Source organism: Salvia miltiorrhiza, chromosome 1 (genome assembly GCF_028751815.1).
Source record: "Salvia miltiorrhiza cultivar Shanhuang (shh) chromosome 1, IMPLAD_Smil_shh, whole genome shotgun sequence".
NCBI lineage: Eukaryota > Viridiplantae > Streptophyta > Magnoliopsida > Lamiales > Lamiaceae > Salvia > Salvia miltiorrhiza.
Window position 1 is genome coordinate 50,024,531 of NC_080387.1, and position 144,179 is coordinate 50,168,709.

Below are 144,179 nucleotides of genomic sequence, written 5' to 3' on the forward strand. Positions count from 1 at the left end.
GAATCTCAAAAGGAGGAGTACAACAAAAAATACCACACTGTATTTTGTATATGCCTACGCAGAGGCTATCTCTCAACTCACTTTTATCACTCGTGTATAACTTCCACACTGAAGTTTTCTCTCACAAGAATTTTCTCTCTCTATTTCTCTCTCTATCTTTCTTAGCTGAAAGCTTTGTTTGATAGTTGTATTTGGTGTATTGTGATGCTGCTGCGAGGAAGGATTTTATAGGGGATGAGAGGTGGTAGGTGGCAGATGGTGGTAGGTGGCAAAATGGTGGAGGTGGTTGGTGAAGAAGGTTGGTGGCAGCCTACTTCCATTTTTTTACTAACAATCTCCCACTTGAAGACTGATTTCAATCTGTCTTCACACCTCGATCAACGCAACAGCTTTTCTGTCTTTGTCATTCTAGCAAACCAATTGAAGCTGAGCACAACTTCAATTTATCAATGGTTACTGCCTTTGTAAGCATGTCGGCTGGATTTTGAGCTCCTTGGATCTTTTCAAGAATTAACACCTCATCCTCCAACAGAGATCTGATGAAATGATAACGAAGTCCAATATGCTTTGTTCTAGAATGAAATGCTGAATTCTTTGCCAGATGTATCGCACTCTGACTATCGCTGTGCAAGACATTCTTCGTCTGATCAAAACCCAATTCTGCCAACAACCCTTGTAACCAGATCATTTCTTTGCTAGCCTCGGTGATTGCTACGTACTCTGCTTCTGTAGTGGATAAAGCAACAATCTTTTGTATCTGCGAGATCCAACTAACAGCAGTCGTGCCAACAGTAAAGACATAACCGGTAGTGCTTCTCCTGCGATCTACCTCACCGAAAAAATCTGCATCTACAAAACCTTGTAGTGCTACATCACCTCGTCGAAAGCATAAGCATCTATCAGTAGATCCACGTAGATATCTCAATATCCACTTTACTGCTTCCCAATGCTGCTTTCCTGGATTTGCCATAAATCTGCTCACAACTCCCACTGCATGAGCGATATCTGGTCTAGTACAGACCATGGCATACATCAGACTTCCAATGGCTGAGGCGTAAGGAATTTTAGCCATGAAGTCTCTTTCCTCCTTAGTCTTTGGAGAGTGCTCTTTGGATAGGCGGAAATGGTTAGCTAATGCTGAGCTAACCGGCTTAGCACTGCTCATGTTGAATCTTTGCAAGATTCGATTGACGTAGTTGGCCTGAGACAACTGCAAAACACCTTTTTGCTTGTCTCTGTAAATTCTCATCCCAAGAATTTGCTTTGCTTCTCCTAAGTCCTTCATCTCGAACTCCGCTGAAAGCTGTCTTTTCAACTTCTTGATTTCGTTCAAGTCTGAGCCGGCTACTAACATGTCATCAACATAAAGTAGCAAGATGATATAGCTGGACTCGAACCTCTTGAAGTAACAACAATGGTCAGCATTGCACTTCATGTACCCATTTTTCTGCATGAATCCATCAAACTTCTTGTACCATTGCTTCGGAGCTTGCTTCAAGCCATACAGGCTCTTTTTCAACTTGCACACCAGCTTCTCCTTTCCTTTGACAGAGAATCCATCTGGTTGTTGCATGTATATTTCCTCCTCTAAGTCACCATTGAGGAAAGCAGTTTTCACATCTAACTGCTCTAGATGCAAGTCCTCCGTTGCAACAATACTCAGGACCGATCGGATTGTTGTCAACTTTACAACCGGAGCAAAGATATCTGTGTAGTCAATTCCTTCTTCCTGTTGGAAACCTTTGACTACCAATCTTGCCTTATATCGCTTTGAACCATCATGCTCTTCTTTGATTCTGTACACCCATTTGTTGTGTAGAGCTTTCTTTCCTTTGGGCAACTCAACTAGTTCCCACGTCATATTAGAGATAAGAGATTTTATCTCTTCTTTCATTGCAAGCTCCCACTTGACAGAATCTCCGACTTGACATGCTTCTTCATAGAATTCAGGTTCACCAGCATCGGTCAGTAACATTTGATTCATGTACTTCCTGTTTGGAACATGAGGTCGAGATGACCTCCTGGGTATAGGAGTTGGAGCTGGAACTGGAGACTGTGGTGGATCAGCCTCAGAGTTGGGCTCCTCCGTCTGCAAACCTTCATCTGTTTGCTTTGATGTACTGCACTCTGCAGTATCATCTGGATCAACGTATGTTGGATCGTCACTTGTTGTGTCGGTGGACTGCACTGCATTCCTGTCCTTGTACATCACATTTTCATTGAATATGACATTCCTGCTTCGAATGACCTTCCTGTTTTTGTCATCCCAAAAACGGTACCCGAACTCATCTCCACCATATCCAATGAAAGTACATTTTAGTGATTTGGAGTCGAGCTTACTCCTGGCATTATCACTAATGTGTACATACGCGACACAACCAAATACTTTCAAGTGAGAAAGTTTAATTTCTTTGCCGCTCCAAACTTCCTCAGGTATTCTGTACTCCAATGGTACAGATGGCCCATGGTTAACGAGATATGCCGCTGTGTTGACAGCTTCTGCCCAAAATTGTGTTGGCAGTCCTGCATGTATCCTCATGCTCCTAGCTCTTTCTGTCAACGTCCGGTTCATGCGTTCTGCAACTCCATTTTGTTGTGGTGTCCCTGGCAACGTCCTTTCTAACTTGATGCCATCCTGGTAACAAAATTTCTTGAACGCCATATCTTCGTATTCTCCACCATTATCGGATCTCAACTTCTTTATCCGTAAGCCAGTTTCATTTTCCACCATGGCCTTCCACTTCTTGAACGCCTCGAACACCTCTGACTTGTGTCTCAAGAAGTAAACCCACACCTTTCTTGAGTGGTCATCGATGAAAGTCACAAAGTAAGACTTTCCGCCATTTGATGAAACTGCTGCTGGGCCCCAAACATCTGTGTGGACTAACTCAAGCTTTACTTGCTTCGGAGTTCTACCACTGGTATTGAAACTCACCCTCTTCTGCTTCCCGTAGATACAACTTTCGCAAAAGTCTATATCAACAGACTGAAGCTCTAGTAGTTTCCCTTTCGAATGCATATACTTGAGCCCTTTCTGGCTCATGTGCCCAAGTCTTTGGTGCCACAGATTTGCATTCTTCTTGCTATCAGCAACTGCAATTGTCACACACGCATTCATCGTTGTGTATAGGCTTCCAGTATCCTTGCCACGTGCAAGAATCATTGCGCCCTTAGTGATTTTCCAATAATCACCAGAGAAGTGTGTATCACATCCTTCTCTTGACAATTGCTTGACGGAGATCAAGTTCTTCCTCAACTCTGGAATGTGTCTCACGTCCTTCAATTTCCATACAGATCCATTGAGTTTGATCTGTACTTCTCCTATGCCCACCACGCTGCATGGATGATCATCTCCAAGATATACTTCTCCGAAATTTCCCGACATGTAATTTATGAAGGAATTTCGATTCGAGGTGGCATGGAAAGATGCTCCAGAGTCTATGACCCAATACTCGGCCCTTTTCTCCATGGAACATATCAAGGCATCGCCTTCTTCTTCAGCCACAACATTGGCTTCGGTCTTTGTCTCGTTTCCCTTTGAAGGTACTTTACACTGCGTTCTGTAGTGTCCGACCTGACCACAGTTCCAACATTCAACAGACTTTGATTTGTTGGAATTCTTGTGGATCCTGGAGCTCTGCCTGCCATTCCTTGACTTGCTCCGTCCACGCCCTTGACTTCTGTTTGAGTTTCTGCCTCTGCTTTCTGCATTTAAAGCGGCACCTGAAGTGGAGACTACATCTGACTGCCTCCGGATCTCCTCGGTTAAGATCATGCTCACGACATCATCGAACTTCATTTTGGACTTACCGGCAGAGCTACTAATGGCCGTGACTGTGCCATTCCAGCTCTCAGGTAACTGCCCAAGAATTAACAAAGCCCGGACCTCATCATCAAATTCGATGTCCACCGTGGTAAGTTGGTCCGTCACTTCGTTGAACTCGTTCAAATGTTCTCCAAATCTTCCGCTCTCCGTCATTTTCATATTGAACAATTTCTTGATCAAATGAACTTTATTTGCTGCAGACGGCTGCTCGTACATGCTGGATAAAGCTTTCATGAGAGACGCTGTTGTCTTCTCATGCTTTATGTTGAAGGCGACTGACTTTGATAAGGTCAGTCTGATTGCGCCGAGTGCTTTTCGATCAAGCACCTCCCACTCGTCGTCCTTCATATCCACTGGCTTTTCCTTCAAGGGCTTATACAGGTCCTTCTGGTACAAGTAATCCTCCATTTGCATTTTCCAAAATCCAAAATTCACACCATTGAATTTCTCCATTTTGGAAATTTTATCGTCTGTCGACATTGCTCCCACTCGATCAAAAAACACGATAATTTTCTCAAAAAATTCGTTTCTGATGTGGCGGTTCAGTTTACACTGCAACCACAGAGCATACTAAGAATTTTAAAAGAATAATTACCGTTGCGCACGAAACACTGTTCGCAAAATTCACTATTCACGAATTCACTATTCACGTGAATAGTACCAGCGCAAGAAAAAAAAATTCGCCACCAACGTGGCTCTGATACCAGTTGTTAGGAAATTAGACGCAACTAATTCCGCCCGGGATCAAGTGTGACTCAATATTGTGGATATCGACCGATATGAAACGAGAAGAAAAAATGACACCGATATTTTTAACGTGGTTCGGCCAAACTGCCTACGTCCACGGACCCACACCAATATATTAGAGAATCTCAAAAGGAGGAGTACAACAAAAAATACCACACTGTATTTTGTATATGCCTACGCAGAAGCTATCTCTCAACTCACTTTTATCACTCGTGTATAACTTCCACACTGAAGTTTTCTCTCACAAGAATTTTCTCTCTCTATTTCTCTCTCTATCTTTCTTAGCTGAAAGCTTTGTTTGATAGTTGTATTTGGTGTATTGTGATGCTGCTGCGAGGAAGGATTTTATAGGGGATGAGAGGTGGTAGGTGGCAGATGGTGGTAGGTGGCAAAATGGTGGAGGTGGTTGGTGAAGAAGGTTGGTGGCAGCCTACTTCCATTTTTTTACTAACATATACAACACACGGATTTGATTAAGAAGATGAGGGGGGTTTTCTCTTAAATTGAGGCTATACAATACACACGGATTTGAATAAAACAGTAAATTTATAATTATTTTTTATTATTATTTAATATGAGAGGCTATGTGGAGTAAAATAGGGGCTATGAATAGAATTACCCACAAAATAAGCATGCCAGTAATTTATTTTATAGTTTGGCCCAAAACAAACTTTACTTTTTCTTTCAAATTCTTTTGTTAAATAAATTCGAAATCGCATTTTCTAACTACGAACTTGCTTAAGTCTAGTAATATAAAAATTAAGCATGACCAAACGAGTTTCCCCTTGCAACAAATTTATTTTTTGTGCAATTTAAAACAAGTAAAAAGTTGGGCATTACATAAGTTTACTATTCGTAGGAAATCTAAAATGGTAAGAGACTCAACCACTTTAATTTTAAATTTGCTGTTGATTGATTCATTTAGTCTACAGTCCACTGTTTTCGATTTTGGAGTTGATCGATTGATTCATCTATATATATATATTATATAAAGAAGCAGTTTAACGGCGTTAAATTTTTAACAGATCTTACTAATTATTTAACGGAAGTTTACACTCACATTTAACGCCATATTTTAACTTACATGTAATTAACTAAATCCCACTAGCCCACAACATTAACCCACTATCAGTCTATCACCCGTAAACATTTATAGTTTGTATAAAAAAGTTGCACCAACTATTTATTATATGAACACTCAATTCATAAGCAGTTTATTATTATTATTATTATTATTATTATTATTATTATTATTATTATTATTATTATTATTATTATTATTATTATTATTTGCGCCATTTTTTACAGTTTCTTTTAAATGATCATAATAAATAATTATGTGATCATCAGTTATTTTAAAAAGTAATGACCCTTTTTTTTGCTTTATAAATAGCATAAGACAAGCATGCATTCGTGGTAAGTAAGGTTATTGTTGAAATGTCAAATGAAGTTTCATCTATTTTTCTTTTTAAGTTTCGATTTATACTATTTCTTTCATATTATTGTTTCTCACTCAATTATTGTAATATGCATGTCTATAATTTCTTCTATTCAGTTTTAATTCTTATTGCTTTCAATCAGATTTGGACTTGATTTGTTTAGTGATAATTAAAAAAAATGATTTTTTTTTTCTAGAAATCAATTCCGATATGATGCAATAATTTTACCAATCCAAAAATCCAAGAACTTTCGAAGAAGATAGTTAAATCTCCAAAGGTAACCTTTAATCGTCTTTTATAAATACAAATCCTTTTGACATTATTTCCTTATCAATTATACTCATCTCCTTAACAATCAATTTATGTCTATATATTTCTTTGATGAGAAGAAGAAGAAGAAGTGATGCTTAAGAAGAAGCGGAGAGGCAGAAGCAATGTCGGTAAATAATAAGTTCACCTGATTTCCTCATCCTAAGATTCATCAAACGCATTCTCCGTCAGAAATCATGGTTGATCTTCCAATCAAACCATATGAAATTTATCAACAATCATCCTTGGTTCGTCACGTACCGTCAAGAATGAAGCATTCGTACGTTGATAGAAAATCGAATAAATCAATGGTCGTTTCCGATGAGAATTGCGCAGGTTTTGTAACCCTAGAAATTGATATGTGAACCATATAAATTATTAAATTATTGAAGTGGATGTATTTTGGTGCTTGAAAAGACATAAAAATGAGCCACATGTCATGTGTGTATCTTTCATGCACGCGAAATCGTGGGTTTGTATTGGACTTATTTTTGTTAATTTTGATGGTGCATGGTTAGGTTTGGGTTCCACCAAAAGTTTCGATCAATTTCATTAGTTGAATTTTTTGCCTCAGTATCTCGATCAGTGGATTTAATCTGATCGAGATATTTAGATACGATATATTTTTATCATATTTATTTATTTAACATATAATTTATATTATATATGTGTGTGTATTGAATCATAATGCTTATATTTATTTATTTAAAAAATTTGTCGTTTAATTTCGATATCCTTCGTGCATTGCACGATTGGGCGTATACTAGTTATGCTGAATACTGTAGTCTAATCTCTGAAATTCTTTAACATACACAATAGTTCGGTAAAAATATCGTAGTCTACAGACTATGAGTTTTTTCAATAACCGTAATGATAGGGGTGTAGAGAATCTCTCACAAGTAACAATGGTTTAGTTATAAGCCATAAGTAAAGCCTGAATAGAGGAAATGGATTATTTATATATCAAAAGAAGCATTTAATTTGAGCGATAAATTAGGCTGACGATCGAGAACACATATGATTACATGATCAAATTTAAAAACTGTATCACCCAAAGTAAACACTCCCTAAATCAGTCAAGCAGGCGCATGCAAAGGTCGCTTAACAATGGGAATCAAACACAAAGGCTGTTTCCTATTAACAGTGGCACCAAAGGCCTCTGTCATATCCAATTCTTTTCCTTTGATCCCATTTGGCATTTTCCAATCGAAATGATAGAGAAGCATAGCAAGCGGAAGCTCAACGTTGGCCAGCCCGAACTGCATGCCAGGACAGATTCTCCTTCCCGCGCCGAAGGGTATGTATTCTAAATTGCTCCCTTGGAAATCATAGGAGCTCTCCTCGAATCTCTCCGGTATAAACTTGTCTGCATCTTTCCAATACTTGGGGTCTCTTCCCAGAGCAGACCCGAGCACGATAACTCTGCTTCCTGCTGGGATTTCGTATCCATTGATTTCACATCTTTGGGAACTCATTCTAGGCAGTAAAAGCGGCAACGCCGGGTGCAATCTCAGAGTCTCTTTCATGATTAATTTGAGGTATTTTAGGTCATTGAACTTGTCTTCGTCTACGTATCCCTTGTCGTCGAAAACCTTTCTTACTTCTTCTTGAGCCTTGTTGAGTTTGCTAGGGTTTCTTATCAGCTCTGACATTGCCCATTCTATGGTTGTGGCTGACGTGTCAGTTCCACCAAAGAACATATCCTGAAATGGAAAGGGTGCGGTATTATTTTGGTGTAGTATTTCTATAAATGTCACGTAAAATAAAAATTAATTACTAGCTAACATTAACTGAGACTGATGCCTTATAGCACAACGATTGGATCTGTTGGTAAGAAAGAAAATCACATACCAACACAACTGCTTTGATGTTGTCAGTAGTTAGACCCCCATCTTCTTCAAACTTGAGGAGAACATCTATAAAATCTTCAAACTTTGGATCATCGTCGTTGGCTGCTGCTCTGTGCTGCTCGATGATGCCATGGAGCAACTTGTCTAATTTGCGATGCAAGCGTCGGACCTTGAATTCGGCTCCGGTGATCAACGACAGTAATCTGATGGAAGGATAGAAATCGGCCAACATTAATCCTGTCGCTAACTTTAAGGATTCAATGATTAGTGAAACCACCATCTCACGCTCTTCGGTTTTAGCGTTGAGCGCCGCTCTCGTAATAACATCGTACGACGACAAGTAAAGCTTATGTGACAGGTTGGCCGGCGATTCGTGGCGTGAAGCTATCCATTGGCACAAATTCATGCTCTCCTCCTCCCTTATGCGGCGGAAGGACTGCACGCGGCGCGCGCTCAGGAGCTCCAGCGTGCAGATCTTCCGCAGCTGGCGCCAGTAGTCGCCGTAGGGGGAGAAGCCGATGTTGGAGGAACTGTAGGCTATCGTCTCCGTCGCCAGCCACGTGGGCCGGTTGGCGAAGTTGATGTCCTGAGTTTTCAGCACTAGGTTTGCGAGGTCGACGGAGGACACGATGAGGAAGTGGAGTTCGCCTAGCTGCATATGCATCAACGGCCCGTATTTGGCGGCGAGATCTCTAAATATGTGGTGGGGTGCGGTGGCGCGTAGCATCAGATGCAGATTTCCGATGAGAGGGAGTGTTTTGGGACCTGGGATGTGTGAGTAATTGTTTGCGGATAATGAAATTCGTCGCGATTTGAGAAACAAGAAGAGAAAGAGTAGAAACGAAAGAAGGGCTATGAGTGTTGATGGGATGCTAAACTCCATGGTTTAATGTATGATTTCTCTTGTATTGGAGTATCTATATATTGAGATATTCTTAGTGAGTTAATGGGATAAATAATGTGATAAATTGGATATGAATAGTGATGAATAAAAAATAAATAAAAAACCACCCTTTATGAGATTCAAACAAAGGACCACATGAATTCATTCAATAAAATGGTGTGAATTGTTCCTAGTAAAAATATTTTAAAATTAGTTTTTATTTTAACCTAATACTACCAACTTTAAATAATAAAAAATAATTATATATCCTAATCAGACAGAATTAATAAACTCTAGGCAATACTTAAAAAAATTAAATTATTGCATAAAAAATTTTAATTGAAGAAAAAAAAGATGAAAGATAATTAAACCTATAAAGTACGGTTGAGAATTTTTGTTTTTATTTGGACCTTTGATGGTGCCGGATTCAACTTCTAAATTGGACATAGACAAAAGAAAAATTCGTATCAACGATCTCGAGATTATTATTAATTAAGTGATGATAGAGCTATAATACCTTATTTTGGAGGATTAGTTTGATAGATAAAAATAGAGGCTAATTCTTTATTTATTTTGATGGATTGAAACTTTGAGATATCCCAAAGATATTGATTATTCTTATCATTTAAGCTAGTTTTGCCTTGATTCTTATCCCATTGAATGGGGGAGATTAGAATAATTTTACATTTGAGGATACAAATACTCAATCATACATCTTATCAATTATACAAAATAAACTGCCGTTAACAATTTCAAGTTATTTTATGAAATAAACGAAATTTGCGTCACTTTTCGGAATCAGTCATAGAATGATGCGCTTTACGTGGATATTATAATAATTATGACAAACATCACTACAAAAAAATATGTTCAAGTTGTCTATAATGTCTTTATATTTAAAAGTAAGAGTTAAAATATAGCTATTTTATCTCCTCCGATGACATATCCTCCATCTCTTTATCCCTTTCTCCCACATCTAAAATATAGAAATGAGGAAATATAATGGAACATTTAGAACTAAAATTAAAAATAGAATTATTTATAAATCAACTTAATGAATAAAACACGCAACTACAAATAAAAACCTTTCTTATTAATTAATAACTAAAAACTAATCTGCATCATTGATCTTTGTATGATCTACAAATAAGACTATTGCAAATTTAAAATAATTCATTTTGAGAATGTGAGAAATAAAAGGGTGGGAAATAAAATATACAAGCAATATCTTCAGGGGCGGTTTACTTACCTTAAATAAAAATAATACTACAAGTTAATCTTCTAAACATTTAATGAACTGAATAATTTTGAGCTAGTATTTTTTGTATAATCCTTCAAATTCTAAGTTTTTGTTTGAAAAAAAAACAATTAATATATAATTGCTGCTGATTTTGTGTGATTGGAAACATTAATATATAATACACAAAAAATAACCTTACTAAGGGTAAAATAGGCAATTTGTGACCAATGCTTTTTTTCCATTAGTATAGATAAACGAAATATGCCTCACTTTTCGGAATCAGTCATTGAACGATGCCTTTCAATGTGGATAACATAATAGTTATGACAAAAATTAATGTATAATAAATTATATATGTTCAAGCGTTTCAAAAAATAAAAAAATGTTCAATTAAGTTGCCTATGATGTCTTTAGATTTAAAATTTATTGTAGTTGACTTATACTTGATAACTCATTTCGCTAACAAACGTTGTTGAGCTTCAACACAAGACTGGGCAACAGCTGCTCTATCAAATGTTTGAACCAGACCATGGGCCCAACACATAGTATCTCAGCCCACTTCCATTTTCAAAACCCAACAATTAGAGAATCACAAAATAAACATGCCTATAATTTACTTCATAATTTGGCACAAAACATGAAAGCAAAATTTACTTTTTCTTTCAAATCTTAAGGCTCTAATTCATTGTTTTAACAACAGGCGCAATTACGAACTCTCTCAAATCTAACAATATAAAAATTAAGCATGACCAATATATATTAGATTCCCCTCGCAACAATTTTTTTTCTTTGAAAAGATGATCAATAATAGTTCCTTATTCCTCCCCTGTGATGACGTCTAACCAATTGAGCTACGCTTTTATACAATTTAAAACTAAGTAAAAAGTTGGACATTACATAAGGTTATGATTTGTAGGAAATTTAAAATAGTACGACCCAACCACTTCAATTTTAAATTTGGAATATCGATTATTCCCTTTGTCCCATTATTAATTAGTTGTCGAGTTTCCATTGTACACTATCTCGCCACTGTGTACCATCTCATTATAAGTGATCTATTTTGTAATGAAAAAATTAATCCTTTAAAAGATGTAGACTCTACTACTTTTAACCAATTTGTATTTATATTTTCATTTATTTTATTGTTCAAAATTAAATAGTGAGCAATTAATAATGGGATGGAAGGAGTACAACTTTTTTATGAAGCAATTTTAATCTAGAGTCATGATATAATATGTATGCAATATTTTCCCTTAAATGTTTTCGATTTTGGAGTTTATTGATTCATTTTGCTGTTCTTTCTTTTGTTTATTAATTTCCTGCATATATGTGATTAATATATATGGTAAACTGTGTGGTTGAAAGTAGTGCAATTAAATTTAATAATGCCGGAAAAAAGCATCTTCAATCTTGATTCGCGTGACATATATTTTGAACAGCTAACAGAGATTCAACGCTATTCTTAATGTTATATCTATCTAATATAATTACTTACACAATCAATGCAAAAGAAAGGCAGATGGCATCTATACATATATAAAAGCTGGTCCATCTAGCAAAAAAAATTCCCGCTCTTTTACTCAATCTATTTTTGGAAAGTTGATTTATATTTAGAAAGTTCACTAATTCATAGGATGATATATATAAGTTGCGGGGCCCACTTGCTACAATCTATACAGTGCTCTTTTATATCATGCAATTTATAGTTTTGTGAAAAATATCCTTTATTTTTGTAAATTTATATTTTTTTAGATAAATTTATATAAATATCCAATATTTAAAATTTAAAGTCACCAATATTTTTCAGTGTGAATTTATATAAATTTTGAAATATATATATATATATATTTCATATTAATTCTTACTGATTTATACGCTAAACAAAGGGATTGGTATGCATGATCAATGGAATTTTTTGTATGAACTTCACAGCTAAACAGACGATGAAGAAGCCTTATTTCAAGGTATACATGGCGTCAAATTTGTGGGAGAGAGAGAGATAGAGAGGGTGATAGAGTGAAATGTGTAATTTGACAACATTTCTTATATATCTCCAAAAATGCAGCAAATTTTTATTATATCAAACCAAAATCAACTCCATTGTCAAAGCATCTCATTTAATATAATATATTAATATTAAATATATAAGTTTCATATATATCTCCCATGAAATGTGCATCCCCATGCAGAGACGGATCTACGTTCCCCGGCACGGGGGCACGTGCCCCCACAATATTTTTAGTTAAATTTAATATTATATATATATATATATATATATATAATTGATTAAAATATATAACAAAGAAGTAAAGTTTTAAATCTTCAATCTCCAATAAATATATACTTAGTTTCAAAGGGTATTTTCTGCAATGAATTTCATAAAGAATCGTCTACGCAGTCAGATAAGAGATAAATGGATAATTGATAGTGTGATTATATATATTGAGAAAAAAAAATTGATTGTTGATCATGAAAATATTTAAGGCAATGAAACTCGTATTTTTAATTTTAATAGACTTTAATTATTATGTAGTATAATTTTTTTAACGTATTTTATATTTATAGCATGCTTATATTTTGTGCCCCCATAATAAAAAAAAAATTCAGGATCCGTCCCTGTCCCCATGGCCTATATAAACTAACTTTTCGTGTTAAAATTTTACTTACACTCCCTTCTCATTTTGATATTCATCATTTCTCTAATCACAAGCATGTCGACCATGTGGTCTTTAGTAAAAAACTTGTAACCAAATAATGTCAGATCTACAATTAAAATGAGACTTGTGCGTGCATACAACCGCTCATCTCAAAGCACCAACAATGTTATCAGCTATGAGTGTATTTTTCATGATCGTGGGGTAAAAATTCTCTATTTACTAAACTTTTACGTATTTAAGCATTTTTGCAACATTATTATGTTTTTCTAATTTATTTGTTTTTTTAATATAGGGTGACCGCATCCATGCTACACTTGATCGCACGTTGATCCCCAAGTTCAAACATATCTTGAAAGAAGACAGTGTTTATGCCATAAAATTTTTTTTGGTGATGCATGATTCTAACAAAAAGTATAGAACAACGACAAATGTCTATTATATTAAATTTATTAATAGTAGTCATATAGTTGAAATTTATGAAGAAGGTTTTCCACGCCAACTATTTAACTTTAAAAGTTTTGAAGAAGTGGCCTCCATTGCAATGACAATATGTTATTTGGTAATGTGCTTATTTCATTATTTCCTTATACATGCATATTCAATTGATAATCTCAAAATTCATATTTTTATAAACTCAACATTTTGATATATCTACATTATTGGTATGCATTTATATATGTAGATGTAATTGGTGTGGTTTATCACAAAGTAGTCAAAACTGTACTTTGCAATGATGGAAGACAAGTTGAAGGGGTCTGAAATCTTGATATGTAATGAAGACAAAGTAGAATGTTCGTCTACTACAAATGTTGTATATAAGGAAATTTTCCAATAATAATAAGATGAGAAGTTTCCAATTGTCTTTTCATGTATTATTATTTTTACATTGATTTTTATGTAATTAAAAATGATAGTATTAAATATATTTTAGTAGTAATATAATTGGTATAACAATTGTATAATAAAATATTTTTAAAACTCATTTATTTTAGAGATTATACAAAAATGTCTTCGAGAATGTTACAATAAAACTTTAACAACATATGTAATCCCGTGCATCGCACGGGTAAAACACTAGTTTTATTAGAAAATCTAACCCAGCGGGAAGGGAAGATGCTTTGCTGAGTATAGACAAAAATTAACTAGCGTTGATGGTCGCAATCATTAACTTATTATAATCATGGGATAATTAGAAGGTTAATGTAGACTTTATTAGTTCAAAATTTATTATAATTCATAATTAGAGTCATTAATCCATATATAATAAGAATAGTTAAGCTTGTCTGTATTCTTTCCTCGATCCTAAGTGAAGAGAGAATGCATATTCGTAATCTCAGAAAGTCTCTCACATACGTATAGACTGCGAGTCTTTTCAATTCCGCAGTGATAGCGTTGTAGAGAAAGATCAAACTTATAGTAATAAACTTTTTTTTTTTAACATAGAAATAGCGATATATAGATAGAAGAAAAAGAAAGTCAATAATCAACCAAATATAAATAGAGGAAATGGAGCATTTACGTATCAAAAGGAGGTGGTCATGGGTACAACTAGGTGTGCCATACAATGAAGTTGACCTACCTTCAGATCCAGGGGCGAATCCAGAATTTGAGATTAGGGGGGGCTGAATTTTTTGATCAACGACGTTTGACGACATTTGCACGGGAATTCGGGGGTGGGAGCCCCCGAAGCAAATTTTTTTGAACATTTCGTACACTTCATTTTCATGCATATTTTTAACAATCACTTAATATAGTATATAATTGTTTGCAATTTAATTAATTCAATATCAAGTAGATTGAAAGCATACAAAAACATACTTTTATGCATTCTTTAAAAAAATTATATTTCATTTTCTAAACAAATAAACTAACTTTCATTGTTAATAATTAGTAATTTTACTTTTAACTTTAGAATAGACTCAAATTCAACATTAAAGATTAAATAAGAAAAAAAATAGGATAAAAATAACATAAATGTAACAAATCAATGTACAATGTCAAATAATTAATATGGATAGTTGAATATACTATAAATAATGTATTATATTTTTTCTTCTATTTCTTATTTATATACACATATACATATATATAAATATATAAAATATATATATATATATATACATCTATATTTAATTATTAAAAAAAACCCTCAAAAATTGGGAGGGGGCTTCAGCCCCCCGTAGCCCCCCCGAATCCGCCCGTGTTCAGATCCTGATCCGCATCCTGATCCAAACTCGCTTCTTGACCCAAATTATGTAAATGACACTATTCGGTTATTTAAATGACACTATTTGTAATTGACATTATTCTATTATACAAATGACACTATAACTTTGTAAATGACACTGTGTATAATTGACATTATTCAGAAATATAAATTACACTTCCTGTAATTGACACTATAAGATTGTAAATGACACTATAATATCTTAAATGACATTATAACATTTTAAAATGTTACAGTATCATTTATATAACCGAATAGTGTCAATTATAGGCGGTGTCATTTGTATAACCGAATCGTGTCATTTACACGATTTGAGTCAGGATACGAATTCGGATCAGAATGTGAGTTACGGTCTGAATGCGGGTCAATCTGGTTGTACGATACGGCCCGGTTGTATCCAAGTTTTTGTGTATCAAAAAGAGGCATTTATTTTCAGCGCTAAATTAGATTACATTATATATATATGATTACATTATCACCTAAAGCGAACACTCCCTAAACCAGTCAATTAAGGAGCCGCAGGCAAAGGTCGCTTAACAATGGGAATCAAACACAAAGGGTGTTTCCTATTAACAGTGGCGCCAAAGGCCTCCGTCATATCCAATTCTTCACCTTTCATCCCATTTGGCATTTTCCAATCGAAATGATAGAGAAGCATAGCAAGCGGAAACTCCACGTTGGCCAGCCCGAACAGCATGCCGGGACAGATTCTTCTTCCCGCCCCAAAGGGTATGTATTCCATATTGCTCCCTTGGAAATCATGGGAGCTTTCCTCGAATCTTTCCGGTGTAAACCTGTCTGCATCGTTCCAATACTTGGGGTCTCTTCCTAGTGCCCATCCATGCACGATCACTCTGCTTCCTGCTGGGATTTCGTATCCATTGATTTCACATCTCTGGGAACTCATTCTCGGGATTAAAAGCGGCAATGCTGGGTGCAATCTCAGTGTCTCTTTGATGATTAATTTCAGGTATTTCAGCTCATCAAACTTGTCTTCATCTACGTATCCCTTGTCGTCGAAAACCTTTCTTACTTCTTCTTGAGCCTTGTTGAGTTTGCTAGGGTTTCTTATCATCTCGGACATTGCCCATTCTATGGTTGTGGCTGACGTGTCAGTTCCTCCAACGAACATATCCTGAAATGGAATAATATCTATGTGTATGTCATATCATAAAATTTACTAGTTTCTTAAAAGTCACTAGAGTATGTAATAATGACTCATACTTCCATATTTAATTACAAAAAACTCTTTCTAGAGTATTAGATGATATAATAACAACTATCACTACAAAAAAAGTAATACTATCTATTAGTGACACGAGACTTGGTAACTAGTATTCGTGTCATAAATATTAGTGGCGTTTGAAAGTGTTACTATTAGTGATTGTCTACATCATCAAATGTCACTAATTTTTATGACACACATAATAGCTACAAAGTCTCATGTCACTAATGAATCTTTTTTTATAGTGTATGACCATCAAAAAGTTTTGGACACACAAATTAAGAACAAGATGTAAATTGATTAAAAATGATAGGACCTACACTTTTTAAGGGTTAAATTTTTTTCGTTTAAGAAAACATGCCGGTTATAGTAGGATAGAGGGAGTAGAAACTTAATAAATTACAAAATAAATTCATTTTTAATTGTAGATATTGATTAGAACTATTATATACTCCCTTCGTCTACCAATCAATTACTCATTTGCCTCTAAAATTTTGTCCACCAATTAACTACCTACTCTGCTTTTTGAACATATATACTCTCCCTTACTTTTTAAATTACTACACTTTACCAATTGGACCCACCACACTGTACCATTACTTGTCTACTTAATCCAATTTTGATGTTAATTAAATGGAGTAGGATATTTTAAATTTCCAGTTTATTTATTTTCTGAAAATTTTATTTCCAATTTATTTATTTTCGAATTTTCAGTTTATTTATTTTTAAAAAAATTACTCCATTTTCTAGTTTTCAGTTTATTTATTTATGTATTTCCAGTTTATTTATTTTTCAATTTTCAGTTTATTTATTTTCTGAAAATTTTAATTCCAGTTTATTTATTCATTTATTTATTTCCAGTTTATTTATTTTCTGAATTTCAGTTTATTTCTTTTCGAATTTTCAGTTTATTTATTTATTTCCAGTTTTCAGTTTATTTATTTATTTATTTTCTGAAAATTTTAATTCCAGTTTATTTATTCATTTATTTATTTTTAGTTTATTTATTTTCCAGCTTATTTATTTTCTGAATTTTCAGTTTATTTATTTTCAAATTTTCAGTTTATTTATTTATTTCCAGTTTATTTATTTTTCATTTTTCAGTTTATTAATTTATTTATCTTCTGAAAATTTTAATTCCAGTTTATTTATTCATTTATTTATTTTCAGTTTATTTATTTTTTTATTTATTTTCGAATTTTAAGTTTATTTGTTTTTTTTATTTCCAGTTTATTTATTTTCTGAATTTTCAGTTTATTTATTTATTTCCAGTTTATTTATTTTCTGAATTTTAAGTTTATTTATTTATTTTCGAACTTTAAGTTTATTTATTTTCTAAAAAAATAATTTTCCAGATTTTAATTAATTAGTTAATTAATTTATTTTCGAATTTTCAGTTTATTTATTTATTTAATTCCAGTTTATTTATTTTCTAAAATAATAATTTTCCAGATTTTAATTAATTTATTTATTTTCGAATTTTCAGTTAAATTATTTATGTCCAGTTTATTTATTTTTCAGTTTTCAGTTTATTTATTTATTTATTTTCTGAAAATTTTAATTCTAGTTTATTTATTCATTTATTTGTTTCTAGTTTATTTATTTTCCTGTTTATTTATTTTCTGAATTTTCAGTTTATTTTTTTATTTTCGAATTTTCATTTTATTTATTTATTTAATTCCATTTGATTTATTTTCTGAATTTTCAGTTTATTTATTTATTTTTGAACTTTACGTTTATTTATTTTCTAAAAAAAATAATTTTTCAGATTTTAATTAATTAATTTATTTATTTTCGAATTTTCAGTTTATTTATTTATTTATTTCCAGTTTATTTATTTTCTGAATTTTCAGTTTATTTATTTTCCAGTTTTCAGTTTATTTAATTAAAGAGTAAAAAAGAAAGAAAGAAATACTAGCTTATAAAAAAAAGAACACTTTAATAAGTCAATGCATTAAAATAATGTCAAATAGCTAATGAAAGATTAGTAAGTAAAAGTAATCAAAATATATTAACACTACCCTTTTAGTCTTTTACACATCACCTTTTTCAACTTTCTTAATTTCCGTGCCGACCATCAAATAGGTAGTTGATTGGTTGTAGTAGCCCGCTCTTTTATTTATAATTAAAACTAGTAAATGCAATTATTATATATAAATCCAGTTTATGGTCCTGATATTTTTTTTTAGAGACGGAGATATTATTTTAGCTTTATATTTTTTTTACGTATGAGAAAAACGCGACGAGGATTATTGAGCCATTCAATAATTATTATTTCCAAGTTATAACTGACTTAACAAAGTCATGTTATTTATTAATCGAGAAACAGAAGCAGTTATATTTTACTAGTACTATTAGAAGTCGAGGAATTATTCCGACTGCAACGCAGATTAAATCTACGGATTTAATTTAAGTTATATTACAGTTTATCAAGTTAGCAGGTAAGGAAAAAGATATCAAGCAGATACAGAAATACGATGATTTAAAATCGAAGCCAGTATTTATTTACAGTTCACAGATTACAGTCTAGTTCCCAGCTTGGGGAAAATCGTCTAATATATTACAAAGGATTGGACTCTACGTGGCTCACTTAATGCCTTCACTCAAGTGTAGGCACATTAGTCAATAAGAGATAAAATTCAAAAGTAGAGAATGGAGAGGAAAGAGCCGACCACCAACTCCATTCCACCACCATTTGCTTCCCCACCACTACACCTACTCTTCCACTTCACTACCAACTATCCCCATTATGTAATCACCACCAACTCCACTCAATTGGCACCAACGTTCCACCACGACCACGAAAGAGAGAGTTTTAAAAAAAAACAAAATGTTGCAAAGCAAGATAAAAGAAAAGGAAAAGTGTGCACTACAATCCTTTGCCCACCACCTTTTGCTTTCCTCCACTACATTCTCCCCACCATCTTCGATTCTTGAAGGCTACTAGCCAACACTTCTTCAAGCAAACAATTCAGCAGCAACCTTCCTCCATTCACCTCCATTCATTCCTTCTCTCATACACTAAGCACCAGAAAGGGAGATGAAGAGAAGTTAATTCCTGCTGCCAAGTATCGAGAGGTAAGTCTTGGCCTAAGTTTTCTTCATTCCATACTTGGTTCTTTCTGCATTTGTTGAGGAAACAATAATTGCAATTTCAGTTCCTTCCCCATTGAATTCATTATCAACAACAGCAGCTACCAACACAAAATACTCAAGGTAATTTGATATCCCAAATATTCAATTCAGTTTGCATCCATATCTAGCATATCACAGTTCATCTACATCAAATAGCCTAGATATTTCGTACAATAGAAAGTATAAACTTCACAAACAGGCTGCACTCTAGAACAACAAACTATGAGAGTTTTTCCCAGACCATTACCAACTGAACATGAACCGAGATAATTGAGTAAGAAAAAGACTTAGCTTTGAGAGAAAGGGCTGACAGCCCGACGGGGACGACGACGATGGTCGGGACAGGGCTGAACTCACACGGCCTCATCAAGACCCAAGAACAGCGGTTGCGGAGTTACCAAACTGGAATAGAACGAAGCCAATCGGCACTGAACCCCGATCAGCAGCTGCTCGGCGGCGGCGATTCTTACTTTTCTGGAACGGCGACCAGCCGTCAGTTTTCGACGGAGACGCGGAACAGCGGCGGCCTGGAAATCGAAAGATAGGGCTCGATCTGGGTCCTGCGGTCGGATTTGAGATGAAGGTCGGAGTTTGAAACCTCAGGGGAGGAGAAAGAGAGGAGGCCGACGGGCTCCAGGCCGGAGCAACGCCGCTCCCAGACGGCGACCGATCGCCCAATTTCGAAAGGGTAGCAGCAGCAGCAGCGCTGATTCCTTGAGAATCAGGGCTCGATGTTAGGGGAGGAAAGAGGACGGCGCCGGGGCTGAGGCGCGTCGACAGATGACGCCGGCTGAAGTCGCGGCGGCGGACGCCTCGTGTGAAGGCGAGTCGAGAGTGAGAGGGAGAAGAGGCGTGCGGCTGGTTTGAGAGAGAAGGTGAGTGTCGGCTGGTTTGAGAGTTGAGAGAGAGATAACCGAGCGAGGGGGAGGAGAAGTAAAGGTTTGGGCCTTTTGTTAAGTTGGGCTATGTCTTGGGCTTCAACTTTAATTCGAATTGGGCCTCTATTTCTTTATTTTGGGCCGAGTCTTGGGCCGATTTTTAATAAGTGATGGGCCGATTTTTAAATGGTTTTGGGCTTCCATATAATAATTTCGAACTGGGTCGAATTATTTAAGAAAAAGTTTGGGCTTCACTTATAAATTCGAAATGGGCCAGTCTTTAATTTAATTGGTCCTTCTCATTATTTTTATTGGGCTTGAATTAATTTAAGGAGTTGGGCTGATGCATATATTTATGATGGGTTATTATTCTAATCCCATTTATATTTTATTGGGCCAGTTTAATTCATCACTTGGGCCGAGTTTTATTTAATTTTAAGCTCAGAATAATTCATTCTATTCTTGGGCTAATTTTAAATTATGGACTGAAATTTTATTTAGTTGGGCCTTACATGATTTATTTATTTGAGCCCAACAGACCTTATTTTAATATCGGCCTTATTATTTTATTTCTTTGGGCCGAGGCTTATTTAATTGCAGCTGGGCCTTGCGTACTTATTTAACTTAGCCCAGCTATTCATTATTTATTCATTGGGCCAAGATTTATTTAATTACTTAAGCCAATGAATTATTTCGATTGGGCTTTCGTACTATTTATTCAGGCCCACTTCTACTTAATTAATTATCAGGCTGCCTTGTTGAGCCTCTTAATTATTGAGCTTATATTATTGTTTCCTTAAGGCCAAATTATTATTTTGAGCTGCCATTATTTATTTGAGTTAAGCTACTCGTTTTATTTAATTAATTGGCTACTCTCTTTTGAGCCTATTAATTATTTGAGATTATATTAGTAATTATGTTCTATCGAAAAGCCCGATAGTTTCTACAAGGTCACACCTCGTTTAAAGCCGAGTTAGTCATTTTTCAATCAAGTACAAATGCGAGATTTATTTTACAATTAGAATATTCCGATGGGAAAGGAAGAATCACAGCTTTATTCGACCGCGTTAGATGAGAATTAGTTAAATCTATTAACGAGGATTAATAGTAGAATTCCCGATTATCGCTCAGAGTATTAGTTCATGCATACCAGATTCATGCATAGTTAAATTACGCTTTCTCATTAATTAAGAATTTTCCTCGAGGCAATGTCTTATTTTATATTCTCGTGATTAAGGTCAAGCACAAGAGTAAGAACTACACAAGGAGTTAGAGTACCTTAGCAAAACTTTGCTATCAGGTGGGCAATTTCTTACGCGTAAATAAAATGCTATGCAAATGTTATGCTTTAAAATGCAAATTGGATATTCAAGTATGGTATGCTTTATTACGCTTAAATGAGTTAAGCTTTATTATGCTGCACGTTAAATGATTTACGCTATGCTGTTTATACTATTTACGCCCTATGTAATTTACGCTTGATTACACTTATTTACGCTTGAATGCTTTACGCTGATAAGTTTATGCTTATGTTTGATGCTTGCGTCTGTTGGGGGAGGCCTCCCTCAACAGTACGATGCCGTGTCCGTTGAGGAGGGCATTCCTCACGGCGCGATGCCCGTGTCCGCTGAGAGAGGCCTCTCTCGCGGCGCGATGCCAGTATGCCAGTATGCCAGTGTTACAGCGTCTATTGGGGAAGGCCTCCCTCAATAGTACGATGCCGTGACCGCTGAGGGAGGCCCCCTCTCACGGTGCGATGCCCGTGTTCGTTGGGGAAGGCCTTCTCCACGACACGATGCGTGTTGATGATTGTTAATGATGAAGAATGCGCTCATGCTGTTTATGAATATGGAAATGTTTAATGAGCAAAGGATTTGAAAGAAACTTATGCCTCTTATGCGAAGTTGTGTTTTGTTGTTGATATTATGTTATATGCTTGGCACTGCCCATTGAGTACTCTTGTACTCAGCCCTTCGATGTTTATGTTTGTGCAGGTTGAGCTGTGATGGGCGATGAAGTGTTGTTGCTGAGTAGAGTTTTTGTCGAACTTAAAGTAGGCTCAGAAAGGATACATGTCTTCATACATGTATCTCAGTTATGCATTCCGCTGTAAACACTGATTATTTCAGTTACGCCTTCCGTTGCAAACTCTGATAATATTTTAGCCAAGCCCCTAACGATGCCTTTTTCCTTTTTAAGGAATATAACGCGTATACAAGTTCTTTGAGTACCATTTTTATGCGAACTATGCCTTTTCCTTTTTAAGGAATATTTCACGCGTATTCAAGCTCTTTGAGTATTCTTTTATGCACCCCTTTCTAAACCCGCTTCTTAATTTCCCTTCCCCAGTCATGGTTTTCCCGGATTAATTATCCTTAATTAAGGCCGGTCGTGACATTGGTGGACGGAGGGAGTATATATATATATAAGAAACTAATAAATTTATAAATTTATTATAGTTTCTTATATTTCTAATTATCATAATATTCCTAGTTTTTTTTTTTTTTTTTTTTTTGAAAAGTCAAAAAGAGTAGTCCTAGTTTTCTTATCAATTCCATAATTGAAAAGTGACTCCATTAAGATATAGTATATATAAATGAGTTAGTTACTTTTTCAGTTAAGTATGTAAACTAGTTAGCTTAAAATCTGAAAAACAGTTATATATGCTAATTGCGTAAATTATAAGTTAATTATAGTTTATAACGGTTCTGGTCTAAGAAAAGCACATACCACTAGGAGTGCTTTGATGTTGTCGGTAGTTAGACTCCCATCTCGTTCGAATTTGAGGAGAACATCTACAAAATCTTCAAATTTATCATCATCATGGATGTGGGTGTTGGTGTTGGTGCTTGCGTTTGCTACTCTGTGTTGAGCAATGATGGCATCAAGCAGCTTGTCTATTTTGCGACGCATCCGTCGGATTTTGAAGTGGGCTCCTGTGATGAACGGTAATAATTTGATGGAAGGATAGAGATCGGCCAACATGAATCCCGACCCTAACTTGAGAGATTCCATGAACACCGCAACCACCATCTCGCGCTCTTCAGTTTTGGCCTTCACCGCCGCCCTAGTCACAACATCGTACGACGACAGGTATAGCTTATCCGACAGATTGGCCGGCGATTCTTGGCGAGAGGCGATCCATTGGCACAGGTTGATGCTCTCCTCCTCTCTTATGTGGCGGAAGGATTGCACGCGTCGGGCGCTCAAGAGCTCCTGCGTGCAGATCTTCCGCAGTTGGCGCCAGTGGTGGCCGTAGGGAGAGAAGACGATGTCGATGAGATTATACATGAGCGACTCCGGCACCAGCCCCGTGGGCCTGTTGGCGAACTTGACATCGTGAGTTTTCGTCACTTGGTTCGCGATATCGACCGACGAGACAATGATGAAGTCAAGTTCGCCCAGCTGTAGATGCATCAGGGGCCCGTATTTGGCGGCGAGATCTCTGAACATGTGGTGGGGCGCGGTGGCGCGTAGCATCATATGCAGGTGGCCGATGAGAGGGAGTGCTTTGGGACCTGGGATGTGTGAGTAGACACACAAACTGGTTACGGATTTTGAGATTAGTCGCAATTTGAGAAACATCAAGAGGAAGAGGACAGAGGAAAGTAGAGCTATGAATGTTGGAGTGTTCAACTCCATGATTTGATGTATGATTTCTGATGCTGTGGTATGTGTTGTTCATCTATATATTAACATATTTTACGGACCAATTAACTTGTATCTGTCACGAAATTTATATAGCAAATTGGGTTTGATATATAATCTTTAATTAGTAAAAGTATGTTCTACCAGAATATGTAGAATTTTTTCGCAATATTGATCCACCAGAAAATGAAGGCATTCTGTCTGTTACCCTTATATAAATTGATAAAAGAAAAGTTAATTAAAATAAAATGATCGTAGTTTCCATAAAAAAAATATAGAAGGATTAGAAGGATTAAATTAATTAATTAGTCCCTTTACAATTGTCGTTCTTGAATTGGAAGCACTCGTGAAAAGATTCTCATGTCTCAAGTTTAATTAATTTTGGTTGGTTGTTGATCATATAATTATAAAATTAAATCATATGGTTGACTCGAACATGAGATATATGGTATCATCCGTTAATTACTCTACAATTAAATCAATGGTCGCACACTTCTTCACTCACTTCTAAATAAGCATATGATCATATGGTATGCATGTTTAATTAATTTTAAGCATGCTGCTTGTCACTTCTTCACTCACTTCTAAATAAGTTTGAAGTTTTAGTTATAAAAAATTAATCTGATTTTAAGTCTCTTTTTATCCCTTTCTTTAGATGGACTACATTTTGAGGCATCCAAAAAAAAAAGTTACTAATTTCATGGGATATATATTGCTACTAAAGTATTTGATTTACATAATTAGGCTCATGATTGATAAAATAATTTATCTTAATTAAGTATTTGATTTACATGATTAGACATCTAATCAACTAATTGAATGATTATTAATCATCCGGCCCCATTGTTGGGTGGATTATTTAATCACCCCTCCAATCATATCCATTTTATCTATCTCATCCACCAAACCAAACACCCCCTTAATGTCCTTTCATTATTTTCTATTAATCTTTTGTAGAAGGTAACATCACCATCGAATTAAATAAAAGAAAAAAGAAATTTTCAAATGGTGGGATTTTCTTGCAAAAATAATTTTTGTCCAAAACAAAAATTCTTTTTAAATCAGGGCATGTTTCTTATCCAACGTCAATCAAACTAATAAGCAGTTCTGGAAAAGGGTATCTTTATATTTTAGCAAAATCTTGTAAAGGATCTTTATTTTGCCGAATCCCACAACTTTTCTCAGTGGAGATAACCATGCATCAGTGATCACCATGAATAGAAAATTGGGCATCTTGATATTTCAAATTAGTAAGTCGACACTTCGATAAAATTAACATTATAATTATATTATTATAATCATATCAAACATTTGTAAAAGTACAGACAAATAAGCCCAGACCAAGCATTAATTATTTTTCTTTTATAATTCTAATAAAATTGTCAAATAAGTATTTGTACGAATTACAGTGCAGAAGTCCCCATCACCAAAACAAATACTCTATCACTCTTATCCACCATTTCTTGACCCGTTTCATAATGATACGAGTTTTAAAAAAATTGTAGAATATATTATATATGAATGGAATTAGGGTCTCACTTTATTTTGAGTAAAAAATTTATTAAAAATAAAATGGGTCGGTCAAGAATTGGTGGACAAACTAAAATGGTAAAATGGATCAAGAATTGGTGAACGCGGAGGGAGAGTACTAGGAAATTGACGAGCTCGAATTTGATTTTAGAAAAAATACAACCCCAATTTTAATTTATTTTTTTGCATCCGCGCCTACTTACAGACGTTTACAGAAGAAGAATAGACATTTTCATGCAATTCAACTACAAATTGTAGTTGAGCTACAAGTTATGCAATTCAAGTAAAAATAGTAGCAATATTTTATCAACACCTCTCTCTCTCTCACACAATATTGACGCATTAATCATTTTATAACATTAAATTATCACATGTCCCCCAAATAACTTTCTAGTAGGAAACGATATAAATTTTAAAGAAAAGTTGTTAATTATATAAATAATAATAAAAATATTATAATTAATATTGAGAATGGTGAGAATATGTAATTAATATTGAGAATAGTGAAAGGTCTTTTTTTAGAGTCAAGAATAATGAAAGATTGAAAAGTAAAAATAAATAAAGAAATATATTAGGGGAACCTATCATATATAATATAAATCAAAGTCCGATTTGTTCATATTCCCTTTAACTTCAAATAATTAATAAAAAGAACAAATTAGACTTTGATTTTTATGTTATTTATAAAATTAATGATCCTAATAACGATTTATGAAGTATTAGAATAAAAATAAATGTCTAAAACAAAAAAGATAATGCTAACGATGGCTAAACGTGAGTGGTGCTCACATAAGGTATGTAGCATAACATTCCTCTATATATATATATATATATATATATATATATATATATATATAAAGTAATTTGTAGGACGAAAGGAATATATAATTTTTTTTTTCTAAATTTCAATTATCATTTGCAGGCACGTATATTTTATTGAGTTAATATATAAAACTATCCACTTTCATATTGTAAAGATAAAAATTGTCCACTAAGATAAAAATAATAAAAACTATCCACTTTTTGATTGAAAAGACAGAAATACCCCCCTTTAAAAATATGTACTCTCTCTTTTTCTCTCATTCTCTTCTCTCTCTTCTCCCTCACAGTCAACTCCCTTCCCCATTCTCTCTCTCTCTCTCTCTCTCTCTCCCTCCCTCCCTCCCTTCGAGCTCGGATCGCCGGCGATCTCGTCCCTGCGCCGCCGCTGTAACCAAACAAACTCACGCCAGAGACGATGGATCCGACGGCGGTGGTGAAAGTGTGCGTGCCGTGGCCGTCGTCGTCGCGCGGCGATCTCGATTCCTTGGATTCATCAATCGGTGTGTTAGAGCACCGAATCCATTGATTCCGACTTCGAGCTCCAATATTTGAAGTGGCGTTGCCGTCGATCGCCGGAGATCTGGAGATCTGGAGTGCTTGAAATGGCGGCGGCGGCTCCTGCGTCCTCATCGCCTTCTCCTACGGCCTTTTTCTCGCCGCCAGCTCTTCCTTCGTCGATTACCTCTCCTTCACCGTCCGTCTCCGCGCCTCCGACAGCCGGTGGCGGCGGGTCGGCGATGCTGGAGATTGAGATGGTTTTGGTGGGGAAGTCTGCGACGTGGAGGATGAGGGGGTCGAGAAACATGGCGCGCAACATCCCCGCTGTGCAAACACGGCGCCGCTGCTCTCTGCCTCTACTCAATCTGCGCCGCCGGACGCGGCATCTCCGATTCTCCTCCGATGCTGAGTTCTGCAGCCCCGATGAATTAGATGATGCTTGAATATGTGTACTATGTTGTAGATCTATAATCTCTTTCCTTATCTCGCTCTCTCTCTCTTTCCTTGTAAAAGCATATCTGAAATTTTGTTTGTGAATATTGTAAATCTTCTTGAACTTTTGTTTGTGAATTTTGTTGGCTGTTTGTAGAAGATTTGGTGTGAGGAGGGAGATTAGTCAAATTAATATTCTTGGTTTGATGCCTGGAGATTTTGTTGGTTTGATGTTTTTGATTAGTATGCAAAAGCCTACAGCTTAATTGATTTATTAATGTTTCACTTAATCAAGAATTCATTTGTGGTAGATTTTATGTTAGTAGGTTTAATTTTCTAAATTTCACAGCTAGATTTATGAATTCACAACTTTATGTTTTTAAATTCAGAATTAGATCTATGAATTCACAACCAGCTCGATGAATTCATAACTTAATGTTCTTAAATTCACAACCAGCTCGATAAATTCACAACTTAATATTGTTGAATTCACAATCAAATCTATGAATTCACAACTAAAACTCGAATTCACAACCAAAATAAATTCTAGTTGTGAATTAAATTCAGGTTGTGAATTCGACTGATTGTGAATTCACAACCAACATAAATCTAGTTGTGAATTAAATTTTGGTTGTGAATTCGTTTGGTTGTGAATTCACAACCAAAAAATTCTGGTTGTGAATTAAATTTTGGTTGTAAATTCGACTGGTTGTGAATTAAATTTTGGCTGTGAATTCAACTAGTTGTGAATAGGGCTGTAAACAAACAGAGCTATTCGCGAGCTATTCGGAGCTCGGCTCGAAAAAAGCTCGTTCGAAGCTTGGTTCGATAATAAACGAGCCGAGCTCGAGCCTAAAATCGAGCTCGATAATTTTATCGAGCCGAGCCCGAGCTTTGTAGTGCTCAGCTCGTTAGGCTCGCGAACATGTTCGGATTCGTTGATAATCGAACATGTTCGCGAGCCCACAATCGAGCTGTGTTCGCGAGCCTACAATCGAGCCCATAATCGAGCCCACAATCGAGCTTATACTTCAAGAAAGACAAATAAAAATTTTTGTATGAGACAAGGTTCGAACCCTTGACTTCAAGGCATAATAGCACTAAATAAACTTCCATTGCCATTGAACTACATATAGCAATTGTTGTAAACTTTAAACTTAATAAATTCTTATATATTACAAAAAAAATGAATTTATGTATATTACGTAAGAAATAAATTAATATATATATATATATACATATATTAATATACTCAATGTCTATGTCTATATTTATAATATGTAGCTAGCATTTTGTCACAGCCCGCCCTAACTAGGGATAGTTAGGCCGAGTGATCCACGACTAGGGATGGGGTTAAAGAAGAAGGGGAAGAAAAGGGGCGTCATTTATAGCCGTAAAACTTACTCATCTTAATAAAACTCGTCATTTTTATTCATTAATACTCAATTGAAAACAGTCTATGAAAGACTGCATAAAAGTTAATTAATATCATTAATCAAGTTATACATCGTATGAAACCATTCTCTTAAGACTCAAAGTATGACATAACATACTATAACATCAACAACATCTTGCAGCGGAAAGTAGCTAGACATATGTATGAAGACATATTCTAGACAGGTTAACTATTTATTAACAACCCTGGAGACTCCGCTCATTGCAGCACCATCATCACATCAGCTCAACCTGCACATTTAGAAAACATATGCAGGGCTGAGTACAAAAGCACTCAGTGGGCACGTATGCCTAGGTATAAAAATACATGCTTCAAAACTATAAATTGTCATGCCATCATAATCAGTACAGCAAGGGAGTTTTTCGCTAAAAAGGCCCAAGCTTACTAAGTTCATTTGTGATTCTTAAAGTTCGTCTGATCAGACTAAGTTCTTGTCACGACCGGCCTTAATTAAGGATAATTAATCCGGGAAAACCATGACCGGGGAAGGGAAATTAAGAAGCGGGTTTAGAAAGGGGTGCATAAAAGAATACTCAAAGAGCTTGAATACGCGTGAAATATTCCTTAAAAAGGAAAAAGGCATAGTTCGCATAAAAAGGGTACTCAAAGAACTTGTATACGCGTTATATTCCTTAAAAAGGAAAAAGGCATCGTTAGGGGCTTGGCTAAAACATTATCAGAGTTTGCAACGGAAGGTGTAACTGAAATAATCAGTGTTTACAGCGGAATGCATAACTGAGATACATGTATGAAGACATGTATCCTTTCTGAGCCTACTTTAAGTTCGACAAAAACTCTACTCAGCAACAACACTTCATCGTCCATCACAGCTCAACCTGCACAAACATAAACATCGAAAGGCTAAGTACAAGAGTACTTAGTGGGCAGTTGCCAAGCATATAACATAACATCATTAACAATTTCACAACATCGCATAAGAGGCATAAGTTTCTTTCAAATCCTTTGCTCATTAAACATTTCCAAATTCATAAATAGCATGAGCGCATTCTTCATCATCAATAATCATAAACACGCATCGTGTCGTGGAGAAGGCCTTCCCCAACGAACACGGGCATCGCGCCGTGAAGGGGGCCTCCCTCAGCGGTCACGGCATCGTACTATTGAGGGAGGCCTCCCCCAATAGACGCTGTAACACTGGCATACTGGCATCGCGCCGCGAGAGAGGCCTCTCTCAGCGGACACGGGCATCGCGCCGTGAGGAAGGCCCTCCTCAGCGGACACGGCATCGTACTGTTGAGGGAGGCCTCCCCCAACAGACGCAAGCATCAAACATAAGCATAAACTTATCAGCGTAAAGCATTCAAGCGTAAATAAGCGTAATCATTTAATGTGCATCATAATAAAGCTTAACTCATTTAAGCGTAATAAAGCATACCATACTTGAAGATCCAATTTGCATTTTAAAGCATAACACTTGCATAGCATTTTATTTACGCGTAAGAAATTGCCCACCTGATAGCAAAGTTTTGCTAAGGTATTGTGACTCCTTGAATAGTTTTTACTCTCGCGCTTGACCTTAATCACAAGAATATAAAATAAGACATTGCCTCGAGGAAAATTCTTAATTAATGAGAAAGCGTAATTAACTATGCATGAATCTTGTATGCATGAACTAATCTTCTGAGCGATAATCGGGAATTCTACTATTAATCCTCGTTAATAGATTTAGCTAATTCTCGTCTAGCACGGTCGAATAAAACTGTGATTCTTCTTTCCTCATCGGAATATTCTAGTCGTGAAATAAACCTCGCATTTGTAATTGATTGAAAAAGGACTAACTCGGCTTTAAACGAGGTGTGACCTTGTAAAAATTATCGGGCTTTTCGATAGAAACATCATTACTAGTGTAACCTCAAATAATTAATAGGCTCAAAAGAGAGTAGCCAATTAATTAAATAAACCAGTGGCTTTAATGAAATAAACCATGATAGCTTGCTTTAAAATCTGAAGTCCAAAACAATAATTAATAAACTGGGCGGCTCATTTACTGAATACGAATCGGCTCACCCACTGATAAATAATTGGGCTCCATCAAAATTTGATACTGCTAGGCTTAGCCAAAGGAGTAACTTCAGCTCAAGCTTTAAAAGAATTAAAGCCCAACTTAAAAAGTCTTCGACCCAAAATAATTAAAATAGGGGTCCAAATAATAATTAATGTGGATTGAAAAGAATTAATCTTAGCCCAAAAAGGCAATTTAATCGGCCAAAATGATGAATTAAATTGGCCCAACGAAATATAAATGGGACTAGAATAATAGCCCATCATAAAATATGCATCAGCCCAACTCCTTAATTAAATCGAGCCCAATAGGATTAATAAGAAGGGCCATTTAAATAAAAGACTGGCCCAGTTCGAATTTAAATGAAAGCCCAATCTTTTATTAAAAATCGGCCCAAGACTCGGCCCAACATAAAGAAATAACACGGCCCAGATGATTTAATTCGGCCCAGTTCGAAATTATTATATGGAAGCCCAAAACCATTAAAACAATTCTCAGCCCAAAATTTTAAAAAGGAATAAGCCCAAATTCTTTAAACAATTAGAGCCCATCAGCAAAATAAAGAATAAGGCCCAAGCTTAAAAGAATTCGGCCCAAAAGAAAAGAATTGCAGCCCAAACTCTCTCTCTTTAGACTCTCGGTCCTTCTCTCTCTCCCATCTCTCCTTTACCTCAATCACAGCCGACACTCCCCTCTCTCAAACCAGCCGCACGCCTCTTCTCCCTCTCACTCTCGACTCGCCTTCACACGAGGCGTCCGCCGCCGAGACTCCAGCCGTCATCTGCTTCGGTTGGCTTCGACCGGCGACGTCATCTCTCTTCCTCAATCTGCACGCAGAGTTCAAAATCAAGCCCTAACTTCTCCTGGTAAATCGCAGCTGCCGCACCTCCGTATGGAATCCGGCGAGCGGTCGGCGCCGGTCGTGGCCGTCTCTCTCTCCCCTTCTGAAATCCGACGGCTGCTGTCTTCTGGAGCCATCGCCGACTAGAGTTGCTGCTGCTCGGGCTCGGTACCGGTCGAACAGAGCGGTTGCGTCTCGTTCGTGGCTGCGTCGGCTGTTCTTCTCAACCCAATGAAGGGGCAGCAGAAGCCCTAATTTCCTCTCCGATTTTGAACCGCCTCTCCCTCTCTCCCCGCTCAGCGCCGCGGCGTTTTGTAAATCCGGCGATAGCAGCCCCAGCCACCACCGCTCCTTCCGTCGTTGGGCCCTAGTTCTCAGAAAAAGGGAAAAACGCAACTGTCGAGCGACCGCTGCTGCTGCGCACGAGTCTCAGCTCGTCGCCGGGCAGCTGCTGTTCGGGGCTCTGATGAGGTTGGACGAGTTCGCCCTGTCCCGACCGTCGTCGTCGTCCCCGTCCCCGTCGGGCAGTCAGCCCTTCTACAGCTAAGTTCAATACTTAAGTCTATGTGGAGTCTTGGTTTTTGCTACTGATTTATGAGAGTTTTCTCATTGCCTTTATCTTAAGTGAAGAAAATATATACTGATTTCTGTATTATGCAAGAGATAAAACTAAGTTCGTGGTTTACTAATGTATCAAGAATTTTCCTTGCTTGCCTCGTGTGATAAGAAAATATAGCATAAACTGATTTCGATTGCTAAGTCCCTGTGTGCATATATATACACACCTGTATACTATGTATTTCCTTTTTAAACATATGCTTGATGATATGATGTATGAACTGGAGCTGAGCTAAGTATATACCTGCTATGCTTGGTGTTGGTGGCTGTTTGTTGCTATTGAATTTAATGAGGAGATAGCTGAAATTTTCAGATGCTTATTGACATATGCAGAGGAATCAAGAATGGACTGGTGGAAAAACTTAAACCAAACCTTACCTGTTCGAAGTTTGGCAGCAGTAATTGAATTCTCCTCCCTTTGGTGGTTGAAGGAACTAGTAGTCTTAAAGAATTGAAGATGGTGGGGAGCAAAGAGTGGTGGGAAGTTTGGTGGAGTGGATGGTGCTGTCGTAGGGTGGCTTAAAAAAAAACTCTCTAGGTGGTAAAATTGCTGTAAAGCTATTCTGCACACACCTAGTACACGTTTGGTTTGCCTTCTTGATGAAGTAGGTATGAAATAGGGATGTAGGGAATAATAAGTTGTAAAGTTGTGATGTAATTATTATAAAATCCTCATTCTGTATTTGTAATACTAATTTCGGGTTCCCATATAACGAAGCTTCGTTATAACTCTCTACGAATTACATATTATATAACTTGTTTTATAAGTCGAAAATTAATCACGACTTCAAGTAAATAATAGAAATAATATTTCTATTGCACTTAATAAATAACATGACTTTGCTAAGTCAGTTATAATCTGAAATAATAATTATTGATTGCTCAATAATCCTCATCGCGTTTTTCTCATACGTTATAAAAGTATAAGGCTAAAATAATAACTTCGTTTCTGATAAAAAAAAATCAGGACCATAAACTGGATTCATATATATAACTGGCAGCTGGGTTTCATTTACTGAAAGATGCGATATTAACTATCGCGATACCATATTAAATAAAAATAAAAATGCGGGTCATTACATACTACCCCTCTTAACAAAAATTTCGTCCCGAAATTTGCATATCTCTGCTAAAATAGTTCTGGGTATTTTTCCTTCATCTTGTCTTCAAATTTCCACGTAGCTTCTCTTATTTGCGGTGTCTCCATAAGATTTTCACTGATGTGATTTAGGCTGATTTCGCAAGTGTCCACGTATTGCTGGCAAGAGGGTGCGGGTGTTCCCAATTGCTGAACCTCGTTGTCTGTTGGGGCATTGCGTGGAGTAGTGACCTTTTTGGCCACAATTGTAACAATCTTTAGTTCCAGCCCGACAGATACCCCTATGCATCTTACCGCAATTTGGGCAAGGTGAAATTCCTTTCTGACTTTGGCTACCCCTAGTTGACTCGAGGTTAGTCTGTGCCTCGTGCCTTGGTTGAATAAACTGTTCGGCCCGTTCCTTTTCTTGCCACACTTTCTTACTAGTCTGATTGATATTGTCTTCATTGTTGTCCCACTTGCGCTTCCCTTTGAGAGTATGTGAGGCTACTGGTGGATCATTTGGCATTGAGATCAACAATGGGGCTGACTTGTCCGACGGCATTGCAGCTTCAACGTCAAGTGCCCTGTTCAGAGACTCCGTGTATGAGAGTTCTCTGTGGCTTGCTAGAGCCATTCTAATTTCGTGTCGCAGACCAGCACAAAATTTCTCTGCCATCTTCTCATCTGTGTCCACTTGTTGTGGAGCAAACCTAGACAGGTTGCAGAATTCCTTGTCGTATTCAACCACAGATTTCTTTCCTTGCTTTAACTCGTAGAACTCAGCTTCTTTCTTCTTCCTATAGCTTTTCGGAATATATTTATCATATAATCATGTCTTAAAATCTTCCCAAGTATAACTTGCCCATTGTTCAGGTGTCAGAATTTTTCGACGTGCTTCCCACCAGAAGTCAGCTGATCCTGTTAGCTGGAATGAGACGCAAGATAGGCGCTCCTCATCAGTACAACGTAGAAAGTTGAAAATGCGTTCCATTGCACGCACCCAAATCTCAGCTTCAGCCGGTTCACTCGTTCCGTCAAACGTATGTGGGTTCTGCCTTAAAAAGAGTTCTTCGACTCTCCTAGTTGGGGGCGGAGGGGATGGGTTATGTCCTCGAGTATCTTGTGGTTCTTCGGGTACAGCGTTACAATTTCTGCGATTGTTATTGTTTCTCGCAGGGCGTCCTCTCTTAGGCGGCATTCTGATAGCAAAGTTTGTGCCAATTAGTACACTCTAGCATAATCTAATACAAGCCTCAAAAGAATTCTTGTACAGGTTAACTTATTCTAACTTGTAAACAAGTCATAACTCCAATGACAACATTGATGTAGTAAGCTTTAAGGGTCCTTAGCATCTCAAATCTATGAGTCATAACAATCCTTAAGCATATAATATCTCATCATCTAAATTGGATACTTAGGCATAAGTCATGGAGATTTATAGCGGCTATAAAATCATGAGCTTAAGAATTATTCTATACGTATCACTTATCTTGCTGCCTTTACTATAGCCATCAAAAGATACAATCTAATTTCTTCTATGTTTGCTTCTATGTTCTGTCGTAGTGGTGATCTCATATCTTAATAGCTCTATGTTCATATGGATTCATTCCATAGGCATACTTAATCGTGCTTGCGTAAATCATTTCATTCAGTAACAACATAACATAGCTATTAACAGTTACACACTTTGTCACTTTTTGTAAACATTATCTCAAAACTTGAAAGAGCTTACCATTCTGCTTCGTTGAGTGTGATGCGATGAAGTGCTGAGCTTTGTCGATTGAATTCTAGACACTTTAGTGATCCATTCTAAGTTTGGCTTAAATAACTCTTTGGCTCAGAGCAAACGAACTGCTCTGATACCACTCTGTCACGACCGGCCTTAATTAAGGATAATTAATCCGGGAAAACCATGACCGGGGAAGGGAAATTAAGAAGCGGGTTTAGAAAGGGGTGCATAAAAGAATACTCAAAGAGCTTGAATACGCGTGAAATATTCCTTAAAAAGGAAAAAGGCATAGTTCGCATAAAAAGGGTACTCAAAGAACTTGTATACGCGTTATATTCCTTAAAAAGGAAAAAGGCATCGTTAGGGGCTTGGCTAAAACATTATCAGAGTTTGCAACGGAAGGTGTAACTGAAATAATCAGTGTTTACAGCGGAATGCATAACTGAGATACATGTATGAAGACATGTATCCTTTCTGAGCCTACTTTAAGTTCGACAAAAACTCTACTCAGCAACAACACTTCATCGTCCATCACAGCTCAACCTGCACAAACATAAACATCGAAAGGCTAAGTACAAGAGTACTTAGTGGGCAGTTGCCAAGCATATAACATAACATCATTAACAATTTCACAACATCGCATAAGAGGCATAAGTTTCTTTCAAATCCTTTGCTCATTAAACATTTCCAAATTCATAAATAGCATGAGCGCATTCTTCATCATCAATAATCATAAACACGCATCGTGTCGTGGAGAAGGCCTTCCCCAACGAACACGGGCATCGCGCCGTGAAGGGGGCCTCCCTCAGCGGTCACGGCATCGTACTATTGAGGGAGGCCTCCCCCAATAGACGCTGTAACACTGGCATACTGGCATCGCGCCGCGAGAGAGGCCTCTCTCAGCGGACACGGGCATCGCGCCGTGAGGAAGGCCCTCCTCAGCGGACACGGCATCGTACTGTTGAGGGAGGCCTCCCCCAACAGACGCAAGCATCAAACATAAGCATAAACTTATCAGCGTAAAGCATTCAAGCGTAAATAAGCGTAATCATTTAATGTGCATCATAATAAAGCTTAACTCATTTAAGCGTAATAAAGCATACCATACTTGAAGATCCAATTTGCATTTTAAAGCATAACACTTGCATAGCATTTTATTTACGCGTAAGAAATTGCCCACCTGATAGCAAAGTTTTGCTAAGGTATTGTGACTCCTTGAATAGTTTTTACTCTCGCGCTTGACCTTAATCACAAGAATATAAAATAAGACATTGCCTCGAGGAAAATTCTTAATTAATGAGAAAGCGTAATTAACTATGCATGAATCTTGTATGCATGAACTAATCTTCTGAGCGATAATCGGGAATTCTACTATTAATCCTCGTTAATAGATTTAGCTAATTCTCGTCTAGCACGGTCGAATAAAACTGTGATTCTTCTTTCCTCATCGGAATATTCTAGTCGTGAAATAAACCTCGCATTTGTAATTGATTGAAAAAGGACTAACTCGGCTTTAAACGAGGTGTGACCTTGTAAAAATTATCGGGCTTTTCGATAGAAACATCATTACTAGTGTAACCTCAAATAATTAATAGGCTCAAAAGAGAGTAGCCAATTAATTAAATAAACCAGTGGCTTTAATGAAATAAACCATGATAGCTTGCTTTAAAATCTGAAGTCCAAAACAATAATTAATAAACTGGGCGGCTCATTTACTGAATACGAATCGGCTCACCCACTGATAAATAATTGGGCTCCATCAAAATTTGATACTGCTAGGCTTAGCCAAAGGAGTAACTTCAGCTCAAGCTTTAAAAGAATTAAAGCCCAACTTAAAAAGTCTTCGACCCAAAATAATTAAAATAGGGGTCCAAATAATAATTAATGTGGATTGAAAAGAATTAATCTTAGCCCAAAAAGGCAATTTAATCGGCCAAAATGATGAATTAAATTGGCCCAACGAAATATAAATGGGACTAGAATAATAGCCCATCATAAAATATGCATCAGCCCAACTCCTTAATTAAATCGAGCCCAATAGGATTAATAAGAAGGGCCATTTAAATAAAAGACTGGCCCAGTTCGAATTTAAATGAAAGCCCAATCTTTTATTAAAAATCGGCCCAAGACTCGGCCCAACATAAAGAAATAACACGGCCCAGATGATTTAATTCGGCCCAGTTCGAAATTATTATATGGAAGCCCAAAACCATTAAAACAATTCTCAGCCCAAAATTTTAAAAAGGAATAAGCCCAAATTCTTTAAACAATTAGAGCCCATCAGCAAAATAAAGAATAAGGCCCAAGCTTAAAAGAATTCGGCCCAAAAGAAAAGAATTGCAGCCCAAACTCTCTCTCTTTAGACTCTCGGTCCTTCTCTCTCTCCCATCTCTCCTTTACCTCAATCACAGCCGACACTCCCCTCTCTCAAACCAGCCGCACGCCTCTTCTCCCTCTCACTCTCGACTCGCCTTCACACGAGGCGTCCGCCGCCGAGACTCCAGCCGTCATCTGCTTCGGTTGGCTTCGACCGGCGACGTCATCTCTCTTCCTCAATCTGCACGCAGAGTTCAAAATCAAGCCCTAACTTCTCCTGGTAAATCGCAGCTGCCGCACCTCCGTATGGAATCCGGCGAGCGGTCGGCGCCGGTCGTGGCCGTCTCTCTCTCCCCTTCTGAAATCCGACGGCTGCTGTCTTCTGGAGCCATCGCCGACTAGAGTTGCTGCTGCTCGGGCTCGGTACCGGTCGAACAGAGCGGTTGCGTCTCGTTCGTGGCTGCGTCGGCTGTTCTTCTCAACCCAATGAAGGGGCAGCAGAAGCCCTAATTTCCTCTCCGATTTTGAACCGCCTCTCCCTCTCTCCCCGCTCAGCGCCGCGGCGTTTTGTAAATCCGGCGATAGCAGCCCCAGCCACCACCGCTCCTTCCGTCGTTGGGCCCTAGTTCTCAGAAAAAGGGAAAAACGCAACTGTCGAGCGACCGCTGCTGCTGCGCACGAGTCTCAGCTCGTCGCCGGGCAGCTGCTGTTCGGGGCTCTGATGAGGTTGGACGAGTTCGCCCTGTCCCGACCGTCGTCGTCGTCCCCGTCCCCGTCGGGCAGTCAGCCCTTCTACAGCTAAGTTCAATACTTAAGTCTATGTGGAGTCTTGGTTTTTGCTACTGATTTATGAGAGTTTTCTCATTGCCTTTATCTTAAGTGAAGAAAATATATACTGATTTCTGTATTATGCAAGAGATAAAACTAAGTTCGTGGTTTACTAATGTATCAAGAATTTTCCTTGCTTGCCTCGTGTGATAAGAAAATATAGCATAAACTGATTTCGATTGCTAAGTCCCTGTGTGCATATATATACACACCTGTATACTATGTATTTCCTTTTTAAACATATGCTTGATGATATGATGTATGAACTGGAGCTGAGCTAAGTATATACCTGCTATGCTTGGTGTTGGTGGCTGTTTGTTGCTATTGAATTTAATGAGGAGATAGCTGAAATTTTCAGATGCTTATTGACATATGCAGAGGAATCAAGAATGGACTGGTGGAAAAACTTAAACCAAACCTTACCTGTTCGAAGTTTGGCAGCAGTAATTGAATTCTCCTCCCTTTGGTGGTTGAAGGAACTAGTAGTCTTAAAGAATTGAAGATGGTGGGGAGCAAAGAGTGGTGGGAAGTTTGGTGGAGTGGATGGTGCTGTCGTAGGGTGGCTTAAAAAAAAACTCTCTAGGTGGTAAAATTGCTGTAAAGCTATTCTGCACACACCTAGTACACGTTTGGTTTGCCTTCTTGATGAAGTAGGTATGAAATAGGGATGTAGGGAATAATAAGTTGTAAAGTTGTGATGTAATTATTATAAAATCCTCATTCTGTATTTGTAATACTAATTTCGGGTTCCCATATAACGAAGCTTCGTTATAACTCTCTACGAATTACATATTATATAACTTGTTTTATAAGTCGAAAATTAATCACGACTTCAAGTAAATAATAGAAATAATATTTCTATTGCACTTAATAAATAACATGACTTTGCTAAGTCAGTTATAATCTGAAATAATAATTATTGATTGCTCAATAATCCTCATCGCGTTTTTCTCATACGTTATAAAAGTATAAGGCTAAAATAATAACTTCGTTTCTGATAAAAAAAAATCAGGACCATAAACTGGATTCATATATATAACTGGCAGCTGGGTTTCATTTACTGAAAGATGCGATATTAACTATCGCGATACCATATTAAATAAAAATAAAAATGCGGGTCATTACAGTTCTTTTGTAATCTATCATATCTGAAACTGTGTGCCGGAGAGGTGGCCACCTCTCACGGTCACTTGACCGGCCAACCCGCTAGATGACTCACGGTCACTGGTGTACACTAGTCCTGGCAGGATAGCTATCAACTGCTCAGGACCCGAATTCGATTGCATCATTGGCAAAGCCAAAGCAGATAGATATCATACTAAAATTTAAACATTTTATGGCAAGACAATACTTGAAATAACTTTAACTCAAAGATTTTGTCATGAAATAACTTGCTCAAAGGTAGCATTAAACTCGTTTGATAGATATATAAAACTGAAATTAACAGTTAAATCATCTCATGCATTCATTCGTATAAGAGGCCTACGACACGCAGGGGATCTCTATATACGTATAGTAAAAGTAATGCCCACCTCGTTGTGTCTCTGTATCAATGAGTAACGTCACTCTCTCCCTCAAGTCGTTACTTCCCAAAAGGACCTTCATCGTTATGAAGAATTGGTGAGAAGTTATAAAAGAAACCTCGATTAATAATCTAATCTCTTTTATGAAACATTAGTATCTCTAATGTTCATCTCTCTTGATTGTTAATCAATATAACAATTATTATCTCTCGTCATTACTCATTAATTATAACATCCTTATGTTATAATTAGCAGCGCTTCAATTAAAAGAAATATTTAACACATCGAAATGTCCACTTTCTTAGCAGATCTATTCGCTCTCATCTCGTCTAATTAACCGATTAGAAGGTTAAACTTTCCATTAGGCATGTATTTGAGTCACGGGTCAACAAGAATTGACTATGCTCAAATTCTAATTTCACTAAAAATTTCGGCATGACCTATTCATATATAATGTCAGCCACGAGATTTCAACGCGTGAATCTCACTACGTGAACTCGTCTCTCGACTCAAAACTTAACATCTTGACATCTTTTCAACGCAAACCAAACAATTCAAAATCATCAAAACTCTTTATCAGTAAACTATCATTTATACTCGACACCAATTGTTCGAGTGTCAGATACCAACATTTATGTGCGTTAATCATAACTCTCACAACTCACACCATTTAGTCATATCGTATCATCCATCAAAACAAATATAATCAAGTTGTTTTCTAGAAAGTTTTGTTGTTTTTGTGTCATCTTTAAAAATTCATAACAACCAACTCAATCATCATAAACTCTCATACCAATTGATCTCAAAAACTTCATGAAGTGTAGTTCACTCTAAAAATGGTAGTTAACCAAAAAGGTTAAAGGTTTTTGGAGATATTGCTCTTTTAGTGCAGGCTGTCAAAGATTGACAGTTTCTGCTAAATTTTGTTTAGGCCATTAGAAACCAAGGCAAACCTTAATAAAATTCCATCAAATTTAATCATCCAAAACTAAAGGTATCCTTGAAGATTTGGTTAAAATTTCACAAGAGAAAACGTTCATATGATCTGCCAAATAAACAATGAAACTCATACACTTTTACTGTTGGACAAATATGACAGCAGAACAGGGCATTTTTGAAATAATAAACTGCTCTGTTTCAGAGGTCATAAAAATCGAAATCTTATGTTTTTAGAAAAGTATTGAAGTCTAGTTTCGTTTAAAAAAAACGGTGATGCAAAATCCTTCATGGATTAATAGATATAAACGTTTTTGTGAAGTCTACCAATAGTTGACAGATTCTGTCAAGGATTTTTCAAAATATCTTTAAAATAGCAAACATCATCCAAAAGACATGAAATTTTGCAGCAACGAAATACACATATCATAGATAAACATACTAAAATTTCAGAGCCATCAAGCAATGAAAACTCATCGAAACATAAGCTTGAAACTGCTGTAAAATTTTGACAGAATTCCAGTTTTAATTTCGTTCAACAATTATCATCCATAAATTGTAAATCAATTAGCATGCTCATGTGACATCGTAGAACACATATACGCAATAATATTCATTATGCAACGTCTCAAACTTCACGAATTTAAATAATCATACTCTAAAAATTTATACAATTTTCGTGCTTGGAAAAATACGAATTTAATATATATCGATTCTAGCATACCCCTAAGCACAAATATCAAGTCAAAACGATCAAACAAAAATCGAAAGACAAGCTAATATGTGAAAAACGGGGCTGCCCTCATGGGTTTCATAGCTACGGTTCGTTCTGTTCTTACTCCCTTCATTAAACATACTCAACATCTACCCAAGAACAACATACTAAAATTTCACGACGATCCGACGTCGTTCCAAAATAAAGTCGAGAATCGACATTTTTCGACGTCGACGAAAATCGAAAAGAAAACCATCAAAACGTAGGTAGAGATCTTACCTACTTAGATACGTGATCGAAAAGATGATCGGCGCTCGTCTCGGTGCTCAAATCGGAGGTCAAAAGCTCCAACTCCTCAACAATGGTGTTATGCGTGAGTTTAGTGTGTGTTTTAGGTGTTGTGTGTGTGAGTTAAAAGTGTTTGGCTGAAACAAACGTGTAATATGTGTGAGTGAGTGAGTTTGGGCGGTTGGGGGGTGGTTAGGGGTAGGGTAGGTTAGATATTTAGGATATTAACCCGTTAGTCGTTAAATATCTCGTTTCGTCTCGTCTCGTTTTAACGACTAACTACCCATACTCTTCGTTACTCGCCCTCTCAACTCCTACTCACTTTTATTACACTCGTAATTCTATATAAATATAGAAAATACAAGCTCGTTCTCGAAATTCTGATAAACGAGATTTACACGTTTATCGAGAAATCCCGATTTACTATTCACTCATCGTCCAAAAATAAAAACTTTCATTATTGGACTCGTATCGAAAAACTAAGAATATTTCTCGACGGTAAGATTTTGAAAGTCGACAAAAAGACGAAATAGCCGTACTTTACTATTCATCGTCAAAAAGTCAAAAATTTCAAAAACGTCTTAACGGACTCAGATTTCACTTCCGAGTTCACCGTTCTCATTCAAATAATTATCTAGAATTATTCAAATACTCAAACTCAAATACGGATATAAAATCCCACATCATCCTCACATCATCGAAAGAACATCTCAACATCTTAAAAAAAATAACAAGAAAACTTCATATAACTCCTCATCTATTTACAAAGTAAATCAAACAAGGGATCTAAACCCTAATTACTCAAACTCAAGCAATTAAACACGTTATCAAAAGCCCGGGTATTACACATTTGCAACCATGCTCCGTGACAATGCATTGAAACATCTTCACTACTACAAATTCGCTCATAGATAATGGATAAAATCCGTTATCTATGTGTGAAAACTGCCATAATATATAATAGTGTAATGTATGTGGAGTTCATACATAACGGATATTTAAGCGTTATCTATTCTATTATACATAACGGTTTTTCATAAATATATAACGCTCAAAATCCATTATCTAAATAATTATACATAACGGTTCCAATCCGTCAAGAAAGTTAAACTTCACCGTTATGTATACACATATACATAACGATTGTTTATATATAAATAACGTTTTATATCCGTTATCTATAGTATTATACATAACGGTTTTAACCGTTATCTTTGTCATAATACATAACAGTTCTTTACCGTTATGTATGCCAACTATAGCTTTTAGCATATTTTTAATACTTTTTCTCAATTTTTCTGTTATTTATCTAAAAAATGAATAAATAAACTTAAAACAACAAAATGATAAAACCATCAATAACATATATTATATATATCACAAAACATTCATACATAATGTTTTGAGCCCAACTAAAAAAAAAAAAAAAAAAAAACTAGGGCTTCCGTTGCCTTCTAAAACCAGCACCTCTCTATAAGCTCTATAATCTTGTATCTTGTCCTTCAACTATATAAATGTTAATCTGCTCGCGACGGCAGAGTGAAGAGTACCTCCTGAAGCTGAGTCCGGTTGGGGTTGAGAAATATACAACTACACAGAAATAAACAAAAAATTGAGAGATGATAAAATTAAGCAATTCTTGCAACTGTTATAAAAACACATTTCTAAAAAACTTACATCTCCATAGAAAAAAGATGAATTCATTATCCAACTACTGTTAAAAAAGTTAGATGTTAAAATTATCCAACTACTGTATAAAGTTAGTCCAAACATAAATATACCAGAAGCTTATCAACTTTTACCGTGATAATGGGAAGTAAAGGACCAAAAATCTCCTCATTCAAGATCAGAGAATCTAGTGGGGCATCCAGTATAACAGTGGGAGTGATCTTGCTGTAAGATGGACAAGGAAAAGAATTTCATGAATACATCATCAACCAACACCATATCATTGCTGAAGAAGAAAGGGCAGAACCAAGTTTTGGAACTCACAGATTGGCTTTATCCCGTTGACCACCAATAACTATTTTACTGGAAACCTTCTCTTCATCCAAAAGCTTTGTTAGACGTTCAAAATGTCGGGAATTTATAATTTTTGACAAGTCCTTTGAATTCACAGGATCCTTTCCATAGAATTTTTCTAGTTCAGATGAAAGAGCATCAACCTGAGAAATCATATCAGAATTTGATCAAAGAGAGAACGTATACCCCTATTTGCATGTACAATATAGTTCAGTTGGTATTGCTTACAAATTTTGATGCATAGTCCTTTGTAGTTATTATATAATCAGGTGAAACACAGGTTTGTCCACTGTTGCATCCCCACTTGCCTGAGATTATTCTTCTTGCCGCAACCTTAAGAACAAACAGAACAAGCACATCATCTGTTGGTGTTTGATTCAGAAAAATTCAGATTTGGTCGAGTTTCAGTAACTGAGGCCTGACGGACTTACTGTTAAGTTGATGTTTGAATCAACGATTACTGGACATTTCCCACCAAGCTCCAAAATCACAGGTGTAAGATGCTTAGCAGCAGCAGCTAATATAACACGTCCAACCTTGCTATTCCCTGTAGAAAGTTTGTTTGATTAGGTTTAGGACCAATATTTATAATCATGTCAAATACAGAATTCTTTTAGCTCAAGTTTAATCACCTGCAAAGTGTCAGCCAGCTTGTTTAGATCAAGTTCACCATCCTTTGCATGCTTTATCAAAGCGATAAATTTCTTAGTCAATAGACCTGAGAAGCACTGCGCATACCAATCATCAGAGTCTTACCTGCTCAACAATGTCCTTCAAGGAGATGTCAGAACTCCCAATTCACTGGTAGCTGGTAAGCATGCATTTAGTACAGGTTGAAAGACTATATACTGATAAACTAATTCTTGGTTCAACACATATTCACAAGTATATTGCCATTAAATGTAACAGTTCATCAGATATTAAAACAGAAAAATAAAACTAATTACAAGTTAAAATTTTATATGATAATGGAAAAATAAGTTGAGTGAATAAACTAACAATTTTCGCTCATGCAATAAGAATACTGAAGCTGATCATGCTTCCTATTTAACCAATCTGTTAGGAAATGAGAAAGGTGATGCAATTAAGCTGCTCACAAGCTATGAAAAAATGCGTAGTTTAGAGATATTCAAGCAAACATAAAACTAAATAAACTTACAGTTGAACTAGCAGCTGAAAATGCAGCAATGCCTTTGTAAAGAAAATTAGCTAAAGATCTTGCCATCCTCCCAAAACTGCAAATCAAAGCAATTATAGAAAGATTATTCCAAATTCCAGCAGTCTATATGCATTCCAATAAACAAGAACCTCATCCTGCCTTGTTTCCACGGCATCCCACTCTACATTCCTTATACCAGCAAAACCCTCATCCTGCCTCTTCAGCATATGCTGAAGAGCATGGCCAAATTCATGGAATACAGTCTCAACCTACAAGCACCATGAGAATCAATCAAATAAAGAGTAGCTAAAACAAAAATAGCTCCAGGAATTCAATCAAGAATTCAGAACCCCCCTGCGAATTCAATACCTACAGTGCAAGAAACAATTGAATTAAGTCGGACTACAAGAATCAATCAACTGCAACACCCCGTTCTCCGGAGAAAAGAACTAGAACTTACTAAGTATGCATAAACTACAAAATTGCTCGAAAATTTCAAAATTGGAACCCAGAGTAGAGAAGTGCAGAGTTCAGGACTTACTGGAGTTGGAGAGTGGAGATAGATAAGGAGAGAATTGTGCAGAGTTCAGGAACCCAATTTGTGCATATTATCTGAGAGAGAGAGGGCCTCCGCCTTCAAAATTCGAGTATTTCAGTGCGAGGGAGGCGACTACCGATGGAGGCGGTGGCGGTGGCGACAAATGACCTAGGTTTCTAGATTTGGGGAAAAAAGAGAGGAGCGCGAGATAGGTCGTGAAGGGAAAGTTGGATTTCCTGAGAGGCTTCGATGATAGGCCACCTGCGACAACCTAGGGTTTAGGATTTGGGGTGCTGAAGACCGAGAAGGACGATGGGAGAGAGAGAGAGAGAGAGAGAGAGAGAGAGAGAGGCGCGACATTGACTGCTATAATCATCGGCCGAGGCCAAGGACAAAGCACCGCCTCGCCTCCATCGGTAAGAACAGGGGATGACGATTGCCTCGCCAATTTCAGAGGCGGCGGCAGCCAGCCTCGCCGGAGCTAATCGTGGCGGAGATCCTTGAGGTGACAACATTTTGGAAGAAGATCTAGGGCACGAACTGAGGAATTGAGGGATGAGAAGGAGAGAGGTGAAAATCTGTTGAGATATGAGGAGAAATAGAGGCACGGCTTCGCTGGATCCAGGCACCGCGGCCGACGACGCCGGAGAAGAGAAGGAGGGCGGGGTGGGTGGAGGTTTTGATGGGAGGCAGAGAACGAGAGAGGGAGAGTTGGAGAGAGATCATTAGGAACTTAGGGTTTTGAATGTTGTAGTGAAATTAAAATCTAATACATAACATAAATTAATAACGGTAATATTTACTGTTATTAAAATGTGCTCATACATAACACAAACCATAACGATAATAAATACGCGTTATTAAAAATGAACATACACAACACTCATAGATAACGGTAGACTAAAAAGCGTTATAAATAAGCATAGGTAACAGTTTTCTCATAACGGATTTTTGAAATATCCGTTATCTATGTAAAAAGGCGCACATACATAACGGATATTTTAAATATCCGTTATCTATGAGGCGTTATGTATGTGCATTTTTGGTGTAGTGCTTTAATTAAATATAACTTTCATAATTAGTCAAATTTCACAATTTTATAAAAAGAAAAACATAATTTACTAATAAACCTTCAATTTTATTATAGTCACACAATTGATTTCAAATATATTATAGATGTATGTGTCATGTGTGTATAAGGATAAATGTTATGCCGTATACTTTGAATGAGCACCGCTTACATTTAGTCGATATTATAATTATTCTTTTTATTTTATACATATATTTTTTAATTCTAATACATCAAAAATCATTATTGAAATTACTAATTTATCAAATTGCAAAAATAAAAAATCAATTTGTTCATTTTTACCTTAACTCCAAATAAACGAATTAAAAGAACAATCGAGCTTTGTTACTTTGTTCATTGTTATATCGTTTAATAATATAATATCATACATTGATATTATATAATATAATATATATACTATATAATCAAATCATGCACTATAATTTATGTGTTGTAGTCCATATCTATATATATCATGCATGTTATATATGTTGTATACTTTGAATGAGCGTCACTTATATTTAGTCGATATTATCATTATTCTTTCTTATTTAATACATATTTTTAAATTTTTAATACATAAAAAATTATTATTGAAATCACTAATTTATCAAATTGAAGAAATCAAAACTCAATTTGTTCATTTTTATTTTAACTTGAAATAAATGAATAAAATGAACAATCGAGCATTGTTACTTTGTTCATTTTTATATCATTTAATAATTTCATGCATTGACATTATACAATACAATATATATACTATATTATCAAATCATCTACTATAATTTATGTGTTATAGTCTATATCTATATCTATATATATCATACATGTTATGTTGTATACTTTGAATGAGCGTCGCTTAGTCGATATTATCATTATTCTTTTTTATTTTATACATATTTTTTAAATTCTAATACATCAAAAATTATCAACATAGTGCCAAATGCACTGCTAAACAAATTCACAGCACGAAAGGCCAACAAAATATCAGCATCACAATGTCTATGGCTCATAAGGAAGCGGTGAGCTCTGTCACTAATTTTAAGTATGACCACTCAAAGATCAGAGAGGTACTTTCACACATGATTATTGTGCATGAGCTCCCATTTCGATTTCCTGAATATGAGTTATTTAATTTGTTGATGAAGAGCGCCACTCCCCTATATAATAAGATTAGTCGTGCAACAGTAATGAAGGATTGTTGGGCCTCTTATGAGTTGGAGAAGAAGAGATTGATGAACGAATTGAAAGGTGTTAGTAGAGTAAGTGTGACTACAGACCTTTGGACATCAGATCAAAATATTTCATATATGGTTGTCACGGGTCACTATGTGGATTCAAATTGGAATTTACAAAAGCGCACTTTGAACTTTTGTGATATTCCACCACCACATACGGGAGTCGTGATTAGTGATGTGCTGCAAAGATGCTTTCGAGAGTGGGGTATTGAGGAAAAAGTTTGGACAATCACTGTGGATAATGCTTCCAACAATGATGTAGCTGTTCGGATATTGAAAGAAAATCTCTTGTTCAGACACACTTTACCTCTTGGTGGTCAAATATTTCACGTGAGATGTTGTGCGCACATTCTTAATCTTTTGGTCAAAGATGGATTATCTTCTATTCAGGATGTGATCTCCAAAGTGCGTGAAAGTGTGAAGTATGTGGCAGCATCAGAGGCACGTGTGATCATGTTCGGTGAAATTGCAAAGCAGTTGGAATTATCTTCGAAGAAGCTTGTCTTGGATTGTGTAACAAGATGGAATGCAACATATTTTATGTTGTCATGTGCTTTGGAGTTCAAAGCCGTTTTTCCAAGATATCAACAAAGGGATCCTTCATATACTACATTGCCGAGTGATGAGGAATGGGAGAAAGTGCGCATTGTTTGTTCTTTCCTTGAAGATTTTCATGAGATCACTGAACTCATCTCAGGTATTAATATATTTACTTTGCACTCATAATATATTGTGTAATTACTAATGTCAATTATATCATCACATTTAATGCAGGTTCTGAGTACCCGACAGCCAATCTTTTCTTGGTCAAACTTGTTCACATAAAGTCACTATTGACTTATGAGAGTTTAGATAAAGATTCAAGTACCACAGCTACATTTATGGAAAAAATGCTTGAAAAGATGAAGTTGAAGTTTGATAAGTATTGGGGATCTTGTAATTTATTGATTTCTATAGCGGCTGTTTTAGATCCTAGAAACAAAATGAAGTATATTGAGTGGTGTGCTGACAATTGCTATTCTAGCGTGGAAGGGATTGAACTTAAAGTAACAGTTTTTGAGACATTGCGAAACTTGTATGCTGAATATGTAGAGGCTTATAGAGTTAGTACTAGTACTACTAATATTGTGAGAAATGCTAGTGATGCTCAAACAGGAAGTTCTAGCAATGTTAGTGGTGTTAGTAGTGTGAAATCTAGTACAAGTAGAAGCCAAAGCAAATATGAAAGCTTTAGGAAAACTGTTACTAGTGTTGATCAAATGAAGTCGGACTTTGATTTGTACTTTGAGGAGGCAGTTGAAGAATGGAATGAGCCGACTCAGTTTGATGCAATTGGATGGTGGAAGATGCATAGGATGAAGTATAAGATCCTATCAAAGATGGCTTGTGATGTGCTATCAATTCCCATAACCACAGTAGCTTCAGAGTCTGCCTTTAGTGTTGGTGGTAGAGTTATTGATCCACATCGTGCCTCTTTAGGAGTGGATACTGTGCAAATGCTACTTTGTGCCGAAGATTGGCTACGAGCTCGCTACGAGATCAAGGGAAAAGCCAAGGTAAGTATCAGTTTTAATCTTTATGTCTTTACTATATATACGTCTAATATTTAAATTTATGTGTTTATATTTTTATAGGACAAAGAGAATACCAAAGAGATCACTTTCACTTAAGCATGTCATCAATAGAATGGGTAAATTATTGTTTTTATTTATATTAGTCTTATTATTTATATTTGTATTATTCTTAATTGTGTGATTTTGATTTTGTTGCTGCAGTAGTGACGCTTTGCTAGATTGGAGAGAATCTACAAAATCAATGCTTCTCTTATATAGTAGTTTTTGGTGTGTATGTTTGGACTTTTTAATGTTCTTCTAGTTACACAAGACATTTTAATTGTTTGGATTGTTGTTTAAATTATGTTATTTTGGCATGCATGTACATTTGTTAGAATGATTTTTATTCGTATTGATGCTTGTTTTGGACGATTGATTAGAATATATAGAAAATAATTTTTCTTTGAGGTCGAGCTCGAGCTCGAGCTCGAGCTCGAGCAACAGGTTGATTAAAAGTACATGATTTCGAGCTTGACACGAGCTCGAACTCGAATATTCGAGCCGAGCACATTTCAAGCCTACACGAACCTTTAAACGAACATAAAACGAGCCGAGCTCGAGCATAAGCTCGAGTTCGACATTAACGAATAAAACACGAGCCGAACTCGAATCGAGCTCGAGCTTGATATTTTGATGTCGAGCCGAACTCGATCATGAACATAAAAGCTCGAATCGAGCTCGAGCCGAGCTCGAACACCCGAATATTTAAATGAGCCGAGATCGAGCAGCCTAGTATTCGGCTCGGCTCGGCTCGTTTACAGCCCTAGTTGTGAATTCACAAACAAAAAATCCTGGTTGTGAATTCGACTGGTTGTGAATTCACAATTCACAACCAATGTGAATTCACAACCAAAAAAATTTTGGTTGTGAATTCACACAAGTTGTGAATGCGGGATTTTTTAAAGGGGTGATGTAAAGTGGACATTTTTTTTAATTTTTAATGAGAAAGGGTATTTTGATAACAGTGGCCATTTTTTAATATTTTTATCTTAGTGGACAATTTTTAATTTTACAATATGAAAGTGGTCATTTTAAAAATCCACTCTATTTTATATATTTAAAACAACTCGAAAATCAACAAAAGTGTCGCAAGAGGAATGAAAACTAAAATCAAGAGTGGCTTCCCACGCGTATGGTAATGTTGTATTTAGGGCTGGTAAACCTGTTCCGGTTATCCGGTTAAAACCGTAACCGAACCGAAAAAACCGATTATCGGTTAACCGATAACCGGTTTTTACCGGTTCGGTTCGGTTTTCGGTTATTATGTTTCCATTTTACCGGTTAATCGGTTAAACCGATTAACCGGTTTAGTCATATAATTAAATAATTTAGATTTTATAATTTAAATAGAATAGCTGAATAGGGCTTAATTCCATTCCCCCAAGAACGAAATATAGCAGCAGCTTCTGTTCTGGCTGTGCGACCCGCCGCTGCGACTCTGAAATTGAAGGCCGCCTCTTCCCACTGAACCACGTCGCCGGTACCCCTCGCCATCGGGCCACGTCGCCGACGTCTTCCCAGTTTTTTCCGCACCTGAGCACCATCTGCTAGAGCTGTACCTCTTTCCTAAATCGGACCACGTCGCCTGCTCTTTCTCCGGCGACTGCACCTCCTCCCACCTCTTCGCCTGAGCGCCGGCACCTCTTCTCTTCCCACCGGACCACGTCTGCTCCTTCTCCGGATCCTTGGGTGGCAGCACCTCTTCAACACTAATTTTGATAATTATTAGAACTTAGGGATTTGGGATTTGTGAAATTGGGTGGCGGCTGATTTTGCTTTTTGTATAGATACAGCCAACAAATAGCTTGCAGGATTAAGGTGGGTGTTTGTGTGTTATTATCATCCATATGTTTGTGATTATCTTCCTTGTTCTTTCACGATTGTGGGGTGTAGTTTTATCAGATAGCTTGTAGGATTTGGAGTTGGCCGGTTAATCGGTTAACCAATTAACCGAAACCGGACCGGTTATTCGGTTAACCGGTCTGAAAATCGGTTCGGTTTTGCGGTTATCATTTTGGCTTTTAATCGGTTCCGGTTAACCGGTAAACCGGTTCGGTTATAACCGAACCGGACCGATTACCAGCCCTAGTTGTATTATTATTTTTTTTGTTGAAACATGGTAATGTTGTATTATCGATAAATACAAATTAATTATTTTATACTATAAACACACACACGCCTACTTTACAAAATCAACCAGCTCCGGTGTTTGAATTAATTTAGCTAACTAGTATAAAATAAATCTAAATTTCATGAAAAAATTAGAGGCACACTTCAATGCATCAACTTTGATTGTTAAAAATTAACAAAATTGTATAATTAATTTAAATACACCGTATATTTGAAAATACAGAAATTTTTGCTAAAACATTATTGCGAAGGCAATTTTGGTTCAGTTTTGTGCTTTTAATGTAAAGTAATTGCATTCCTTGAACCCATACCAAATTTTGAACATATACTTTTATACATAGTCAGATGATGATTATTATGAATCGAATTATGTAGTAAAGCAAATCTAGAAATTTGTAGGCCCGCCATAGATATACAAGTCGGTATACACTCAACAATCCAAAAATCATCAACAATCCAAAAATCATAGTAATGCCGAAAATACAAAATGTCTAAAATCATATACTGTTTTATTAGTAACACAGACTCTAGTAGAGTTAGAGGGTTTTTTAGGACAGTAATTTAGGTTGATTTGGAAATTAGGACAATAACTTTCGGACTTATAAAAATAGGACACTAATTAATAAGTGTTGCACTCACGGGACATTTCTGAGCCAATTATCCAATTTTCGGACTTTTCCGCATGGACCAAACACACGACAACCCGCACGGAGGGGTTGATTATGTGGTAAGCACGTCATTTTTATGGCCCAAGATAAGATGTCATGTGCTTGGTCCATGCGGGAAAGTCCAAAAATTCGATAATTGGCCGATAAATGTCCTGTTCGTGCAACACTTATTAATTAGTGTCCTATTTTTACAAGTCAGAAAGTTATTGTCCTAATTTCCAAATCAGCCTAAGCTAGTGTCCTAAAAAATACCCCGACTCCAGACACATAGGCACACAGTGTAGATAGATCCGAATCGCCCTCCGCTGCTGCTCTCTCTACATATATATTACACCAACTGCTTCAAACCCATTTCTTCACCTCTCTCCCTCTCTCGTGTATACAAGTACAATGTTGCTCTTTTCTTTTCTCTTCGTTTTTGAAGTGTTTGTCAACAAAGGTCTTACTATCTCAATAACTTATATGCATGTTCTTCTACACACACTGTAAAATACTCTCTCTCTCTCTCTATATATATCTATATACATATATACCTGGGGATTTGAATGCGATTTGTTGCTATCTTGCTGCCTCTATATATGGATTAAACAATTGTTTTGAGCAATTAAATGATTTGAATAGTAAGCATTAAAAAGAATCAAGTATCAACGTCAAGTTTCATTCTTTGCTTATTTTACGGTAGAAAATAACGTGATAAACTCTATAGAGAAAATCCCACACATTGGATTGCATCCCACCATCCAAATAATATTTGCAGGTCATAATTTTCCAGTTTTTCCAAAAATAATTGGCCTTTAGCCAATAGTTGAGTACTGACACCTTCAAATTCTACATCCCTCTCACATGCCTCTATAGATCAAATTTTTATTAAAGAGGAGCATGATCCTGTACCCGTACACGAACTTGTGACCTGGCACACTTTATTAGTTAGTAGAATTAAGAAAAAATACATGGATACTCAACCTAATTTAATTTCCCTCAAGAATGGAAATAAAGGATTCGAGTTGCCATTATTGAGGCTTAACAAGAGGAAACGCCATTCATAAATCACGCATGCAGAGGTCGCTTAATCGTGGGAATCAAAAGCAAAGGGTGTTTCCTTCTAACAGTTGCACCGAAGGCCTCAGTCATATCCAGTTCTTCATCTCTGATACCATTTGGTATTTTCCAATCGAAATGGTAGAGAAGCATAGCAAGCGGAAGCTCCACATTGGCGAGCCCGAGAGACATGCCGGGACATATTCTCCTTCCTGCACCAAATGGTATGTATTCTAGATTGTTCCCTTTGAAATCAATGGAGCTTTTCTCAAATCTCTCTGGTATAAACTTCTCTGCATCGTTCCAATACTCGGAGTCTCTTCCCAGTGCCCATGCATTCACTATCACTCTGGTTTTTGCTGGAATTTCGTATCCATTAATTTCACATCTTTGGGTGTTCATTCTTGGGACCAAAAGTGGCGCTGGTGGATGCAATCTCATTGTCTCTTTGATAACTAATTTGAGGTATTTTAGTTCGACAAACTTTTCTTCATCTATGTATCCCTTGTCGTCGAAAATCCCTCTTACTTCTTCTTGTGCCTTGCTGAGCGTGCTAGGGTTCCTTATCATCTCCGACATTGCCCATTCTACGGTAGTAGACGATGTGTCAGTTCCAGCAACGAACATATCCTGAAACGGGAAAGTGGTAGTCATGATAAGGGAATGATTAGATCTTCAATCCCACAATTTTACTACGGGTGATTATTATGCAAAGTGATATATCATATAGAATAAGTGCATTATGATTTCATTATAAACATTATGAATTAGCTGTGAAAATGATGACTTGAAAAAAATGGAAATTTTCGCAGTCTATGGATTTGAACCTCGGACAATGAATTCATTTAACAAAGTCATAAATTCACTAAATTAAGATCTTCATAATCTAAAGGCTAAACCATTTTCATATACTCCCTCCGTCCCCAAAATAAGTTCCTCTTTGGGGACGGCACGGGTTTTAAGGAAAAGTGGTAAAGCGTATTGATAGTGAAAAAAAATATGTTATAATTAGTATTGGGAGTGGTGAAAAGGTGAAAAAGTGTTACTCCCTCCGTCCCACTTTCCATAATGGGGTGTCCTACTCCAAATGTCCCATACCTTTTTTGGCAATACACACTCTCTCTCTACTAGTATTTAAACAATTTTCACCAACCCACTTTATCTACTTTATATTTCTTAATCTCCGTGCCCAAAAGTAAGGGGGACATTTGGAGCGGGACGAAGGGAGTAATAATTAGTATTGGGAGTGGTGAAAAAGTGAAAAGTAAGAATAAATAAAGTATTATTAGTGGTGTGGTAGTTGTCCAAAAATGAAAAGAAAAAAAAAAGAAACTTATTTGAGGGACGTCCCAAAAAGGAAAAAGATGAACTTATTTCAGGGACGGAGGGAGTACTATAATTTAAACAAAAAAATATAAGTTATGATTGTAAAATAATCAACCCTAATAAAACATTATTAACCAAAAACTAAAATGATAATTATATAATAATCAAACCTGATTAACAAATGTAAATTAGTTTAAAACACAAGAAAATAAAATCAAGTAAAAGATAAACGAGAAAGTACTTAAGATATTGTTAGCTGACACCAAATTTGTGGGATGACGAAAATATAATTATTTAATATATATGTGCATGTGATGGGTTATAGTGAATTAATTTAGAATAGAGAATCTTGTGTAAGAATAATGAAGAAGCACAAACCAGCAACACTGCTTTGATATTATCAGTAGTTAGAGGTAGTTGATTCCCATCTTGTTGAATCTTGAGGAGAACATCTAGCAGATCTTCAAACACACCATCGGAGGCTTCCGTAACGTTGGGTGATCTATGTTGGTCGATGATGCCATCGAGCAACCGGTCTAACCTATGACGCATCCGTCGCAGCTTGAATTGGACTCCGGTGATCAACGGCACTACTTTGATGGAAGGATAGAGATCGGCTATCATGAATCCCGATGCTGATTTCGCAATTTCTTCAATCATAGAGGTCACAGTTGTACGCTCTTCTGTTCTCGTCCCCACCACCGCCCTCGCAATGACATCGTACGACATCAAGTAAAGCTTCTCCGAAAGGTTGACGAGAAGCGATCCATTTGCACAAATTCAAACACTCCTCCTCTCTGATGGGGCGGATGGATCGCACACGCCGCGGGCTCAGGAGCTCCAGCGTGCAGATCCTCCGCAGCTGCCGCCAGCTGTCGCCGTAGGGGGCGAAGACGATGTCGGTGTAGTTGTAGGCCAGCACCTGCGGCACCAGCCCCGGAGCCCGGTCGTCGAAGTTGATGTCGTGAGTTCTCATCACCTGTTTTGCGAATTCGACGGATGAGACGATGAGGAAGTGGATCTCACCCAACTGCAGGTGCATCAAGGGGCCGTGTACGGCGCTGAGATCCCTGAACATGTGGTGGGGAGCGGCCGCGCCTAGCATGAGGTGCAGGTTTCCGATGAGAGGGAGGCATTTGGGACCTGGGATGTGAGAGTAACTGTTTGCGGATTTTGAGATTGTTAGGGATTTGAGAAACATGAAGAGAAAGAGGAGAAAGGAAGGTAGAGCTATGAGTACTGTTGATGGAATGTTAAACTCCATAGTCTACAATTTGTCTTGTGTCTGAGTTAAGTTGTTGCATGTTACTCATCTATATATATATACAAAGTAGTGTGTAACCCGTCGAAAGTCGACGGGAAAACCGCTTTACATTATACTATTGTACACTATTTATAATTGTAGTATTTGAAATAATTTTTATATAAATTATTTTTAATTAATTTTATTTCATCAAAATAAATTGATGATACAGTTCAAATTACAATGATCTCAATAATTTTCGTTTATATAATACTCCTTTGGTCCCAACTTTTAGTGTCCAATTGAGGGTGACACAGATTTTAATAAAATGATGGTGTGTTGTGAGTGGAATAAGGATCCCAACTTTTATGCGAGTGTTAAAATAATGAAAGTGGAGTAAGAGCCCCCACCTACTTTTACTAAAAATAGAAACGGATATTAAAATATGGGACGACCAAAAAAGGAAAGTTAGATACTAAAAGTTGAGACGAGTGTAGTAATTTTTTGATGAGTGCTTAAATAAATTGTCTTTTTATATAAGTTTTTATTTGATAAACTTTCATAAAAAGTTGATGTAAGGTTGAAGATTTAAGAAGAATAAGATATGATGAAGGATTGATACATTGTATTTCTTGTTAATCGTATATAGGAAAGATTTACTAATGTTATAGGAACATATTTTTTTTAATTGATATATAGGTAAAATTTAATACCACATCTCATATGCGAATATCATCTCATTTGAACCTTACAAGACTTTTGAGCGCATCATCTTGTTTGTAGCTCGAAATATCACATTGGATTTTTGTACGCCGAACTTCTAATCATCATCTTATATGATGCTTAAGTATCATCTCATCTGCAACTTGAAAGATAAAAACTGACTTATGAGCAACATTTCATCTAGAGCTCGTAAGACCATAATTGATTTGTCAGCATCATCTCGTGTGGAGTTTGAAAGATCAAAACTGACTTGTGGGCATCAGTTCGTTCATAATTTGATAGACCAGAGCTAAGTTCTAAGCATCACTCATTTGAAGCTTGAAAGACCGGAGTTGAATGTCAAGCATTATTTCATTTGGAGCTTAAAAGGTCGGAATTAAGTTATAGACATCATCTCGTTCGTAGCTTGACAAACCACTTCTAACTCGTAAGTAACATATTATTTGGAGCCAAAAAATTGAGTTATGAGTACATCTCGTATGAAACTTGATAGATGTCAGATGACTTCTGACTTTTTAACTTTATCTTATTTGGAGTTTGAAAAACCAAAAGTTAATATGGAGAATTACCTCGTCTAGAGCTATAAAGAAACATATACCTTACTAAAAAACGCTTATAAAATCTAAATAAAATGATACAATTTGGATCTCACATCAACTTTTTGTCATTCTATTAAGATATAACATAGTATATTACTTTATGTAAATCAAATAAAACTTTTGTAAGCGTATTATATCAATGATAAGCGTACTAAAATTTATACATAAGAAAATTAAATTTATTAATTCATTGTTCTAATATATGAACTTCTATTTTTGACCAACTTAGTTTGGCATAATTATTATCAGTCAAATTAAATTAAATTTTGATGGAAAATATAACTATTTATTTGGTAACTAATTAATTAATTAGTCAAATTATTTTTTTTAAATTTTTCCTCATAGTCTTCTTTTTCCTGGTTTTCGTCGACCCGTGGTCCTTTGCGGGTGCTTTCACGTGGTTTTTTGTTTTGCTTTTAGATGGTTCCTCGGTGACCCGGCCCTTTGTTAGCGTCTGTACTCTCGGGTTTTTTTAGGTCCCTTTTCTTTCTTTTTTCTTTTCAATAAAATTTCTATTTCAGCAGTAATTAGTCAAATTAAATTTAAAGTGCAAAACATATATAGGATGACTCAATACACATAATTATTTATATAAACTTTATTCAAGGTGGAATATGATTATAAAGGAATGTAGGGTAGGAGTTGTGAGTAAAATAAGAATGAATAAAAAAAATGATAAAAATATAAAGGGAAAATTGCACCTAAATACACAAACTTTGCCGAAAATCCATATTTGACGCGAAGTTAGCAATTTACATTTTAATACACCAATTTAAGAAGTTGTTCAATTTTGACACATTTTTCAATTCCGGCGACCGGCATTCTAACGTGGACGCCGGAATGCCACATCATCACCACGTCACACACACACACACACTCCACTCTATCTCTCTCTCACACCCCACTCTCTTTCTCTCTCTATACACGTCACCTTCCCCCCGTCCCCCCGTCGGACCCTCCCCCTCCCCAGAACCGCATCGCACCGCACCGCCGCCGAGCCCCACAGGGCCTCAGCCGCAAACCCTCCCTCCCCCAGTCGGACCTTCCCCCTCCCCAGAACCGCGTCGCACCCGCCGCCACTTCCCCCACCACTCGCCGCAGCCCAAAATCGACTCCGCTTTCTCTGACCTCCGACATCAACAGCAGATCCTCGCTGCCTCCATGCCTGTACTCCCTCGATCCTGAGTCACGCCGCCGCCGCCGCCACTCACGGCCAAGCACAGACCCTAGATCTGCAAATCTGTGCAAACCAAAAAAAACGATGGTGGTGGAGATTTGGTGACGGTGGATATGGCGTTTTTGGTGGTTATGGTGGAGGTGAGGGAAATCCGATTGGTTTGGTTGGTGGAGGTGGCGGGTGCGCCGCGGTTCTGGGGAGGGGGAAGTGGCTGACGGCGGGAGGGAGGGTTTGTGGCTGTGGGGCTCGACGGTGGTGGTGCGACGCGGTACTGGGGAGGGGGAAGTGGCTGACGGCGGGAGGCTGGGCTCGGCGGCGGTGGTGCGACGCGGTTCTGGGGAGGGGGAAGTGGCTGACGGCGGGAGGCTGGGCTCGGCGGCGATGGTGCGACGCGGTTCTGGGGAGGGAGAGGGTCTGACGGGATTCTGGGGAGGGGGAGGGTCCGACGGGGGGAGGGGGGAGGTGACGTGTAGAGAGTGAGAGAGAGTGGGTGTGTGACGTGGCTGCGACATTGGCATTCCGGCGTCCACGTCAGAATGTCGGTCGCCGGAATTGAAAAATGTGTCAATATTGAACAACTTCTTAAATTGGTGTATTAAAATGTAAATTCCTAACTTCGCGTCAAATATGGATTTTCGGCAAAGTTTGTGTATTTAGGTGCAATTTTTCCAAATATAAATGAAGAAACTTTGTATATTTTTTTCTTTCTTTCTTTTACTCCCTCTGTCCACTAATTCAAGGCTTACTTTTCTTTTTGGTCCGTCCACCAACTCAAGGCCTATTTATTTTTATTAAGTTTATATTTATATTTTAATTGGTGGGTCCCAATAAACAATACACTTTTTCTCCACTCAACTAATAAACAATACACTTTGTGGGTCCCTTTGTCCACTCAACCAATAAACAATATATTTTGTGAGTCCCTTTCTCCATTAATTCCACTCAATTAATAAAAATACATTTTTTCTTAAAACTCGTGTTTCCTCTCCTAGGCCTTGAATTAGTGGACGGAGGGAATATAACTTTTCATAATATCAATATTTATAATTGTGAATTATTCTTTATTTTTTTAATATCCAACTCAAATATATTGAGTTAAAATTATTTTTTTATTATATTTATAAATATGATAATTGAGTTGGTATCAGTTTTATATAAATACAGAAAATATAAAAACGTTTTTGTGCATTGCACATGGTGCAATTCTAATTTATAATAAACTTATAAATAAGAACATTAAAAAATGGTGAAAATTCCAAATAGACTTATTCATTAATGGTTACAACCATTTAGTGCTTCTTATTGGAAGTATCTATCCAAAACTCAATTTAAAGATGATTTTAGTACTTGTGGCATCCTAAACTTATATAGCTAATACTTTCTCCGTCTCATTATTATTTTATTGTTATAAAATCAAAATTTATATAGATTTTACATTTGCTAAAATATAGTTAAGCTAAATACTGAATTATAGAATGAATAAAATATAAATAACATAAGAAAAGTGCAATTTATTATTTCATTATTTTAATATACGGCCTCACATTATTCAATGCTATCAGCCAACGTGATATTAGATAAATTAAATTATTTTTTAATAAAAATATAACCATTTATTTGGACAATTAAAAGTTAATTGACCAAATTAAATTGGTGCTGCAAATATATAAAGGATGAGATATGACACACAAGTATTTATATAAGCTTTAGTCAAGATGGAATTTGATTAAAAATTGATGTGAGATGTGTGCGTGTATTGGCCTAGTAGTAGGAGGAGGTTAATGCCCAATATCAGAGGTCTTGGGTTCGAGACATTCGTCGCACGATCTTTAAATTTTTTTTATTTACTTATGTAATTTATCAAAACTAAAAATAAAAAATCAATATGATATGTGATCCTTGCAAAATAAATGAGAATGAATGAGAATACAAAGATTTATAAATGATTGGATTATATAATATCATGTACACATTTTCATAGTTTAATTAGAATAATCATCATGTTAATTGATTTAGTTTATGTAAACTCATATACTATGTATATTTTAAATTTTAATACGCTTACAAAAAGTGATATGCTTTACGTAAACTAATACTCCCTCCGTATCGCTCATTACTTTTGATTTGGACACAATTATTAAGAAGAAAAGTGATTTTAAAAAAAGTGATATGAAATGGTGGAGTCCACAACTTTTTGTGAGAGAATGTGATTTCCTTTTATGAAATAGGCCATTATCAATGAGACATACTAAAAATGAAAGCGAGTCATTATCAATGGGACGTATGGATATCCTAATAGAATGAAGAAAGTTGATGTGAAATTCAAAATGTATCATTTTATTTATATTTTTAATTTTGTAAAGCCTAATGAAAAATTGATATGTAATTTTAAATCTAGTTAGAATATTATAAAATATATTATTCAATTTAGATTTTTAATTTGTAAAGCTATATGAAAAAAGATTTGGGATTCAAAATATTTTTAATAAAAATTTCTTAAAATATATACTTTGTTTAAATTATGAACTGAAAATGTGTCATAAAATTAATATGAGATTCAAATTACATCATTTTATTTTTATAAATTTATTTTTATATAGAATTTGCATTTGCTAAAATATTGCAAAGCCAAATGTTGAATTATAAAATTCATAACACATAATAACATAAGAAAAATTGAATTTATTAAGAGTGAATAAGGTGCTTCTAATATGTATTCTATTATATAATTAATAGATTATTATTTATTAAATAAAAAATATAGTGAGAAATTTTAAAATTATATCATCATATATATATATATATATATATATATATATATATAATGGATATGAATTTTCCAAATATATATTCATCATATATGTATAAATGCACATTAATATTTAATATTGCTTTTGTAACGGTTACATATATAAGGAAAGGAAAACAATTATATATATAATTATTATTATTTAAAACATAAAATATAGTATTTAGAAAAAAGAGAATGAAAGAATATGAGAGTGTCATGTAGGATAGAGAATTATTGTGGGCTCTTTGAATATAGTTTTTAAAATGTCCCACCGGCCGGTCACCATGTAATTATATTAGTTGTTTTTTCTGTTTTTTTAGTTGACCATCTTATTTGTTAATATGCCCGACAATTAAGTTTAGATCTCTATGCGTTTACTTATTATTATTATTATTATTATTATTATTATTATTATTATTACATACGTACTCAACCTAATTTAACCATCTCATGTCTGATGTCTGTGTAAAGCATATATATGGAAATTCACAAAAATGGCAATATGGGATTCGAATGGACATTATTGAAGGGATGAGATCCAGTGTCCCACAATCTTAAGTGTATCACTGTGTCCCATGCTTATATCTATTATTTTAAAAATATTTTTTATAAAAATAAAATTTATTATAATACTATGAACTATATTTACTTTTTATTTCAAAAAATTAAAATTTTTAAAAAGTATATACCATGACTTTGAATTTATCAACCTATTATTAGCTAATAAAAGTGAAATTAAATGATAAAAAATAATTATATATCCTAGATTGATGGGATAAACCCTAGTTAATAATCACAAAATTAAACTAAAGCATACAAAATTAATATTGAAGAAAAAATATATAAGAAATTAAACAAAATTGAAAGTGACACTACAAAAAAACAATTGATTACCGGCGGCGTCTGCCATCGGTAATTTTGAGGCGGCCGCCGGAAAATGCATTAGCGGCGGCGTGACACCGCTGGTAGATTCCTCGTCGGTAACACGATTACCGGCGGCAAAACACGCCGCCGGTAAACACGCCGCCGGTAATTACCGGCGGCGTGTTTGCCGCTGGTAATCTTTACCTGACGACGGCGGTTTTTACCGCCGGAGACTGTGACCATTACCGGCAGCACTTCGCCATCGGTAATTACCGGCGGAACTCTACCGCCGGTATTTTTTTTGAAATTTATTTATTTATTTTCGTATTTATACCGTATTGCATAAGTTAGACGAACTTTCCAGTCGGTCATCCTTCTTAGTTGTGCTCTAAGTCAAGCACGCTTAACTTTGAAGTTCATTTCGAATAGTCAGCAGTACAGAACACTCGTATTATTGATATATATAGTACCTATTAATTCATTTAAAGTCTATTTCAATATACAATATCATATATTCATAACCTTAGAATATGTCGAGATGATATCCATGAGATGATATTAATTACGGATCGGGCTCGTTTTCGTCCTTATTTTTATGTCGCAAAAGTATTTATTTATTTTTATTATTATTATTATTATTATTATTATTATTATTCTTATTATATACTATATATTTTTATCAATCTAGTTTATACACCATAAGTATTTTAATTTGATAATTGTAATGTATTTTGAATTTATTTCCATACGTCCTTATTTTTATGTCGAAAAAATCTTTATTTATTAATATTTTTTGACTCAATATAGTTTATACCCCATAAGTATTTTAATTTGTTAATTGTAATGTATTTTGAATTTATTTCCATGCGTCCTTATTTTTATACCCCATAAGTATTTTAATTTGTTATAAGATAAGTAATTTGAATTTATTTTCATACGCCCTTATTTTGAATTTAATACTTTGTTACGAAGTAAGTGCAATGTTGTTTGAAAACATGAAATAAATAGTTGCTCAAAATAACATAAATGTAAAAAGAAAGTGCAAGTGTAATTTAATTCCAAAACATGAATTAAATAGTTCAACCAAATAAAAATACGTAGAAGTGTTACTCAAGGCAGCTGACCCGACCGCCTCATGAACTCCTCGAATTGAGCCATACACTGCTCGAGGGCCTCACGTGCTGCTCGTTCGGCCTCACGTGCTGCTTGCTCGGCCTGAAGGCGCTCTTCCAGCGTGGAGATCCGTGTCTCATACAGCTGCTGAGGCATCGCGGAAGTGCCTGTGCTGTGAGTAGACCCCCTACTAACCTGGCTCCGACCGGCACTTTCAGTGCCGTAGAGCTGGGATCTATCGAGTTGTACGACCTTCAAGTAGATCTTAGGCAGCCGGTCCTCTCGCCCAGTCTCAACAGCAATGCAACGAATCTTCGCTTAATTCAGACATAACAATGCATAATTGTTAGAAAATAAATACATTTCACGATGTATTACTCATATTTGATTAAACTTAAACGCTTACATCTAGTCTCTCATCCCTCGCTGACAGAAAAGTTCCATCCTCGCGCATGTGGAGGCGGAGAAAGGTGTTATAGTTCTGTGCAGCCGGGGGGAGTTCAGTCTCCAAGCTCTGTTCATGCATGCATATAAGATAAATAAGTTATTATTTGCGATATTATATATATATATATATATATATATATAGAAACGATCTAACTAAAGGCGAAAGGAACACCATTGTTTAATTCCTTCTTCAAGATAGCAAAAACGACAAGCTAAAGAGAGGGAATATCCAAGAAGCCATCGTCAAGTTCAGAAGCTCTAGGAGGAGTACTGTGAGTCGACTTTGGGCTGCGGCAAAAAAATAACAAGAAAGAGGTGAGCACAATATTCATTCGGCAAGCATGAAAATACATCGACCACATCGAAAGAGAGTGCAAATTGACCTAGAGCTAATTTCCAGCCTGGAATTGAGCAAAAGATCAACTATTTGAAGGCTTGCAAGTGGCATAAATTGCAGTAAAAGTACAGTGGGTCGATGGATAAACAAAGGATTGATCAAAGCTTACACAAGTGCAATTAGACCAGACCTAACTGCTCTTAACAAACATCTACATCTACGCCTGTTTAATTTTATGTTTTAACATGTGTGTAATTCTGTGTTTAAAATTGAGACATGTTATAATGTTAGTATTGAATGAATAGATTTGTATCAATATATATTGCCTTAGAAGGTATTACTTGAGTTTGAGTATCTGCAACTCATTTTGTGGATATAGTTCTGTAATCCTTTATAATTTTTTTCCCAACAATAGTAGTTCTTGGCAGATCAAGTTGATGGGAATCGATGCACCGTGTTTCAATCGAGAATGCAGCCAAAAACTGAGCTATGAGGACTACTACTAACGAGAAGGCTGAAGCAGAGAACGTCATTCAAATGTCTAGCAAGTTGCGCGCATTTGTAATATGTTTTTTTTTAATTAAACATATAGCTAAATATAATATATATGATGTTTTCATTATATTTGGATGATAATGTATGAATATTTTGGATGTTATATAATACTCCTTCTGTCCCACTAGAATTGGCACACTTGCCATTTTTATTTGTCCCACTAAAATTGACAATTATCTAAAATGGTATGTGGTCCATACATTCTCTACACACATAAAATAAGTGGATCCTACCTACTTTACACTTTTAATTCTTTATTCTTAATTTTCGTGCTCAACTCAAAAGTGTCAATTCTAGTTTATTCTTAATTTTCGTGCTCAACTCAAAAGTGTCAATTCTAGTGGGACGGAGGGAGTATATGTTATCGATGGCAATGCCATCTTGTTGTTTTAGAATTATTAATTTAATTTTTGAGATAAATAACAGGAAAATTAAAAAGATATATTACGGTTATAAAAAGTGCAAAAAAATGTTATAAAAAGTGCAAAAAACTACTCCCTCCGTCCCATTAAAGTTGGCCACATTTCCTTTTTGAGCGTCCCACTAAAGTTGGCCACTTTCTAAAAATGGAAATAATTTAACTTAATTAGATCATTAATAAAGTTACTAATTAGATCATTAATTAAGTTACTAATTAAACCCTCAATTATGTTTAAAATAAACATACACACACAAACACACACATAGAGAGCAGAGAGCAGCCGCCTCTCTCTTCTTCTTCTCCGGCGGGATGCCACCCCCATCGCCGCCGCCGCCTCTCGCCTCTTTGGCCGCCGCCGTCTTTCGCCCATTCGGCCGTCGCCGCCTCTCTCCCTCTCTCTCGCGTTACAGATCTCGTGATCTCTCTCTCCCTCCCTCTCACCGTCGCATCCTTGGGCGATTTGGGGGATTCGAAGCTCGCCGCCCAAATGCGTGAGGTCGTGCGCCGATTTGGGGGCTAAGGCTCGCCTGCGTCGATTTGGGCGAGGTCGTCGTCCTCCCTCTCTCCCTCTATTCTCGCCGATTTGGGGGCTAGGGCTAGGGCTCGCTTGGTTTTTGATTTCTGGTTCGCCTGCGCCGCCGCCTCTCGCCTCTCCGGCCGCCACCGCCTTTCGTCCTCTCTCTCTCCCTCTATTCGCCTTCACAGTGTTTGGGGGCAAGATTTGGTTTTTGATTTCTGATTTTTGAGTGGATTTTGAAGGGGTTGGCGGTAGTGGTGGTTGTTGGCGACGGTGGTGGTGGTTGTTGGCAGATTTGAGGGACAGAGGGGGTGGCTGATGAGGGAGACGAGGGGGACAGAGGGAGACGAGGGTGGCGGCGACTTCGCTGGAGGAGGGGGTGGTTGATGCCGGCGACTTCGCCGGAGGAGGGGGTGGCTGATGCCGGCGACTTCGCCGGAGGTGGGTGGCAGTGGATGAAGAAGAAAGTGAAAGGAGGAAGAAATTATTTTAATTAACTCAATAATTTTGATGGGCCCCATTCAATTAAAACATAACACTCCATTTCTTAATCTCCGTGCCGAAACAAATGTAGACAACTTTAGCGGGACGGAGGGAGTATTATGTATTTAAGAGCCTAAATATTTTATGGGATAACTTGTGGATTGCTTATTTTACCCCTCTACGTATTATATTTTCTTAAGAATTTCAACACCACCTGACTTCTTTTTGCTGCTTTCCATCAATAATCCCTCAATTCAATCAAATCTACACAATCCCTTTTGTTTTCATCTATTTAATACTATATTATTATAAACCAAATATCCTATACCCTATAACCACGTTATACAGCAAGACGTAATCTTCCACATCACCAAAAAACGTCATCCTCTTCTTCCTCGCCAAAACCCATCCCCCTTCGGCTTCCGATCTCCACGACACGATACACAAGAGAATCAGCAGATATTCGTCTCTGAGCCTCCGGTCCGCCGTGCTTCACCGCCGCTCTTAGTCTTTTTCTGGTCGCGCAGGACCGACGTTCACAAGATAACATCAGCATTATCATTGCTGATCCGAGGTAGATATTCATATGCTCTTCTCTTTTGTAAGATGTTGATATCCATGATGATTATGTGTTGATGTGGTCTGTGCTTATAAATAGGACAACCTCCATGCATCCCAAAACACACAACACAAGCAACATAGCACTGAAACTCTGCACGCACTCTGCATACATAGTTGAAGCTCTGTTCTCGCCACATTCCAGTTCGCCGGAGCTCGTTGGTCTGCGATGCTGCTACCCACGAGACGAAGTCGTTTCATCTTTGGAGACGACACGCCAAACCGTGAGCACTACCGGGGCATATCTCGTCTTGTGGAAAGAGGATCCTCCTCGACTCGGCTTTACATTCTGGTTTCATTTCTATTGTAATTTCAATACTGTTTTTCCTTTGTAATCCCATCTCCTACTTTTCTATTTCATTGTAACGACGCCCGCAAGCTTGTAATCCAACATTAGTATTGAAAGTAGTAAAAATATGTTTTAACTAGTATTGAGAGTGGTGAAAAGGTGAAAAGTAAGAGTAAATATGATATTATTAGTAATGGAGTAGTGTCCAATAATGAAAATGAGGGTTATTTGAGGAACAACCCCAAAAAAGAAAGTTAAGAAGTTATTTAAGGGACGAAGGGAGTATACAAAATTTACAATATAGATTGCTGCAATTTTTAAGAGTGAACAAATTAAATGCTCCTATAGTTATAGTATTGTATTGCTCCATAATTCATGGAGCAATTATAGAAACACTGCTATCTACGTGATGCGAATTTTCTAATTCTATAATAAGTATATAAATTAAACTAAAGCACAAGAAATTATAATTGAAGAAAAAAACATAAAAAGAAATATTGTTTTTTAAAAAAATGAAAGTCGGTTACCAAATTAATCTCAGAGTGGCATTTAGCTAGCGCAGAATAATACATACATTACAAAAAGAAATCCACTAGTGATATGAGGCTTGTTAGCTATTATGTGTGTCAACAAAATTAGTGACATTTGATAATGTAGCTTATCACTAATAATTACACTATCAAATGCCACTAATTTTTGTGATACGAATATTAGCCTACTGAGTCTTATGTCACTAGTAGAAACTTTTTTTTGTAGTGATAAAGCTACGGCTGAATTAATTAATCAAAATCAAGAATAAGAAGAAGACATAACATATATGATTACTTAATTTGAATTTCGTATTTTATTTTTATTGTGAGTTGGGAGATAACTCAATAAGAAAACATAAAACATGCATGATAACTATCTTGCAGGAAGAGGTCGCTTCACAATGGGAATCAAATGCAAATGGTGTTTCCTTTTAACGGTGACGCCGAAGGCCTCCGTCATATCCAAATCCTCATTCTTGATCCCCTTAGGCATCTTCCAATCGAAATGATAGAGAAGCATAGCAAGCGGAAGCTCCACGTTGGCCAGCCCGAATGTCATGCCAGGACACATTCTCCTTCCTGCACCAAAGGGTATGTATTCAAGATTGTTCCCTTTGAAATCAATGGAGCTTTCCTCGAATCTCTCTGGTATAAACTTCTCTGGATCCTTCCAATACTGGGGGTCCCTTCCCAGTGCCCATGCATTCACTATCACTCTGGTTTTTGCTGGGATTTCGTATCCATCGATTTCACATCTCTGGGAACTCATTCTGGGGATTAAAAGTGGAACTGGTGGATGCAATCTCAGAGTCTCCTTGATGATCAATTTGAGGTATTTGAGCTCATCAAACTTGTCTTCTTCTACGTATCCCTTGTTGTCGAAAACCTTTCTTACTTCTTCTTGTGCTTTGTTGAGCTTGCTAGGGTTTTTTATCATTTCTGACATTGCCCATTCTATGGCAGTGGTTGAAGTGTCAGTTCCAGCAGTGAACATATTCTGAAATGAGACAGATAAAGGGATCGGATGGGATAAATGTTTGGTGTCCTATAAGTTCGACTATAACTGAGAATTGAAATTTCAAAGTTATAAATCATAGTAGTGCTTTATTAAATAGGACTTTCTTTTTACTTATCTATTAACTAGAAATTGAAAACTAAAAAAGTAATTATATGCACTCATCGCGGGTATAGTCAATCCTAATTAACAAACGTAATTTTTATAAAAATACAATTAACTAAAAAAATAATTTAGAAACTTTGAAATTGGTGGGACACCGATATGTGGTATAGAAGATTTCACGCAGCTAAAGTCTAGGGTGCACACTTTTTGTTCCAAATTTATTACTACTAGTAAGTGGCCCGTCGAATTTCGAAGGGATCTATTATTACGTAATTTTGTGATATTTTATTTTATTAAAATAGAGTATTGAATAAACTATTTTAAAATAAAAACATGTTCTTACTTTGTCCCGATTATCTTGAGACTTTTTCTTTGGGCATGGGTATTTGTATGTAGACGAATAAGTGAAAAGATAAAAAAAATTCTAAATAAAAAAATGTCTCAAGATAAGTGAGACGCTCATAAAGAAAAATGTCTCAAGATAGGTGAGACGGATGAAGTAATATACTTATTTAAAATTGACCTAAATTAGATTTCTTATTATCGACCCACAAAATAGTAAGAGAGAAACTGTTACATTTATTTAAAAATTACTTAAATTAGATGTTTGTAGCTGCAATCAGTTAGTGAAAAATATTAAAATAAATTAAATTAAATAATATATCAATAATGACTTCACCTTTCAAAGTGTGAATAAATTATTAAATTTGCAATTACCTTATCATCTATCGAAAATTTCATCATACACACGTTAGTTGTTGTATCATGCGTATGACCTCATCAAATACTAAAATTTGTAGACCTATTTTTTCAGTGAGTCTTGAGATTCTCACATACAGTTGTCTGTGACTGAAAACAGGTTTCAGGTTTCAGTAGGTATAATCATACACTCGAAAGATATTGTCCCTTGATTTGTTTAATATCAGGGAATTGCCTTATCTGAAACCTAGCTAACAGTAAATTTTGTGAAATCGGATGGGCTCATCATCATTCTAGCAATAAGAAACTTCTTGCCCATATTTTTTCCTAAAATTTGTTTGCCTTTAGTTACGTGTTCCCCAAGTTGAATATTAGATGTACTAATATTCATTACGTCAAGCTATGTGTTTTCCATTACAGCTACAATAAAATTTGTTTCATTTCGTATAAAAATATATTCTCACAATGTCCCATTAGATTCTTCACCACCAAGACTTTTACCGACAATACCGTCACGTACTTTAAGTATCTATTGTACAAATTCTTTAGTTTCTTCTGCTTTTCAAACCAAAAATGTTTGCCTAATTTTTTAGGGAAAAAATTATGTATAATATGTATATGTAATGTATTTTCAAAATCAAAATGTACAATTATCAAATAATTAAACAATCACTAATATTTAAATATAATATTAAATATTATTAATTCTACAAATATTTAATTTTTGTAGTTAACCCAATCCAATCCATCTTACTATTTTCTTGAATGTTGCACTTTTTAAATTTTAAAATACATAGTAAAAAAAAACATTTGATCACTACTTAATATTAAAATAATATTAATGGTAATTGGGATAAAAATAATATGGATAAATTATGCATGCTAATATAATTTTATTAAATTATATATTGAGATTAAGAATAAAATACTTGTAATTTCATGTTCTTAGTTAACTTGAGAACTTGACATGTATTTCAAAGTTGAGATGAACTTAAGGAAGCATAGATGATGTTATGCACCAAAGCAGGTTTCAATACACATATTGTAAATCTATTATTATTGGCTCTTTATTTTCACTTAAACTCGTTTCCGTAAACATTTTTTTGAGTTCATCGGCATATTATTCCCACAATACGCAAGTTACTTGTGTTGTGTGGTGTGCCAATGCTATAATTAACAACATAACTAAACATGAAATAAATAAATAAAAATCTAAATCATTAATTTAATAATTAATATATTATTATTATTTGTAGTTGTCATTAAATTTATTTTAAGCAAAATGATTATATGCATAAAAAGAAACAAAATCGAAAACCTGTGTAAGCAAATTTAAAAACTCCACCCATTAAGACGTAAACAATTATTTTGTAATTAGGGCATATAATTTTTCAAACTCCAAATTTTAGTATAATAAACATTAATTATATTATATTAATATAATTATTTTATGATGAATGTAATAAAAGTAGTGAAATAAGTCATGGGACTCGTAAGTTCTTATTAATTATCATAGTACACTTATGAGTAGTTGCCTGGAGTTACACTTATCCAATGATATTTATCTGTTGACTGTTGTTATTATATATTAATGCATTCGATGTTTATGTATAAAATAATTGTGAATATTTTTATGAGTGAAGTTTGGTTAGGGGTGGATATTGATTAGAGATTTGAAAATAAAATTAGGAAAAAAAAAAAGGAACGAATGAGAATTGAGGAAAATTAGAATGGAGTGATTATACTACGCCACGTAGGATCGAATTTATTTTGCTTTAATATATATAATATATATATAGATAAGAGAAAGAAGAATAGTAAAATATTGAAAATTTTATTTATCATATTTTAGTGGTCCCACTTTTTTTTTATCTCATACTCCCTCCGTCCCATTAGAATTGGCACACTTGCCTTTTTTGTTTGTCCCACTAGGATTGACACTTTCCTAAAATGGTATACGGTCCCTACATTCTCTACACACATAAAATAAGTGGACCCTACCTACTTTACACTTTTAACCCTTTATTCTTAATTTCTGTGCCCAACTCAAAAGTGTCAATTCTAGTGGGACGGAAGGAGTAGTATTTTAGTGGTCCCACTGCACCTTTTTCTAATACAAATCCTTTCCCTCATTATAATGCTATCAAATTAACTCCCATGATTATATTATCCACAAGTAGAATGAAAAATGAGTGAAATAAAGGGGCTGTTAAACTTATAAAATATAATGTCTCAAGAATTTATAAATTGTCAAAGTGTTTGAATAGCTTATAAGCAAAAGAATGAATTATGAGTTGGAGAGGAAAAATTGAAAATATATGAAATTAGAAAAATAAGTATATAGTAATAAATCGAAATTAATAAATTTATTTTTGAGAGTTTATTTATATCGTTTATAGACTCTTTGAAAACTTATTTTTTGCCGAATACTTTTTTTTTTTTTTTTTTTTTTGAGAAAAATTTGCCGAATACTTTTCAAAAACTTATAAGTACTTAAAAAGTTATTAAGCTCACATAAACAGCATTTGTAATAGAGGAGCTCGTACGAGAATGAGAGAAGTGTACAAACCAAGAGCACTGCTTTGATGGTCTCAGTAGTTAGACTCCCATCTTTTTGAACTTTGAGGAGAACATCAACCAGATCTTCAATCGAATCATCATCATCATCAATTTTGGCCGCGGATTTATGCTGCTTGATGATGGTATCAAACAGCCGGTCTAATCTATGGTGTATTCGTTGGATCCTGAACTGGGCTCCAGTGATCAACGGCAGCAATTTGATTGAAGGATAGAGATCGGCTATCATGAATCCCGACCCCAGCCGTAGAGAATCCAGAACCAGCGCCGTCACCATCTCGCGCTCCTTCGTTTTCGCCCCGACCGCCGCCCTCGTGATCACGTCGTACGAGGCGAGGGCGAGCTTGTCCGAGAGATTCGCCGGCGATCCCTCGCAGGAAGCGATCGATCTGCACAGATTCAAATTCTCCTCCACTCGGATGGGGCGGAAGGACTGCACGCGGCGCGCGCTGAGGAGCTCGAGCGTGCAGATCTTGCGCAGCTGCCGCCACTGGTCGCTGTAGGGGGAGATGACGACGTCGGTGTAATGGTAGGAGAGCGTCTCCGCCGCCAGCCCCGGGGGCCGGTTGGCGAAGTTGATGTCGTGCGTTTTCACCACTTGCTTGGCGAGATCCACGGAGGAGACGATGAGGAAGTGGATCTCGCCGAGCTGCAGGTGCATCAGGCGGCCGTATTTGGCGGCGAGGTCTCTGAAGAAGTGGTGGGGCAAGGCGGCGCCTACCATGAGGTGCAGGTTTCCGATGAGGGGGAGCGCTTTGGGACCTGGGAAGTGTGAGTAGCTGTTTGCAGATTTTGTGATTCGTCGCGATTTGAGAAAGGTGAAGAGTAAGAGGAGAAATGAAAGTAGAGCTATGAGTGTGGATGGGATGTTCAACTCCATCATGTCGTTGAACTTGTTTCGTGTTATCCTTTATTCTTCTATATATAGAAATTATTGTTGTTGATATGATTTTTAGAAATATGTATTTTTATTTCCCTTCTTTTTTCTATTTAATCATTTTTATTACATTTTTCCTCTTACTTTATTACGCTTATACTTTATTAACTACACACGTAAAACACTAATCTAAAACTCCTTAATTCTCATGCCGAAACTAAACGTGTCAAAATTCGTGGAACGAATGGAGTACAGGATTATTTTGTCAATATTTTAAGGATGGGAACAACACTTGGGTCTAGGTAGGACTAATAGTCATTTTTTTACAAAAATAGGGCTAATAGTCATTAAATACGGTTGTCTATACTAGTACTTTGGCATTATATCGTAGGGGCGGCTACGTACCAACAGAGAATATGCAAGGCATTAATTTTCTCTTTGTTTAGGAGAGTTTTTTTGGAGGGTATATTGCTTTAATAATTAACCTTTTTGGTGACTACTTCTTTTTTGTTTTTTTTGTTTTTTTTAGTCAATTTCTTTTTTTACTTTTAATTATCCATTAGGTACTCTCGTTTCTACTTTGTGTTTAATTTCAATAGCATGAGTAGTTAAATTTTTTGATTTGGTAGGAATAATGAAACTTTAGTCCGAATATATTCTACGGGACTTTATTGTTTGATTAATTGGTCCAATTTGATTTTGATTTACTTTTTGAATAAAGAGTTTTTATCTGATCTTTTCTGATAATTTTTAATTAATGGCAATTAATTCTTTCAAATTGTATCGTCAAATTACAGAATAATTGATCCAACTTGTTATTCTTGATTTTTCAATTAATTCTTCTAACTTGAAATTGTTAGAATAGGGTTGATTACTGAATAAATTGTCCAACTTGTTATTCTTGATTTTTATTGGTATTATATGGCCGTAGCTTTCAACTTCTTCTACGACTGAGAAAGTCCGGCATTGAAAATATGAATTTTAAAATATTTTCGTCTGATATTACCGATTACTTTTTTAATTAATTAGTTAAGTTGAATTCTCCGGCCAGTCATCTAAAATATAATTTAAAAATGTAAAAACACTAAATTTATAGGCAACGTTTTATGCTCTTCTAGTCATAAAAAATAGAGTAGTGCTATTTGGACAAAATTTGTCCGGACAAAAACAAGGTTAAATTTTTTTAAAAATCAATTTATTTATAAATTTTGATTCAAATTTAAAAGGATTTAGTTAGTTTTATTGTTTTCTCCATATTGTAATTTTTTCGTAATTTTTTAACAATTTTTTTTATTTTTTGTTATTTTATTTGTAGTTTGTGTACTTTAAAAATAATAATAATTAAAAAGGTTATTAAAAAATTACAATATAAAGAAAACAATAAAACTAGCTAAATTCTATTTTATTTTGAACCAAAATTTTTAAATAAATTTATTTTATGAAGTATTTAACTATATTTTGTCCGGACAAATTTTGTCCAAATAGCATTATTGTAAAAAATAGTTCATTTTCGTCATTTTAAAACATCCACAAAAATTAGTCTATTTTCACTTTTAGAAACCTTTTATCACATGTAGGCTGCATTTAATTATTATTAATAATACTATCTTTTTGGGATCTTTTCTGCAGTCATAATAAACTCAATCATTTTTATTAAAATTCGTATCGTTACTTTTATAACTATTTTTTGTGAACGGAGAAAGTATCATTTACGTAATTTGATGACTGATTTGTAAAAGTGACGCGTGTGTGTTCTATTATATTATAGTATCAAATAATCTTATTAGTTGAAAAAATAATCAAGTTATACTAGTTGAGTTTTTATTGCCCCCTTTCTTAGAGGCCAATTTATAGAATTTAAATCGCCAAAAGGAGAAGACTCAGTATCGTACATATATTTATTTCGTTCAATATATAAGTATTTCCGACATTTATTTTTTTACATTTTTAGTAAGAGAAACAAATATTTCCACACTTCTTTTAATATTCTCTTCGTCCCGCAAAGTTAGAGCAATATTCAATTTCGAATTGTTCCGTGAAGTTTGAGCATTTTTCTCGTATGATAATTTTTTTTTATATTCACTTTTTCATTTATCATACTCAAACACACAAAATATTAATTTCTTAAAATTTGTGCCGAAAAGAAATTACGCAATCTCCGTGGGACGGAATGAGTATAAAATATTCAATAATGTTATTTGGACAAAATTTGTCCGGACAAAATATGATGAAATACTTTATAAAATAAATTTATTTAAAAATTTTGGTTCAAAATAAAATAGAATTTAGCTAGTTTTATTGTTTTCTATATATTGTAATTTTTAATAACTTTTTTAATTATTATTATTTTTAAAGTACACAAACTATAAATAAAATAACAAAAAATAAAAATAATTATTAAAAAATTACGAAAAAACTACAATATGGAGAAAACAATAAAACTAACTAAATTCTTTTAAATTTAAATCAAAATAAAAATATTTCACGTTTTCAACTTTTGTGAAAGAAGGCATTAAAGTCAAAACTAGTGTGCTGACTGTTTATTAAATAATACCAACTATTTGACCAAAAGGCTGAGGAAAACTATATGGTCCCCTAGCCTTATGGACTTTTCTATTTTGATACTAATAAATTAGAGTAGTGCTATTTTGACAAAATTTGTCGACAAAAATAAGGTTAATTTTTTTTAAATTAATTTATTTATAAATTTTGATTTAAGTTTAAAAAGGTATAGTTAGTTTTATTGTTTTTTTTCATATTGTAGTTTTTTCATAATTTTTTAACAATTTCTTTTATTTTTTGTTATTTTATTTGTAATTTGTGTACTTTAAAAATAATAATAATTAAAAAGGTTATTAAAAAATTACAATATAAAGAAATCAATAAAACTAGCTAAATTCTATTTTATTCTGAATCAAAATTTTTAAATAAATTTATTTTATAAAGTATTTCATCATATTTTATCCGGACAAATTTTGTCCAAATAGCATTATTGAATAAATTATACTAGTACAAGGATTAATTGCACTAAAAATCACAATCTCTAGTTAAATCACTGCAAATTAGATTCAATGTATGCAATTAAGACATAACCCCAAATGTAATTACTTCCTTCGCCCCTCTTTAATAGTCTACATTAGTTTTCATACATTTTAAGAAAATTTAATTAATATTGTTTGGAAAATGTAATTTGTATGCAACTGATATATTTTGGTTGCAAAATAATATAACAGGTATAAAAAATTATTATATTTTAATGGTCCACTTTTTCTTATCATATGTTCTTTATAGTTGAAAAAAAATATCTAAAACATAAAAAATTATTATCACATTAATATTTATAATAATATTATTGTGGATTAGAGTAAAAATGATGAAAAGTTGGTTGAGAAAAACAAATCAATCAAAATTTTCCAGCATACAAAACATGTAAAAATATTGAAAAAATTGTGAAAAATATATATTTCTCATTATTTTCAATCAAATGGAATACACATATAGAAAAGAGCTTACTCCAAAACTATATTTTAGTTTTACAAATTGACTTGTTACTGTTAAAAAATATGTTTAATATATTAAGCCCTTAACGTTATTTCTGACTCAATAATATTTTTATATTTAAATTATTTTAGATGACCTTGACTGGTGAACTTATTTTGGAGAACTCAACTAAATTTTAAAAAGTAGTCACAGATATATAGCGGAAGAAATTATTTTTTAATTCATTTTTCAATGCCTGCATCAATCCTGCGTAGAAGAAGTTGTAAGCTATGGTCAAATATACTTAACTTGGAGGATCCTAATCATAATTTATGAGATAAAAATTAAATATTTATTTATTCTTTTCTCATTTTACTTAAGTTTGAGAATCTTAATGGAGTAATATATTACTTAAGTTGGAGGATCCTAATCATAATTTATGAGATAAAAATTAAATATTTATTTATTCTTTTCTCATTTTACTTAAGTTTGAGAATCTTAATCATAATTTATGGGGTAAATTGTATGAAAATACCTGACCTTATTCCAAAATATGATTTTTTGACAAATTTTTTAATTATAGAAAACAATCGGTTGCAATGTCGGTCCGGAAATATTTTCCACCTAAATTAAATTAGGGTTACTGCTTACGTGTGAACTTTATCCGATATGGCAAAAATTAGTTGTATCTGTGGCCTGGTACACGTGCAATAATTGAACGGCGCCATTTTCAATTGCGGACCAAAACGACGTTGTTTTCAATTGGAGACCTTGTAAATGGACAGTGTTTGCTTCTTTTGACAAGTTAATGACACTTTCATGATCAAGACATATTTCTCCAAAAACACTTGTACAAGGGAAAACAACAACAAGCTTGTCAATTCTAGATGGATAGCAACCAAGTATTAAAATGTTTTCAGGGTGCAGCCCAATTGAAAACGACGTCGTTCAGTCATTGCACGTGTACCAAGCCACGAATACAACTAATTTTTGCCACATTGGATAAAGCCCACACGTAAGCAGTAAACCCTAATTTAGTTTAGCCGGAAAATATCTCCGAACCGACATTACAACCGATTGAAAAGTCGTTATACTTTTTGCTACAATTAAAAGGTTTGTCACAAAACCAGATTTTGAAATAAGATCAAGTATAAGTTGACATTCTTCATCGAACTGATACTCTGAAGATAACATTAAATGCTCCTGCAGCCGCATTAAATGCTGAGATTTTAGGATTGTCCTTTCTCTGCAGAGAGTTCCTATTTGATGCAACATGTCTCAAAGACACCCTACCAGATGTACTGTGAGACTCTGTTCTTCACCAAAACAGGAACCTCGAAGATTGCGGACTCAGCCAGATTCAAATTTACTCTCACAACGGCAGAAATCCTGAAGACCATCTTTCCAACGGATCTATTCAAGACTTTGCCTTTAAATAAAGCTCCGGGAACACTGCAATCTTCACCGCTTCAAACAAACAAGCTGAAACTCTGCCAAAATTGCAACTCAGCCTTCAACTGCTATCAGAAGTTTGAATCGAAGAAGAGAATCATCAAAGCATAAATCAGATCACTGATTACTTATATTCTCTTAGTTCTTAGGAAAATCCTTGTATTACCCAAAGCCTAAGATTCTGATTACTTGAGAGCCTGTTCTCAGTAATCCTAGTTGGAAGAATCCAAATCCCTTTTCAACCGAGAGAAAAGAGAGTTGGAGTGGTTGTTGTTTAGTACCGTTAAACTAAATTGATTTGGTTACCTTAGCACCCAGAAAGCCAAGAGGGAGATCGGACCAAGAGTTCTGTCTCCAAAGACCTTAGCAACATGCTAATTGGACACGAGAGTGTCAGGGCATGCATGCTAAGTGTAAAATCCAATCAAGAGTGGTGTTGGTAGGTTTGTTGTGCACCTCAACGCATTAGCCCAGAGTGATTGTCAGATTGATCATCTGACCGTAGAGTAGGAACTTTGTTTCCGAACCACGTAAAAATCCTTGTGTTCTTTACTACTTTCAGTTATTTACTTTCTGCGCTCTTGTTGATATCTACTGAAACTGATTAACTGAAAAGTGTAACCAAGAATTTTATTTATGTCACTCTCTTTAAAGGCTAATTTGAACTAAGTTTATTTTTCGCTGCCGGTGTTATCTATCTACTGACAAATCTACGGATAATCAGTAAGTCTCATAACACTTCTCTATTTTCGTTCAACTTGACTGAGGCCTTATTTGGACTAAAGTTATCGGACTGACTCAGATAACTGAAGTCATTCACTGATTGTTCAATCAGTATCAGTTACTAGCCTATTCTTTTAAAAACTGTTATTTTTCACTTATTTTCATAAATCAGTTTTTAGAAAAGAATTACCCTTCAGGTATAATATATTGAATTATATAATTTATCTTAGTTAAGTATATATGAAGATATAATAGGCAAATCAAATTCTGAAAATTAGACTCTTTTATAATAGGTATAGAATTTCATATATTCTGTAAGGTAGATAATTTTCTCCAGACAGAATGAAAAGTATTTGGGACAACCTCTTTTCCCTTGATTTCACTCAAAGTCATGATAATATTATCATCGGGCTTTGATACTACAATATTTTCCTCGGGGTATTGAATAGAGAATATGGAATGGAAAAGGTGGGGATGACAAAACATTCCCTTCTTTTCCCATATCATAGTTGTTAGAGTTAATATTTTTAAACTCTAATTTATTTATATTTTTGAATAAATCATATTCCCTTCATCTACGATATTGTTTTCGTTTTTGTCATTTTGATTCGTCCATAATATCATTTTCATTTATAGTAATAGTAATAGGATCCACAAACCCTACTCACAATAATAGTGGGATCCAAACTCCACTCACAACAATACTCATTACTATCAACTACTATCCATCACTTTCTTAAACTCAGTATCGTTCACCAAAGTGGAAATGATGTCGTGGACGGATGAAATATTATTTTATCATCTTGATTTATATACTATTAAGAAAATTAATATGAAGTTTCGAATTTAACAAAGAAGGAAGGAAAAGAGAACAAATCAGCCGAAAACTTTGGTCTTCCGTCTTCCAAATCATTTAACGTAATTTTGATGTGGAGAAGTATTGCTGTGAAAACAGATTGGGCCCATTAGGCTGAGGGGCCCAAATCCTTCCCAACAAAAGATAGGCCCATCGTTCGAATCCAGTAGAATATATTTGTAGCATTAAAACAAAAGAAACATTTCAACATTCAAACAAACAAATGGAATATAACTAGTACTTCCCAACTTGATATTGTGGATATGCTTAAAGCAATATATTTTCTTCCTTTTTCCGGGTAACAGCTGCGACACCCTGAATATGAGCTTTAATCTAAATAAATTTTAAATAGCATTTTTTTTAATAGTAAAAAATTCAAATAACCTAATTTTCAAAATTATGATAATTAATTCGATAATCAAACTAAATTCACTAAAATAAGATTTTTAGAAAACATCACACACGAGACAGAGAATATATTATTAGATGATAAAGTCAAATATGAATAACTTGTAACTCAAAAACTTTACTAACATAAATAACTAAAACTTCAAATCCTAAATTTCTTAAAATGCAATAAGTTCTTTAATAACAGTAAACTAAGCTTGAATAATACTCCCTCCGTCCCTGAAATGGCTTCCTCTTTGGGGACGGCACGAGTTTTAATAAAAAGTTGTAAAGTGTATTGATAGTGGAGAAAAAGTGATATAATTATTATTGAAAGTTGTGAAAAATGTTATAATTAGTATTGGGAGTGGTGAAAAGTGAAAAGTAAGAATAAATAAAGTATTGTTAGTGGTGGGGTAGGTTTCCAAAAATGGAAAGAAAGAAAGAGGAAGTTATTTGGGGGACGTCCCAAAATGGAAAAAGAGGAAGTTATTTTAGGGACGGAGGGAGTATATTATAAGCATTGTACCCATTTGCCACGCATCTTCTTGCTCCTTTAAGGTTTTAAATAAAATGGAGTGAGTATTTTAAGAAAAGTAAAATTGTAGTGTAAAAGTATGTAAATGTATGCGAGCTCATGTGATTAATCTTTAGTGTAAAAGTGTGTAAAGGTATGTGGGCCTATGAAATTTGTAATGTAAAATTATTACCAAAAATAAAAATGAGTCATTTAACTTGAAACACCCCAAAATGAAATATGTGTCATTAATAATGGGACGGGGGAGTATAAAAGTATTCTTCAACCATAAACCAACAACTTGCTCAACTGACATGAGATAAAATATGGGACATAACTTCATCCACAATTCAATATAACACTTAAGAAAGTATGAATATATGAGATATATCACTTCAACTATGCAAAAGAACATAAACTTGACATATTGCTATATACTCACATCATAAACTCATTCATATATCACAGTACATGTAAGCACGTTGGATATAAAATAGCTTTCACAAACAATAAACTTCAACATTTTCTTGCGGAATTTAACTTGAAATAAAAAAAAAATCTTTACTTTACCTCACCTTCAATTCTTAGAAGTAAACTTGACTAACACTTAATTCGGGGATAGAGATCTTAATTGCACCACACGTATTCAAATAGTTACACAATACAACGTAAGGACCTAAAAAAATATCTTAACTTAAATAATGCGCCTAAAAAAACTATGAATTAATAGACATTAAGGGAACTTAAAGAAAATTAAATAACTTTTCTTAACTAAGAAATTAACTGAATAAACCACTTCACATATTGGAATAAGATTAACAAATAAAATAATTGGATTAATAAATTGATCCCAAACCAATTACTTATAATCACACTGATTTTACTCCATTTACCAAACCTTAGACCCACTCATTTTCATATATATATAGAAGGGCTAAAATAACTAAATAAGTACACTTCTTAAAATATAAAATAAGAATTATTTTCAGCTCTTAGATCATCAGGATCTACGGTTGATTCATCATCTTATTGGATGAATTCATGATCTTGAGTTCAAATTCAAAGGTAGCATAAATTTATTTTTTGTAATTCATACATTTATACAACAAATTCATACATTTTTCTTAGTTCTTATTTCTTATTTTAAGAGGTGCTCTCTCTCTCTCATACACACGCGCGCGCACACATATATATATACACCATGAATATATAGTTTACAACAATGACACATTTATTCAAATTTCAACTTCAATTTAAATTAAATAAATTAATTAATTAATATAGGAAAATCCCAACACCCACGTGTACTGTAGGAAACAATCAAAATCTTAAATTCTCTCCCTTTTTGTTTGAAGTTTAAAGAAATTTAACAAAAATAATTATTCCATTTAATCAAAAGACTAAACTGAAAAGGAAAAGAAAAGAAAAAAAAAAACGTCTTGAGAGAAAGAAGAAAACGAAGGAAGAAAATATAAAATAAAATACTACATAACGGACAAAGCTGAGATTGAAACAAAAGATAAATCATAAAGGTGATAGCAAGACAAATTAATTTGATTTGGTCTTGTATTTAAACTTTGGTTCGCACATCTCTACGGAACCGAGAAGAAAGTTCAAATTTAATTATTTATAAATAAATATAAAAAAAATAAAACTTGAAACCTAGTACAAGATTTCTAGATTCCCAACAACAATCTCGTTAACTAGACAAACCCTTGAATCTTGAATGCTTGAAAAATTGAAGTACATGTTGTAAATATATCTTCTAGATATATCTTATGTGTGTTGACCAAGAAACCTAGAGGGAGAATAACACTTGACATCTTCAAGCCACCGGAGTTGACTGTCCTCCGTTCACACCGGACGTGTGTGAACGTTCACACCGGACGTTCACACTTGGTTTAACACCTATAAATATGGGTGTGTTGTGAACTTCATAAGAACGATATTTGTATTCTCTACTATATTCTCTCGCTTCTCTCTAGTTTATAACACGTTATCAGCACCATGCTCTAATCCTCTCATCTTCCTTCGATCGTAAAAGGATTGGAGGTATGCCCTAGGAAAGAATTGTGTCTTTCCAATGAGGTACGACTAATTTTCTTTTCATCTGAATTTCAATCCGTATAATTTTAGTAATCATCTAAATCCAGACGAAAGAAACTTTGAAGTATTAGAATATTATACTGTTTAATATGTTTATATCAATAAATTGGCTTGGAAATAACCAGAAAACGGAATCATGGTAACATATATGCTTTGCATAAAAGAGATTGTTATTGAAATTTGTGCAAATTCCCCTTATATTTGTGGTTTGATGCAAATATGTTATATTTGTTTATTACAAATGATATAATTTTCGTTATTCTTGAAGAAATACAAATAATCCTAAAAGTTATATTTTGATGCTATTAAAATAGCATTTGTTTGAGCATATTAAATTAGTGATGCATTTCGAATGATATTGATCTTAATCATTCCACCAAACAAAAGTGAATTTTGATTGGAATTTGGAGGATATAAAGTAAATTTTTGATCTGTACTTAGACGGAATATGTCATTTTATGTAAACTTGTATTTGATGTGGTATAAAAAGTCAATGTGAAATAGTAGATTTTAGAAAAATAATAAAGAAAAATATGAAAAGTTCACGCAAAATAGAAGACTATTTTGATAATTGGAGACATAATAGATTCGCCCGATTATGTTAAAAAGATATGATGCCAATAGATTTAATCTCAATATTTTTGTGCACCCTTTCGGTGAGATGACAAACATATATAATTGAGTTTTAATTTATTTTGTTTGTTAAGAGTGCAATATTTGATTGGATCTTATTCTACAAAATCTTGAATATGATTTACTACTACGTGGCAATTCTTATTTCGTATTATTTTATATAATCAGTAAACTTCAATGTTCTACTACTTGAATCACTATTGATATTATCATGTATTGGGAAATTTTTTAATTCATAGTGGATATATACTTTGTATATTATATATATACAACGTATTTTTTTTTAAATAATCTTGAAAAACTCATTGATGCTATTCAAATAGCACAAGTAGTATTCCTGAAGAATATTACATTCAAGATCTTAAATTGATGCTATTAAAGTAGCACAAGTAATATTCCTGAAGAATATTACATGCTCTAAGAGCAAGTAAATTAAATATTTGGATAACATATCCTTGAATCTTTATCTATTTGATTCATATTGTTGCTCCCGATGTAGCACAATCAATATTCCATGAAGGATATTACATACTCTTCAAGTGCAATCCATATTATATGCTTTTGAAAATTAGACCTTGAAGGTCAAACGGCCCTAAAGGCCAAATGGTTGTACTCTTTTTCCCTTACTAAGTTTTTTTCCTACGAGGTTTTCTTAGTTAAGGTTTTTAACGAGGCAACTAGTGTAATATATGAGTAAATATATATGTCTTGTACTATTTTCCTCTACCAAATTTTTCCCATGGGGTTTTTACGGAGAGGTTTTTAACAAGGCATGAATATATATATATATATTAATATCATATGAAATCTTGTGATATTTGTCTTGGTAAATAAATACACATATTATTCTTCAAAAGAAGAAGTATTTCCTTAAGTTGACATTAGATGAGAATAATGTTAACATAATATCAGGTGCATCAAAAATCATTGAAGGCTCCGGAAGAGCTTGTATCATTTTGCCAAATGATACTAAATTAGATATTGAAAATGCCCTGCACTTTAGTAAGTAACTTACTAAGTTTCAAGGATATCCGAAATAATGGATACCACATCGAGACAATTATGTGAAAGGTAGAAATGAATATCTTTGCATAAATTCTTTTGTTTCAGGCTATAAGCTGACAAAAGAAAAATTAGCAACACTACCTTCTGGAATGTATTACACATTCATAAAAGCAATTGAGACAAACCATTTCATGAACGTAAAGTTCAATGATACAAAAAGCTTTAAGCTTTGTCATGATAGGTTTGGACATCCTGGAGCGACTATGATGCGCCGAATAATCAATCATTCATATGGGCACAACATAAAGAATCAAAAGATTCTTTCTACAAAGGAATTCCCATGTGATGCTTGTGCGCAAGGCAAGTTAGTTATTAGACCTTCATATACGAAGGATAATACTGAATCTCCATATTTCTTAGAAAGAATTGAAGGAGACATTTATGGACCTATACATCCACCTTGTGGACCTTTTCGATAATTTATGGTATTAATTAATGCCTTTTATAGATGGTCCCATGTATGCTTGCTTTCTACTAGAAATGCAACATTTGCTAGACTACTTGCTCAAATCATAAAATTAAGAGCTCAATTCCCAGACAATTCAATTAAAAGAATTCGTCTTGATAATGCTGGTGAGTTTACATCTCAGGCATTTGATAACTATTGTATGGCTATTGGAATTGAGATTGAACATCCAGTAGCTCATGTCCATACTCAAAATGGTTTAGCGGAATCATTTATTAAACGTCTTCAAATTATTGCTAGACCATTACTTATGAAATCAAAACTACCAACTACTGTTTGGGGTCATGCCATATTACATGCTGCAACATTAGTTCGACTAAGGCCATCAGCAAATCATGAATACTCCCCAATGCAAATTATATTTGGCCGAGAACCTGATGTTTCTCACTTACGAACTTTTGGTTGCGCGGTTCAAGTCACAATTGCACTCCCACAACGTACAAAAATGGGTCCCCAACGAAGACTTGGGATATATGTTGGATTTGATTCACCATCGATTATAAGGTATCTAGAACCTTTAACAGGTGATTTATTTACTGCACGTTTTGCAGATTGTCATTTTGATGAAATGACATTTCCAACATTAGGAGGAATAAATCTACATCCAGAAAAGCACAAGGAAATCTCTTGAAATGAGAAAAACTTATCACATTTTGATTCTAGAACAAATCAATGTGAACAAGAAAATGAAAAGATCATTCATTTGCAAAATATTGCAAATCAAATTCCTGATGCTTTTGTAGATACAAGAAAAGTGACACAATCTCACATACATGCTGCAAATACTCTAGCTAAAATTGATGTCCCTGAAGGACAAATAGCTTTGGCAGCAAATGAGTCCAAAATTCGTCAAAAACGTGGTCGACCAGTTGGTTCCAAAGATTCTATGCCTAGAAAAAAGAAAGGGGCAAGATATAAACCAAACAATGACGAAAACGACTAATCAATCAAATGAAAGTGATGTAATTCCTAAAGAATTACAAGTATCTGAAAATCATGAGATCTCAATAAATTATTTACATCAGATACTAGAGAGAGAAAATATCATTGTTGATGATATATTTGCCTTTCATATAGCTCTTGAAGTTTTAAATATCAGGATCCTGAACATACATCTGTTGCTAAATGCAAACAGAGACTTGATTGGCCAAAGTGAAAAGAAGCTATAGAAAGGGAATTAAATTCCTGTGATAACCGGAAAGTATTTGGGCCTATAGCCTTAACTCCGGAATCTAAAATCCCTGTTGGATATAGATGGATTTTTGTTAGAAAGAGAAACGAGAAAAATGAAGTTACGAGATATAGAGCAAGACTCGTAGCACAAGGTTTCTCACAAAAACCAGGAATTGATTATGAGGAAACATACTCTCCAGTAATGGACGCTATTACTTTTAGATTTTTGATTAGTCTGGCTGTGTCACAAAGGCTTGATATGCGCCTTATGGATGTAGTGACTGCTTATCTATATGGGTCATTAGATACTGACATATATATGAAAATTCCTGAAGGATTTAAAATGCCTGAAGGATTTCAGTCACAACCCAAAAGCATGTATTTAATTAAACTGCAAAAATCGTTGTATGGGTTGAAACAGTCTGGTCGTATGTGGTACAATAGACTGAGCGAGTATCTTTTGAAAGAAGGATACAAGAATGATGATATCTGCCCTTGTGTTTTCATTAAGAAAACCGAAAGTGGATTTGCAATCATAGCAGTTTATGTTGATGATTTAAATTTAATTGGGACTCCTGAAGAGCTCAATAAAACTGCTGAATATTTGAAGAAAGAATTTGAGATGAAAGATTTGGGAAAGACAAAGTTTTGTCTTGGTTTGCAAATGGAACGTATCCGTGGAGGTACGTTTATCCATCAATCCACATATACAGAAAAAGTGTTAAAACGCTTCTATATGGATAATGCACATCCATTAGCATCACCAATGGTCGTTAGATCTCTTGATACTAAGAAAGATCCATTGCGACCAATTGAAGAGGGTGAAACGATACTTGGTCCTGAAGTACCATATCTAAGTGCAATTGGAGCATTGACTTATCTGGCTAATAATACTAGACCAGATATAGCTTTTTCTGTTAATCTTCTAGCAAGATTTAGCTCTGCACCCACTTTGAGACATTGGAATGGTGTTAAGCACATTCTACGTTATCTAAAGGGTACCATTGACCTTGGATTATATTATCAAGAAAATTATGATAATACTCTAGTGGGGTATTCGGATGCAGGATTTTTATCCGATCCACATGAAGCTAAGTCACAAACTGGATATATTTTCACATGTGGTGGAACTGCTATATCATGGAAGTCTGTGAAACAAACCTTGACTGCAACATCCTCAAATCATTCTGAAATCATTGCAATCCACGAAACAAGTCGAGAATGTGTATGGTTGAGAAATGTGACGAGTCATATCCAAGAGTCGTGCGGGTTAGCTTCATCAAAGGCCAAACCAACTGTTTTATATGAAGACAATGCTAATTGCATCGCGCAACTCAAGGAAGGATACATCAAAGGAGATAGGACGAAGCATATTTTTCCAAAGCTCTTTTACACACACGTCCTTCAAAAGGGTTACGATATCGACGTGCAACAAATTCGCTCAAGTGAAAATCTGGCGGACTTATTCACCAAGGCATTACCAACATCGACATTCAGAAAGTTGGTACACGAGATCGGCATACGTCGACTCAAAGATATTCAATGATCTCAAGTTCAGGGGAAGCAGTTGTACTCTTTTTCCTTCGACTAGGTTTTGTCCCATTGGGTTTTCCTAGCAAGGTTTTAATGAGGCAACATTTTTTAGGGATTGGTCAATCAAGGGGAAGTGTTGTAAATATATCTTCTAGATATATCTTATGTGTGTTGACCAAGAAACCTAGAGGGAGAATAACACTTGACATCTTCAAGCCACCGGAGTTGACTGTCCTCCGTTCACACCGGACGTGTGTGAACGTTCACACCGGACGTGTGTGAACGTTCACACCGGACGTTCACACTTGGTTTAACACCTATAAATATGGGTGTGTTGTGAACTTCATAAGAACGATATTTGTATTCTCTACTATATTCTCTCGCTTCTCTCTAGTTTATAACAGTACAGAGGATTTTTTAGAGTTTCTGAAAGGTGTACCAAAAAAGAAGAAGAAAATAGCTTAGTACTCCCTCCGTCCCACTTTAAATAATCTAATTTTTATTTTGTATTGTTTCACTTCAAATGACCCAATCTAAATTTAAAAATAAAATTGGGCATTTAAAATACTATTTTTTGGATTGTTTCACCACCACTTTACACTTTTATCACAAATTTTTTAATTTCCGTGCCCAAATTTTTTGAGTCATTTGAAGCGGGACAGAGGGAGTAATAAAAGTTAGAGAATGAGAAATTTTGTAAAGATTTCATGCTCCTCAAATTTCCTACACATTAATATCGAGAAAAAAAATATGAAGAAGACTATTTTCTCGAATTTTAAATCATTAAAAATATTAATAGAATGTGGAATGTTACCAGAGCTATGTCCTTTTTTTAAAATTCTATTTTCAAATAAAGTATTAACTAGATTCAAATGGAATATGTAAAATCGTTGTAAATAGCAGATTAATTTCTTAATCTTTCCAAGAAAAATCGGAAGTAAACAAGGACAGTTTCACACCTACTCGGAAAGTTCTAGGACAGTGCCTACTAATTCAATCTTCAATAGTCACTCTTCAAAAATAAATGACGTTGAACAGATCCATCATCCATGTGGGACAAGATGAGGTTTTTCTTTCCTGATTACAATAATGGGAGTCGAGTAATCGTAACAACTAGGCTATCAAACTTGACTTCGCAGTTGGGTGAGTCTTATGGGGTTGGTATGAAATTTCTAGATGAGGCTAGTAGTTGGGATTTGTTCTCCAAGACTGTGCTTGGAGGAGAAAGTTTCCCTCATGAGTTGGAGGATATTGGAAAGAATATTGTAGGACTTCCTTTATCAATTGCAACAATTGGAGGTCTTTTGGCAAAATCTGAGCGCACAAGAGAATATTGGGGGCGCATAGAGCAAAATTTGAATTCAATTGTGATTACCAATAATGATGAATTTTGCTTGAAAATATTGAGAATGAGCTATATCTATATGCCCAACTATTTGAAGCCATGTTTCTTGTATATGGGTATTTTTGAGGAAGATCGTTCAATTCGTACCTCAATGTTGAAGAAGCTATGGGTTTCTGAAGGATTTTTAAAACCAGCAAGTACTGGCAAATTGTTAGTCAAAAGCAACAATCAGCAATTGTCAAAAAGGGAAGGCAGCAATTGTCAAAAAGGGGCAGCTCAAATTTCCACTTATGCTGCCACCTACCACAGCTCCATTGCCTATAAATTGAGCCCCTCGCAGCAGCATTAAGATTACCCCAAAACCCCCAGAACAACACCAGAGAAGGGTGTGATATTAGAGAGAGAGAAATCTTGTGTGAGGATAGCTTCTGAGTGGAAGTTATACACGAGTGATAAAAGTGAGTTGAGAGATAGCCTCTGCGTAGGCAGATACAAAATACAGTGTGATATTTTTGTTGTACTCCTCCTTTTGAGATTCTCTAATATATTGGTGTGGGTCCGTGGACGTAGGCAGTTTGGCCGAACCACGTTAAAAATATCGGTGTCATTTTTCTTCTCGTTTCATATCGGTCAATATCCACAATATTGAGTCACACTTGATCCTGGGCGGAATTAGTTGTGTCTAATTTCCCAACAACAATCCTGGGCGGAATTATTGGCGTCTATAATTCCCAACAACTGGTATCAAAGCCACGGTGGTGGCAGATATTTTCTGATGTTTTTTCGCTGTTACTATTCACGTGAATAGTGAATTTCGTGAATAGTGAAATTTGTTGGCGGTTCCGATTTGTCGACAAAAGGTGTTCTAAACACGGTGGTTAGCTGAAAAATCAGAAACGATCCAAGGAGTCCAGATCGAGTGGGAGCAATGTCGACAGACGATAAAATTTCCAAAATTGATAAATTCAACGGTGTGAATTTTGGATTTTTTGGAAAATACAAATGGAGGATTACTTGTACCAGAAGGACCTGTATAAGCCCTTGAAGGAAAATCCACAAGTCAAGGACGTGGACGGAACAAGTCAAGGAATGGCAGGCAGAGCTCCAGAATCCACAAGAATTCCAACAAATCAAAGTCTGTTGAATGTTGGAACTGTGGTCAGGTCGGGCACTACAGAACGCAGTGTAAAGTACCTTCAAAGGGAAACGAGAAAAAGACCGAAGCCAATGTTGTGGCTGAAGGAGAAGGACGTGAGACATATTCCAGAGTTGAGGAATAACTTGATCTCCGTCAAGCAATTGTCGAGAGAAGGATGTGATACACACCTCTCAGGTGATTATTGGAAAATCACTAGGGGCGCAATGATTCTTGCACGTGGCAAGGATACTGGCAGCCTATACACAGCGATGAATGCGTGTGTGACAATTGCAGTTGCTGATAGCAAGAAGAATGCAAATTTGTGGCACCAAAGACTTGGGCACATGAGCCAGAAAGGGCTCAAGTATATGCATTCGAAAGGGAAACTACCAGAGCTTCAGTCTGTTGATATAGACTTTTGCGAAAGTTGTATCTTCGGGAAGCAGAAGAGGGTGAGTTTCAACACAAGTGGTAGAACTCTGAAGCAAGTAAAGCTTGAGTTAGTCCACACAGATGTTTGGGGTCCAGCAAGAGTTTCATCCGTTGGCGGAAAGTCTTACCTTTGTGACTTTCACCACTCGAGAAAGGTGTGGGTTTACTTCTTGAGACAAAAGTCAGAGGTGTTTGAGGCGTTCAAGAAGTGGAAGGCCATGGTGGAGAATGAAACTGGCTTACGGATAAAGAGATCCGATAATGGCGGAGAATACGAAGATATGGCGTTCAAGAAATTTTGTTACCAGAATGGCATCAAGTTGGAAATGCCAGGGACCCCACAACAAAATAGAGTCTCAGAACGCATGAACCGGACGTTGACAGAAGAGCTAGGAGCATGAGGATACATGCAGGATTGCCAACACAATTTTGGGCAGAAGCTGTCAACACAACGGCATATCTCGTTAACCATGGGACATCTGTACCATTGGAGTACAGAATACCGGAGGAAGTTTTGAGTGGCAAAGAAATTAAACTTTCTCACTTAAAAGTATTTGGCTGGGTCGCGTATGTACACATTTGTGATCTCGACCTCAGGTTCCTTGTATCGAAAGTCTTCCTGATAGTGTGGTCAAGTAGCGAGTTCCGTTGAGTGGTAACGGCGGTGCAAGATATACGGAGGTGTACCCCCAGTGAACTCACGATTGAATCCGGTGGTTCCTTGTATCGAAAGTCTTCCTGATAGTGTGGTCAGGCAGCGAGTCCCGTTGAGTGGTAACGGCGGTGCAAGATGTACGGATTGTCGTTCGAGGGAGGACATGATGTGGTCCTTGGTTTGAGGGGAGGATTTAGGAGAAGCAAAGCAAATTCTCGGGATGAGAATTTACAGAGACAAGCAAAAAGGTGTTTTGCAGTTGTCTCAGGCCAAATACATTGATCGAATCTTGCAAAGATTCAACATGAGCAGTGCTAAGCCGGTTAGCTCAGCGTTAGCTAACCATTTCCGCCTATGCAAAGAGCACTCTCAAAAGACAAAGGAGGAAAGAGACTTCATGGCTAAAATTCCTTACGCCTCAGCCGTTGGAAGTCTGATGTATGCCATGGTCTGTACTAGACCAGATATCGCTCATGCAGTGGGAGTTGTGAGCAGAATTATGGCAAATCCTGGAAAGCAGCATTGGGAAGCAGTAAAGTGGATATTGAGATATCTATGTGGATCTACTGATAGATGCTTGTGCTTTCGACGAGGTGATGTAGCACTACAAGGTTTTGTAGATGCAAATTTTGGCGGTGCGGTAGATCGCAGGAGAAACACTACCAGTTATGTCTTTACAGTTAAGACAGAAAGGCTGCTGGATTGATCGAGGTGTGAAGACAGATTGAAATCAGTCTTCAAGTGGGAGATTGTTAGTCAAAAGCAACAATCAGCAATTGTCAAAAAGGGAAGGCAGCAATTGTCAAAAAGGGGCAGCTCAAATTTCCACTTATGCTGCCACCTACCACAGCTCCATTGCCTATAAATTGAGCCCCTCGCAGCAGCATTAAGATTACCCCAAAACCCCCAGAACAACACCAGAGAAGGGTGTGATATTAGAGAGAGAGAAATCTTGTGTGAGGATAGCTTCTGAGTGGAAGTTATACACGAGTGATAAAAGTGAGTTGAGAGATAGCCTCTGCGTAGGCAGATACAAAATACAGTGTGGTATTTTTGTTGTACTCCTCCTTTTGAGATTCTCTAATATATTGGTGTGGGTCCGTGGACGTAGGCAGTTTGGCCGAACCACGTTAAAAATATCGGTGTCATTTTTCTTCTCGTTTCATATCGGTCAATATCCACAATATTGAGTCACACTTGATCCTGGGCGGAATTAGTTGTGTCTAATTTCCCAACAACAATCCTGGGCGGAATTATTGGCGTCTATAATTCCCAACACAAATGTTTGTAAACAATTGCGCAAGAGTACTTAAAGGAGTTGGTCGATAGAAATTAATCTCATAATAGTTGATAAGTTGGGGTCTATTGGAAATGTCAAGTACTGTAAAATTCATGATTTGTTGAGGGACATGTGCTTGAAAGAAGTTAAAAAACAGAGGTTTTATCATATCATAGAAGAGTCTCCTTCAGTTGTGAATAACGGACGTCGGGTTGTTTTCCCAAGTCACAGTAGATGGAGGGAGATAAGTGAAGTCTTGGGATCGTTGTCACATGCTCGTTCTATAATATGTGATGAGGATGAGAAGAACTTTGAAATGCCTCACAATCTTAGATTGTTGAGAACATTCAAAGCATATGACAGAGATACATATCGACCACATTATACCAAGCGGCGTAGTGTTCATTTTCTACACAATGTTTTTCAATTGGTGAACTCACGGCACCTCACTGTTAGAGTTCATTGGAGGTCCAAATTCCCTTCTTCAATCAATTTGCTTTGGAATCTATCTACGTTGATAGTTCATCAGTCTGCATTCGATAAGTATTGGGATATTAATAGATGTAGTATTGATCGCCGTTGGCATGATCTTGTTGCACCGATTGAGATTTGGAAATTGCATCAACTTAGGCATCTCGAGTTTATGGGAGAAGGACTGATTCTGCCAGATCCTCCGAGTGACATTGTTATCATGGAGAATCTACAAACGCTTAGAGGAGCAAAGAATCTTTATTTGAATGAAGAGGTGGTTAAAAGAATTCCCAATGTGAAGAAATTGCATCTAATTTACAAGTTGGAAGAAATGGAGGGTTGTCTCAAGTATGTCCAATGTTTGAGTAAATCGAAACAAATGGGGAGAGCAAAGTGTCTCAGCTATCTTGAGTGTCTGAGTAAATTGGAAAACTTGTACTGCTCCATCTATGATGGATGTGATGAGTATTTGCAGAGGATTAGGTTCTCACACTCCCTCAAGAAGTTGAAGTTATCTCTTGATCCCTCTTTGGATATGGATTTGGAAGAGATATTGCAGAAGATAGGGTCGTTGCCCTTTCTTCAGAAGTTGGTATTAAAAGGTGGTACCTTCAAAACAGGCAAGTGGGACACTATTGAGGGCCAATTCCGGAGGCTCAAGCTACTAGCATTGGACGGGTGTCGCGGTCTACAAAATTGGGTGATGGCAGAGAGCTCCCACTTTCCACTTCTCCAGGAGCTTCGTCTTGAAAGCTTATATAAATTGGAGGAGATCCCTTCGGAAGTTGGAGAAATACCAACGCTGGAATCAATTTCTTTGGAATATTGCAGCGAATCAGTAGTAGTGTCAGTTAAAAAGATAGTAGAGGAACAAGAGGATTTATATGGAGACCAACTTGACCTTCATGTTCGAGCTCTAGTTTGGAAGGGGTTAGAAGCACTGCAGAGCATGGCAAGTCCCAACTTTGAAGTTAAAGTGGCAGATTATTAGAATCATCCATTCCAACTCAAGCCAAGGAGGAGATGCCGGAGAGCGTGATGACTTTTCTGTTTCTCACCTTATAAAGTTTTTTGAGGTTCTATTGTTCCTTTTGTTCTTATTAGACAACTTCTTTGATTTCTCTTCCTTTTGGGACATTTGTTTATGTGCTTAAACTTTCTTACATAATTAGATCATCAATTGCTGCTCATTTCTCATCTTTTCATTTGGATAAAAATCGTGGAAAAGTGTAATGGACTTCCTTTGTCGATTGTAGTGATTGGGGGTCTTTTGGCAGAGTTCAAACTAACACTAGAATATTGGGAGCACATAGAGAAAAACTTAAGCTCAACACTCAACGGTGAATTCAGAGAATGATGAATATTGCTTTAGAGTATTGAAATTGAGCTATAACCATTTTTGCCTACCTATCCTGTTTTCTGTATATGGGAGTGTTGGAGAATTTCTTTAACCAATAATAAATAAAAGCTTGGAAACAGTTGCCAAAGAATATCTGAAGGCAGTATAGTAGTTGACAGAAACCACATTCTAGTTCATATATTGGGGGCACTTGGGCATATAAAGTAGTGCAAAATGCATGATCTGCTGAGAGTTCATCTTTGAAGGGAACTCAAAAGCAGAGAGGCTTGGGGCAAAAAACTTATCCAACTATTATTAAATCAACCTGCTACGTTGAAAACGAGATATAGGCACAAGATAATATGAATCAACACTAGATTACCCTGTACTATTTTTCTAAAACTCTCACTCACATCACACGAGAATCTATCAAGCAGCTGCACGCAAAGGTCGTTTAACAGTGGGAATCAGATGCAAATGGTGTTTCTTTCTAACGGTGACACCGAAGGCCTCCGCCATATCCAAATCCTTATTCTGGATCCCCTTAGGCATCTTCCAATCGAAATGATAGAGAAGCATAGCAAGCGGAAGCTCAATATTGGCAAGCCCGAACGACATGCCGGGACACATTCTCCTTCCTGCACCAAAGGGTAAGTATTCTAGATTGTTCCCTTTGAAATCATGGGAGCTTTCCTCGAATCTCTCTGGTATAAACTTGTCTGCATCTTTCCAATACTTGGGGTCCCTTCCCAGTGCCCATGCATTCACAATCACTGTGGTTTTTGCTGGGATTTCGTATCCATTGATTTCACATCTTTCTGCGTTGATTCTGGGGACTAGAAACGGCAACGGTGGGTGCAATCTCAAAGTCTCTTTGATGATTAATTTGAGGTATTTCAGCTCATCAAACTTGTCTTCATCTATGTATCCCTTGTCGTCGAAAACCTTTCTTACTTCTTCTTGTGCCTTGTTGAGTTTGCTGGGGTTTCTTATCAGCTCTGACATTGCCCATTCGATGGTAATGGATGACGTGTCAGTTCCTGCAATGAACATATCCTGAAATGGACACCCAGTAGTTAAATCGATGTGATTAATTCTCTGTCCCACAATTTTGATATCACAAGCACCCTCAAATTTAGTACTTTAATTAATAATAAATATTAGTATAAGATAAAGTTAACGAGTTAATATATCAAAATAATTATTTTGCTATTGTACAGAAAAAAATAGTCATAGAGATAATAAAATAATAAGAAGAGAAGATTAAAGTAGCCATTTTTTTTTTACTTAAAGTACTATTTTTCCTTAACAAATGAACTAACAATAATTCACAATGAAAAAGTTTTGTGGTTTTGAGTTGAAAACAAAATATATATGATCAATTCACGATTAAAAAACTCTATAATTATGAATTGTACCAATTATAAAAGTGGTTATTTCATCCTTTTATCTTAATGGCTATTTCTTAACAAAATGGATATTTTTTTATTAATTCACTCAAAATTAATTTTAAATTTCGAATCCCAATTAAGATATATTGACTAAGAATACAATTTAAAAAATTATTAATTCTAATTATAAAATATATAATCAATCCCAATAATAAATTATTGACTAAAACACAAGCAAGTGAAATTGAATAAAAATAAAATTAAAAGGTTGAAAGTGGAAAACTACAAATTGGGATAGAGAATGACAAGTGATGAGGACATCAATTCTAAAATTATATTTCACCGCAATTTCCAATCGTTGGATGATGTCTTAAATAGTTGAATTTTTTTTGTAAATATTTGTGAATAGATGAAAATAGTAGTAATATGATAACAATTTTCTTAGACAAGAGTAGTATTTGAAAACGAGGATTAATTGAAAATGGAGAAGCACAAACCAGCACCACCGCTTTGATATTGTCAATGGTAAGAGGTAATTCAGTCCCATCTCGTTGAATCTTGAGCAGAACATCTACAAGATCTTCAAACACACCTGCAGCATCACCTGCTGACCTATGCTGCTCCACGATGCTACTGAACAGCTTGTCTAATTTCCGATGCATCCGCCGGATCTTGAACCGGGCTCCGGTGATCAACGGCAGCCATTTGACGGAAGGATAGAGGTCGGCCAGCATGAATCCCGCCCCCAACTGGGTGGCTTCTTCAATAATAGAAGTCATCGTTCCGCACTCCGCGGTCCTCGCCCCGACCACCGCCCTCGTAATAATATCGTACGACGTCAAGAACAGCTTCTCCGACAGGTTGGCCGGCGATCCCGCGCGGGAAGCTATCCATTCGCACATATTCATGCTCTCCTCCTCTCTTATGTGGCGGAAGGACTGCACGCGGCGCGCGCTCAGGAGCTCGAGCGTGCAGATCTTCCGCAGCTGGCGCCAGTGGTCGCCGTAGGGGGTGAAGACGATCGCCGTGTAATTGTAGGAGAGCGTCTCCGCCACCAGCCCGCGGGGGCGGTTGGCGAAGTTGAGGTCGTGGGTTCGCACCACTTGTTTTGCGAAGTCGACGGATGAGATGACGACGAAGTGGATCTCGCCCAGCTGGAGGTGCATAAGGGGCCCGTGTTTGGCGGCGAGGTCTCTGAACATGTGGTGGGGCACGGTGGCGCGTAGCATGAGATGGAGGTTTCCGATGAGAGGGAGGGTTTTGGGACCTGGGATGTGTGAGTAATTGTTCGCGAATTTTGAGATTCGTCGCGATTTGCGAAACGTGAGGAGAAAGAGGAGAAATGAAAGTAGAGCTATGAGTGTTGATGGGATGTTGAACTCCATAATGTATAAATTTCTCGTGTCTAAGTTGAAGAAGTTGTGTGTTATTCATATATAGAGAGATGTTTAGAAGAAAAAATGACCATATTTCTCATAAAATATGTATATAGTTATTCTCACTTGATACCCGTATATAAAAGAACTCCTTCTTTAAAGAATAAAGTCCAAATACGCCCCTAAGTAGGGCTGTAAACAAACCAAGCCGCTCGCGAACTATTCGGAGCTCGGCTTGAAAAAAGCTTGTTCAAGTTCGTTTAGAGAAGCTCGTAAAATAAACAAACCAAACTTGAGCTTAGTAGTATTCGGCTCGTTAGCTCTGAACATGTTCGTCAAGTGATTCAGCTTGAAAAATATAAATTATTAGTAGACATAACTTATATTTATCCACTAAAATTAATAATAATTGTATTAAATCTCTAATTAATTTTGTTTGTTATAACAAAATAATTAATATATTTATTATCTTAAATAAAATAATTTATTTTTAAAATAAAATAATCAATATTTTGAATATAAATATAAATTTAGAAAGTTCGTATAGGCTCGATTAGGCTCGTGAGCCGCTCGTGAGCCTCAAATTATTCAGTAAGTAAAGTTCGGGATTCAATTCGATACTTAACGAACCAAACTTGAGCACACCACTATTCGGTTCGGCTCGGTTCGATTACACCCCTACCCCTAAGTGAAACTTTAAGGCATTTATTTGATCCTAAGTTACAAATGGGACACTACCGCATTTGAAAAGGAAAAAAAATGAATATAATTTTTCCGTTCTAATTAATTTGATCAATATTTTTTTAGTCGTTTCAGTTAAGTTGATCAATTTCAATATTTTTATATAGAATAAATATAAGTAAAGAAACATCTTGTTGGAAAATTAATGAAATATCCTTATCCTAATTTTGATGATACCAAAACACTTAAATTTATCTTCTAGCATAGGTCTTGTCGCTGACTCAATTGTTAGTGTCCATCTGCTTAGATTAGGACTTTTGTCTGAAGACCAGCTTATTGAAGACCGAAGACTGAAGATAGCTCAACTGAAGCTTTCGGAATTGGACTACCGAATGACGCACACTGACTGAAAACCATCAGTCACCAGTCGGAGATACTCATACAATTCATGTCATGGTCGAACTGAAGTTCAAATCAAGTATCAGTCGATGTTCTACATTGAATTAAAGTAAAGAGTATCAGACACGCCGCATTAAATGCTCAAGGACAAGTGCATTTAATGCTGAAGATTTGAAGATCATCCTTGCAAGTACCAGAATTCCACTTTGCGTGTAAAGATGCAGAAGCACCATACTCCAAGGACAAGACGATTCAAACCTTTGGTATAAGGAGCATTTGAAGATTGCCACCTCAGCCCAAGAAGTGACATTATCTCACAACGGCAGAAATCATGAAGATCATCTCTCCAACGGATCTATTCAACACTTCGCCTATAAATAGAGCTTGAGGAACGCCTGCAATCTTCACCGATTCAAGATATACGCTGAAGCTCTGTCAAAATCACAAGCCAGCATTTACTTAGACAAAACCTTGAATTGAAGAAGAGAGTACTCAAACATTGTAAAATCAGTCTAGCTGATTATATAAACTCTCTTAGATTTCTAGGCAACCCCTGTTTAATCTTAAACCTAGAATAGATTATTTGAGAGCCTGTTCTCAGTAGTCTAAGTTGGAAGAGTTCAAACCCTTTTTCAACCGAGCGAAAAGAGTGTTTGAGTAGAGCGGAGTTCAGACCATGATTCTGACTCCAGATATCTTAGCCAAGCGCTGGCAAAGGCACGAGTGTGTCTTAACGTGCTAAGAGCGAGCGAGTAATCCAACCCAGGGTGTTGGTAAGTTTGCTGTGCACCTTTAAGCATTAGCCCATAGTATTTGTCAGACTAATCATCTGGCTGTGGATTAGGAATGTTGTGTCTGAACCACGTAAAAGTCCTTGTATTCTTTATTTGCTTTCAGTTTTTCTTTATCTGTGCTAAATCTATTTTTAAGTGAACTAGATTAACTGAAAAGTGTAACCAATGATTCTACTAGTGACAAACCTTTCCAAAAAGGCTATTGGCGTTAAGTTTTAATTTTCGCTGCTGAGTTATTAATCTAACTGATCAATCTACTGATAGTCAGTAAGATCAATAATGTTTTACAAACTCTAGACTGAAGCCTTACATGGATATCAGTTAAGCTCAGTGCTCGACTGATGTCAAATTACTGAAGTCACTTCAATATCAGTCTTTGACCATCTTTTTAACTGAAAGTTGGTTAGTTTGTTTTACGCCGCAAAAAATAGCCTTCAGGTGTATTCCCCCCAACCCATACACCTGTTCAGTCAACCCTCCGGGACCCAACACATCTAATCATTATTCACTTTATTACCAAACACTCTTAAAACACTAGTTTCTTAAAATCTCGTGCTGAAAAGAAGTTGACCAACTTAGTTGGGATGAAGGGGATAATTTTTAATTTCGGTGGGTGATGGCGCTCTCACCGGGTATCTCCTTACCATTAATGGACCTTTCTCTTTGACGAATCTCAATTAGGACCATCGCTATTGTGATTGTTGATATAATATATTTAAAAAATAACTTTTAATTTGAAATCAATTTAAAATTTAGTGTTAGTTTTTTCGTTTTAATAAAATTCAAAATTTATTTGTACACAATTTTTTTTTCCTAAAATTGTGAAAATGAGAGTGGTGAAAAGTGAGTGTATTGAAATGGTGAAAAGATGTTATAAGTAATATTGTGAGTGGTGAAAAGGTGAAAGGTAAGAATAAATGAGATATTGTTAGTAGTGGATAGTGTCCCAAAATGAATAGAAAGTTATTTGAGGATAACCCAAAAAGAAAATATATAAAGTTATTTGGGGACGGAGAAAGTATTTATTTAAAGATTAAAACTTAATAAAATTCTCTCTCATCTTTTTTTTTTGTTGAATAAACCTATTTTCCAATTCTCTTTTATTTTTATTTTCATTTTGTTTTCTTTTAGCTTATTTTTTCTTATTTTTTATTTTTTTATTTTGTTCATAATATCAATTTTTATTATAGTGAATTCTTTATATATATATATATATATATATATATATATATACATATATATTATAAAATATTTCTTGCATTGCACAAGCACAAATGTTAGTTCAAACTAAACGTTCACTACTATGAATTCTCTTGCAGTCTGTTTGGTCAAATGGTAGTTATATTATATAGCTAACAGTCAGCACACGCATTGTGATTTTCGTAAGAAATTTCGTACTACTTAAATGTTTTTTAACAAATAAGATAGCTACCTTTTGACATTTCAAGTTATTTTCTAAAATAGGATTAATTGCACATGAAATCACCCCTATCACCCAATTTGCAATTACCACCACTTTCAAAGTTAAAAAAATGGAATAAAAAATACGCAATTTATTGATTTATTGCAATTAGGATCACCGTCAATTTATCAGCAATCAAATTTGTGACATGGTGTTGTATTTAGGATCGAATTTTTCGTCCACGTATATTATAGTTTGGCATAGTCGGAATTACAAATTGGGGGTACGTAGTCCTAATTGCAACAAATATTGAGTGACAATTTTCATCACCGGAAAAATTAATTGGGGCTGATCTCAATTGCAACAAATCAATAGTTGTGTGTTTTTTAACACTTTAAAGTGATGTTGTAATTTCAAATTGAGTTATATGTGATGATTTTATTTGCAACTACTAACTCTAAAAAATATACCCAAGTCGTGTCACCTTCTGGAATCACTTACTGAAATTGATACATTCAAGTTATGTATAGCTTTCTTTGTGTTGACTTTTACTGGAGATCTCATTTTAAAGAATTCAACTCGACTTAGTTAAAAAAGTAATCAATATAGCAGAAGAAATTATTTTTTACTATATTTTGCAATGGCTGCATTTATCAGTCGTAGTAGAAGTTGAATGCTACGGCCATATTATTCTGAGTAAAATTTTTCTAGCCCACTCTTTTAAAAAAAAAGAACATTTTTATTTAAATTTTGGCATTTGTGAGCCACATTTAGGTCCAATTTGGCGTTTCCGGGTCATATTTTGGCACATATTAAATACAAAATAGTTCGATTGAGTCTAAATGTGGCCCACGAACCCCAAATTTTAAAAATAAATGGCTCAGTTCTGCTAAGTTTTAAAAAATTGGTCTACTTTTAAAAACCGTTCTCAGTTAGTGGCCTAAAAAAATTAAAACTCAATTTTAAATATGATTGTTAGTTGCCCCATATTAATTCTTAAGTAGACGTCTGAAATGTCTACATGGATTAAACGAACGATGTAGTTGGATGTCCACGTCACTTCAGCTTTCCACGATGGCATTAATTAACCAAAAATTGACTATCGTGTGAAAATTTGGAACAATTGAAAGTTTGAATATTTCGAGGCATCGTTTTAGTTCATGTGCAAAACTAAATTTGGATAAAAGTTTGTGTATTTGGACACAATTATCTAATCTTTTTTTTTGTTCTTTAATGTTCATATTTCTTTAAACAAAATCGTTTATTATTCTGCAGAAGATTAGCTTCCCATATTCCCTCAAGAAGTTGAGTCTCACTACCTCATTTGATCTTGAGTTGGGAGACCTATTGCAAAATATAGGTTCGTTACCACTTCTTGTGAAGCTCGAGTTAGAATTTGGTTTCTTCGGAAGGCGTAAGTGGGAAACAAGTGAAGGCCAATTCCGCAGCCTCAAGCAACTAACGCTGTATTTATGTGGCAATCTAGAAAATTGGACGGTGTCAGAGAGCTCCCACTTTCCACTTCTTCAGGAGCTTCGTATTGGTAGATTAGAAGATCTGAAGGAGATTCCTTCAGAAATCAGAGAAATAGCAACGCTCAAGTCGATTGTGTTGACAGATTGCAATGAATCATCGGTAGTGTCAGCTAAAAAGATATTAGATGAACAAGAGGAGTTACATGGAGACCAACTCGACCTTCGTGTTGGAGTTATATGTTTAGACAGGAGCACAACACAAGCATTGCAGCATATGGCGAGTCGCAACTTTCGTATTGGCCGTCTCTCTGAATTCTGATACCCTTCTAAACTTGCGATTAGGGCCGTAAACAAGCCGAGTCGTGTCGAATACTATCAGGCTCGAGCTCGACTCGTTTAAATATTTGGGTGTTCGAGCTTGTCTTGTTGATCAAACTCGGCTCATCACTCTTTTACTGAGCTCAAGCTCGATTCGAATTCAGCTCGTGTGATACTCGATAATTTCTAATTCGAGTTTGGCTTGTTAGATGTTTGTATACACGATATTCGAGCTTGAGCTCATTAAAAAGTTAGGAAAATTTTTATAAATGTTCAAAATGTTATCTTGATCTTAGTTAATATATTACTCGCGCTCGAACTCGTTTAAGGCTTGTGCACTATTTTGATTGAATGCTCGATTGAAGGTTCATGAACGGCTTGCACACATGTTCGCGAGCTCAACAAACCGACTACTGTCAGGGTCGAGCTCGAAAAGACTCAAATTAGTTTATTATCAAATCAAGTTCGAACCAACTTTTTCCGAGTCGAGTCTCGAATAACTTGCAAGTTGCAAGTAATTATGTTCAGTTGTCCAATAAAATTGTTTTTCATTTGTCTTCAAAACATGGCCTAATAATTGTAGTTTCATTCCAATGTTCATATAGATGATGTATTCTCTTTAATTGTAAATTTATCACAACGCATCTGGTCGGGTTACACACAATTTCTGAACCTTTCACACTCAGAGTGATAATTCCTAAGAGCGGTGGAATTTCCGGCGAAATGACAGTTTGTGTCGATGGGGATGAAGATGGACATATACAAGGACAGGAGAGGTTAAGGCAATGTGTGGTGTGGCTGGAAATTTGAGGGGGAAGAAGTTGATGGGTAGTTGGGTTATCTTCAACGAGCAAAGAGAAATATAGAGAGAGGCGACGTACAAGAGGGGGTGATGTGAAGTGTTAATATTTATTTTTATTTTTAAAAAATTAACAAAATCAAAGCAACATCATTTTAATTAGGGAAAAGGTGCAGATTGGCCCTCCGATGTAGTAGCACCTCTAGCGTATAACCCCTCTTACTCACTGTGTGTGCAACTAAACCCCTGAACTCCGAGAAAATGGTGCAAATTTCCCCCTCTGACCTAACGTCGTTAAGTGTCCGTTAACGTTTGGGTTTAATTGCACCCTCTACTTCAAGGGTGGATCTGCACCTTAATTTTTTTTTTTTTTTTAATTTCAGCAACCCACCTCCGACATCAACTCAACCGCCCCCCGTACTCATCGGCTACAACTTACACTTTGTCAGCTCGCACGCGCTCAATCTCTTGATCGTCGACTGCTTACCACCGACATGCAGCAGCATCACCAACTCCAGATGTGGACTTGGATCGAATCCTGCTTGGTCCAAATCCATATCCGTATTTTTTTACTTAGGTCAGGATTCGGTCCAAATCCATTAGGTCCAAAAAAACGAGATTCATGCCCAAATCCATTAGATTCACAGGGTCTCGAGATTGGGCGCGTGCGAGCTGACAAGGTGCAAGTCAGAATCGATGAATACGGGGGCGGTTAAGTTGATGCAGGAAGTGGGTTGTTGAAATTATATAAAAAACAAAAAACAAAAACAAACAAAAAAAATTAAGGTGCAGATTCACCCCTGAAGTAGAGGGTGCAATTAAATTCAAACGTTAACGGACACTTAACGACGTTAGGTCAGAGGGGGGAATTTGCACCCTTTTCTCGGAGTTCAGGAGTTTAGTTGCACACACAGTGAATAAGGGTTATACGCTACTATTTCCGGGGCCAATTTGCACCTTTTCCCTTTTAATTATCACATCAATTTCAATCCACGAGATCTCAGAATAAACTCAGTCAGTCGTGATGTCTATGAAGATGATTTTAGTACAAAATCCACAAATTAAATTCACTTTCATTCTGATCAAATTACATGTAATCAAGAAGAGTTCGGTACAGAATGAGCACATGCCAATTACCAAATGCTGCTAACAAAGTTTTTCAACTGCAATAAAGCCAGAGTTTGCGACTGCATACCAATTCAAATTGGCAGCCAAGATCGAGAGCGCCTGTTACTGCAGCAGTGTCTCACACCGTACAGAAAAAGTGTAACACGGTGCAGTGATTAATTGTAAACCATATACTTGGGCGTTGCACTGAATTTCTGATATCCTTTGATAACTTTGTTCACAGCATCCAGAAAATCTTTCTCGGTGACTGTCTTCCTTCTTGCACGGATAGCGTACATTCCTGCTTCTGTGCACACACTTCTTATGTCGGCTCCTGATTTTTTATACACAGAACACCACTTAATATCCATGCCAATAACATCAACTTAATTTTGTGCAGCTAGCAATGTAATATGCAAGCATCAGTTAACATTTTACCAGTAGAATTTGGGCACAGCCGAGCAAGAAGTTCAAATCGAATGTCCCTCTCACAGTTCATTGTGCGTGTGTGAATCTTGAAAATCTGGGTCCTGCTCTCTAGATCTGGCAGTCCAAATTCGACTTTGCGGTCTAGTCGTCCAGGACGTAAAAGCGCTGGATCAAGTGTATCAGGCCTGCATAGTAAGACACATTAATTGAAGAAGTGCTTGAAAAATTTATGTAAACTCAATGACCAAAAGCAATCATATTATGTTCAAACACAAATGCTTTATCAATGATTCAGTCAATAATGCATTTAACCATCTATCCTTTTTTTAAGAAAATGGTCAGCTTCAGCTTAAAAAATGCACAAATAACCTAAAACTTGTTATAATTCATCAAATGGGGAAGGGACAATGAATCGGTGCAAGTACATTTACAAATTTGAGAGTTGTGCTCCCACCAAACAAAGTAATATCCACTGAAAAAGTTACAAATCAAGGCAAAATAGGCTACCAACCTGTTAGTTGCCATAAGAACTTTAATGTTTCCACGAGCATCAAATCCATCAAGCTGATTCACAATTTCAAGCATGGTGCGTTGAACCTCATTGTCTCCACCCACCCCATCATCAAACCGTGCACCTCCAATGGCATCTACTTCATCAAAAAATACAATACAAGCTTTTTTGGAGCGAGCCATCTGCAGAGGGGAACAGAGAAAACATACATCAAGTAAATTAAAAGTTAAGAAGATAAATTGTAAGGAAAATAGTAGAAATCGAGTGTGGCACCTGAAATAGTTCGCGAACCATCCGAGCTCCCTCGCCAACATATTTCTGGACAAGCTCACTACCAATAACACGGATAAAGCATGCATCAGTTCGATTAGCCACAGCTCTAGCTAGCAGAGTTTTGCCAGTTCCAGGAGGACCATAGCATAGAACACCCTTTGGAGGATCAATCCCCAGCTTTACGAATTTTTCAGGGTGAAGCATAGGCAACTCAACCACCTGAGGATAACCATTATTATTTTCCAGTTGAAGTAATTTTAACCTATAACTATAAGACATACAGACAACAACATTCCAGCATCATTATATAACAAACCTCTCTCATCTTTTCAATCTGCTCCTTACATCCTCCAACATCATTATATGTAACATCTGGCTTTTCCTCCACTGTCATCATTGTAACACTTGGATCAATTTTGGGAGGCAAAGGAATCTGAATTTGATATTTGTTCCTGTCCACACTGCAAGAAAACAGGCGCTAAACTTCACATCACAGGAGCAAAACAAACAACAACAAAAAAACCCGCATGGCCAGCAATTAGAATGTCAGGCATAGAATTCTGACTCCAGAAAGATAATTAATACTATCTTCAAAATCAACTTATCAATAAAAAGTAACAACTGTGGTTTGGTGAATTAGATGAGGAAGTCCAAAGCCATCTTGCAGCTTTAACATGCAACATGTCACTGACGCAATGTACAAGATAACAAGAGAAGGTAAATATATCCAGGTCCTAGAGGACAAGGAATTCACAGACCATACAATGTTCAGAGTCTATGAATAGTTCTTCAGTTTTCATTGATTAACCCATTTCTTAGTGTGACTGTGTGAGTTAACATCACACATACAGTTCAGCACAGAGATGAATAAACCTTGCAAAATCCAACTATGCAATGCATCTATAAGACTACACACTTTAGGACCAAGAAAAACAAATTTTAAGACAATGACATATACCCTATGCTACAGGCAAAATGTTTGGTTCGATAAATGAAAATAAACATGGAAAAGCTCACCCAACACGCATGCCTTCTTCGATATCAGTAGGTGAAACTTTATCACCCAGTCCCACAACAAACTGTAATACACAAAAAAAAATAAAAAAATAAAAACATGATAAGTAAAACCGCATGACACTACCAGCTAAAGGAAAGGCATAAATGCTCATCAAGTACTGGTATAAGTTATGATACAGGAGGGGTTAGATATCTGGATAGAAATCGTGGTGTTAACCTATCTCTTTTTATTTTTTCCTGGGATGAAGAATTAAAAAGATATTGAGGCAAGCCTATGAACGAGGCAGGCAACATACCTTGGCAATCTGTTTGACATTTATAACATACTTGGCATCCTCTGTGTTTGGATTGATTATCTTTGTGCATCTTGCAACCTATACAAGGAGAAAAACATATCACAAGATACAAATCTAGAGGGATGTATAGTAGACTCAGGAATCTAGAAAGTAATACCTGAAGAGGTTGTTCCTCCTGCATCATTTGCTTATCAGAAACAAGATCCCACTGACTTGGTGCAGCTAAACCAGTGTCCGATTCCTTAATACCTATTATGAATTGAAAACTGCAGGTTAGCATCAAAATGATATGTTAACTAAGCACATCATTGAGCAGTAGCCACTACTACAGTAGAATTTTCCACTCCACTCCCACCCCCACAGCCCAAAGAACGGGGAATGAATGGTGAGAGAGGAAATAAGAAAAAGGGACACGGCTGGGGAAAATTTGCATACCACATAAATCATTGATCTTCTTTGCCATCTCCTTGATTTCCTTCTCAGCTTTCTTTATGCTGTTCGAGTAAGGTCCCAAACCCTGCATATACCAACACACATACACCGTCAATGGCCACAACCAAAACATGCCACATGTACCATATAAATTCCAACCGCAACAACACCTTATACATTCCATAAAAATCTTGCCCAATGCAAAATACAGCCCCCATAAAGGAAACCAAGTTTAAATATTGTGAGCACGTGAATACGAAATTATGGTAGCAGACAGTATTGAAATCAACTAAAACTACTTCCTATTGAGCTAAAAAAAATTAGCAAACAGAAAGTTCCCAATTTCACATATATCAGCGCAACCAAAACCATCTACAACCACAATACTCAGCTTATTAGAAATCCGGGAAAACTAAATGAATCCAATTTCCACTAAAATGTTCATCAGCTAGATCCTAATTGCCCTTCAGTCAACAAAAAACAAACCATAAGCTACGAAAATAAACAACACCTAGGTTCAGCTCTTCAATTCCCACAAATGCAAACATACAAGCAACAGATTGCGGAAAATTAGGGTTTATGAACAAATTGAAAAAGAAAAAAAGAAAGGAATTAATCACATAGGTTTTGAGGAGGGCGATATCATCTTCATCGAGAGGCTTAGGGTTCTTCTCGTCCTTGATCTCATCCTCTGGATCGTGCGCCATTTTCACAAATTACAATCAATTTTTCCTTCGGAATTTATTTGATTTTTGAGGAAACTTTACTTGGAGGAGAAGCAGAAGTGAGAAATTTTTATGACGAAGTGGAAAACAAGATATTTATAGTCGAATTGCTTCACATGCTTTGCACGTGGCTTTGTGGGCTGCCCTTTGCAATAGTAAATGGGCCATTTTAAACTTGAAAAGCCCAATATGGTTATGGGCCTAATTTATCCATCTAGGTATCCAAGCCTAACATCTCACTGCTCTTGAATCTGTCATGATCCGTCCCACATCGATTTAGTATGGGCTGATTGGTGTGGTTTATAACACCTTGACACCCTTTCCTTAATAGTTTGGTTTTTGAGGATGAGTTCTACCTAGGGTGTTGTCTCAAATGATTTCAGAGCCAACCCCATGCTCTGGTCCACTTGGGGCGTTATGGGCCGCCGTGGGCGGCGGATCGGAAGCATGGTGGTTTGTCATGATTCGTCCCACATCGACTTAGTATGGGCTAATTGGTGTGGTTTATAACACCTTAGGCACCCTCTCCTCGATAATCTGGCTTTTGAGGATGAGTTCTGCCTAGGGTGTTGTAACATAATCATGAACCTACTTAGTATGGGCTAATTGGTGTGGTTTATAACACCTTAGGCACCCTCTCCTCGATAATCTGGCTTTTGAGGATGAGTTCTGCCTAGGGTGTTGTAACATAATCATGAACCTATTTCAATGTCTTCACAATATTGGGAAATTCTAGCTTATTTATTTTTTTGAATTTTGATTGTTGAATTTAACACGATCTTTCACCGGATCCATAATAACAATATGACTTTGAAACGTGCAATTACAATATCATTCTAGCACCCTAATATTTTTCGTCGAGTGGCATCCGACATCTATAATGGGTTTTTGGTATTGCGAATTGGTTGGGTGCATTAGTATATGACATTCTCGTGGACTTTAGGTCAGATGTTAAAAAAAAAAATAAGAATGATACAACTGCAAAGCTATGATAAATAAGGCATACTTTCATGAAATCGGGTTGAGAGGAGGCCAGGTGTGGGCTGAGAATCGGGTTGGGAGGAAGCTGGGTGTGAGCTGAGGTAGGATTGGGCCGGCCACCGGATCAGCCAGCCCATATTTATAAAAAAATTAAATAATTAACACCTAAGGTGAGGATCAAACTCTGTATCTCTAATTTCACAGACAAACATCTTATCCATTGTATCACTAGGTCTTTATTTATAAAATTTTATTTGATTATATAAAAAGTCTCATTTCCGAATAAAGTATTATTTGTTCTCAAGAAAAGTTTCATTTTATTTTATAAATAAATATTATTTATGTTCAAACAAAATTTTTATTTACAAATAAAAGGTCTCACTACATGAAATGTGCTCATAGATGACGGTTTTTAGCCGTCATTTATGCCTCCACGAACCGTCAAGTATAATGGTGTCATGTATAGTCTCACCCGTTATAATAATATATAGATCCTAACTAAGAACCACATCATGTGTGTATGTGGCACGCTAGGAGAGTGACACGTGGTGGATGCTTTCAAAGGGCTTTTAAGGCAAAATACACACAGTGGTAACATAGAATAAAAAATTTAAAAATTTAAAAATTAAAAAACTATTTTTTTAAACAAAAATTATACCGAAATTTTATTTTGTTTTCCCACGGCCGTCTTTAAAATTATGCATATAATTGAACACCAATATGCATAAAGGTAAACATAAATATGCATGACGCTAGATAAAAATATGTATGGGAAAATATCAGTATGTGACCCATCTGAAAAAATATGATCCGTCAAGTAACCAGTGGCGAGAGCTATCTGACGGTGTCACATAGTACTATGCATATAGTTCAACACGAATAGGCATAAAGAAAAACATAAATATACATAACGTTACACACAAATATGTATAGCATTATTCAACAATGAGAAACATTAGAGGGTTTGCATACAGATACTTTCTCATTCATATTTCTATTAGGGATGTTAATCGGGCCAGCCCACCGGGTTTTCGGGCTAGCCCTATCAAGTTCCGGGTTAGTCGGGTGCGGGCTAATCGGGTTGGAGATTTTTTTGGGTTGTAAATCTTCAACCCTAACCCTAAACTTTCGGGTTTCAGGCTAGCTCATCGGGCTAATCAGGTTAAAGGCGTAAAAATAAAATTATCATTTGTATTTTATTATTCCTAATGATATAATGTATAATGTATAAAATATACATAGATATTAAAGATATAAATTATATAGCAAAGCATGATATGCAAAAATATAAGATATTCAAGATTACATAAACAAAATTATATTAAAATGAGATAGTAAAATTTAACATGTATCAATGCACTAGAATCAATCTGGATTATTACTGAATAATTAGTGGATTTGCCATGCACGTCTCATTGATAGAAAAAAAAAAAAAAAAATTGGTATCACTTTAAAATGAGATACTAATAAGTAATTTATAACTAATGAGATACTAATAATCAATTTCTACAAAAAATCCTTAATTAATTTCACTTTTTTAATGAGATTGCACACACACACACACAAATATATTCTAACTAATTAATTTCACTTTTTTTAATGAGGCTACATATATATATTTAAGCAAATACCATAGATCTAAACATAGCAGAAGTTGTAATTGGATGCATCAGTCATAATTCCGTCAGCCCACCGGATTTTCGGGCTAGCCCTATCGGGTTTCGGGTTAGTCGGGTGCGGACTAATCGGGCTGGAGATTTTTTTGGGTTGTGATTTTTCAACCCTAATCCTCTAATTTTGTCGGATTATTTGGGTCGGCCCACGGGTTTCGGGCTGCATTGACATCCCTAATTTCTATCCAACGTTATGCATATTTAAGTTTATGTTTATGCATATTGGTGTTCAATTATATGCATAATTGACAAACATAATTTTCGTACCTCAATTCCATATGATTTGTTGTCATTTCCCTTCGCATTTTGTTTGTCAATGTGTGTTTGTACTCTAGCGTTGAGATTTATGAAAATTTGATACTTGGTTGTAGATTTGGTATGATTTCAAGAAAAATCAAAGAATAATTAGAGAAATTTGAAAGCATGGGATCAAAGTATAGTTCAAGAGAAATCCGTGAGCGCAAACGGTAATCGAATCAGAGATCGGACGAGGGAGAACAAAGCTGAGCAAGTCGGCTGCGCAGGAAGCGACATACCCCGCAGTCCTGCTAGCGGCCGCAGGTGCCACCGTGGGCCACTAACCAAAAATCATATTGAACGCACCCGCGGTCCAGGCCGCGGCCGCGAGCTTGTCCGCGGGCTCCTCCACCAGCTCCCCCATAGTCCTTTGCCACGGTCACGACCGTGACAACGGGAAGAATGCGGAAATTGGCATTTTGTGGGCCCTATACGGGATTTTTGAGCTCCAATACTATTTACACATTCACTTTGGGGGAAAATTAGGGATTCTACCACTCTTCAACCCACAAAACACCTCTCCAAACCCTAGCCTCCATTTTTCTTCTCTAACCCATCATTTTCTTCTACCATTTTTTCTCTTCCACACACTAAAACAACACCAAAATCAAAGAAAGAAATGGAAGACTTGGAAATGAGCTCAGCAAGAGTACATGATTGAAGATCAAGATTATAGGATTTGTCTATGAATCTCTATCTCTTTATTTATTTGTTTATGTTTTCTTATGACTTGGGATTTATTTTTATTAGGAATATGCTTGGCTAAAATCCCTTATCTTAGGGATTAGATTAGATGAATTTGTAATGGATTGATTTCTTTATTCAATATATATCTTAATTGTGCTTATTGTTTTCAAGCCCTAGGATTATCTCTTGTATAATTGGTTGGCCACCTTTTATGCATTTCTAATTTGTGATTTGAATCGGGAGAGGATAATCACAATAGATTAGGAGTTTGAAACATATCATCATCTCAATAAACCGGGAGGTTGAGAGTTGGGTGAGGGCTTATTGATTTTTTGTGCTCTTAGGAATTATATGTTAAAAATTGACCGGGGACGACAATTATAACCTGTAATCTACTGTTTTAGTCGTTCGAGAGGATGTTAAAGCTAATGGGAAGATCGCCCTAGATAAGTAGGTCATGTAAAGATTAATATTGATTTAGATTGAAGTTCATTACGATCCATCGAAATCTAGTTCCTATGATAACTTTCTTTTGAGTCATTTACCAATTTACTAAGATTATTTTGTTGTTATTTTCGTTACTTGTTTTATTTAGCTTTGTTTTAGTTATCAACATCTCTTGAACATTTGTTGTTTAAATAGATTGAAAACAACTTATTAATAGTATTTAGATGTTTGAATTCACCAATCCTTGTAGGATACGACCTTACTTCTTCTACTTATTGCAACTACATCGTGCACTTGCGGCGTAGCGAAAATAAATAGCGAACAATAATTTTGACGACGACCGTAGGAAGAAAAAGATTTTCGGTAAAAAAAAAAAACAATATTTTAATATTTTTTTATAATTTTCGAAATGACTATTTTACCCCTCTATGTTTTTTTGCCTTGGAATGAGGCTTTGGAAAGTCTTGAGAGGCTGCTGTCACGTGACGCGCTTCTAGTGAGCCACGTGGCTCCATTGTGTGGTCCAGATTTGGACCTATATAGTATGAGGGAGTGGATACTACAGGATCTCATCCATATATATATATATATATATATATATATATATATATATATATATATATATAAGAACGGAGAACCATTTTAAGCTATTCGATCATCAAGGTCTACAGTGATGCATCATCTTGATGAATTAATCCAGAACCTGGGTTCGAATCCTGAAGGGAGCATCGGAGTTTAGGGCCAGCGGATCTGTCATCGAATTATGAGAAGCAACGGCCGCGAGATTTGGGATAAGAGAGAGGCGACTGCTTCAATTGAGAACGAGAGATTGAGAGACTGATGTGTCAGCGGCGGATGATGAGGATTTTTTATTTTTATGACACGTGTACTGCCAGGTCATTAAATAATAGTCCACGTCGTTGTCGGTCAACTTTAATCATAGCCGAAGTTCTCGCTGTGTGCAAATTACAATTAAATCAACAATTCCTATATTATGGAGCTAATTTTAAAGGTCATGTGCAAAATATAAATTTGGTGAAACTTCATGTATTTTTTCGGCCATTAACCCTATAAAAAATGTATAAAGATAATTGAGACGGCTAAAAAAGAAATACGAATCAAGATAGTTGGGACCGAGAGAGTACATTTTATTAATATACTATATTTTTTTTGCCTATTTTAATATAAAATGTAATAAAACACACTTTATTAATCTAACATATATATATAGGAAGAGATCAAATAAGAAGAACCATTATATAACATAAGAACAAAGAATTATTTTCAATCATTAAGATCTACAATTGATACATCATCTTGCTGAATGAAAGTATCACATGAATTCAGATCCTGGAGAAAGCAAAAAAAATATTTTTACCGAGTACATTAATTTTAAGGGGACAAATCTCTAGTTTGTCAGCAAAAGCTCTATGCATCTCTATGCATCATCTTTCGATGCATTCTTTCTCCATCTTACTAAAACGGGACAGATCTTTTTCGTGGATTGAAAATAAATCAGAATTACTAATAGATTAGAAAATAGCAAAGCAATGGAGTTACACTTCTAAGCTAACAAATCCATAGCAGTTGAAATGGTAAATCACAACACAACTTTGCAATTAATCCCATTTTAAGCATTCATGTTCCCAGATTAGATTATGGTTTTCTTGCACCATTGCCTAAATGGGCAATCTTTATTGCTTTTTCTACGAGAAACATATACAGATTTGTTAGAATTCCAACCAGGAAAAAACATGGGTAACTAGCAAAAAAATTCTCAAGAATGAATGGAATTCATTAAAACTGGAAAGCAGCAGAAGAAACTACCTAAAACTTGTGACTAAACTGAATCCCTGTATTTCTTCACATCTGCAGCATTCAGATAGTGTTTCTGGCAGATCTTCGATATCACACACTCACTCAGACCATTGTCACCATCCTTATTTTGGATAAGCTTTTCCAGTTCTTCCGACGGCTGAAAAACCTAAGCATGATTTTAAAAAAAAAATCCCAAGGCGATTAGTTTTTAATGAAACCTAATAAGACACGTTATGAACTTTCACATCTTATACGCGCAACTAAAAGATAGAGAGGTGACAACACATCAAGAGTGAACTACATCGATTCACTTGGCATAAATTTTTATTCCAAGATGTGGAAGTAAGTTGAAAAGGATGCTTACCAATGGAGAAGTTGTCGAATTTTCACTGTTTTTATCTTGTGTGGAACAATCTTCGCTTTTGGCCGTCTGATCAGAAGGAAGGGGTCGATAGGAGGCATCACTGACTAAGTGCATCAGCTTTTCACTTCCCTGAAAGGAAAAAAGGTCTAAGCAAATAAAGAAAGAGAATGTACTAATGCTTTTAAAGAACATCAGAAAGTTGTGATTTTAACAAAAATAGTTTCTGATGATCCCGTACCTGTGATGCTCTCCAGTGAGAATAGGCACGGAACAAGAGCCAAAAGAATGGGATGTTAGGCAAAGGAAGAACCTGCATATGATGACCACAGATTTCATGTAGATATTAAATGAAAAAGATTTAAGACTTATATATTGAATAGAGGAAATAGAGCACAAGAAAAAAATCAATTACATTATTACGTGCAGTAACATACCATGAAAACTGATGTCAAAGGGACCATTATGGCTGAGAAGTAGAAGTATTTCGTGTGAATAATCGATCCCCTGGTAATCATGGAGGGTGTCACAATTTATTCAAAATGATAAAAGCTGATGGGGTTGACGTTCATTGCCAGAAAGATTCACTAACTAATCAAATAGCAACAAAAATTTTGGGAAGCAGGGAAGCCCATAGACGATGAAGCTGATATTTTAAATGGCAGGCACAACTGACATGATAAATTATGATACTCATGCCTTGGAACAATAAAGCCAGAGTACAACAACATGAGATATAGTGCTATTCTTCAATTAAAAATATAAGAATATCTTCAAGCTTGCAAAGATATCAATAAAGTTACCTGAATGCTAGATGTCGGAGTCTTCGACGAACAAGTCGTGGATTCAAACTGTCACAGGTAAAAGCAGAGTATACAGAAAATAAATCTCCACATAAACATATCATGTAATAACTGCATAGCATTTTAATCTTCTAATATACTAATTTTGTATGCCCATAATTCTTCTAGTTGCTTGAATTAAAATTCTAAAAATTGATAGATAGCATTCTTCTCTCATTTTGAAAGGTGGACAGCAGTATGCAATATACATAGACAGATGAGTAGTATCTTTTGCAATTTACTTCATCATGCACAATATCTACTGAACTGAAGCAAGAAAATACCGAGGATTTCCTTCTCATATTTGGTTATGAATGGGAAACATTTAGGTAAAAACTTTCAATAATAGAAAGAAAAACTGATAAATATACATCACAAAATCTCCTGTACACCCGGGTGTACAGTACACCTGGGTGTACAGTGTCATTTCGATAACATGATAGTGTCATTTTGTGTTAGTGTCATTTCAAGATAGTGTTATTTATATAACATGATAGTGTCATTTGTAAAACAAAATAATGTTAGTGTCATTCCAAGATAGTGTTAGTGTCATTTACACCCGGGTGTCCCGTACACCCAGGTGTACAGGAGATCACCTCAATATACATATCCAATCCTACACTATTCACATAAAATTTACATATATTTCAAAAAAATTAAAGACTTAATTTGATCCTCAATAAAGGGAAAGTAAACAGGGCACTGACTAAAGATGTCATGATCGTACATGGAATGGAATCATATTACCTTGATGGATATACAATATCCACTCTATTAATCTCCTTTGGAATAGATTTAAAGAAGATTTCTGATGGCTTCACACGTGACAACAACCTCACCCCCAACCTACATATTAGAAAGGTCGGCAAAAAATTAAAATGGTAATGACAACACATTTTTTCGCAGTTCCACAAACTATAGATTAGATCATTAGAGAACTAGTGAACAACACAAATGATTCACAACAATTCAAGACTCAAACAAAAAGACCATGAATAATATCATGTATATATATACCCATGAATTTTATTCTTGAAAGTTCCTTGGGGCGCCTTCTCCAGCTTAGTCCAGGCTCCATTCATCTATACATTACCAATGCTAACAGTTAGATGAACACACTCAAAACCTAGTCACCAACTTGCCATCCAAACATAGCCTACTAATTAATCATTCATATTTCATATAAATATTACCTAGTGCCCCACTCCACAGTATGCAAGAACAAATGGATAATTTCAAGTTAAAGATATACACAAAAACTATTAATCAGCTATGAAAATAAATTGTTTTTGTATTGATAATTCACAAGCTGTATAAATACATAATCCTTCTCAACAAAGACAGTGCCACTGGATGTGCATATTTTACATAAAAGTTTGGTATTAGTTAGTGATGTCAGATGTTTTACTTTTAATTCTCTAGAGCAACATATCTTGCGCATATGACTTGATGTGTGGTGACAAACTTGTTACGGAGTACATATTACTCAGCAATACACAATGAAATAACCCTGTCCTGAGCAAAAAGCATATTCAAGTTTAAATACATGAACAAAAACAAAGTCAATCAGTGACAACTCGGATAGGCACAACATAATGCATTACGTAACAACGGGCTGTGGTTTCATGTGATAAGATAGTTACTTATCTCTCACCAATGAGAAAATTCACCAAAACTACTTCATCCGATCAATCAAAAGTCACATGAACCATCTCCTTATACATTTCCAGCAATAAGCAACATTAATAATGCATTTTCATGTGAAATATGGGCGTGTAAAGCAACAACAATGGGAAAACTAATTTGTTTAACACGTAAATAGAAGCATATGACCATAGCCTTCTACACATCCCTACACACATTACTCACTAATAATCCACGCATTTTCACATTAATCACACACAAGTCCTACAAACACCAAATGCACAATAAACTACACAACATTGACCAATAGCGAGCGCATATCCTAAAAAATAAGTGTATATCAGCATAAATAACTCATTTCAAACAAAAACAAAATCCAAATGCCTCCAGCTAGCTACACATTCACCACAAAATCATTCCGCACAAACCAAAATGAAACAAAAACAAACACAATCATTCAAGCATTCCTAAGCAGCGAACAAAAGCTGATGACGAGACCTTGTTTGCGAAGAAATCAACGGCGAGCTCAACTTTCGAGTCCTCGGACGGCTTATTGCTGGAGATTTTGTTCCAGAGCTCCTTCACCGTCGACGGAGCGGTGGATGATTGAGCACCGGCCGTCGAAGGGTCAATCGATCGGCTGAAACACCAATTCCTTCCTCTGATCGGAAACACGACAACTTTAGCCCTCATCTTCAAATTCTACGACGAAAAAGTACGACGAATCGTGGAAATTGGAGCTGTTTATTGTTAGAGGAGGAATTTGCCGGTGCGAAAACGCTGGTATTTCGAAATTTGAGACCGAAATATGGATTCCAAACTGCTCGAGAGCGTGTGGAGCGTTGATGTGAATGAGATTATGTGAGAAGAGAAATGAAATCGGAAAATGTATGCAAATTACAAAAATTGAGCGGCGGCGTTGTTTAGCAAAGTGTGTTTCGAAGGCTGACTGTGCAGGCTAAATGAGTGCGAAATATAAAATAAAATAAAACTATAAAAGATCAAATGAGTGCTCTGTCTACTTGGATCCCTTCTTCTTTCTATAATTGTTTTCTTCTCATTTTCTCATATTATTCGATATTTCGTATGGTATTGTTGATTAAAAACTTATTCTAGTTCAGTTTAATTTAGAGGGTGGACTTTCGTATGGCATTGTTGATTAAAAACTTATTCAAGTTCAATTTAATTTAGAGATGGACTCATCTGATATTAAGTTGGGCCCGGCCAAAAATTTGAAACTAAAAAACACCCAAAGTTCGAATTAACAAAAAAAATGTAATGAGAAGTGATAGATAAGGTATGAATTCAAAATTTGGGTACGAGGGCACCGTAATGTACATAAGCTGAACTAGGCTAAGATTAAAGGGCAGTGTATACAACAAACAGACACCAACTAAGCTAACTCTCTTGAGGAATAATAGAAGAACAAAATTACAAAACAAACAGCAATTTCTGGCTGAAGCTCTTATTACATATGGAACAAGATAAATCAAGGTAATATCAAATTTACACCAGCGATTCACATGTCCAAACAAATACGTTGCGAAATCCAGGGTGGTTAGCCGTCTCCTTGGGTCTCCCATGGCAGCACATTCAACGGATTCCACCAAAAAGGAAAATAAATTGAGCAGTTCAAGCAAGTAGACTTAGTAGTGTGACTCAACTTCATGAATGTACAAGATCCGAGCTCACTCATCTTCTGAGATGAAGTTTGGAAGTTCGCCCTGGCACAAGTACTCGTCACATTGTGATGCTGATCCCCAGTCCTTGCGCAGGCGTAGAATATCATCAGTGAAAGTGGATCCAGAAGATCCAATGAAGACGGAAGAAAGAGCACAAATAGTCTTGTCCAGCATTGCCTCAACCTTCACACAATGAAAAATTCCATCATTGCATAAATTTATTTAGCCTCTAAGCCTACTCCAAATATTCATAAGGTTAAATAGCAGTAGTATTCCAAAGCTTTGCTAATACCAAATTTCCAAAAATACATATAGGTTATTTTCTGAATCAAAGCTCTCTGATATCTCACTTGTACTAATACGGGATACCACCCCCTAGACGACGTCCTGCATAACCAAGAAGATGTATGTATAGCTAGTTCTTCTAAGTATCTATGGGACGTTCTTGTCATGTATATGTTCAAGATCAATTGCCTAGTTTATTAAGAGTGAGACAAATCTTTGAAACCAGATTGAACAGTGATAGAACTAATGGAATGAAATAAGACGAAAGAACCAACAAGAAAAGTAAGCCCACCTGTGAATCTCCCTCAAGGCCATGTCTGTATAATAAAGCATCCCATTTTTCAGCTGAATTACGAGCTGGTCTCCGAACAAGTGGTACGGTCTTCCCATTCAAGACAACAAGTGACTGAAGTAAACCAGTTTCACTCTCTGCAGCATCTGTAGAGAGATATATCACTGGAGTACTAGCCCTCTCAACAACTTGGTTAATGCATTCTGCAGCTTGCGGAACAGGATAGAAGCAGCTCGGTTGTTTAGCATTGCTGAGAAAGCATTGAGAAATTCATGTTACACATCACATAGAATTACAGAATAACACAGAGCAAGACCTGAAAAGATAAGGTAAAAAGTACCAGAATTTCAAGAAGCCATGGCGCCGGAAATGAAGAGCCACAAAGTCTTTTCCCAAGAATGTCTGTATGAAACGTTGAGCAGTGAGCAAAATAAACCTACTCGGCTCAATCAAAGTCTTACATTTATGTGCAATCGGACCTCCCGGCTGCATTACCCACTCTCTCTCGACATCAGCAAAGAACACATCTCCAATTGCAATGACATCACTGTCTGAAGAAAACTTTGCCAAAACATCCTGGACTGTCCTCTGTTTTGGCTTCTTAACATCCTCCTTCCAGACAGCCTCGACCTTACTCAAAGAGACCCCCGACCCCTTCAACTTCTTCACACGCTCATCATCCATAAAACACGGCTGTGGAAACGAGAAATAACACAAAAACTTGTCTATATGCAAATGGCTCTTCTTGCTCTCTGCAAACTCCTCAAATGTCACCACAACTTTCCTCCCCAAGCACTTATTAATGTGATCAATATCCAACACCCGATGGAACTCATAATCAACCTTTGAACTCGGGATCACCAACACCCGATTCAACAGAGCCGCGAAGAACATATGCTTCTCCAAACAAATCAAATGATTCGACATTTGGCCTGATACACAAATAGCAAACAAATACTTGTTTGATTTAGGATTCCACTCTATTGTCTTCCTCTCTGACAACCTCTGATCCACCTTCTTGCAGCTAGTCCAATCAGACAAACTCGAGTCCGTGTAATTTGCAGACAAATCCACAGAACCCTCACTCTCATGAGCCGACAACAGAGCCCCTTGAATTTGCTTATTCAACGAAATTTGACCAAAAACTCGCGATCTCAAGCCTTCCAACACCCCATTATCATTACCAGAGTTCAAATTCACCGAATCACTATTATTTACCAAGCTAAAATTCGATCTACCCACCAATGTAGTATAATTCCACATCTTAACAAGCTCAATTTCCTGCTGCTTAAGCAAATACAGAGCACGCAGCTCGGACTCACGCATCCGATTGGCTAAAGGACCATTTCCCCCAATATCTCTAATCGACGGCACACGCATCCGGAACACATTCTTCAAATCAGTAGTTAGATACACTACCAAAATCACCACGGGCAGAAAAATCGCGAGAATGTACCTCTTATTGAACCTGCGCGCAGCGCCGGAGACTCGATTCCTCAATTCGTCGTCGATTCGGAAAGCCGAGCGGTGGTTGTGGTGATCGGGCGACTTCACGACGTCGTTTGGCCTGGCATTTTGCGAAATCAGATTCTCCCGATCCTCCTCTTCGTCCGATAGCTCCCTCTCCATCATTTTTTTCACACACTACTTCACGCAGTGAGCGTGAAATAGAGAAAATGCAGATGAAGAAGTAGCAATTAGTTTGTATGCTTAGTGAGCACCGCCTATCCGGATCTCTTCTCTGTGTGTGTACGAGAGAAGAGAGAGAGAGATAAAGGCGTGTTTGGTTGGGAGGGGAAGAGTGAGAAGGAAGGGAAGTGCAGAAACCACAACTAATTCTGCATCATTGATTGTTGATCGGAGAAGAAGATCGTCGGTGGAAAATGACCTGCTACCGGATCTACCAGCTGCAACATGACCCGTTTTTATATGGGCTCGTGTTATCCAATATCTGGGTTTGGCCCAGACCATATTATCCAAGAATCGTCGGCCCGTGACGGATTTTACTAATTTTATTTTGTTTTTAAATATGAGAAACAATTCTTCTAAGAAATTTCTACACCAATAAATTCATTCCTCGAGTTTCTTGTTTTATTTCATACCATAAGTTTCTACATGCAGAATCACCTTTTCATTTAATTGGGAATTAAAACGTTGTTTATCGATTTCATTTTAAATCTCAAATTACTTTTGTAATACTCCATCCGTCCCACGAATCTTGACACGTTTGGTTTCGACACGAGAATTAAGGAGTTGTAGATTAGTGTTTTAAGGCCTAGTTTGATAGCATTGATTGGTTTGAGCTTGGTTGTTGTATACTAGAAGGCCCATTGTTGCTAGGACATGACTAATAGTCTTTTATTGTAGTATTTGACAGGATTGTTTAAATGTAAGATTATTATTTTCAAGTGTTCGATAACACAGTGTATTCGCTGGATTCACAATTGAAATTACAAGCTTGTCCTTACAACATATAGTAAATACCAAGCCTACCCCTCGCTTCTGATTTCCGTCAATAGCTTCTGAGAATCTGAATTCCGCCATTACTAATCCTTGAAGCCAAGAATGGATTGTAGTATCTCATTTGGAATTACAGTTCGCGGGAGCCAAAATTTTCTGTCGGTATTTTCACACCACGGATCCTACTCAACAAGGTAACACAATATCTATATTTTCATAAGTGTTTTGGGTTTAAGAGTGTTGATTCGAATCTACATACCAATGTTGTGATTATATGAACGGTTGTTTTTTGTTGGGCATAAACATTATTTTCTGATTTTGTCTAATCATTTTTTGGTTTTGTGTAAGCAATTTGCGATTTCATTTTTTTTTGTTCGAATATTTTTTTTTATTTGAACTGAATGCCATTGTTTTTGTCTATATTATGTTTACATATTAGTTTTTTTACATTCGTAGCTTCATTTGTACGTAATAAATCTTGATTTCTTTTTCTCTAATTAGTTAGATATGCTAATGTATATTTGAGTGAGTACTCTGAAATAAAGATGATACATTGGGATTTTATAACCAGTTCGACGGAGCCTTCTTCACGACAAAGAAGATGAAAATGGCAGATTTGTTGTTCCCAAATTTTTTAAATCGATTTTCAGAGGGCAAGTATGAAATTTGAATTTTTAAATGCAGTTGTGCCCTCCCAGATTAATGTAAACCGGCACCCAACGCCGGTTAATTAAACGAGGCGAAACAACATAATTAATGCAGGCCGTCGGGCTGATACGAGCCACTTTGGTTATTTGCCAATTCTATCAAACACCAGGTACATGTCAGATTAACTGACAAACTAACGTATCCAACCCTATCAAACTGGGCCTAAGTGTGTAGTTAATAAAGTATAAAAGTGATAAAGTAGGAGAAAGAATGTAATAATTATTACTTATTTGGAAATGTATCAAGATTCGTGGGACGGCCCAAAAAATAATACGTGTCAAGATTCGTGAGACAGAGGGAGTACTAATTATATCTTAAATCTTTCAAAATGTTTCATTTTAAATTATGAATCATTGATTTTGTATCAATTGTATCTTCCCTCAATTTTCGACTTTGAAAAGCTAAAGGGGCTCACCAAACGTCAGTGTATTTAAAATATATATTTTTTAACTTACATGGCACAAACCGACGATATTTTGTGCCATAAAAAGCACCAAAACACATTGTGTATGTACTAAATAAGATTTAAAAAAAAATAATTCTAAATACATTTTGACATCTAATAAGCTCAATCTACTTCTTAAAGATGAAAAATTAACCAAATGTATAATTTATACAAAAAATATTTCGAACTTTCGCTTTCACCTAAAATCTTCGAACTTTTGGTATTTTTCATAAAATATTTCACTATACAAAATTCGATAATCAAAAGATGACTCTTCTCAAATTGATTATAATCATTTAAAATTTCTATCACAAAATAATCATTTTTCAGTTATTATATTTTATATAATAAATTATTTTATGAAAAATGCTAAAAGTTTGAGATATATAACAAAAGAAATCGATTAGTTCGTGTTTTACTGTTTTTTGACGTTTGAAGTGATATTTGGCTTTTTAGTACTTCACAATAACCCCAACCCTTTTGAGACCGGTGGGAAGGCCACGTAGCAGTTTCTCAAGATTCCAGATGTCTCTGGACCCGTCTCCTTGGATCTCTTGTATGTATTTGTTTCTCTCTCATCTTCTCACTCTCATGCAACCAATATTCTTTCATTGATTAACTAGTCTTGTCGTAGAATTAGAAAGGGAAAAGGATGCTGGGAATAACCAAGGTGTTGAGCAGAAAGCACGGCGAAGCAGCCGTGTTCCGCTGCCTTGGGCGGCGGTGGATGGTCGGCAAAGCGGCCAACCGCGCTGCTGTTCATGGCTCTAAGCTTCCCGTGCCTAATGCCATCCCGGTGAGATTTTAATTATCTAATTTTTTAGAATTTTGCCATTCCAATCAACTCTTCCTAATGGGAGAATAGATTTTTTCCTTTTTCTGGATACTGTCTTCTAATTTGGTTCTAAAAGATTAAGGATAAAGAAAGATTAAAAAAATTATCTCATTTTTAGTGCATTGTGAATAAACCTCGCTCGTTAGTTAATTTTGAAGGGTTTTTTTTTTGTCCAATTAATTCTACTGCACAGTCTGCACTTGTTATAGTTTATTTACCACCAGCACGTCTACTAATCTCTTCAGTCCAAATACAGTTGGAAATAATAATTACAATAAGTATTTGCAGGTGAAGGAGTTGGAAATGGAGATCCACAAATCTATAGAAGAAAAGGAAAGAAAAAGGAGGGAGATAGAAAATACAGTTGATTCCAAGCTCAAAAACTGGCCAGTGCTCTTCTTTGAACAAATGGTGTGCTCCAAGTAAATAATGTATGTATGAGAATATTTGACTTTTTTGTCTACAAATAATCATCATTACCTTGTATAATTCGCACCAATGTAATGAATTTCAAATAAAAAAACTATTTATTTATGATATGCACTCAACAAATAAGTTTCTTCACCGTGGTAACAGCTGCAACGCAATAAAATTTTCAAAATTTTGACATGTATTGCATTTCGAATCTCTTAATTGAATATTGAGATTTAAGTGAAACTTAGATGATTCTTGGACATGAAAACCTGGATATAATAAGCTAGTATCGAAAACTCTATATTTCCTAGCAATATGGATATAGAAACTATGCATGAATTCTAAAAATGCTAGAACTAACCTAGGCTTCTTCTTCTTCAACTTCAACGAGCCTCCCACGAACCCATTTCTTGATCACGTTCGCCTCTTTAATAGCTGCTTCTGCATTCTCTGATCGGAGCTCCGGCCAGTTGTCAGCCAGATTTCGCGTATGAACTGAGATCCCATTAAGGTTTGGTTTAGGATTGACGTGCTTCTTGGTCTGATCAGAGCTGTTCATCATGTTATCCAAAACCGATGAGACGAAGCCATTAGGCCGGCGTTCTTCCGTTTCAAGAGGGTAAGGACTTGAGCTGTTGCCGTTGATGAAATCAGCGAAAATGAACTCATCAAAACTGAAACTATCGGTTTCTTCAAGATCAGCAGAGATGCTGTGGACTCCATTTACTTTCATGGGCTCTACGAGATTTGGAACTCGCTCGGATAGATCATTTCCGTTCTCATCTTCAAAGGATGCTGCTGCATCTTCGATTTCTATGGATTCGATGAGCTTATGTGCTTCCGCGATCAGCATCCTGCTTTCCATTAAGGAAGCATGCGCGAGAGGGCTCGTCTTAGCAGCTATTTCAAGTGCCTTGGCAGCCTTCTCAGCTTCTGCAATCAACGACCTGCATATATATATATATAGGGAATGGTTATTATACAAGTCAGATTTATCAAATAAAATAAGTACCTGTGAATTTGCTACGAAAATGATGAATTCAAAAAAATAGAATTTTTGCCACCTATGAGATTAGATCCTTGGACTACAAATTTTTTCAACAAAATCATGAATCCATTGTAGACCTTTACAATGGGAGGGCTGAATAGTTCCTATATTTTACAAGATACATACGTAATACATCAATTTCATCGAAAAAAATAGAATTTTCGCCACTTATGGGATTTGAACCATAGACTATGAATTCCTTCGGCATAGTCATGAATCCATTTTAAATTTTTACAATCTAAGGGCTGAAATCGATTTCTATAAATCAGTATTGGAGATACTCTTTTCTAATGCATACTTCAGTTGGGAAATAATCATCCAAACTATGAAGATAAGAGCTTACTTGGCCTTCGTGATGGCTTCAGTTTTCGGGTCATCGACTGCAGCAGCTCTTTTGGCTCGAATTTTTTTCAACATCTCAAGTTTGGTGCTTGCTAATGGGTCCTTGTATGATGGCGCTTTACTTCTCTTTGCTCTAAGTTGATTTAGGCTCTTCATCTTGTGTTTTGCAGCATCGTCGTTCTCATCTTTGTCTTTGCGGCTTCTGCTTCGAGTCTGTCCACCAGCAGGCTTTCTCTTAGGCTTCCATTCAGCCCCTTCCGGAATGCCATGATATTTAGCTAGACCAGAGTAAACCCGAGTTCGATATTCCTTATTTATACGAGAAAAGTAAATGTGAGACTTAGATGCTAATTTTAGGCTTTGCAGTAAAACACATGGAGAAAGTTCGCTAGGAGGAACAGAGATAGTACAGGATCAGCCCATTTTGCAGCTATGGCCTCTGAGATCTTCCTCTTCTGCTCTGCAGATTTGGGTGCTCTCTTGCTTCCCTTCAGTCTTGGCATGCTTCTTCTTTTCTCGACGCTCTGTTGCCATTGCTGCTGAAGTTCTTCATCCAAGATCTTGTACGAGTCCCATTGCAATTGTTCCTCACCTTGAAGGCCCTTACGGGCAGTCTCTGCAATAAGATTTTGCCAGTCGTAGTAGCAAGTATCCTGGACCATCAACTTCTCACGGCGTTTCTCCCATCCTAGCCGAACACCAGCTCCGATTTTCAACTTTGTCTCTTCGCTACACAGATGCAGAAAAACAGAGAGGAGACAACGTACTGTAAAACCATCTATTGTTTTCCAAAGCCAATGAAGTCATGCAAAAAATGATCAGTTTTGTTAACTCTATCGAATGCAATGGTAAGTTCTTGACACGATAAAACACGGTAGTACGAATCCAAAAGTCCTAAATGACTGCTGTCACTCGCATGATCACAACAATCAAACCAACCCTAATGGCTACCGTGAAAACGCATATCAGCACAACGAACGTGTACTCAACCTAGCATCCATTTTCATAGTCCAGAGGATAATGAATAAAAGTAAAACTGAAATATCCGGGAAAGTTAACCTACCTTTGAGCATGGCCCAGGTTAATCAGCTTGGCTTTAACCTACATTGTCGTAAATCATTAGAACACCCACACGACCTCAAAGAATGAATATGGCAAGTTCATACTTCGTATTGACAAGCTGGAATAGCTATATGTAATGAATAGATGACTCGATGATATAACTGGTAATAGGTAAATGGAATAGCAAAAAACTAAGCGAAGTTGACAGTGAGAGGGAAGGCCTTACCAAAAGAATTGCAACAGAAGGCAATTATGCATGATGATTGAGAAATAGATGTTCTTCATATACAGTGCCAAATACACAAACAATCAAACAAGAATATACCGTCAAACCAGAAAAACAATCGACAGGATATTTTGACATTGCTGCTACCACTAATGAGTATAGAATTTTCATAAAATTTAATCAGAAATTCAGAATGTTTATTCAAGTCCATAATACAGGGAAACTGTTATGTTGAACTCAAGAAACGACTTTGTTATCCTATTTTCTTGTTGTCATTATGATGTTATCACATAACTATCTTAGTCTCTTACATGACATCACCTTAGGATTTTGCATTGCCAGCCTTGTTCTTTCTTTTATCCGCCTCAAGGTTTCTGCACATAAACAAGACATTTAAAACATTTCTAGACAGAATCATAAATCAGATGTTAAATTAACATTTCAGACACTTGACAATATCGAGCGCTGCATCACCTGGGCTGTGCTTCTTGCCTTTGTTCCACGGTGTATTCCCTTTATTCGCTTTGGAAATCCTCATCCGTCTCAACTTCTCCCTATCATCCACATCTGTTGAGCCTTCACTTGAAGATTGTGGCGGTTCAAAATCAGTGGAATTCGACCTCACTGAATCAACATCCATCATCAATACATTTTGAAGCCTCTTTACCCCTCCATTTTTACAAGGTACACTAGCAATTTCGAGCGTACCAACGGCCCTTATCATCAGCCTACCCCGCCATATCCCGGCTCTCCCCGAGATAAAATCTCCTCCCACTTTTCCTCCAGTACAAAAATTCCTCCCAGAAAATGTGGATGCCAATACCAATCTCCTATCATTGCCAACTACAATTTTCTTACGAAGATCGATTTCTGACCTAAATGCTATTATATTGTTGAGGAAACAAGAGCAAGGTTTTGAAATAGCAATATCTGCAACACAAAACACACATTTCACAGCTTCAGCCAAAAAATTCCCAATACCACTCGCAACAATGTCTCAAATTCATTCAGACATTTACACAAACAGTTTCCCATCGCAAAACCACACAAAGTCAGCTAAAAGTCACAGTTTTCATCAATTCACCAAAAAAAGGTACAAAACCTACACAGCTGCAGAAACACAATTAAAAGCGAGAAAATCTACAAAACCCTCAAAAATCAAACCTAATAAATTGGGGGTTTTCGCGTTATTTTACCTAATAAAGGCATGGGGAGCTCATTAAGTCGGGAATGCAAAGCACACTGTTCAAGTACAACTACAAATCGCCGCCGTCTGGGGGAATTCCATGCAATTCTTCAAATTGTATCAAGCAAACTGAAATCAGATTGAATAAAGCAAGAGGGTTCGTGAATTGACGGAGAAGGAATTGAAATATGATAAATCGGAGCGAAGCGAGAGCCACACACAGAGTGTATTGCGTGGGAGATCGGCGGTGGATAATGATAATATCTTTTTACTTATTTATTTTCTCCTTTTCTTGGGTTGGTTTATATATCAACAATTTTGTATTTTTTTTTTTAACATCTTACATCGACCAAGTCGTGGCCTTATTTGTGAAAACTATAACTTTATTTTTTTGAAAGCGAAAACAATAACTTTATAATAAATGACTAGCTTGAAATCGGTCGAAATTTGATGGAAATAATTTACTCCGTATATCATTATTTGTAATTACTATTTTATATTATTTTTATTATCATAATATATAAAATTATATTTTTATAAATTATTTTTAATTAATTTTATTTGATCAAATTAAATTAATGGTATAATATTTGAAATGATATTTGATAAAGACAAAAATATGTATCTTTGAAAAACGGAAGATTGAAGCAAATTCAACTAAATATAGCCTATAACAGCACTTTTGATTTGTCAGGATTTGACGTTATCTTGAAAACTATCACATATTTGATAAAGTAGGAGATTGGCTTGAAGACATGGATAAACTTGAGGAATTATAACCTATTAGAAGTGTAAATAAAATCATATTCCTACTAAAATTCTTAACTTGTTAGCATAACAATTGGCGTTGTATGTGTGAATTCAAACTCAAGCGAAGTCGTTGATATTCAATCTTCCTTTGAAAATAATTCTCGGATTGGTAAGTATATGTTTGTTTTTAATCCTAATTTTGCTGATGTTTGTGAACGTTTACTGTCAAATTGTGTAAATGGTTACAACCATATCTGAGATATGATTCTTTAAAGAAGAATTGTGATTGTGCACATGATTTGATTGTTACATATTTACTGAGATAGTAAGAAAGCACTCAGTAATCCATTGGTCAAATTAATAGTTTTGTGTGTGAATGTGTGGTTGTGATCCAAGATCCCATAGTTCCCAAATTAAAGAATTGGTTTAAGGAATGATAGGAATAAATCAATTCTAATGGGCTAACCGGCTAATGATGTTGGGATTTATATCTATTCGATTCAATTGAACGTTATACTTATATATACCACTTATTTTTATTTTTATTTTGACTTCGGGTGGAGGAGCAATGGAGTTTGAACATTGGACCTCACTATTCATAAATAGGATTTCGCATCGTTTTATTTTTATAGAAACTAGTAATGCTCATTATGCTCCTCATCTGAATTAATAATATTAATGATTTCATAAATTGGTAGTTCTCTTGTTGAATAAGACTATCTTTATTCACAATTGTTTTTTTATAGATTTTAACAAGAAGATAAAATTATAGTAAAAAAAAAAAAATTAGTAACCGGTTAATGTTATGCACAAAGTGTGCGAGCCAACTTCTCACAATCTTCTCACAATTCTTTACTCTCTCTCTCTCTTTCATGTTGACACGTGTGAATATATAATTGAATTATTCAATTAATTTTCGGTAATGTATGTTAATTAAAGGTTTAATTATCAAATTCCCCCTAACATAGAGACCCTTATCACGCTTGGTCCCCTATACTCGACTTTGGTTCAACTAAATCCCTAATATAAAGTCTTAAATTTGGTTCAATTACACTCTCTGTCCTAACGGTTGTTTAATACTGTTAATTATTTTATTATTATTTTGTTGGTGGTGGGACCTACGCCTTCTTCTTCGCCAAGCTTGCCGGAAACACGCCATAAATAATTCGCCGTCAGTTTCTATGGGCTTTATTAAAGAAAGGTCAGTCAATCAACAACCATTAACTTTATCAGTTGAATCCATCAACATATGTGCAAATTCTTTACAAATCTTGTCATGATTTTCATATTGGCCAGAAATTTATTGATTGTGTTAGCAACGAATTGCCCCAATTTTAAGCACTCATCGTTGTCGTTGAGCACTGTTAATAATCGCCATTGCGAAATTGGGGGAATTGACTTAAAGAAATTCAATTCGCCGTCGGTTTTTCACCGCGCAGAACCGCTGCTTCTCCTACTGCGCCGTCTTCGATAAGAGCTCTAGGATTAAGGTGACGGAAGCGATACAATTCTGGGCGGCGTTGGGCTATTTAGGAGACGACGGCGACGTGAATGTAAGAGGGCGAGATTGCTTCGTTGCAATAGCAAACCAATCTCTGTTTGACAGCAGTTAGGGTGGATGGGTTAATTGAACCAAATTTAAGACTTTAGGGGTTTAGTTGAATCAAAGTCGAGTATAGGGATCCAGACGTGATAAGGGCCTCTATGTTAGGGTGGATTTGATACTTAACCTTTAATTAAATATAGATGCAAATTAATTTTATGAAAATTATATACAGATGCAATGTATGTTAATTAAATATTTCGGCAATGGGCATCAAAAAATATTTCGATAATGTATCTTTTGTATGTTATTTTATTTTAATATGTTAACTAATTTCAAAAAAATATTCAATTACTAATTACAAATATAAATATTTTTTATATTATTTAAATATAATAAAAATCAAATTTAAAAAGTGTACCTAAATACATTTTAGGTTGAAAGGGACCATTCATAAAACATAAAGGTTATTGAATTATAGGTTGTATATATGGAAGAGATAAATGCTTTTTTTTTTTATAACTTAACAGTATTAAATAAAGAAATTTAAAGCTGCGCCACAGGGGACTCGAATCCAAGACCTTTGGCCTTAGGCATTAACACACCTTACCGCTTAGCCAGCACACGCACATAGATAAAAAAAATTATTACAAAGTTTGGTCGGTATAAGTTGTGAATAAAGATAGTCTAAGAAGGAGACCGGTGCACGAAGTTTTGGGAATTGTGCCACACAATGATGCCTTCCTTTTGTTTCCTAGTTAGAAGACATGATACATTTATGTTTAAAGTAAATTTAATATCTCTTGCTTATCTGCAATGATCTTGCTGGAGTCATCTTGATTAACAAGGAGAAATAAACAATAGGCTTAACTTAAGTGGTGGAAAACTGAAGTCGTGCCTGAATGTTCTGACCATAGCTTTGTCCCAAATTTCGTCTGCTATGATCTGTATTGATCTAACATCGTTGCTTTATATAATAAGCACTTATGTTGTTTCTTAATCAGAATAGAACCTTGAATCTAATTAAAAACTATGCCGCATATGTGAGGTTTTACTTGATGTTCATGCAGTTGGGACTTTGGTGTAATACTGACTTAGATTTGGTCGATTCTCACTCATGGCTTATCTGTGGTATGTGGTAGCATGTCGGTATTGTTATAGCAGATTCAATAATTAAATGCTAACAAGTCTAGATCTTAAGTAGAGCTGGTTTTTACCGTTTCATATTGCTTATGCCCTCGTTTCATTTTCTAAATGTGAAACACCTCCTACATAATATGTGGCATGAATTATGTGCTGAAAATAAAGTATGCATTATCGAATTGCAGCCTTGTGTTTAGGATTTTCATATTTTACTAGTATTTGCTTAAAAACTCTTATAGCATAAGGGTGCGTTCTCTTTGGTTGTAAATTTATCATGAGAAAATGAGGGATAAATAAAATTTAACCCTTTAAATCATTTCTTTCTTTTCCCACATTTCCTAATTGACCCTTACTCATTCCTCATTTACACTACAAAGGAGGGATAATATTATCACACCATTTTGGTGTGATAATATTATCCCTCCTTTGTAGTGTAAATGAGGAATGAGTAAGGGTCAATTAGGAAATGTGGAAAAAGAAAGGAAGGATTTAAAGGGTTAAATTTTGTTTATCCTTCCTTTTCTCATGATAAATTTACAACCAAACAGAACGCACCATAAATGAATAAAGTGATATAATGTAGAGCATTAGAAAGATACAAATTTTGGTGCAAAGATTTAGACAGATACGGCGAACGCCTTAAAGTATGAAAATAATAATCCCACTAAATTGTGATACTTCAGGTACATCACAGTCACAGATCTGAAATTTATGCATGTGAGCATGACTGCATGATTAAGAAATATTATATCTCTTTATGCTTTCGGCCCCGTAGGCTTATTTAAAACTTTACAGGTTTGCTTTCGCCTTTGCATGCTTATTTAAACCTTTACAGGTTTGCTTTCGCCTTTGCAAGCTTATTAAAATCTTTATAGGTTTGGTTTCGACTTCATAGGCTTATTTAAACCTTTACACGTTTGTTTTTGCCTCCACAAGCTTATCTAAACTTTTACAGGTTTGCTTTCGCCTTCACAGGCTTATCTAAATCTTTACAGGTTTGCTTGCGCCTTCATGAGCTTATCTAAAACTTTACAGGTTTGCTATCGCCTTTATAGGCTTATCTAAACTTTTACAGGTTCGCTTTCGTCTTTATAGGTTTATCCAAGCCTTTACGTGTTTACTTGCGCTTTTATAGGCTTATTTAAACCTTTACGGGTTTGCTTGCGCCTTTATATGCTTATCTAATATAGACAACAAGCTTCTAAACTTGTTGTCTATGATAACTATAGACAACGGTTTTGAAAAAACCGTTGTCTATTTAGGGCGGTCGTCTATGATAACTATAGACAACGGTTTTGGAAAAACCGTTGTCTATTTAGGGCGGTCATAGACAACGGGTTTGAAACTCGTTGTCTATTATAACTATAGACAACGGTTTTGGAATTATCGTTGTCTATTTATGGCGGTAATAGACAACGCGACTGAAAATCGTTGTCTATTATAACTATAGACAACGGTTTTGAAAATACTTAATTTTTTCTCTCTCTCTTCTTTCACTAATATTTTTTTACTATTTTTTTCTTTAATTTTTTTTATGAACATCATCAAATTTAATTCATAAAAAAAATACTTAATACTACATCTTAAATTTAAGTTAATGAAAAAATATTTAATATGGTATAAAAATCATAAAAAATAAATAAATTATGAAAAAAACAAAATTAAAAATATTTTATTTTTTTTCTCTTCATTAACATTTTATTTCCATATTAAACCCAACACAAACCCAACTCCAACCCTATTCCCCTTATCTCTCCTGCGTCGCGCCCCCTCCCATCTCACTATCTCTCTCTCAGATTTCATCCCTCTCTCTCTCAGATTTCATCCCACCACCATGAATACGCATGGTCCCGCCGCCACAGCCACTTTGCGCCATCGCCGGAGCCCGGCAGCTCCATCGCGGCCAACCGCCATCTTCTCCCTCCTCTCCCTTTTCTTTCTATCACTTTCTCTCTTCTCACCCAACGCACACACCCAGATCCGCACTAAAATTTTCTGAATCACAGAATAGATGGCTGATCCGGCCCTGCCCAACGCCACGGCGGTCCGCAGTGGCCGCCAACAGCAGAGAAAGAGACAGAGAGTGAGATCGAGGGGGAGAGCAGAGAGAGAGGTTGAGAGAGGAAGATCGAGAGGGAGCCTACCTGAGGCAGGGGTGGTGGTGTGACGGAGACAGCGACGGTGACGGAGGGCCTTGCCGGAGGGGCGGATTTCAGAGAGGAAAATGGAGGCAGAAAACCCTAGAATTTGGGCATTCTTGAGGTAAAATAGCTAAACGTTTGATGCTTATATAATTGAACACTTAGGAGCGTGGAATGTGATTATATGATAGAAAGTGGGAGATATTGGGTATGCTACTATGTGTTGAGCCAATTTTGATTTATGAATAAGGGAAGCACTACTTTTAGTATTGATTGGAGAAGTTGTGGTGATTAATTGTGTTATAACTTGCTTGCTTTGTGTTGATGAGTTAAACATGAGTTAAATTTCAAGCTAAATCATGCTAATGTGTAATAAGATGATGTAATTGAGTCCCTATGGTTGTATTTGACAAAAGTATGAATTATATGTTAAGTTGAAACAAAGGGACTTTGCTGTTAGTTTTCGGCTTGACAGGGCAGTATGTTTCGAGGTGCTTCTGATGGTGTTATCGTAGTCTAAATAACTTGAAATTTTTACTGTAATAACTTCGGCATGAGTGGTACGTGTCTGCAAAATTTCAGCTAAATCCAACACCGTTAGATATGTCAAACGAATTTCTGAAATGTACTGCACGAAGAAGCGTAGGTCAGTGGCAGTTTCTGCCTTTGGTGATATAACTTCTTATACACTTGAGACATTGTATTTTTGTAAATTCCTGATAAATATAGACTTTAATATCTTTCTAAAAAGATAAAGCTTGTATTTTTCTTTGAAGGGGTTGATTTTATATGATATTTCAAAGTTGAGATTCATATATGATTACATATTTGAAGTGACTTTAATATGATTTCAACTTGAGATATCCCAAGAAATATGATGTTATTGTTTGTTTTGCAGTTAGTTAAGTCCATAAAAGTAGAATACTCAGATTAGAGGATGCAACTCCTGTGTGACGCTTGAGGTAAAATAGCTAAATGTTTGATGCTTATATAATTGAACACTTAGGAGCGTGGAATGTGAATATATGATAGAAATTGGGAGATATTGGGTATGTTACTATGTGTTGAGCCAATTTTGATTTATGAATAAGGGAAGAACTACTTTTTGTATTGATTGGAGAAGTTGTGGTGATTAATTGTGTTATAACTTGCTTGCTTTGTGTTGATGAGTTAAACATGAGTTAAATTTCAAGCTAAAGCATGCTAATGTGCAATAAGATGATGTAATTGAGTCCCTATAGTTTGCAGGAGAGTGCTACTCCAAAAAAGGAAATTGATGAAGTAAGGATAGAGTGGAGTTGGTGATAAAAAGCAGAGAAGAAAAGGGTAGGCGAGAAGAGTTGGAGTTTCTAATTCCTTTCATTTCGTTCCCCTTTTTGTTTAAAAACTGAAATTCTCTTCTCATTTCCCTCTTTGGCAGATCGGAAACCACCGCGGTTCCGCTGCCGCCATCGCCGAACCCGACCCAGACTCCCAGAATACAAATCTCAGCCCAAAAGTAAAAGTATCAAGATTCAAATGTTGGATGAAATTTGTGATGTTGGATGAAATTTGTGATGTTGGATGTAATATTGGATTAATAATGTTTGAATGAATGTATGGATTTTTAGTATTAATATATGTATTTTTAGTTTTCTATTATGTGTTTTTAGTATTGGTAAATATATATTTAAAAAATCAGAAAATATAAATAAATTACAAAAAAAAAATATTTTAAAAACCATTGTCTATATTAGAATAGACAACGGTTTTTTGAACGTTGTCTATCAGAGAATAGACAACGGTTTTTCGCTCGTTGTCTATTAGAGAATAGACAACGGGTTTCCTTCCGTTGTCTATTAGAGAATAGACAACGGGTTTCCGTCCGTTGTCTATGACCGCCCTCCAATAGACAATACTCTCATTTACAACAGTCGATTTTCTAATAGACAACGAGTTTTGTCCGTTGTCTATTGACGTTTTTCATATTGCTTATGCCCTCGTTTCATTTTCTAAATGTGAAACACCTCCTACATAATATGTGGCATGAATTATGTGCTGAAAATAAAGTATGCATTATCGAATTGCAGCCTTGTGTTTAGGATTTTCATATTTTACTAGTATTTGCTTAAAAACTCTTATAGCATAAGGGTGCGTTCTCTTTGGTTGTAAATTTATCATGAGAAAATGAGGGATAAATAAAATTTAACCCTTTAAATCATTTCTTTCTTTTCCCACATTTCCTAATTGACCCTTACTCATTCCTCATTTACACTACAAAGGAGGGATAATATTATCACACCATTTTGGTGTGATAATATTATCCCTCCTTTGTAGTGTAAATGAGGAATGAGTAAGGGTCAATTAGGAAATGTGGAAAAAGAAAGGAAGGATTTAAAGGGTTAAATTTTGTTTATCCTTCCTTTTCTCATGATAAATTTACAACCAAACAGAACGCACCATAAATGAATAAAGTGATATAATGTAGAGCATTAGAAAGATACAAATTTTGGTGCAAAGATTTAGACAGATACGGCGAACGCCTTAAAGTATGAAAATAATAATCCCACTAAATTGTGATACTTCAGGTACATCACAGTCACAGATCTGAAATTTATGCATGTGAGCATGACTGCATGATTAAGAAATATTATATCTCTTTATGCTTTCGGCCCCGTAGGCTTATTTAAAACTTTACAGGTTTGCTTTCGCCTTTGCATGCTTATTTAAACCTTTACAGGTTTGCTTTCGCCTTTGCAAGCTTATTAAAATCTTTATAGGTTTGGTTTCGACTTCATAGGCTTATTTAAACCTTTACACGTTTGTTTTTGCCTCCACAAGCTTATCTAAACTTTTACAGGTTTGCTTTCGCCTTCACAGGCTTATCTAAATCTTTACAGGTTTGCTTGCGCCTTCATGAGCTTATCTAAAACTTTACAGGTTTGCTATCGCCTTTATAGGCTTATCTAAACTTTTACAGGTTCGCTTTCGTCTTTATAGGTTTATCCAAGCCTTTACGTGTTTACTTGCGCTTTTATAGGCTTATTTAAACCTTTACGGGTTTGCTTGCGCCTTTATATGCTTATCTAAACCTTTACATGTTTGCTTGCGCCTTTGCAGGCTAACCTACACCTTCACAGACTTATTTACGCTTTTACAGGCCTGTCTACGCCTTTCTAAGGTTCACTTACAACTTTTTAATCCTATTTATGCCTTACGTGCATGTTTACTGTTTACTTTTTTACAGGCTCACTTACGCCTTCACAGGCTTATTTACACATTTACAGGTTTATTTACGTCTTTGCAGGCCTACTTAAGCCTTCATATGCTCAATCACGTCTTTCGAAGCAAGGCTTCATTACGCCTGATCAGACTTTTTTACATCTTTCGAGGCTCAATTATGCATGTTTAGGCTCAAATTTACCTGTCTAGATTTAATGTGTTTATTAAAGTATAATCACATTTGCTCATGCTCATTTACGCCTTTCGTCATGCGATGCACAAATAGGCGTACTAATTCAATTTAAGGGCGTGTTCTCTTTGGTTGTAAAATTATCATGAGAAAATGATGGAAATGAAAATGTGGGATTTTTTTTTCATTTCCACTCTTGTTATCTCATGTTCTCTTTGATGGAATTTTTTTTTTATCTTATACTTCATTTATCCTATACACATGTTCTCTTTATTAGAAAATGATGGATAAATTGTTAAATAACTATATTACCCTTATTATTTACTTAATTATTTTATGTCATACTTTCAATTTTGCCGTTGACCCACCACCACCACCCACGCCCACTGGCCTACCCCCCCCCCCCCACACTCACCTCCCCTCCCCCAATTTTTTTAAAAAATTTTCTCGCTAACCCCACCATCCAACCCCCCCCCCCCATGCCCAATTTTTTTTTAAATTTTTCTCGTCACCCCACACCACCCCACCTCCCTAACTCACGCCCCCACCCCCACCCCCACCCCCAAAATTTTTATTTATTTAAAAATTTTATCGCCACCCCCACTCTATCCCCCACCCCCATGCCACCACCCCCAACCACACCACCCTCGCCTCAATTTTTTTTTTAATTTTTCTCACAATCCCACCCACCCCCTCCCCCCCCAAAAAAAATTTGGGGGGAGGGGGGCGGGGTGGGTGGCGGTGGTGAGAAAAATTAGAAAAAAAAAATTTGGGGGGAGGGTGGTGGCGTAGGGTAGGGGGATGTGGGTGTGGGTGGGGGTGGCGAGCAAAATTAAAGAAGGAAAAAAAATGGGGTGGGGGTGGGGTGGGTGGGGGTGGGGGCGTGGGGTAGGAGGTGGGGTGGGGTGGCGAGAAAAATTTTAAAAAAAATGGGTGGGGGAGGGTGGGTGGGGGGCGTTTGGGGTAGGGCGTGGGGTGGGGTGGCGAGAAAAATTAAACAAAAAAAATTAATGATTGTGATTCGAATAAGACCCACCACTGACATTCCTAGTGTTAAGGACAAAATTGAAATATCAAAAAAATATACATTATGGGAAAATTTATCACACTTACAGGTCATGATAATATTATTATAATTTAGGAAGAAAATGTAGAAAAAATTATTGTTCGGGAAAATTTTTCTTTCTGCCCAGAGAAAATTTACTAATAAAAAGAACACATGAAAAAGATGGAAAATGAGAGAAATTATTTGTTTTCCACCATTTCCCCATAAAAGAATGGAGCCTAAAGGTTACAAATATAATATTTGTGCGGCGTGATAAACTTTATATTTATCATGGGAACCTCCGAAACATGCGGCGTGAAAAACTTGATAATGATGACATAGACAAACATTATGATGACAAATATTATTAGGTTGTGGCTGTCCACTACTTGCTTTACTAAACATCCCTTTCACCACTAATCTTAATTTGAAGCAAAACTTTGTACTTAATTTAAGTTGGAATTAATTCACATTTGACTTATATTATACCAATTTTTATTTCCTTCACACCAAACCACTACTTCATTTGATTTCTCCATGATTTCATATTCAAAAGATAACTTCGAAAGGATTAGAAAGACAACTGAAGAAGGGTTATTTTAGTGTGCGTAAGTCGGGCTCAGCGGTAAAGTAAGTCGGGCTCAGCTGTAAAAATGATTAATGTTTAAAATTATAATTTTTGAATTTAAGTTCATTATAATTCGATCTTTAATTTTTTTATTTAATTTGTTAATTAATTTATCAAAAAAAGAAGGGTTATTTTATATGGAGTTAATATAAGTTTGTGTACACATTTTTTAGCAATTTAATTTACATTTCACTTTATAAATTCAACAACGAAATAATGGGAACATCGCTAAAATTTGTATTATTCAATATAAAGTTACAAAAATAAGCTCTAAACCAGAATCTATCTAAGAATACGACAAAGCGACTCATAATTCCAAAATTTGAAAGATGAGACACACATAGAACTTTCTCAAAAGATTAGTAAAAATCTAAGTTAGATAACATTTTTTTACAAAGCAGTGAAAATTAAAGACACAAACTATCATTAACCCTTTTACAAGCAATCTTCATTAACCCTTTTACAAGCAATCTTCATTATATATTTATATACGAGATTCTCTACTATAAATGATATAGTATTTATTTTTCTTAATCTTTTCTTTTATAAAGCGTGGCGTGTGTTTGAAATATTTTACTAGTCATTTTAACTGATAATTACATAAATTTATAAAGTAAACGTGAAACACAGTATACTATGGTTGAAATAGGATATGATCATCTTTGATATATAATATTGATTCACATTTGATTTTGCAGAAAAAGACTTACCTCTTCTTGAAGATATATTGGTTGGCTCTCTCTTTCTCTCTAGATCTTCACAATTACTCGTTTTATTCCTTGTTCTGCAGTCTGGGGTTTCTCTTCACTATTTGCATTACATTTTGCAATAAAATCTTCTCCAAAATGTTTACTACTTTTTTTCTTTCTTTTTTTTCACAAACGTTTTTTTAATTATAAACTATTATTTTTTCAAACGTTAGTGGTAGCTTTCACTACCAATCCAACTGCCAAAGCTTTCCATAAATTCCAAAATTTCATGTGGACTAATACATATTAGCTGGCCTTAACGTTTTCAGACATTTTGCAGTGTGAAACAAAAATCACTATAAAATGGAAGTAGAAAAGGATATAAAATCATTAGAGATATAATTTTTTTTTTTTTTTTTTTTTTTTTTTTTTTTTTTTTGATCGGGCAAAGTCATGTTAGATGTTAGTAATTAGTTCCCCATCCACTCCAAGAACCACCTTATCTCTCCATTCACCAAAATCCACCTTATATCTCCAATCTCCAATTCGCTCCCAAGAGGGATCGAACCCGGGTCACTTCACTTAAGTGAGGACCCGGTGGCCAGTGGGCTAAGCCCCCTGGTTATTAGAGATATAATTTCATTATGTTATTTGCTCTCTCTCTCTCTCTCTCTCTCTCTCTCTCTCTGCCATTTGCAATATCCTTTCTAAGGTCAGTGTGTGATCTGTGTGTTTTTTTACCAACTGATGGGATGGAGAAAATCTGCCAAGAACTTTTATCTACTTTTTACTATACAATAAATCTATGCAGCCACATTGTGGCCACCCACACACTAATATAATAAGGATAATCTTGATTTATTTAATTTATTTTTTAAATAAAAATAGGATTTAGTTATTTTATTATATTCTCTATATTGTACTTATTTTTTTAAATTTTTTTTGCATTTTTTATTTTTAATTTATTTTTTAATAAAAATAAAAAAGTTGCCAAAAAATTGCAAAAAAATTACTATAATGTAGAGAATATGATAAAATGACTAAATCTTATTTTTATTTTAAAAAATAAGTTAAATAAATTAAATTATTTTCTACTTAAGTAAATTGTGGGCAGCCACAATGTGGCTGTTTAGCATTACTCTTTACTATATTGATGTTTTTTTTTTTCTCTTCATCTTCAGGCAAAGATGAATGATGATTGTAGTGATGATTTCGATTATCAGTCAGATTTCACACAGGTTTGTTTCCTTCCATGTAAAAATATTCAGTTTCTTGCACTTTGAAAAATCTCGCAAAATATTCAAATATTACATGCCATTTTCCAGTTCTTGCATTTAAAGCAAACTTTTTAGCTCACGCGTAAAACAAAAATGAGTGAAAGTTAATATATTTAAAGCATAATTGCCTCTATTTTTTATTATATTTGCGCTGCTTTCATGTTCCAGTTCTTGAAAGAAGCCAGAAGCACCGCCTTCCAACTAAATCAAAATGCAGTCACTAACGAGAAAAAACAGTTGGATTGGGAGGAAAAAACGCAGAGGAAATCATGGAAAAAATTCCTATTTTCTTGGTTGAAGTGGGACAGTAAAAATAACTCAATCAAGCAACCACCTCAAACCACGGGCCCCGCCTTGAAGGCGAGAATCAAACGACCCGTTACCTCGGGGCCCCTAATCGGGCTTTTTGGCTCGGGCGGGAGCCCAGAGGAGAAATGTGAGGTGCCGTACATGTGCCTTGGGGAGCTAAACAAGCATAAGATTCAAGCTTATGGGCCTATTTACTTGGTGACATAGACAAGAGATTTGTAATGTTTTTTGTTAGATAAATTAAGGTTTAATTCTGGGAAATGCATTTTAATGAGTGTTGGTTGGATGAAGTGCAAAATCTTAGCTTTGGATTGTTGTTTGATGCTATCTTCTTGTAGACCACACATTTTGCTTGTAGTTGGCTCAACATGGCATCCCCATAAAATTGTTTTATTCATTTCCTTCTTCTCTTTTCTAATAACAATGACTGAAAAATATTAATATGGGTAAATTCTACTCTTATACTTTTGCATTTAGCAAAATCTAAAGCTAGCTAGTTGAAGTTCGAAGTCGAGTTCAAGCTTAATGAATAAATATACAATATATAAAAGTATAAAATAATTCTAGCTAGAATCATATTTGACTCGGTTAAGACTTGTTTTTATCCCTAGCTATTTCAAAACAAGTTGTGATTTGACATTTATTAAGAGAATATGGTTAAAAAAGTTACTCCGTTCGCTCAGTATAAGTGAGATTTTTTCTATTTTGGGTGTACCACCATAAGTGGGATTTTTTTTTGATAAAAATTTTACCCTTTAAACACATTTTCACTTTTACACCTACACAGAATACAACTTTCTTAATTTTCGTGCCAAAAAAAAGGATCTCACTTGTGGTGGGCCGGAGGGAGTACTATGATTTTCTAAAAAAACAACAAAAAAGTTGTGCCATACTTTTCATTTCTCAACATATCTATTCACATCAAACTACATCAATTTGTAAATTCAATGACATTTCAATGTTTCACAAGACTATCTCTGCAAACCCATCATAATTCGTAATAAATCTTGATAGATAATATATGTTCTTCAATACATAATAGCTATTACAAGATTTCTATCCAAACACTCTTCTGTGAGAGGGTAAGGAACCATCATCTCCTCCCTCAAACAGAGAAGCCAACCTATATCTCTATACAAACAATCAGCATATCCCAATTCCTATGCTGCAAGAAAACAACTACCTCATCTCATCTTCTTCAAGAATCAAAGAACATTCAACAAATTAATAATCTCCAATTTGAACAATAACAAAATTGAACCATAAATCCATGAATCAACTTAACCCTCTAACTCCTTGTTCAAGATCAAGATTCCTAGGGCTAGAAGGGTTAACCCTTCTATTCCCACTCAGCAGCCTCTTCAGTGTCCTCAGCCTCGTCGGCACCGCGGATTTCTGCTCGTCTTCCTCCACCCCCTCCGGCCTCCCACTCGAGGAGGCCATTGAAGACGACGAAGATGATGATGTCTCATTGCCTTGATGATGGCCCTCTTCACCACAAGGGCCAAAGGTGCTAACTTGACTCTCATTCCCCCAAATCAACACATTGGTTGGGAAATTAGGTATCTCAATTGCAACCGCATTCACATTTCCCTCCCCAATTGGAGCTTCAATTGCAGCCTCTGACGAGGGATCAGAGGTGGAATTAGTCGAATTCGACACGGGGTTTCTGCAGAGAGGGCAGGTGGAATGCGATTGAAACCACATATCTATGCAATCGACGTGGAATCCATGGTTGCATTTGGGCAAGAGTCTTGCCTTTTCACCCTCGCAAATTTCACACAGACACACAGCGCATTCCAATCCCAATCCGTCTTTGAACTGTTTCGGATCAAACATTATCACGGGTATGGTTTTGAGGAGTGATGGCTCCAGCCCGCGGCGCAGGGCGGGGGCCGGCGGCGCGAATTCGAGGCGGCGGCGGCGCCTGGTGGCGGTGGTGGCGGTGGTGTCTTGGCGGCGGTACCAGAACCACTTGGCGTAGAGGTGGAGGCAGAAGACGAAGACGACGACGAAGAAGAGGAGGACTATTGCGACCACCATTATCTTCCCTGTCAGCTCTATCACTCCCGTGTCGCCGAATTTGCCGCCGTTTCTCTCCGATGCGTCGCCCATTTTTGAGGATCGGTCAAAGCTCGCGAAAGGGTTTCTGGATATTGAGAATTTCTCGAAAGTGAGATGAATTCTTGAGGTTTAAAGCCGAAGAGGAAATGAAGATGAAGTTTGAAAATTCAATTAATCAAAATGTGGGCTTTTGAGGAATGTGGTTAGTTTCTATATGTAAGAAGAAGAAGAAGATTAGAAGTTCCAAGAAACATTGTGGAACTAAAGAGGATGATGAGAGAGAGAGAGAGTCAGCGGAGAAATGGAACTAAAGAGGAGTCTGCACGGCGGCGTCTAGAATGGGGGCAAGAGACCAACTGCAATTGCAATTTGAAGGAGAATTCCATTTGACTAGACTAGTAATACCTTGATTTAATAATAATAATAATAATAATAATAATAATAATAATAATAATAATAATAGTAAGAGTTTTTTTTTGGGGGGGGAGCTTTAATGGAGGAGAAGGGTGAAATGGGTAAAGTTAGCTCGTTGACTTCTTTTGATTCTACTTTTGACCATGAAAATAATTACATTACGGTGCGAGTTTCCCTTCTAAAATCCGAGGTGTTGTAACTTGTAATTTTGTTTCTTGCGTTGCATTGTGAACTCCTTCATATAATTTTTGTTGACTTATTAAAAAAAAAGTTAAATGAAATATTAGAAGTGATGAAAAGTAATACTCCCTCCGTCCCACTAAAGTTGGTCACATTTCCTTTTTGGGCGTCCCACTAAAGTTGGCTACTTTCCTTTTTGGGTAAAAATTACACCAAATTAAACTCTATAATTAATCAACTAATCTACACCTAATTAAACCTATCATCTACACTCAATTAAAATTTTCTAATTAAATCTAAATCACCTTTATTTAAAAACACACACACAAAACACACACTAACACACGCACACAGCCCAATCACCTCCCCCCAGCGCCCCACCCCCTTATCTCTTCTTCTCCGGCGGGTGCCACCCCCATGGTCGCCGCCGCCTCCTCTCGCCCCTCCGGCCGCCGTCGTCGTGGTCTTCGCCGCGACAACCGCCGACCCTTTCCCTCTCCCTTGCCTCTGCTCTCTCCCTCTCGCCCCACCTCTGACCTCCATGTCCCTCGTCTCAACTATCTCCCTCTCGTCACCCCCATGGCCGCCGGCGCCTAGATCTGAGGTGGTGTGGTTGACGGCGGCAAGGCGTAGATCAATTGATGTCACCGGAAATAGGAAGAGCCGCGACTCCCTCTCTCCCTCTATTCTCTTTCAGATTTGGGCGAGGCCGATTTGGGTGAGGTCGTCCGCCTCTCGCCTCTCTCTCTCTCTCCCTCTATTCGCCTTCACAATGGAGGATCTAGGGCTCGGCGGCGGCGGTCTTCCGGCCGTGCAGTCGCCGAGAATTGAAGAAAGAATAGAAGGAGATCTTGGATCTATGGCGTGAATTTCGTGAGCGATCTGGTTTGGGCAAGATCTGGAGAAATTTCTTGAAGAATTTCTTGGAGAAATCTGGTTTGGGTGTCTATGCGATTTGAAGATCTGGAGAAATTTCTTGGCAAGATCTGAAGAACTGGAGAAATTTCTTATGATTTCTGTCTATGCGATTCTCTTTGAGAAATTTGATTTGGGTGTCTGATTTGCGATTTCATAGAGGGGCGAGGGGCGTTTGTCGGCGCCGGCGCCGGCGCCAGCGCCGCCGGCGTCGATCAGAAAATGAAACAGATGCAGAGACGCATTGGAGAAGAAGACAAATTTAATTAAATACCTTAATTTTGATGGGCCCCACTCAATTAAAACATAACACTCCATTTCTTAATCTCCGTGCCGAAAAGAATGTGGCCAACTTTCTTGGGACGGAGGGAGTAGTAGTTAATGGGTATTATTAGTGGTAAAGTATAGTTCAAAAATAGAAAAAGAAGATTTTTAGTGACCGGCCAAAAAAAAAAAGTTACGAAACTATTTGGAAGACAAAGAAATGATATTTTTTTTAGAATCGTTATTGTGTTTTTGTATCGTATTTTTACATAAATTTCTTATTATAATTCATGGGGTTATTAGCCTGTAAATACACGAACTTTTTATATTTTCTGAAATTTAACATGACTTTTATTTTTAACCCACAAATACACGAACTTCGCATTTTTTCTGATTTTTTACATCGACAAGAAAAAATTCTAATTTACTATTAACGTGAAGGCCGGTATACTATGTCATTCACTCTCTAATAAAAAATAATGAATCAAATTACTCTATTCAAGTGCATATTTCGTAGTCCACGTCATGTATTTCGGCCTCCACCTCAACAATAAATAGAGTTTTTTTATGCCAATGTCAAAAATCAGAAAAAATGCTAAGTTCGTGTATTTGTGGGCTAAAAATAAGTCATGTTAAATTTCAGAAATTATAAAAAGTTCGTGTATTTACAGGCTAATAACCCTAATTCATGATATTCATTTTTTTTGTATTAAAAAATTGTGAATATTAGGTATA

At 35.9% G+C, this 144,179-nt stretch overlaps 12 protein-coding genes, 6 long non-coding RNA genes and 1 pseudogene across 20 annotated transcripts; 7 read left to right on the top strand and 12 right to left on the bottom strand.

Annotated features, from left to right (window-relative positions):
- Positions 1-7,260: 7,260 nt before the first annotated feature.
- Positions 7,261-9,116, bottom strand: LOC130990145 (cytochrome P450 71D10-like). The gene is made up of 2 exons (XM_057914352.1): positions 8,173-9,116; positions 7,261-8,024 (listed from the first exon to the last, which is right to left on the bottom strand). The coding sequence occupies exons 1-2, from the start codon at positions 9,052-9,054 to the stop codon at positions 7,398-7,400; spliced, it is 1,509 nt and encodes a 502-aa protein (XP_057770335.1). The 5' UTR covers positions 9,055-9,116; the 3' UTR covers positions 7,261-7,397.
- Positions 9,117-15,622: 6,506 nt separating this feature from the next.
- On the bottom strand, positions 15,623-24,096 carry LOC130990149 (cytochrome P450 71D10-like). Its single transcript, XM_057914363.1, has 2 exons — positions 23,147-24,096; positions 15,623-16,313 (listed from the first exon to the last, which is right to left on the bottom strand). Exons 1-2 carry the CDS (start codon positions 24,056-24,058, stop codon positions 15,687-15,689), a joined length of 1,539 nt encoding a protein of 512 aa, XP_057770346.1. The 5' UTR covers positions 24,059-24,096; the 3' UTR covers positions 15,623-15,686.
- LOC130990156 (uncharacterized) lies at positions 21,651-22,646 on the top strand. The gene is made up of 2 exons (XR_009090856.1): positions 21,651-21,716; positions 22,411-22,646. It is a non-coding gene; the product is annotated as an uncharacterized LOC130990156 (long non-coding RNA).
- An 18,934-nt stretch (positions 24,097-43,030) lies between the features above and the next one.
- LOC130990162 (uncharacterized) lies at positions 43,031-44,292 on the bottom strand. The gene is made up of 5 exons (XR_009090857.1): positions 44,154-44,292; positions 43,951-44,055; positions 43,693-43,865; positions 43,503-43,593; positions 43,031-43,290 (listed from the first exon to the last, which is right to left on the bottom strand). It is a non-coding gene; the product is annotated as an uncharacterized LOC130990162 (long non-coding RNA).
- Positions 44,293-44,538: 246 nt separating this feature from the next.
- On the bottom strand, positions 44,539-46,172 carry LOC130990168 (uncharacterized). Of its 2 annotated transcripts, none has more exons than XR_009090858.1 (3): positions 45,423-46,172; positions 45,031-45,150; positions 44,539-44,957 (listed from the first exon to the last, which is right to left on the bottom strand). It is a non-coding gene; the product is annotated as an uncharacterized LOC130990168 (long non-coding RNA). The 2 variants fall into 2 exon arrangements; XR_009090859.1 differs by having other exon boundaries at positions 44,539-44,778; positions 44,882-45,150.
- Positions 46,173-47,762: 1,590 nt separating this feature from the next.
- Positions 47,763-49,746, top strand: LOC130990175 (zinc finger BED domain-containing protein RICESLEEPER 2-like). The gene is made up of 4 exons (XM_057914399.1): positions 47,763-48,423; positions 48,501-49,282; positions 49,361-49,416; positions 49,502-49,746. The coding sequence occupies exons 1-3, from the start codon at positions 47,799-47,801 to the stop codon at positions 49,394-49,396; spliced, it is 1,443 nt and encodes a 480-aa protein (XP_057770382.1). The 5' UTR covers positions 47,763-47,798; the 3' UTR covers positions 49,397-49,416; positions 49,502-49,746.
- A 3,374-nt stretch (positions 49,747-53,120) lies between these two features.
- Positions 53,121-55,773, bottom strand: LOC130990184 (salviol synthase-like; annotated as a pseudogene).
- An 11,701-nt stretch (positions 55,774-67,474) lies between these two features.
- On the bottom strand, positions 67,475-72,509 carry LOC130990193 (salviol synthase-like). Its single transcript, XM_057914421.1, has 2 exons — positions 71,597-72,509; positions 67,475-68,205 (listed from the first exon to the last, which is right to left on the bottom strand). Exons 1-2 carry the CDS (start codon positions 72,485-72,487, stop codon positions 67,582-67,584), a joined length of 1,515 nt encoding a protein of 504 aa, XP_057770404.1. The 5' UTR covers positions 72,488-72,509; the 3' UTR covers positions 67,475-67,581.
- A 19,342-nt stretch (positions 72,510-91,851) lies between these two features.
- On the top strand, positions 91,852-93,183 carry LOC131009470 (putative late blight resistance protein homolog R1B-16). The gene has a single exon (XM_057936818.1). The coding sequence runs from the start codon at positions 91,852-91,854 to the stop codon at positions 93,181-93,183; it is 1,332 nt and encodes a 443-aa protein (XP_057792801.1).
- Positions 93,184-93,703: 520 nt separating this feature from the next.
- On the bottom strand, positions 93,704-96,455 carry LOC130990203 (salviol synthase-like). Its single transcript, XM_057914430.1, has 2 exons — positions 95,420-96,455; positions 93,704-94,587 (listed from the first exon to the last, which is right to left on the bottom strand). The coding sequence occupies exons 1-2, from the start codon at positions 96,305-96,307 to the stop codon at positions 93,961-93,963; spliced, it is 1,515 nt and encodes a 504-aa protein (XP_057770413.1). The 5' UTR covers positions 96,308-96,455; the 3' UTR covers positions 93,704-93,960.
- A 6,751-nt stretch (positions 96,456-103,206) lies between these two features.
- LOC130990212 (26S proteasome regulatory subunit 7) lies at positions 103,207-107,029 on the bottom strand. Its single transcript, XM_057914441.1, has 10 exons — positions 106,852-107,029; positions 106,235-106,316; positions 105,957-106,048; positions 105,800-105,877; positions 105,504-105,565; positions 104,803-104,947; positions 104,487-104,705; positions 104,214-104,395; positions 103,712-103,887; positions 103,207-103,607 (listed from the first exon to the last, which is right to left on the bottom strand). The coding sequence occupies exons 1-10, from the start codon at positions 106,936-106,938 to the stop codon at positions 103,450-103,452; spliced, it is 1,281 nt and encodes a 426-aa protein (XP_057770424.1). The 5' UTR covers positions 106,939-107,029; the 3' UTR covers positions 103,207-103,449.
- Positions 107,030-112,628: 5,599 nt separating this feature from the next.
- Positions 112,629-116,777, bottom strand: LOC130990221 (uncharacterized protein C23H3.12c). The gene is made up of 8 exons (XM_057914451.1): positions 116,205-116,777; positions 115,080-115,144; positions 114,810-114,908; positions 114,024-114,071; positions 113,658-113,727; positions 113,462-113,533; positions 113,224-113,352; positions 112,629-113,025 (listed from the first exon to the last, which is right to left on the bottom strand). The coding sequence occupies exons 1-8, from the start codon at positions 116,397-116,399 to the stop codon at positions 112,882-112,884; spliced, it is 822 nt and encodes a 273-aa protein (XP_057770434.1). The 5' UTR covers positions 116,400-116,777; the 3' UTR covers positions 112,629-112,881.
- A 205-nt stretch (positions 116,778-116,982) lies between these two features.
- Positions 116,983-119,906, bottom strand: LOC130990229 (O-fucosyltransferase 36-like). Its single transcript, XM_057914463.1, has 3 exons — positions 118,306-119,906; positions 117,966-118,215; positions 116,983-117,571 (listed from the first exon to the last, which is right to left on the bottom strand). Exons 1-3 carry the CDS (start codon positions 119,595-119,597, stop codon positions 117,395-117,397), a joined length of 1,719 nt encoding a protein of 572 aa, XP_057770446.1. The 5' UTR covers positions 119,598-119,906; the 3' UTR covers positions 116,983-117,394.
- A 2,145-nt stretch (positions 119,907-122,051) lies between these two features.
- Positions 122,052-122,947, top strand: LOC130990250 (uncharacterized). Its single transcript, XR_009090877.1, has 2 exons — positions 122,052-122,374; positions 122,702-122,947. It is a non-coding gene; the product is annotated as an uncharacterized LOC130990250 (long non-coding RNA).
- A 58-nt stretch (positions 122,948-123,005) lies between these two features.
- LOC130990238 (uncharacterized) lies at positions 123,006-126,997 on the bottom strand. Its single transcript, XM_057914472.1, has 7 exons — positions 126,702-126,997; positions 125,980-126,435; positions 125,827-125,879; positions 125,281-125,318; positions 124,628-124,946; positions 124,219-124,526; positions 123,006-123,774 (listed from the first exon to the last, which is right to left on the bottom strand). The coding sequence occupies exons 1-7, from the start codon at positions 126,712-126,714 to the stop codon at positions 123,189-123,191; spliced, it is 1,773 nt and encodes a 590-aa protein (XP_057770455.1). The 5' UTR covers positions 126,715-126,997; the 3' UTR covers positions 123,006-123,188.
- Positions 126,998-131,783: 4,786 nt separating this feature from the next.
- On the top strand, positions 131,784-133,909 carry LOC130990254 (uncharacterized). Its single transcript, XR_009090881.1, has 2 exons — positions 131,784-132,389; positions 133,167-133,909. It is a non-coding gene; the product is annotated as an uncharacterized LOC130990254 (long non-coding RNA).
- A 1,033-nt stretch (positions 133,910-134,942) lies between these two features.
- On the top strand, positions 134,943-135,846 carry LOC130990260 (uncharacterized). The gene is made up of 3 exons (XR_009090882.1): positions 134,943-135,227; positions 135,368-135,428; positions 135,555-135,846. It is a non-coding gene; the product is annotated as an uncharacterized LOC130990260 (long non-coding RNA).
- A 2,040-nt stretch (positions 135,847-137,886) lies between these two features.
- Positions 137,887-140,008, top strand: LOC130990267 (uncharacterized). Of its 2 annotated transcripts, none has more exons than XM_057914503.1 (3): positions 137,887-138,062; positions 139,203-139,259; positions 139,467-140,008. In XM_057914503.1, exons 2-3 carry the CDS (start codon positions 139,209-139,211, stop codon positions 139,812-139,814), a joined length of 399 nt encoding a protein of 132 aa, XP_057770486.1. In that variant the 5' UTR covers positions 137,887-138,062; positions 139,203-139,208; the 3' UTR covers positions 139,815-140,008. The 2 variants fall into 2 exon arrangements, with proteins under 2 accessions (XP_057770486.1, XP_057770485.1); XM_057914502.1 differs by lacking the exon at positions 137,887-138,062 and adding an exon at positions 138,646-138,733.
- Positions 140,009-140,598: 590 nt separating this feature from the next.
- On the bottom strand, positions 140,599-142,059 carry LOC130990287 (RING-H2 finger protein ATL3-like). Its single transcript, XM_057914505.1, has one exon. The coding sequence runs from the start codon at positions 141,720-141,722 to the stop codon at positions 140,883-140,885; it is 840 nt and encodes a 279-aa protein (XP_057770488.1). The 5' UTR covers positions 141,723-142,059; the 3' UTR covers positions 140,599-140,882.
- Positions 142,060-144,179: the final 2,120 nt, after the last annotated feature.

Bases quoted from the DNA above. Each gene is read 5' to 3' on its own strand.
- LOC130990229 (XM_057914463.1), bottom strand. From the start codon at position 119,597: ATGATGGAGAGGGAGCTATCGGACGAAGAGGAGGATCGGGAGAATCTG. The intron at 118,216-118,305 runs GTACTTTTTACC...ATGCTTTCTCAG, and splicing joins CATGGCTTCTTGAAATTCTG to CAATGCTAAACAACCGAGCT. The intron at 117,572-117,965 runs GTGGGCTTACTT...CATTGTGTGAAG, and splicing joins GCCTTGAGGGAGATTCACAG to GTTGAGGCAATGCTGGACAA.
- LOC130990287 (XM_057914505.1), bottom strand. From the start codon at position 141,722: ATGGGCGACGCATCGGAGAGAAACGGCGGCAAATTCGGCGACACGGGA.
- LOC130990193 (XM_057914421.1), bottom strand. From the start codon at position 72,487: ATGATGGAGTTGAACATCCCATCCACACTCATAGCTCTACTTTCATTT. The intron at 68,206-71,596 runs GTTTGTACACTT...GTCTCATTTCAG, and splicing joins CCATCAAAGCAGTGCTCTTG to AATATGTTCACTGCTGGAAC.
- LOC130990267 (XM_057914503.1), top strand. From the start codon at position 139,209: ATGAATGATGATTGTAGTGATGATTTCGATTATCAGTCAGATTTCACA. The intron at 139,260-139,466 runs GTTTGTTTCCTT...TTCATGTTCCAG, and splicing joins ATCAGTCAGATTTCACACAG to TTCTTGAAAGAAGCCAGAAG.
- LOC130990145 (XM_057914352.1), bottom strand. From the start codon at position 9,054: ATGGAGTTTAGCATCCCATCAACACTCATAGCCCTTCTTTCGTTTCTA. The intron at 8,025-8,172 runs GTATGTGATTTT...TTTCCATTTCAG, and splicing joins ACATCAAAGCAGTTGTGTTG to GATATGTTCTTTGGTGGAAC.
- LOC130990212 (XM_057914441.1), bottom strand. From the start codon at position 106,938: ATGGCGCACGATCCAGAGGATGAGATCAAGGACGAGAAGAACCCTAAG. The intron at 104,706-104,802 runs GTTTGTTATATA...GGTTATCCTCAG, and splicing joins AGATTGAAAAGATGAGAGAG to GTGGTTGAGTTGCCTATGCT. The intron at 103,608-103,711 runs GTAAAATGTTAA...ATAAAAAATCAG, and splicing joins GCTGTGCCCAAATTCTACTG to GAGCCGACATAAGAAGTGTG.
- LOC130990221 (XM_057914451.1), bottom strand. From the start codon at position 116,399: ATGAGGGCTAAAGTTGTCGTGTTTCCGATCAGAGGAAGGAATTGGTGT. The intron at 114,072-114,809 runs GTAATATGATTC...TACCTGTGACAG, and splicing joins GATATTGTATATCCATCAAG to TTTGAATCCACGACTTGTTC. The intron at 113,026-113,223 runs GTAAGCATCCTT...AATCATGCTTAG, and splicing joins ATTCGACAACTTCTCCATTG to GTTTTTCAGCCGTCGGAAGA.
- LOC130990175 (XM_057914399.1), top strand. From the start codon at position 47,799: ATGGTTGTCACGGGTCACTATGTGGATTCAAATTGGAATTTACAAAAG. The intron at 48,424-48,500 runs GTATTAATATAT...CATTTAATGCAG, and splicing joins GATCACTGAACTCATCTCAG to GTTCTGAGTACCCGACAGCC. The intron at 49,283-49,360 runs GTAAGTATCAGT...ATATTTTTATAG, and splicing joins AGATCAAGGGAAAAGCCAAG to GACAAAGAGAATACCAAAGA.
- LOC130990203 (XM_057914430.1), bottom strand. From the start codon at position 96,307: ATGGAGTTCAACATCCCATCAACACTCATAGCTCTACTTTCATTTCTC. The intron at 94,588-95,419 runs GTTTGTGCTTCT...TGTCCATTTCAG, and splicing joins ATATCAAAGCGGTGGTGCTG to GATATGTTCATTGCAGGAAC.
- LOC130990238 (XM_057914472.1), bottom strand. The intron at 125,880-125,979 runs GTGATGCAGCGC...GTTTATGTGCAG, and splicing joins AGGCAAGAAGCACAGCCCAG to AAACCTTGAGGCGGATAAAA. The intron at 125,319-125,826 runs GTGATGTCATGT...ACGACAATGTAG, and splicing joins TGGCAATGCAAAATCCTAAG to GTTAAAGCCAAGCTGATTAA.
- LOC130990149 (XM_057914363.1), bottom strand. From the start codon at position 24,058: ATGGAGTTGAACACTCCAACATTCATAGCTCTACTTTCCTCTGTCCTC. The intron at 16,314-23,146 runs GTATGTGCTTTT...ATTCCATTTCAG, and splicing joins ACATCAAAGCACTCCTAGTG to GATATGTTCGTTGGAGGAAC.
- LOC131009470 (XM_057936818.1), top strand. From the start codon at position 91,852: ATGTGCTTGAAAGAAGTTAAAAAACAGAGGTTTTATCATATCATAGAA.